This window comes from Leptidea sinapis, chromosome 38 (genome assembly GCF_905404315.1).
Source record: "Leptidea sinapis chromosome 38, ilLepSina1.1, whole genome shotgun sequence".
In the NCBI taxonomy this organism is placed as follows: Eukaryota; Metazoa; Arthropoda; class Insecta; order Lepidoptera; family Pieridae; genus Leptidea; species Leptidea sinapis.
Window position 1 is genome coordinate 8,004,911 of NC_066302.1, and position 133,239 is coordinate 8,138,149.

Consider the following 133,239-nt stretch of genomic DNA (forward strand, 5'->3'; position numbering starts at 1 on the left):
TATGACCTTATTTATAGAATAACAACAAAATATCTTTTCGATTCACAATTCCCTGGTATAAAACTCATTAATTATTAATGTTAACAAAAAAGACAATAACTTTAGATAAATATTTCAATATAAACACAATATTTAAATAAATATTGTACAGAAATGCAGTATTTGGCGTTGTAGTACGCGTGCAGTTTTCACAAACAAATTGAAATATAATATTGCGCAAGTTACAATAAGATCGCCAACTTCATATTGTTAAAAGTTCGGTGAACCGGACATCTAGGCCACATTCTACAATCGTTTGGAGGAACTTTCTCGTCTGTTGCTAAGCGAGCAGACTTCATGCCACCTAATATGAACAACATTACTTACTTTAAAATGTTTTTAATGAACGTTGCTCATATTTTTTCCCTGAGAAAATATTATATATTATAACTTTTATCAGTAACACTACTAATTATGATTTTAATATTGTGAGAAACAAATAGAACGATAAGTAGTAAGATTCGCAAATAATATCATCTTTTAGGGCACACGAAAGTTACGCAAGACTGCAAAACAGCCCGCGCATTAAAGCGCATTAAATCATAGACTTAGAATATATCAGCGTATAGACTATCAGACAACCTGAAAATGAGTAACCAATAATTTTTGTATTAGCTAGCGGTTCAATATTCAAAATACTAAGGAACTATGAATGTGTGTGTTAGCCAGCGGTTCAATATTCAAAATACTAAGGAGCTATGAATGTGTGTGTTAGCCAGCGGTTCAATATTCAAAATACTAAGGAGATATCAATGTGTGTGTTAGCCAGCGGTTCAATATTCAAAATACTAAGGAGATATCAATGTGTGTGTTAGCCAGCGGTTCAATATTCAAAATACTAAGGAGATATCAATGTGTGTGTTAGCCAGCGGTTCAATATTCAAAATACTAAGGAGATATCAATGTGTGTGTTAGCCAGCGGTTCAATATTCAAAATACTAAGGAGATATCAATGTGTGTTAGCCAGCGGTTCAATATTCAAAATACTAAGGAGATATCAATGTGTGTGTTAGCCAGCGGTTCAATATTCAAAATACTAAGGAGATATCAATGTGTGTGTTAGCTAGTGGCTTGATATTGAAAATCGAGTCTGTCTCAACCTTGTGTTTTTAATCTAAAGCTGGTTCAAAGTTCATCCTTAGGATTTTTATCACAAATACTGCATTTTACTACCTACATACATAATACCTACTTGGTATGGACATATCCCACAGACTTACATTATACTAGCGAATAAACAAACAAAGCGTGAGTGAGAGAAGAATACGACTAGTAGATACAGCAAGATAGGAAAATAAAGAAAATCTATTATTACTGTCCGTTTTCAATTATTCTTTATCTGATTTTGATTGACAAGTCGTAAAAAGTCAGCCACGCGTGGCAGGAAGATCTCTAATACAACCAAAAAGAGACTCGTGAATACTTTAGTCTTCTTAATCCTCCTCAAGGCTGTAGCGAGGATGATCCGAGCGGCAGAGAGGAAAAAGTTTGATGCGTTTGAGATGTGCTGTTGGAGAAGGATCCTCCGCATATCGTGGACAGCTAAGAGACCAAACAAGTCTATCCTAGAGCAACATGGTCTACAAGTTGCTATCAAAAGATCTTGGAGTATTTTGGCCGCATTACCGACACTTTCCCAATAATTTAGACAACTGATAGTCATAGACCACGACCACGCGGACGATCACCCGCTAGTCGGACCAGATCAAGACACCCACTGGCCTACCACTTACGACCGCAATAAGGTAGGCCGAGGACCGAAACGAGTGGAAGGCTTAAGTGACCAACGTTACGAAATCCTTGAATTACGGACACGACCTTCAGAAATGAAGAACGCGACCAAAAAGACTGTAAAATGCACGAACTTTCTAGAGAATTGCTTAGTTTTTGGTAACCAGACCATATGACCATTTTGCCGTCAATCTAAATCAAAACAAATCAAAATTATTTTATTTTGAAAGCAAATCAAATTACACTTGAAATATGTAATTTTTTTTAAACTACATCTTTTTAAGAAGGTAGATTTTCCCAGAGAAGAACGAGTATGAAACTCTATGTTTGCTCTACAAATAGATTGTTACAAATCTCGGTGGTACAATTCTGTTGCTGGTAAAAAAAAGGGCGTACACCTTTGTAAAGGCCCGCAACGCTCCTGTGGTTCCTCTGGTGTTGCAAGATGTGAGCGGCGGTGATCACTTAACACCAGGTGACCCGTACGTTCATTTGTCCTCCTTTTCTATAAAAAAATGTCTTAACTAATTTAATGAAGCTATTTTGCACTAGGATATGATTCGGTAGACCATACCTATAAAAATCTATTTTATTCATCTAGGTCAAGGTAATGTCACTTATGAATATCAAAAGCTATATTTTTTTTTAACATATACCTAGAGCTGAGAGCATTCACACGACATACATTAGTACTGGATTCTCTCATAGACACCCGTACCATCAGCGCCTCAGGAAATTTAATATGATTTCATTTCTCGATCGGAGATCTCTCACCAGAGTAATATTTTTGTACAAACTCTTAAACGGTCAAATACAATGTAGTAACCTCTTACAGAATATAAACCTTGCTGTCACATATTCATTCCCAAGGTTCAAAATCAAGAAAATCTTCCAAGTTCCTTCTGTAAAAACCAACCTGGTAGTTCAGGCGCCTCTCGCTCGAATTCTTCGCGAGTACAATAAGTTGAACGATACCAATTCAGAATTTGAAATATTCGGCAATATTTTAAAGAAAGTGTTGTTAGCACACTACTTACGCACAACACTTAGCTGGTACTCAATCTGTATCTGTAAGTAGCTTTTCTTTTTTCGTCTCCATTATTTTAGTAAATGAGTTAAATTTATAATTTGTACTTTCACATTTTTATTTTGTTTTTATTGTAGCGATAGTATTAGTTCTATTTTTCAGCAGTAGTTAGGGAGTATTATTTGTAATTTTTATGTTCACCATAATAATTCTCCTATACTTTAGAACTACTAATTGTAACATAAGACTTAGAAAATTGTATTGTATATGATGTGGTATGCTTTAATAAATAAATACCTACCACCATATCGAAGGTTGAGCTTTAATGAGAAGAAGAGACAAGACACTCATTGCCACTCTTTGAAATTAACATTTACAGCTTCATACTCTACAAATTATATTTAAAGTGATGCAACAAAAACACTAAAATATATTAAATTATATAGCTTAATTTTTAAAAACGTGAGTATTTTATAATAACAGGATCATCCATATCATCTTTGGGTGAATTGAATTGAATATCACCCTCAAAAAAGGGTCAAGGCGTAAAGGCATAGTGGCGCGTAGAGTGACCACATCTCCCGCTCCACTCTAGGGCCTCTACTGAATGGAAGAAGCAGTATGGAGCTTCCGTCGACATACATGTTTAAAATTTATTTATTTTAATCATATTTCTACCTATTTGAATAGAGTCTGATCCCTTTCATAGGCGGATTTCAATAGATTTGTTTGATATATGCAAAAGCTAAAATCATTCATTGCCTTACAAATTCTACATGTTTTCATCAAATCCGTGAATATTATGAGTGAGGTAAGCCTACCTACTGTTCCTATTATCATTTATATTTTTTTTTACTTTTCTGATCACCGTCGAAAATTCCATTTTGATCGCGCACATAAAAGTAGGCCTAAATTATAATTTAGTATATATACAAGCAGACACAAAATGGGCTTGATCCGACTTTGCCGTGATATGTATACCACACAATGTTAATCTCGTATATAAAGACATTCGAGATTAACACTCTGCCCGTGGGTATTCCGTCAGAATAAAATCATTCGATACATCGTAACAACAGATATTTAGATGCAAATCTTGTAATAGTGTCATGCGTCGACTTGTGAGTCATCGAGCCGCGATCGCCGCATGTTCCGGTTACGTCAATCATGAATATATCACTAGCCTGACTTTATTTGTGTCTGTTCTAATTGTATAGGACCCGGTGAGTTTGAATACGCAGCTAAATCAAAAACTAAGGTTTCAAGGGCGGAAGGCGCGGGATCGACGTGGCGGCCGAGGTAATATCAGTGTATGTAGGTGATTGTTTATACATCTGTTAGCTGCGCTCACCACACAAGACCGTATATAGAAAAAACCTCAGGGATCTCAATCTTTTTCATTATGTGGAGCAGATGCGACATTATTGCGTTCAAATAACTTTAATGCTATCCTTAGTATGACATCCTATCAAATACAATTAAAATTTTGGAACGATCTTTTTGGATAGTATTTCCAGGTGAATTTGTTCAAGGTCAAATAAGTGCGCAAAAGCCCCAGAAAGGCCGGTTACGGTCTTGCATTTTCTACAGTATGACAAGACTCAAGACAGATTTCTTTAAAATAGTACCCATATTATAACTGTCTTAGTGGCTTCTCGGAAGACAGTTCATTCCATAAAATGAACATGAAAGAAAATTTCTTGAAAACCACACTGTGCAGGAACGACATGCATCCAGAAGTTTTATCTGTTTTTACAGTTTGCAGCATTGTTGATAGAATCAGGGTAAAAGAATGTAAATGTAAATAACGCGCTAGATCTTTAGCCCCCAAGCAAATAAAAACTGGAGAGGAAATAATAGTATCACACAAAACTACAGCGGTACGTCAAATCAATGAATAGAGCTTATCCGTCAAGAGTCAGGAAAGAAAGTGTTTATTATTAATTGTGCTCAAAGACTGAGCTACCGAAGCAAAACGGTAAACAATTCTCCCCTTTTTATTAATTAATTAGGTCGGTAAAGATATAATAGAATAATATAATAATAAGTTTCATAAATATTCATACATTTTACAAGACAGGCTGTTACTATCGCGATGAGAAGGGTCACTATTATCTCGGTGACCGCAGATTATTGTGTTACAGTTTATATGTAGCTCCCTAAAGATTTAATTAAATTTAAACTGTATGTATCGCATTTTTTGATATTTTTGAAGGTTGAAGATAAAAGTCATCTATAGCATTTTTTCCCAAATACTTCATAATAAGTATAAATATATAAAAACACTATAGATTTTTTAAACATTGAAACACTTTTACAATATCGAAACGAAGATATAGATTATTATACGATATAATAGATATATTTAATACGATATAATTAAATTAAAACATACATAACCCATGACTATAAAACAAATATTCATCACATAGTCATGAGTCATACTTGCGTCTTTGACCTATTTAACTTTACTTCTTCTTCTTATTCGATCGCTTGGTAAAACATTAAATGTAATTCAAAAAAATTTACGACCCAATGATAATTATTGTCTTATAGAAAAATTAATTCATGCATTTGATCGAAAACAAAAGTGGAAATTATAGATTTGTTTGAACGTTTAACTAATAGTTATTTGTTCAACAAGTCAGCAAACTTATTTTTGCTGCGAGTGCTAAAGTTTAAATCACAAATTGGCGAAGTAGTCTAGAAATGAATTCTAATATAGACTACTGAGGTAGTGAGTGATTTAAAGGCACGAGACAAAAAAATTTGCTCTCGTGTGAAACATACAACTTTTCACCTCAACTAGCGAGAAAAGTGTTATACTTATAGTAAGAGAAACAATTAAGATAATAAATTTTTATGACAATGAGATAATACGCTAGGCTAAAATGAGTTTCGGAACGCACCGGATCGCATTGTTTATTTTTTTAACGCGGAGTAATTCTAGGATGTATGGTCACGTGGGGTTCCAAATTTAAATCACTTTGCCTCACGCTCGCAGCAAAAAGCGTTTTTGCTGCGAGTTTTCACGTAGCAATAGCGCCCATTTTGTGCTGGAGAGGTTAAAATATATATTTATCTTTTTCAGTGAATAACATGTTTTCAATACTGAATTATAATTAAATTATTAAAAAACTTGTTACTTCAATGAACGAAGAAATACATTACAAAGGTTTGCTTTAAAATGCGTTTCAATAACCGTTGATCGAATTCCTAATAAAGACCAGGGTTAAAGACTGAAAAGATAATCATGAGATATGGTTTATGTATGTATTCGAGTACTGAGGTAATTTAATTTATTTATTCAACCCCAGTTTATAGAGCTTTATAATCTTGTAGTTTTTGGTTGGTTGTAGTAGCCACTAGCCACCGGCTAACAATATTAGAGGCTTAGATCATTTACACATCTAGATAGTCTATGACAGTTGTGAAAACGTCAAAAAAATAGACTTTAGAACTAAGCTCTATTTTGAGCAATTCACGCACACTAACACAAAGTGTCATACAAATCGCGAGTGTAAGACGTAGTTTGTCACGCACACTAAACCAATATTCCTGGCCTGTTTTGTATCTGCTGTAGACAACAGACTGTTAGAACACCAAGAGACTCTATCTAGAAGTATAAGTTATATAAGATTAGAGGCAATTGATCTGAAGCTCCATTTAAATCTGCTCTGCAGGTTGTAATTGAAATAAAAGCTTTTTTATTAATACAATTTTATTACGATCTAGAATAACAGTTTTCAATAAAGAAAACAGATTAAACTATTACTTATACTATAAACTAAAATAAATTAAACTAAGTATTATCTTATAACGGTTATTACTTTTTTCGTACTTAATTATGAGCCAGAAGTTCTTCATATCATATCTTTAATATAAATATCAATTTAAAAAATACTATATAACATTTATTATGTATTTGTTATATTATTATTTAAATACATTTAAATATCCAGGTATTGATTAGTAGTTTGTACTATTTTCTATCAAATACCTACGAAAAGTCTGGCAAATTAATAAAGATAGTTAGAACGTTATGAATCGATATGAAATTTTATTTAATACTAGGTACTTGACGCTATAAAGCAATAAAAATACTATGCCTGCATCTAATATGATAGCATTTATCTATAAATTTTAACTTAAAAAATAATATAAACAGGTGTCCTCATCATCAAAAGGATTAAATGTAGATTAGCAAATAAGTAATTAGTAGTAAATTCATTATTTTTAACCAACTGACACAATTTCACTGGCCAAATCTCTAAGATAAAGATTAACCAAATGTCAAAGGGCAATGGAGAGGAGCATGTCAGGCTATTTTGTAAATTGGATTTAAAAATTATTGTATGTACATAGCTTCGGAATAAATGGGCTTATTATTATCATTATTTTTATTTTTATAAATTGTTTTTAGCATTAGTTTTTTAGTTTAGTAACGTTGTGCAAACCATTAATTTAGATATATAAATAGTAACCCTTATAATTGTCTATCTTAAGGTAAGGGTAAATAAATAAATATATATTGTCCCGACCCCTTGTTAATATTTATACAAAATTAGAATTAAATATATTAAGTAGTCTTTATGTTTGTCCCGGACATATATACAGATAAAGTGACAAAGAAAATAGAATTCTATAAAGTACTTTTTTAAGTATTCTTTATATAAATTATTCTTTAAAAAAGAAACAATTTTGTTATGATTTTATTTAGTGTAGATATAGAATATACCTATTGTCATCATTTTAATTTGTAATATGCTCACAATTCGTATTTACAAGCATTCATATAATGATGTCCTTTAACGAGTATAGGTAGACTACTTAATTAGAGTTTCGGATGTGCGCCTGCTCAGGATAAAAGAATTTACAATTTAATTTATAATAATGTAAGATTATACATTATATTATCATTCTATTAGTGATAAATATGTGTCGACTTTAGCTTTCAATTCTTCTCAATTAACCTCGAATGTTGTCTAGGTTGTCTCTGTGTGGGATGAAATATTTAGAACGGAAGTAATTCAACAAAAAGCATCACTATCCTGTTCGATTATTATCTGCGGTACGCTACCCGATGCTAACCGCAAAGGAAGTACCTGCTTATATCATCATTATCCTCATCATGATCAGCCGGAAGATGTCCACTGCTGGATCAAGGCCTACCCCAAAGATCTCCACGAGGATCGGTCCTGCGCTGCCCTCATCCAACGTATTCGCGATCTTGGTCTATCTTGTGGGTGGTCTAGCAACACTGCGTCTTCCAGTACGTGGTCGCCATTCTAGGACATTTCTGCCCCACCGGCCATCTATCCGTCGAACTATGTGCCCTGCCCACTGCCACTTCAGTTTCGCAATCATTTGGGCTCTGTCGATGACTTTGGTTCTCCTACATTGGGTACTTATATATAGATAAAGGTAGAAGAAGATATGTGTTATGTAATAACACATAATACATGACACATAACACATAATACATCGTTAGTGATGCGTCCAATAATGCACGCGATCTTCAAAATATTAAGCAAAAAAAAGAAAATAGTATAACCACAGAGCAGAGATACATATGTCAGTTAAACTCAATCTAGAATGTCAATTTGTAATGAACCCGAATATCTAATAGAAATTATAAGTAGCTTTATAATTGACTAGCTGACCCGGCAAACGTTGATTTGCCATATAAAGTATAATTCACGCGATAGTTTTATAAATAATAAATAACCTATGTGTTATTCTGGTGTGTAAGCTATATTATTGTAGAGTTTCATCAAAATCCAATCAGTAGTTTTTGCGTTAAAGAAGTTCAAATATACATCCAGACATACAAACTTTCACATTTATAATATTAATAGGATTGTCTCTACATTAGTTACGCTTCTCTAAGAAATTATAAACCTAATAAATGGCACCAAAACAAGAGACAAAAAAAACATTTGCCGTGTAGAAAACAATCTAGAAATATTGTTATCTATTATTCTTCAAATACTGTATATTAGTTAGGTAGGTATTCCATATATCAAAATATTCCTACTTATGAAAAAACATATTAATAACATTAAAATTTTATTAAATAACACACTAAAGTATGTAGAGTTAGTAATTATTTCTGATTGGCAAGCTAAGTCCCAAGGATAGTATTTATAACACACCTTCAACATTAAACAGTTATTTATTAAGTTATCAGCTATATTCTCACTGCAAACTGTTTGTATTTTATTAGAAGCGAAATCGCTTATTAGAAGTAGTTAATTCTGAAAGCGTTACACGTCACGACTCAGGCCATGAGGCGGCGCGGTAAGCAGTTTGCAAGGTCTTGACTCCTGAATGTGTCGACGAACCGCCAAAATCATGGACGAGATAGAAAGACGCGAGCGCATTGGTGCAGCCCGAGAGGAGAAAACGCCCGCACCCGCCGATAAAACATTTTCGCGAGACGCTCAATACTTCAGAAGCGAACGTGTTTCCGCCCCTCCACATTATGACAGTGACCCAAATGGAACGCCAGCGCATTTAGTTCCGTGAGCGCGCGACATCAAACTTGACGTTCGTATACTTGCGCAGTCACCAGTGTCCTCGCGAGCTCTGCGCTGTCGCCTAGTGTTTTTCCAAATGGATATAACCCTGTGCACGATACAGTGAGCCGAGTGTCGGCTGAAGTACAATTTAATGCGTGGATTATAACCTACCAAGGTAAGGCGGCGAATTTGCATTTTGGAGATAAAAAATGGTATTACAGTGCACGTAATAAACGCTGACGTACCCAATGAAACATGGCATCTCGAATTTTCTTTCGGTTCAAATTTTTACGGCCAATTCGGCGTTTACACGTTGGATATAAAGTCGCGACAGCAGTCGACGCGTCAAACCGAAGGGTAATGTCTCTATGTCGCTATGCAGCCCGCGCCGGCGCGGGCGACTTGGAATAGCGACACGGCTAGGGTTAGCAACGTCACTGTCCGACCATCTTTTCACTTTCCCGCGCATTGCAATGCCATTGTCTGGCAACAATGAAGTTGAAAAATTCCCAAAATACCTTGACGGACGTTGACACATATATACCGTTATTATACACGAAATTTCTGCAGATTCAATAAATCAGGAAAATCTCAATTGCTCATGCATCTGAGTACTGGATGGTGGATACAAAATCAGCTCAGAAAAGCATAGAGTCACCGAGTGCCAATTATTTTCCGTGACAGCTATTAACAAAAATTTGACATGGATGACGTCAGAACAGACGCGATTGTGTCGTCGAGGCCACTGCACACCACACAGCACTGTGTCGACTGCCGAGCACTGAACTTGGTGGCAATGTCACTGATAACATGCCACTTTGTAACAGCAGATTGAACGCTAAATTGAGTAATAATATCTGCATTTACAGTCTGACACGTCACGATGGAAATTGATGGAAAAATATAAGATGCCAAGTATTATAATTGCCTCTACAAATCGTACAACAGTGTGTTGAATTATCTATATGTATATATCTTATTTAGCATAAATTACAGGTTGATTTAGTTAATTTTCGCCAAATATTGACTGCAGTAGAAAAGAAAAAGTATGCAGTATATTAAATATTTTTTTTTGTATTTATCTGAGTAATAAATCCTTGTGCCTACGTTTCTTTTTACGTACTTACCTCTGGTACCTATTACAAAAGCTACAGCCGCGGCGATCACATACGATTGAGTGACTCGTGGGTTCTCATCTTCCAAAAGAGTAAAATATCAACTGTCCAACAGGTTTAATATTTTCCACAACGCAAATTGTAAATGCAACTATGAATTTAGGTACGGTTGATAATTATTTACAACTATTTCAGTTTTTTCAAGTTTGCTCAAAGGTTCATTGTGTGTCTTCTACCGCATTTATCACGGGGAGTGTTCCGAAGAGCTGTTTAACCTGATTCCCGCAGCCGAATTTCCACCTTCGCACGACTCACCACAAGTTAAGATATCATCCCCACCAACTGGATGTGTGGCGTTCCTCCACCGTGCGGTTTTCAATGAGCTTTCTTCCGCGTACTACAACGCTGTGGAATGAGCTTCCTTGTGCAGTGTTTCCGGGACGATACGACATGGGAACGCGAAATTCAAAAAAAGCGCGTACACGTCCTTAAAGGCCGGCAACGCTCTTGTGATTCCTCTGGTGTTGCAAGAGAATGTGGGCGGCGGTGATCACTTAACACCGGGTGACCCGTACGCTCGTTTGTCCTCCTATTCCATAAAAAAAAGGGCTGTACAACACTCCTGGATCTTTCCGCAATAAAGATTAATAGCATTCTTATATCATTTTTTGCCGAAATATGTTGTATGTGAATAGAAAAATGCTTTAGAGTTCAAGACAGACAACCGTAGGAGTTTGTTCAAATATAAGAAATAAAAAAGTGACCTACAAAAAAATATAAGAGCGTCCAATTTTTTTCATGTAAATCAGGCAAAGAAGGTTTTCTGTGCAAAAAGAATATCTATTTGCAAAATGAAAAAGTAATATTTAAAATGAGCGGCACATGAGTGGTTGAAATATCTAGAAACGAGCTTCAGAGGTTATCGTACTTGTCCAAGTCACGCGGCCGCGACCGCCCCGTCCGCGCAAGGCAACCGACAAAGTGATTCGTGTCCAGACATGTTGTGCTTATTAACTCCCTCACACTGTTACATACCGGCTAAAACTTAGGTGCAATGCGGCCGAAACTTGAAAAGGTTTAATCGGAAGCCATAAACGAAAGAGAATGGAGCTCACGTCAATTAGGTATGCGCTGCTGATCAAGTTCATTCATTCATTTCAATGTAATTATTTCGTAACTTCAAACTTAGATAATTTATACGCCTGATAGATCCTCTTGCTGCTAGACAGCCGATGAATACAGACCAATTTTTTTACTTAAGTGTGCGTGACAAGCTACGACTTACGTACGTATATACGGCGCAATAATTTATCAGTTTGAAAAGTATTTATCGACGGCGGAAAACGAAGCATCAACCCGAACTACCCGCACATGTAGAACTGTAAATGATAATTAATCTTTGGAGCAAGACAGATTTCTTTGTAGATAGCTTGCAAAATGTTCTTAGTATTTTGGTAATTATATTTTGGTATGTTTCCTTATTTGATTTATCCCGTCGGGGCAGGCAAGGATCCGTAGAACATAATATCCGTAGAACATAATAGCCTTTGGTATATTTTTGTAATAGAATAGAAACATAGTTGCTATTTGCAATGACGGAAAATGTTTAGCACTTCAGTTACACATCTATTATTATCAATTCAATATTATTTAAGGGAAACCTATTTACAATATCTCAAATGAGTTGCTTTGTATATCTATGGCATTTAAAAAGATAATTGTTAGGTACTTTACTTAGACGTATCAATATTTCCGATCATTAGCAACCTTAGATATTAATTATAATAATATTAGCCTATATTCAATTGTCAATTGCGCTATTTGCAATGACGGAAAATGTTTAGCACTTCAGTTACACATCTATTATTATCAATTCAATATTATTTAAGGGAAACCTATTTACAATATCTCAAATGAGTTGCTTTGTATATCTATGGCATTTAAAAAGATAATTGTTAGGTACTTTACTTAGACGTATCAATATTTCCGATCATTAGCAACCTTAGATATTAATTATAATAATATTAACCTATATTCAATTGTTTTAGCACTTTGAGAACCTTCAGTATAAGTACGCATATTTATATTACTAAATAAAAAGACTACGTCGTGGGAATTCGTGAGGATAATAGAAATTCCTAGTCAAGTTAGATGCGTGGAGGTATTTGGCGTTAGCACACGGGCAATGGTCCCTACATACAGCCAACACAATGAATGACTCATGAGCCCAGGAGCCGGTTCTGGCCGCTTGCGTTTTGCATGACACCAATCTTGTTTAAAATCAAACATTCAAGAAAACTTACCCGGAGATAAAATATTTCCTCCTGCCTAATGATCATTTGAACGAGAGCTACAATGATCCTGTTATCGAGAACTCTGGATTATTTTTTTATGTATACTCACCTATTGTTTTACAAGTGTGCAGATCAATCAATTTATGTGTTCAATCTGCTATAGGTACTAGTACTTTTCCTTTTTATACCTATCCTAAATAAGTATTTCTTTGTTTTAAATATATACATCGTTTTCATATTTAATCCGTCCCAATTACTTAGCTTAGGAACTTTCTTTCCCGTATCGCAATCAGCTGATAAGCTATCATCACATGTCGTTGAATATTTAAATTAATTTATTTAGGAAGATAATTTAAAATGAAATTGCTTTAGATTTGAAAAACTCAATTATAATAAAGACATCTAGATCGAGCTTCACGCTAAATTAAAAAAAATGACATAGAAACTTATTCAGTTGGATTATTAGAAGAATATGTAAAGCCGTTCTGTATAATATTTACAAGTTAAGTGTAAGAAAGATAAATTAATCAGAAGTCCACAAAAAATATTATCATATGACAATTATTATAACATTAAAATTACTTTAGATCGTAGACGGAGTATGCAATTTTCTCCAAAAATGGCAGCATCTGTTACACCACATAATAAATTATTGGTTTATATATATTTTTATCAATACTTATATATAGAGGCATCTCTGCACAGAACTACTGGTGTCACGTCGAGCACCCGTCGTTTGTATTTTATTCACTGCATGTGCTCGATTGAATTCCAAAGTTTGAATGTAAATTAATTTCTAACATTAATGCTCTATTGTCATAAATGCTATATTTTTTAGATCAGGAAAAATAAATACAATTGTTTTATTAGATTTCAAAACTTTTATAGTCCTTTTTTATTTAAATCAGAGAGAAGTATTAAAATCAAGGAAAAAGACCTCTGGATTATCCTGGAAAAAATAAAATTTAATCGAGTGCATTATTTTCGGATCGAAAAAAAATAGTATAACCACTCTTTGATTGGAGTTTTGTACGGGAACTCGGAGCGTGTCCACAATAATGATTGTTTTCTGTTTGACCACTAATTTAGTAGTACTAAAATGATTAATGAATATTCTTAAAACAATATAAGAACATGACACCCGCGCACTTACCCGCTGTACTTCTGTTCATGTCGCCGGCGCCGGCGGCTACATGACGCGCCGCGCGCGGACGGCTGAAATATTCTTTACTTCACGTCCCGCCCCGCTATTTGACCAAAGCGTGATACGCGTTGTCCACTACAGTGCAATACTCATGATTCTTGATAACATAAAGTTCTTAACTCTATGTAAGGTTGCCCGGCGAATAGTGCCGTCACAGGCATTTTGATTATGTGTCCAGCACAAATAAACGGTGTCCGGCTTTTGAAAGGATGTTTACTTTAATTTAAACGTGTTGATATTTCTTTAGCTAGAATTTAATTTTGACTGATAACTTTATTTAACTGGTTATTAATAAAAGACTGATTTGGCATTCGATGCTATTTATATTTCATTAGAATTTAACAAGATTTATGGTAATAATCAAAAAAGGTTGATTTATATGCAGTTTTTTTTACCTATTATTACAGAGACACTGAATCCTCAATTGCGCAACCAATTTGGTGGCGCCACCAGCTCGGGCACGTCAAGACTGGTGTCTGTATGGTGTCTAGTTTGATAGCTTACGGACGTGGTGGCCTGATGGAATATAGCTCTGAGGTTTGGCTGCACCTCTAGCTGTATCCCCATTGCGCTCTTTGCCTTGTAACAAACGATGTAAAATCATAGCCCAGTAATTTCACCAGCTACGGCGCCCTTCAGACGTAACCACAGGCAGCGCTTAAGCATTATTGCTTGGTGACAAAAATATGCTCCATTAAGACGTACATTCAGCCGACATTCTGTGCACAAAGTCTCCTACTACAGAATTAAAGATCGTTAAGTTTGAGATCGCAGACTATGTATATCGAGCATGCCCGGGAAGCTACTCCAGGTGTATTTGAATTCATTCAATTCAAGAAGAAAGAATAAACAGTACGTGTCATTTAAATAAGTTAGATAGATCTTAACTAAGAGTATAACTATTTTACAATAAGATACCAGACATTATACTGGGACTCACTGAGCACAACTTCAAGAAATATATTAAAGATTCTTTAACAAAGAAGACTTATATATACTAGACTATAGTATAGTAGATTATATAGAGGATGCATGGTTCTTGTTTGGTACTGCGCAAGCCACTAAATAGGCTAAGTTGTTATATGATTTAAAAGATGGGCTGGGAGTTTCTTATCAGTTCTTCTCCCCATGTCATAGCCCCTTTACGAACTGATGCAGCTTTATGACGTTTACCAAGTGTTGTTACAATATGTTATGTTATTGTCAAATAAATATATTCCTATGTATCTATAAACATAATATGTGACCCGTATATGTTCGCAGCAGCGTGATAGAGTGGGTGAGTGACGTAGGAAGAGGTGTCAAACAACGTCATTATAATTGCTTGCGATGTACGATCGTGAAGCGTCACTTGTATATTTAGATGGAATGTGGATATCACTTCCTCCATTAGATGGTGACTCTCGAATAAACAGTTGGAACGTATCCAGCAGTGATAGATACACTTTTGAATCTTTTTTGTTCACATAAATAAACAAGTTTGTAACATTCTTTTAAACCGCATCATAGCGTCGTATTAAAAAACATGGAAAAATTTGCAACTGTAGAGACAGCCGATAGAAGTGAAATTTCATTTTGTTTCACCTATTAATTTCAATTTATTTTTAAAACTAATTTTCAATAATATATTAACCAAACAAAAACACTATGTATAACAACAATGCACAGTATACCTACTGATAGAAGCATTTCAGTGACGCGAACTCACGAGATTTCAACGGTCCAAAAAGTCTTACGAAATATATATATATTTTTAATTGTTTATTTATCATGTGCCTCAGTCATAAGCATGTCGGTGACGCGACCCATAAGATTTTCCCCTACCAAAAAGTGCCCAACGCGGCTAAAGAAGTTTTAATTCAAAACTACAAAGTTAGTGTTTGATTAGAAGGCTCAACCACAGATTATTTAACATTTGACGATTCAAAACATACATAGTATGTTGATAGTTATGCGTGGATTAAAAGTATAATAACAGTTGGCATTACGATATGCGCTAAGTCAGGTAGAGTTCATGTTTAATAATAAATCATTGTTCACAATAATGTTAAATAATATATGCACGTCTATTACCTAAATTTATCTAGGTCCTCGAAGATTTAAAATTAATAGGATGTTCATGATGGCCGACAAAACTACAACATATTTTATAATTTTTTTATACATGATTGAATTTATAATAATTTTAACATTGACACACTTTTACGCAACTTATCTTGCCCCAAATTAGTCGTAGCCTGTAAGGTCATATGGGTGGAATACAACACATAAATACAACTATATATTTAATATAGTATACATACTTCAACATATATAAAAACATCTACCAATCGGAAACAAACATTAGAACCCGGGACATTCAGCTCAGTGGGCAGGCACCGTTATGTTATATATATTTCATTAATACAAAAACTTGAAGTAAAAGCAACAATAATTTGTATATATAAATAATATATTTATATAATAATAACTAGTCAAAGATTTATAGCGCTCACTTAGTAATTTGTGCATTTATCTTCCAAGAAACACGCCCACCATATTTATATGTTATGCGGCTGTTTAGATGGATTTGTTTACAGCAAAGGTAATGAACATAGTCGGCCATAGTCCCACCTGTTCTCTCATTGCAGAAACAAACTAATAGATCTTTCAGATGCCTTTATGATCTTGCCAAGTTTTGGTGTTGCGTTCGCTTGAAAACTGTCACCAAATTAACCAGTTATTAATATATCGTGTAGTAACATGACAACTAGGTACGACATTGAAACTTATCTGAGGTTAAATTATTATTTTGTAAGATAGGAACAACTAATATAAACAACTACTCAACAATGTTATTTTAAACTAAACATCAGTGATGTTATTGTTTTATAATAATAACTACATTTAGATATTATCTTTGGATTGTTATGTTATGTAAGATTTGCAATAAAGGTTGAATTAAGGCGATAACTGTTAAAATGTATATCATTTCAATTTTTTTTAAAGAACACACCTAGGCATAACAGTCCAATGCGTAACGTTCGATTTTAATTTTTTATAATATAATTTCTCGCCTATTATTCAATTCAAACGTAGAATATTTATGATACATTACGTAAAATGTAGCTTTTTTTCTTCGAAATTTATGCACTTCCCGTATATATTTACGTATTAGTTACGTTCGAATTGATTTTGATAGCCAAACTAAGGTTTTTAAGGGATTATTTCTCATAAAAGGCATCACCATTCGTAATTGGTGATGAAGTGTATGTTATTATCAGTAATCATACGCCTATAGTATAGACCATATGATTAAAAAAAACTCTATGACATCATTGTCCTGACTATAGATCATTACTATAGACTAGCGTATAGACCACATGACAGCCCGATAATGCGTGACCATTTTTTCTTTATCAATATGTGTGTTAGCTTAAAATAGAAAGTTAGTTTAAAATAGAAAATATTAAGAACTATAATTACCACTTGTCCATCAAAATCCATTACAGTAACAAGGGTTCTCTTTTATTTTCTAGCTGTATCTACCAGTGGGAGGCTGCTTTGCACAGGATACTGCCTAGATTATAGGTACCACAACGGCGCCCATTTCTGCTGTGAAATAATAATGTGTAAGCATTTTTGTGTTTCGGTCTGAAGGGCGCTAATAAAATTAATGAGACTTAACTTCTTACGTCCCAGGTGACGAGCGCAATTGTAGTGCCGCTGAGAATATTTGGGTTTTTCAAGAATCCTGAGCGGCCAGCGGTACTACTTTGTAATGGGCAGGGCGTATCAATTACCATCAGCTGAACGACGTGCTCGCCTCGTCCCTCTACTAAAACTACGTAATAATTATATGTATGTCTTTCTCTCACGTGCATTGTTTGTCTTTACAATATTATATTGTAAGTATATGGTTACAACCATCATGAATATTGTTACAGAGAAAAAAATGCATAAACGCTTCGTTGGGCAGAACATATTTAGCTTTGTATCTAAATAAAGTCTCACATTGTATGCAACAATGCAGCCTTCATGAGTAATGTATCATTTTTGTCGAGCCCGCGCCCGCGAGAGTCGTTCCCTCAGGAATGTGGCTCAAACTTGTTCAACAGCTGTTATATCGTCTGCTGATAACGCGATCTGATTACATTTATCTACAAGAACTAGGTACATACTCTTATCTTATGACATGTCTGTGATGTCAAAGGAAAATTTGTGGCATTAGTTGCCTTTAATAACTAAATAAAATCAAAATTGGTTTATTCATTTAGTTTAAAAAAAATACACTTATGGATGTGAAAAGTATTATTTTAAACTTTATCACCACATTGGAATAGTTTGATCCTTAATGAGAAGAAGTATTCAGAATATCTATTTTTAATAACTATCTATGCTATGTCATGTATTCTACGAAATTCACGACTTACTCGAGTAAGGTAAAAAATAAATTAATAATAAAAAAAATACATAGTGTTACTAAATAAATGTAATTAATTAAAAGGTATTATGGGAGCTCTATATATCAAAATTATGAAGAAATAAATAAATAAAAATAGATTTCATAATTGAAAAATAGAGAGTGAAAAAAGATAATAGATAATTTATTTATTCTTTATACTTACTAACTTTATAATGTCTCTAGTCTGAGGTTGCCGCATGACAAAGGCCTCCTTGTTATAATAGGAAGGAGTTATCCTTCCTATTTACTATAAATTAATTAGATGATTTTAAATTTAATAGCTAGAATTAAAATTCGCGATGACAGGATTATCAAGCCATCGTCTCACTATTTATTCTCTCACCCTCACTTATTATTTTCGTTATTTAAACTTTTTTATGAACTGATTAGCATGAAGTTCTTGCCACTTGGCGTTTCACACGACTTAGGGATCTTCAAGAAAAGAGCACACTCCCACCTTAAAGGCCGGCAACGCATTTCTTGACACACAGATGATGTGGATATCCATGGGCGGTTGCCTCTCCACTCCCATCCCGTGATACTCTTGACCGTTTGCCTCTGCTTATATATAAAAAGAAATTAAACAAACGCTAACTATTACGATTAGCTTGCCGTTATACCTCAGCGAATACTGTATTCATATCGATTGAGCATTTTCTGAGATTAAGGTCTACAAATGAACAGATAAATAGACAAAAATTCTAAAACCTATTTTTTGGACTGCTTAACATAATCAGAACGAGTATCAATTACCTTTCTTGAAAAAAAAATGCACGCATGCCAATATAGTATCTACCTATATGATATCGTATAACGTGAAATAACCTGATGTGATAGATAGGTGTGAGATATCTGATGTTTATTTTGAGAAATTCGATGTGTTCCGAAGTTACATTATTTCTTAAAATATTATGTTATGTAACAATTAAACTACGTATTTTTTAATGAACTGCGGTCACCTGAAGCTAGGAAAGCATCTTGGATCACCAGAAGAATTACAAGACCATAGCCAAGGGTTTTAAAAATAGAAGTGGTTGGAAGTTAAGGTGCAATAAGCATAAACAACTCTGTATTATAAAATAAACGACTTATTAAGGCGCAATCAAAATATTACCTTCCTTATTGCAGTAGCGTTAGAAAATTATATAAATTATATCTGATAAGTTGAAGTTAATGAATTTATGAACGATAATAAAACTTCTAATAGGGTTTCTGAGTATCTTATCTGCTCATACTCATTATTAATTATAATATCATTATCTCTCTGCATATAATCAAAAGCGTACTTATTTAAAGCATAGCAAAACAAACTATTTAACTTAATAAAGTATTGCAAGATTGGCCACATGTTAAGAAAGCTATTTAAAAAGTCTCCCAAGGTTTCCCAGAAACGACATTCAGTTTGATATAAAAATAGATGTGTTCAACTGTTTAGTAGGAGGATGAAGTATCAACTGGATTCGCTATTCGTGTAAACCTGAAAGAGACAAACAAACTATAACCCGAATCCGAAATTAAAAACAGTACAATTTGGTGGTAAAGCCAGGCTTTTGTTTCGGGAGTTATAATTTTGAACTAAGTACTAATTTTCTATATTTTTTTTCTATACATAATTTATTACAGTATAAACATATTTACGCATGACTTAATAATTAGTAACACTATTTATATAAAAACTATTCAAATAAAACTTAAAAAATCTATTAAAAATAAATAGTATATAATACACTAACTAACAACGAATTCTATATCACGTATTAATAAGCTGCTGCTCCTACAAAGCAAGAAATATTTTTGGTAAAAATCTTACTTGTGTATGAATGTCAGAAAACATAAAGATTTCTAACTTCCGCTCAGTACAGCTTTAGCGGCCTAATAAATAATATCAGGATGTTTTGAAGGAGCGACATACAAAACTCAGTTACCACTTAGCTTACTACACTTAAATTACTGTCAATCACACATAATTTTCAAACAATTACGATCACTATTGATGCAAGATTGCGACTAACAAACAAAACAGAAACTTTGACAAACAAACACACTGTTGTTTTCGTCCTTTTTATTCTGTTAATACATAATTTCTGTATGTTTTTATCTCGTTCATGTGCGATGTTATTATTTGATTGTCATATCCTGGTATATACTTCATCCTAGATTCAATAGCAAGTGGATGTCAGTGGCTACAGCCAGCTGACGGTGACGTAACGATCATCAGCTGAGCGGACACACGACGCCATTATTGCCGCGCTCGTGTCATTACACACCCAGATAACAAACAGATATATGTGTCAACGAAGAGTATAAAATTATGATGTGAGGTGTCAAATAAAGGCTCATCATATAACATAATATTATCTGTTTATGTTGTCTACATACTATTTTGGATAATTATTATAACTCAATGTTTTACTGAACTGATTTTGAAAAGTCAGTTACCACTGAAGTATGAGAGTGGTATTCAAAGAAGAGTGAATGCAGGAAACATGGTGAATGGAGCGTCGAACACCTTTATGAACAGGCAGAAGGTGTCTAATAAGGCTTGTTTGGCTGTGCATGAGGGGGTGTTGGTTCCAACACTCAGGTACGGAAGTGAAAGTTGGGTATGGCAGAAGAGCAGAATGGCAAAGACATGAAAGCAGAATAAATTCAGTTGAGATGATATGTATCAGTATGATTGGAGTTAAACTGAGTGACAGGATAAGAAATAGTGCGATAAGGAAACGTTGTGGTCTGAAAGAAGGTGTTGTGACAAAAATTGAGAAAGGTATGCTGAGATGGTTTGGACACGTCGAGAGAATGAATGAAGAACGATTGACGAAGAAAGTGTATAAGGCCAGTGTGAATGAAAGTGTTGGAAGGGGTAGACCTAGGCGGACGTTTCGAGATCAAATCAGGGACGTGTTGAAAAAAGGCCAGATCAAGAGTATCCTTAACCGAAGAGCATGTATGAAAGGAATAATGAAAGTGGATGAAGCGAAACAAGTATGTAAGGATCGTAGCAAGTGGAAAGAAGTGGTCTCTGCCTCCCCCTACAGGAAAGAGGCGTAATTTTATGTATGTTACCACTGAAAAGCCACATTATTTGTGTGAGTCATAGGTTACCCGAAAAATAAAATGCCCTTTCCGTGGTTATCATGTTTGCAAGGTAATGCTGCCTTAACGATATATGATTGTTTTGTTTTATATATGCATGTAAATAATATACAAATATTTACATTCGGTAAATGCGGACGAAGTCGTGGGATATAGCTAGTTGGTTATATTTTCATATTATAAAGCTGGGATATTAATTAATTATTTGTTGTTTAAAAAGCATAAATGGGCTTTTATATATTCAAAATTGATTCCTTTAGAATTCTTTTTGATGTCATTTCTAATATACTAAATACTACTACCGCTTCGGAATCAAATGGCGCTTTGAGAGAGAAGAAGCGGCACAAGAAACTCTCCCAGCATAATATTATTACCATTATATATTACCATTCATTATTATTTCTCCCTAACACGACTAGTTTAATGTTGTTTTCAATTGTTAGGTCATTATATAAGTATATACTAATTAAGATAGGCATCAACACTTTGACAAGCCAACAGATCGATTCTTGTGTTAATATTCATTCGTTAGAAAGACAATTTGAAAATATACTCGCCGTTTTATTGGAAAAATAGCTAGGAATTCCACATCACAATGTAATTTGAATCAAATGTAATACGAGAACCTTATGACAGCATAGTGACTGTTGTTAATATTCCTAATTCATGTAAAATTGTTTGAGTCAGACGTCCGCGGTGATATCATGGCGTCCGCGTCGGCCAAAACGCTGTTCATTGGACTCGTGTTTACTAACGTTTCCACGAAACGGAAGTTCAACGAATACTTATTGATAATAAAGTCGAATATTGCTCAAAATTTTGTATTTTTCAACGTCATATTTAAATACTTATACAGGCTGTGGTACAGTCATTACAAATACAGTCAGTACCAATTAATAGTTTTATAAAAAATGTATTGAAATAACCATTTAATTTCATATTTTATTGGAATTAAGAACCTATTTTTATATTAGCTATTAGTGGGGCTTAGTTGAAGATAGGCCCGTATACAAATTCTAACAATTATTCTTATCTTAAGATCTATCAAGCGTACTTAACTTCGCTCAGACTATACTTACGTAACAATTTTCTATATGTGATAAAACGCAAACTTAACTTTTGCATTGGGCTGTCTTAGCCTAGCATAATTTCAGCTATCAAACAACTATAAAAAAATATTTTAACTAAAGAACAACCGACTTCAAAAACACTATTTCAAAACAATAGATATAATATGCACTAAAAAGTATAAAAATAATTGCGTAAATTTATACAATCTAATTATATTTATTTGGAATCGGTGTCCTTCCGCCGCGACCCGCTCTCGCCTCCTCACGACTCAAGCACATCTCACCTATAACTATGTACGTAGTTACAAACCTATCATGGATGACACTGAATCCCGAGCGACCCTGCAATGTGATTACAATTGATACGCCCTGCCCATATCAATTGTAATGTCGGCCTTTTAGAAAAGTGTACGTGCCTTTTGAAGGTAGGTACCCATGTTGTATTCTCATGGAAGCTCCACACAAGGAAGCTCACTAACACCTACAGCTTGGAAGAAAGTTCCTTGAACACCACGATCGTGGGGATGATATCCTAATTTATGGCGTGGCTTGCAAAGGTGGAATTCGGCAGCAGCTAAAAGCTAACAAGAAAGCTAGCTGAGACGTCGGCCTAATGTTAGACAGCCTCATACTTTTTTTAAATATATTTATTTAAAACGTTACAAATTTACAGATATATAACAGCAAACCAAAAGTCACGAAGATTTGTCCGGATTGCTAACATGAGTTCAGGTCATTATATACAAAAATATTTTTTAAATTATTTGTGTGGAAACAAAAACTCTTCAGCCTATCTATACAATCTATACTAATATTATAAAGCTGCAGTGTTTGTTTGTTTGTTTGTTTGTTTGTTTGAACGCGCTAATCTCTGGTACTACTGGTCCGATTTGAATGATTCTTTCAGTGTTGGGTAGTCCATTTATCGAGGAAGGCTATAGGCTATGTTTTTTTTTCAAAATTAGGGATCCGTAATAAAATTGCTATTTTGTAACACAAGGTGTAAAATCGAAAACCTATTTTTGCGTGCGCTGCAAAAACTATTGACAATAGAACAAAATGATGTACAGGCTATAATATAGGCAATATTTTACTACTTATAAAACTATCGCGTGAATTATACTTTATATGGCAAAACAACGTTTGCCGGGTCAGCTAGTATATAATAAAATCGTGACAAAGTAAAATACTGTGCGGTGAATATTTTTTTTAAAGAATACTTGCTGTGTGTTTGGCAAACATTATCAGCCAAAAAAGAAGTTCCTTCTTCCAATTTGAATATTAACTTGAGATCCACAATATGTAGTCTACATAATATCACGCCTGATACAAACATAGTATTTTGCTGCTTTATAACGCCCCAGCGGACGATGTTGCGTGCAGCAGCTAGTAAGTAATGTTAGTACAGGTAAAACAAATTTCTCATTTCAGCTTTATTAGCACAAGCATAATATATTATTACTCAGGAATAGGACACAATAGGTTGTAAATTCAAATTCCTATGTCTCATCTCTCACTGTTCGTTTGTGGGAAGTATTATTTACTGTAAGAATATATTATTTACTCTACGTTTTAATATATCAATCTTAATTTCTGGAAAGTTTAAATATTACCCAGTATGCTTTATAAAGTGCGTGCGGCTAAAATCCGGCTCAACAATCCGGGGTAAATATAAAAATTGGATAACTTTCAAGGAAAAGAAATCTGTGAGGGAATGAATTTGTTTGCGGTTTTATTTAAAAAAACCTGTCACTAGTTTTTAATTGCGAGTGAACAATCAAATTGGTTGTCAGATTCAAGTCATGTGAACACTTAAGGCATTTATATTAATTTGTCACTTAGGGATCTTTAAGATATGAGGATACTCCCACCTTAACAAGAGGTACCTACGCCATCAGTCGTATTTAAACTTATTGAGTGGGCACTATACGAAGCTAAAAAGATTTTTTTTAATTTCAAAATCAGTTATCTAGCTGAAAACTGAACACTGGGATTGCTGTTTATATGTGGTTGTATGAGCATCAACCCTTTACCTGTCCTAGTAATAGACAATGAAGCAAAAAAAAGTAGCGGTTTATAATTTACACCCTGCTGTCAGACAAATGGACGGACAGCGGAATGTTAATAGTAGGGATCCCGTTGGTAACGTTTCGTGTACGGAACCCTAAAAACTAATAGTTATTGCTCAATCACCACCGGAGCAAGCACAGAATATGAATGAGTTGGCAAACGGAAGGACATCAGCTGAACATTATTACCGATGAGGTCACTACTACCGCCATTGATGAATTCCATGAACTTATTGACTTTCAAATTGTGTGGAACCTGCACCAGAAAAAATATTCAATGAATTCAATTCATTGGTAATATTTGAATATTTTACAGACTGCGAGAGTTGTGCGACATTTGTACTGTATTCATTAATAAACATATTTCTGTCTTTGTTCTGTCACAATCACAGAGTCAACTCACAAGTCAAGAGTTCTTTTCAAGTGATACCTAACACAAAGATGGGATGGATGAGCGGCTATTGAAAGCAAAGGGGAAGGTCTGCCAGTTAGCCTGGATATAGCGAAGGCCTTTGATCGTGCATGGCACAATGCGCTCCTCTCAAAACTTCCATCATTTGGGCTTCCCGAGAGCTTATGCAAGTGGACCTCCAGCTTCCTCACTGGGTGCAGCATAAAGGTCGTTGTCGACGAATATTGCTCGAATCCCAAGCCCGTAAACGCTGGAGTGCCCCAAGGCTGTGTGCTATCTCCCACGCTGTTTCTTCTGCATATCAATGATATGTTGCACACCTCCAACATACATGGCTATGCAGACGACAGCACTGGTGATCGCCGACCAGTGTCGGGAGAAACTTGTGTCTTCTATCGAGTCCTCTCTCGAGAAGGTCGCGAAATGTGGTAAGTTGTACCTTGTCCAATTTAACCCCCAGAAGACTCGAATTTGCGCGTTTACCACTAAAAAAACCCCATTTGCCGTATCACCGCTCTTCGACAACACTTCCCTTAAAGCCTCGCCTAGTATCGGAATACTGGGTCTCGAACCCAGTGCTCTGTGAACGGCTGGATCGCTTGGCGTTGCGTAGAGACGTCGCATCATTGTGTGTCTTCTACCGCATTTATCACGGGAAGAGTTCCGAAGAGCTGTTTAACCTGATTCCTGCCGCCGAATTCCACCTTCGCACGACACGCCACAAGTTAGGATATCATCCCCACCATCTGGCGGTGTGGTCCTCCAAAGTGCGGTTTTCAAGGAGCTTTCTTCCTCGTACTACTAAATTGTGGAATGAGCTTCCTTGTGCGGTGTTTCCGGGACGATACGTGGGTACCTTCAAAAAAAGCGCGTACACCTTCCTTAAAGGCCGGCAACGCTCTTGTAATTCCTCTAGTACTGCAAGAGAATGTGGGCGGCGGTCACTTAACACCAGGTGACCCATACGCTCGTTTGTCCTCCTATTCCATAAAAAAAAGTGATTATAAAAAAAGGAGGAAGAAAAACTGTCAGTTTCAGCTTTCATACAATAATTATAATGTAGTTCATAAGAGACAGCTTGCTGACTCTGACAGGTATAATACTTAAAGAGCGGCAACGCTGATGTCATGCAACACATAATGAAGGCGATGTTCCTCTGTTCTTCTGTGCCATAAAAAATGTATAACATACCTAGGTTCTAAATGGATTATTAAATAACTTATGTCTTATAATATTATATACTAGCTGACCCGGCAAACGTTGTTTTGCCATATAAAGTATAATTCACGCGATTCATTTTATAAGTAATAAAATATTGCCTATATTATAGCCTGTACATCATTTTGTTCTATTGTCAATAGTTTTTGCAGCGCACGCAAAAATAGTTTTTCGATTTTACACCTTGTGTTACAAAATAGCAATTTTATTACGGATCCCTAATTTTGAAAAAAAAACATAGCCTATAGCCTTCCTCGATAAATGGACTACCCAACACTGAAAGAATCATTCAAATCGGACCAGTAGTACCAGAGATTTAAATTTAAATTTTATAGATATAAATGATAGCATTTGTGTGTTGGTATTTAGACAATTTTATAACATATTTTGCATGTCAATTGACAAAACATATTGGGTTATCAATATTACTATGTTAACATATTATGTACAATGTTTCTTGCAAATAAAATTTCATTTCATTTCATTTCTTATCCTCACAAACTCTTATACTAATAAATTTCCAAGAGTAATATATCCTGTAATTTTAATACAATTTCTAAGGTTACAAACCGCATCTTCTGTACCGTAGGTAACAACAATTACATATTAACTGTTTAACAGATGACCCGCATCGTTTTTGATTGTAAAATAAAATGCCAAAGCAGCCGTTCTATGGAAAATTCTAAAATTATTTCACAACATAATATGGCCGTCTGAAACAAAAAATGTATAATTAAGCGACAAGTCGCCACAGGTCAGCTTAAAATTAAAATTCTGTAACTGACCTAATCTTATATATAAAATTCTCATGTCACAATGTTAGTTACCTTACTCCTCCGAAACGGCTTTACTGATTTTTACCAAATTTTATACGCATATTCAGTAGGTCTGAGAATCGGTTACTATCTATTTTTCATCCCCCTTAATGTTAAGGGTAAGTATTTTTTGTTTTTGGACGTAATTTTTTGTTTTAATTTTTTTATGATACAGCATTATAAAATACATACAACCCTCTACGATCAACCCCTATTTTTGTATCGCGATTTTTATATTATTCTGTTCCATCCACAAATCCGCTATAGGGTTGCAAGATGGCAATGGATTACTTACAATAATTGTAGTACGATAAATTTGGTAGGTCTGAGAATCAGTTGCATCTACTTTTTACACCCAAAAATTTTTTTATTACTTTATATGGCAATACAACGTTTGCTGGGTCAGCTAGTTAAATTGTAAATTCAAATATTTTCCCATTTAAAAGTGTATACCTACCTCAAACCTGAGTCTCAAAAAATTCACCTAGTTCATGTTCCTCTTAAAATGCCATATTATTCAGCAAACAAACGACAGTATTTGCGGAAATAGTTACTAAAAAGTTAGGCCTATCAATGAGTAGTTTCATCTTTAAACGATTGTTTTACGACGCGAAGTTTGCTTGTGCCAAGTAAATATTGTATTATTAGATAGTTAACGACGAGGAGATTGGCTTTAGGAACCTGACTGTACAAGAAGAAAACGGCGGCTTGTAGTTAGCTTGGGATAACAAAATATATAATTTAACGTGTAAGAATGTTATAACGGATTTCTAGAGCAGCTCAACAACATTAATATATCGCAGGGTATGAAAAGAAAGACGACAAGACTGTACCAAATGTTATGTAAATTAAAAATATAACGATGTATTGGACTTCAATTGTGTTTTAAATTATCTAAAGAATCCATATAATTGATACAGCAACGCGATGGAATCAACAGTATATGAATGTAAAGACGACAAGATTGTACGAAATACTAATTAATAGTGTAACCGTTTTTATGGAAAAGTATAACTGTGTATTGGACTTGAATAGTGTTTAATTATATAAAGAATCTATATAATTGTTACAGTAACGCAACAATATGGAATCTGCAGTGTATGAATAGAAAGTAGACAAGACTGTACCAAATCTTTTTTTTTTCTAATTTCTGGTAATTATAATTGTGTTAATTCAAATACAATTATTTCCTTTCCTTCCTTGTATGGTGTTTCCAGTACGATACGATATGGGTACCTTCAAAAAAGGCGCGTACACTTTGTTAAAGGGCCAGCAATGCTCTTGTGTTTCCTCTGGTAATGTAAGAGAATGTGGGCGGCGATGATACCTTAGCAGCAGGTAACCCGTACGTTCATTTGTCCTCTCTACATTAAAAAATATCTAAAGAATCTTTATAATTGTTACAGCAACGCGACCAGCGATGATATGGAATCGGCAGTGTATGAATAAAAAGGCGGGAAGCCTGTACCAAAGTCGGTGCGATGTTGTGATGAACGCGAATTCGGGGTGAACGACACCTGACTCACCAAGCTGAAGTTACACCGCACTGTGGACATAACTAGGTATTTGCGCACATATTATTATTACTAACATTGTGTTTGTTTCGTGTTCACTACCAACTTTAATCTACATCTTAGTTTTTCGCAAGACATAAAGTTAAAAGAAGTAACAAGTCGGGTGCCTTTGTAATAAGGATTCAAGTAACGTAGAACCGTAAAATAATTAATTATTAAGTAGCAATAAGAAGAAAAGTCTTTCCGATAAATAGGCTACAAAAGTGGGTAGAGGCGGTGCGGTGGGGGGCGAACGTAGAGTCGTCAGGGTTTGGACATTTAAGTTATTAAATTATAAGTATTTATTAATAAAAAATTGGATATAATTAATTATCTTTGCCTTTTAATTAATAATAAATTATTTTCAAATACACAAAATAATGTAAAATTTATGGTTCATTTAGGCGTTCATTTTAAGATTTATTAGTTTAGTGACTTTTCAACAAAAAGAACCCAACACGCGTCTCGTGCTAAACCTGCGTCAATCAATAATAGGGGCGCTCCGAGTAACATCAAGTATCTAGATATATTCGTCGCCATACTTCGAGATTGTTCTGAAGTAACCACATGCATGTGTTTCCGTATGTATTTTTTTAATCGCCACTCCGAGACCCTATGTTTTGCTTCTGCGCAACTATTCACAGCAATTCAACATAGCAAGCTATTCAGTGCAACCTAGAATTTTGGCGACGGGTATATATACCCATATATACTACACGAAATGTGACATATCCGAATCATAGACATACATAGCTCGCTTTATTATCAATATAAAAATTCTTATTTTATGTAATATTAATATGTTACTAATAAATGTATTGTTTCAGAAAATATAGCCACTGTTGGCTACACGAACATTGGACTCGAGTATTAACTAAATGATCACCTTTCGTATTATCCCAATACACTTCATTGGTTATTATCAATTCTAGTTGTAGTACAAAAAATATTTCAAATATTTAACAAGGTTCATTAAACGTACAGTTGAAACCTCAGATCACACACAAACTCTCAACCTTCCCAAATTGTTGCTTGCTAGCCTACGAACAGTTTGCTCTATAACTCTCTATAACTTCACGAAAAATAATCACCAGTAATAAAGTAAGGGAAAGTACGTGTTTTTCTTATTGTGATCCAGTTTTCAAAAATGATTGTTTTTTTTTTCCATATTTCATAAACACGTCATAAACTTACAAATCGAAGACACATTTGTAAATATACGACTTCGTACAGCCAAAATACCTAATTCTGTCCTGTTTCCCTTTGCAGTATTAAATTAAGATTCTCCGACCAATATTACTCACATAAGTTAGTTAGAAATGTATAATTTAGAGTTATAACTGGTTTTCTTGTGAGTCACTTTGCTAACAAGTTAAAACAGGCTGGAGGCCAGACAAATATGAATAGACTAAATGGTATTTGTATGAATGTGATAGATAAGCATTTTTATTACAATTTGAATTTAAAAATTATGATTAAAATAGCGATATAGAGTCGGGATCAACTGATATTCATTAATTTTTAACTAGATTTTGGATAATGTAAGCGAATGTTAACTTGTTGTTTAAGCTCAGTTTTATATTTTTTTTATATTGACTTTTAATATTTTAAGCTATTTAAGTTTTGCAACTTGAATCTAATTTTATTGTTTATATAGATTCCAACATAAGAAAATGCTTAAAATACCGGTAGCTGTCTATAAATTATGAAAACTAATAAAAGGTATGTGCTACGGCGTAGCATTCAGATCTCGTAGACTATGACTCAACTGTAATAATAAAAATAAAAATTATCATTAAATATTTTTTTTTTTTTATTTATTTTTTTTATTGACACACTTTTACACAAATTATCTTGCCCCAAATTAGGCATAGTGCCTGTGTTATGGGTTGCAAGACAACGATATATTTAATACAATATACTTACTTAAACATACATAAATACATATAAACATCCATGACTCGGAAACAAACATCCATATTCATCATATAAATGCTTGCACCTACCGGGATTCGAACCCGGGACCTCTAGCTTAGTAGGTAGGATCGCTAACCACTCGGCTATACAGGTCGTCCAATATGTATGAATATTTCTGAATAATTTTTATTTTATATCAAACTTCCTGCATTCTGTGATTAAGTAAGGTTTATAAAGTTATGTATACCAAATACCTGTATATATATATATATATATATATATATACCTACCTGTATATCAAACTCTACAGTATAATCTTTAAAAAAAATCGACCAATTCGTTGGTACAAGTTTGGTGAATATAAATAAGGTATATTTTCATAACATATTATATATTCATGTTATTTTTCTTCATTATCATAGTTAATGTAAACCACTATGTAATACTTTCTTAACTTTAACTACACATGTATAATTTTACGTTTTCAAACTAGAAATTTGAGCTAGGTACGAACAAATCTAATGTAGTTTTTTATTGGTAAGTTTTAGTTATATACTATGTTGATATACTATATCTTTCCCCTTGCAGATGACAAATTACAATACAATATAACAACAAAATAATATTTTATAATTTTTCCTATTGAAGTATTAACATCGTCTACAAACATAAAGCTACGCAACTTATTACGAATTTTAACGTGCGTAGGCACTCTGACGTCGATATCTGTGTCAAATCCGCCATTTTGTTTGCAGCAAAAATAATTATGTTAATATTTCCGGTGCAGACCCGCCACATTCGTTTAAACGTAAATGTACAAACATTCTCTCTAGATTCTCGTCTTGACTTTTAGAAATTACGTAAATTAATTTCTTCATATAAATTATAATATAATTGTTTGTATTAATAATAATAATCATATTTATATAACCTTAATTCCGACGGCGCAATAAATCCTTGCAAATGTTGCAAATTGCTGCCTCCACTTTTTATATCTATTTAATACTCTAAGTGGCAAATTGCTAAAGATTGGTACTTAAGTATATTGCTAAGCCCGCATAAACATGAATCTATAATATACCATTCATACCTACACATGGGTTAGGAAAAAGCATAAATAAATATTATGTATCTCATAGATATGTAAGTTATTATTTTAAATCTGTAGATTTACGTAAGACTAAAACTTCTAGAATTGGTTTACAGGCAGCAAGGAATCACTCGAGCGTAAAGAAAAGATAACCATTATCTATTCGCGGCGAAATGCGGCGCGCAGTAATTAGTTGTATAATTGAAGTAGCCAGCAACACCGCTTTTGTAATTATGACGATATAATTAGCGCGGTTACCATGCGCTTGTAAAACCCCACGCGTTGCTATCAATATAGGTACCGTTGCTTTTTATTTGTTTTACAGCATTTTAAAGTTGAATTTGTTGCCAGTAGACAAAATTGAAAGGTCACTCTGAAAGCCAGAGCGGCGACGCGCGCGCCAAACGGAGAGCGATGGCGAGAGGTTCCCGCCATAACAGGCGCAGGCTGTGGCGCGAAGGCTCGTGATTGGCTGATGGGAGGCGCGCGGCGCGCGCAAGGCCGCCGGTTTTCCCGCGAACAATGCCAAATGGTGCATTTGTCAAGGTGAGTTCGTTCACCGTCGACGCCGGCGCCGCACGCTTCAGAGTTCAGACAATCGCTCGCCCGCGCCGAGTGAAGGTCGGCGGAAGGAGAGGTGTTGCCAGTTGCCACTTCATCCGCCTCTCCAATACACCTCATAATTATCAGCGAGTTATAAGTTTATTAAAAATAGTTTAGAAGTTTATTTTAATAGTTTTCGTTTTTTTAATATATCTGTGTTCTAGAACTTTCTGAAGTTACGTATACTGTTTTTGCGACTAATATAACTTAAACTTATTCATTGTTTGTAATTATTATTGTGATTGGATTTATCTGAAATCGTCAAGAAGTTTGGAGAGCAGATAGAAGAAAGAAAACATATTGTATCAAGTGCTACGCCCGGATGAACTTCCCAGCTCGGCCGACATAACACTGGTCGGTGGGATCTTCGTCCGTTTGTATCGCTTATACGTAATAGCGACGATCAAGACAAGACTATGGCATCGAGAGGCAGAAACCTTGCATCAGATTATGAACATGTGCGGACATGACGCCACGTGCAGTATTCTGTGATAGTTGTGAAATTGTTAGGTTACTTTGTTGGCTCATAATAGTTTAAGTCAAAGATAACCTGCTTGTTTAATTGATTATAACTCATTATATTCAGTGACTGCTTTCCATGAGAAATACATCTGTTTATGAAAAAAATTTAAATGAAAGTCTTAAAATTATGTTTTTTTTTTAAATACAGACTTACTTTCACATTGCAATCTAAAGAATTCACATGAAAGTAACAATTATTATTATTTGTTTTTTCACTTACTTTGGTTAAATATAAAAAAAGTTGCTATAAGTAATGTAAAAGTACAATTATGTACATAATAAAGTGATAGAGGATTTGTGCGCGCATTACGGGAAAGTTACTGGATAGATGTAAGTAATATAGGTAACATATATGCCTTAGGGCTTTGACACTTGGCCTTTTTGTGAAAAAAAACTTGCAATATCTTCATTTAATAGAAAGTTTTAAGAAACAACGAAGTTTCGATTAAACGCGCATACTGCAGTGGTTAGTATAAACTAATGTTATATTTAATCTACACAAATCAGATGTATGGAATAGAACATTTCAATTCCAAGATATAATTTTGTTATTTTTAGTATATAGTATTATTATTATTATTTAGTATAAGATATTATGATGCTTTAGAAACTGACGGGCGATGTTAATATTTTGAAGGAAGGCCATACCACCTTAAAAATATTATCAGTTTCAATAGATTATTTTTGGCGATATATAAAAGTACGTATTACAAAGCCTTAAACTACAAGACAAGAATTTTCTTGAAAGAAAATATAAGTCGATTCGATAAGTCTGAACGGATCATATAAGTCGATTTTTTTACAAAATACTTAGAAACGCATTGTTTGAAGCTAAAAGGAGACGGATACTCTTTCATACATTATTGGGCCAAGATGTATAGGATGAAATTGAATAATAAATAAAAATATACAAAATAAATAGCTCATAAATAAAAAAAGCTGAGAATTAGAGGATTTTTGGCAATCTGAAAGCTGACTTATAGTAGGTTTTGTAAAATTGAGGTTATGCAATATATGGGCAACAATCTATATTAAAACAGCTGATTTTTGAAATGCGATTGTTTTTTTGTTGAACGATAATGATCGTACAAGTTTAGCAATATCAGAAGTCAAATAGAAAGAAGGAAAATATCAATTAAAAAACGGTAAACAGTCAATTAATGACAAATCGCGTAGGTACGCACAAACGATACTACGAAACGAGTGATTGACATTTGACATTCTAGACAATTCTGTGGCTGTTACTGTCAGCACAGATTAAAAATACAGAACGAGATTCAGAATCGACTTTTTCTTCGATCGATTTCTTTATAATATTAAGTGGATATTTAATTTTTTTTAACTAATATATTGTTAACTAAAGTATAATGTATTTTTAGGTACTTTTATTGAATCAATCATCTGGTCAAGTGGTGATATCTGGGCAAGATTAATCGATTATAGTAATCGATATCCCATTTTAATCTTGAACTTTAAGATAATAAAATAAAAAATAAAAATAAAATAAGCCTTTATTGCTGTTACTAACAATAACATTTTTTAAATATATATCCTTAACTAATTGCTTACTATTTTCTTAACAGCTTGTCCTTCGACATAGGCCTCCTCCAAAGACTTCCATCGTTCTCTCTCTCTCGCCATTCTTATCCATTCTGGGCCAGCGACTCTCTTAAGGTCATCCTCCCATCGTTTTATTTGTCGCCCTTTGCTTCTTTTGCATTCTCGTGGATACCACTCCGTTATGATTTTTGTCCATTTTTCGCTTTTGTCACGTAGCATATGTCCTGCCCATTTCCACTTTAATGTTTTGCACACAGTTTTGACATCTTTGAATTTAGTTGTACTCTTAATTTTTGTTAGTTTTATTTTATCTCTTCTTTTAATTCCAATAACACTTCTTTCAATTCCGTTTTGGCAGATTTCGATTTTTTTCAACAACTTTTCTGTTAATGCCCATGTTTGGCAACCATACGTTAGACATGGCAAAATGCAGGTATTATATACTTTTCTTTTTTCTTTAATTGGCATATCTACAGTTTTCATAATCTCGCTAAGAGACCTTAAACTTTTCCAGGTGTTGGCTATCCTTCTATCAATTTCTTTAGGCATGGTGTCAGTTGCAGCTATAAGCTGACCTAGATAAATATACTCCTTTACATATTCAATTTGTTTCTTATTTACTGTGATGTTATAGGATTGCGAACCATTGGTCAAAATTTTTGTTTTATTTCTATTCATTGAAAGTCCTGCAATGGCACTTTCATCTGACAGTTGTTGTAAAATTTGCTCAAGGGTTTTTGGACATTCAGAGAATAAGATTAAATCATCTGCGAAACGAAGGTGAGTTAGCTTTTAGCCATTGATGTTGATTCCATTCATATCCCATGCTAGGTTTCTGAAGATCATTTCTAGGGCTGCTGAAAACAACTTCGGTGAAATTGGGTCACCCTGGCGAACGCCTCTCTCTATAGGAAACTCTTCACCAATTGTTTCGAGCCTAACTTGCGCTGTACTTTTTGAATAAATATTTTTAATTATTTGTATATACTTCTCTTGTATTCCCTGTCTATATAGTGCTTGCCAGATATATCCGTGCTCTAAGGAGTCAAACGCTTTATTATAATCAACAAATCCCAGATAGTATGTCTTGTTATATTCTTTATATTTTTGTAAAACTTGTCTAAGAACATGGATGTGATGTACTGTTGAATACTTGCTTCTGAAGCCTGCCTGCTCTTTCGGTTGATTTTGGTCAAGTGTAGAGGTAATTCTGAATAGAATTATTTTTGAGAAAACTTTATATATATTAGACATCAAGTTAATTGGTCTATAGTTCTCTATTTCACCTTTATCTCCTTTCTTATGTAACAATATTATTGTTGATTTCATCCAGGTTTTGGGAGTTATTCCAGTCTCTATAATTTCATTAAATAAGTCCGTTAATATAGGAGCACTTACAGAAATAGTAGATTTAAGTATTTCATTTGTTACTTGATCCAGTCCGGGTGCTTTATCTCTTTTTTGACTATTAATTGCTCTTATTGTTTCAGCCTCTAGTATTTTCGGTATATCTTCAGAGTCTATTCTGTTACTTAAGTCTTTCACTTCTTGGGAGTTTGTTCTTTGGTATAAATTTGAAAATAATTCGTGGCAAAGAATTTCTGACCTTTTTTTTGTATAGTTTCCATCCTTTTTTACCCTTAGCGTCCAATCTTTTTTGTGGTTTAGTTCTTTAAATGCCTTTTTGACTCCACCGGTTCTCTCAATGTGTTTCTTTAATGTACTTAGCCTCTTATTTTTCTTGTCTTTTCTAATACTAACATTTATTTTTTTACTAATTTCTGATATTTTGAAACGGTTACTTTTCTTCTGATTATTCTGTAATAGCTCTTTTCTTTCTTGTAGAAGACATTGTGTTTCAACAGACATTGTTTTTTGCTCTTAATTATTATTATTATTATCTTAGTTAATAAATTGTTCGTATTTAGCCTGAGTGGGCATATTTATAATTTCAGTATATTCTTTTAATTTATGTACATTATTTAAATGGTGGTCGCTGTTTCCGGTACAAACTATGGCTCCATTATCGTTATTAAATCTTCTACGTCTTTTTATAGCCGTGCTTGTTAACTTAGCACGAACCATTTTATGATCGGAGTGAAAATTTACGCTATGTACGATTGATACATCTTGAAAAATTTTCGTATTGTTAGACATGATGAAATCAATTTCATTCTTGTGCAGTCCATTTGGGGAAATCCAAGTCCACCTTTTTGTTTTCTTTTTTTGATAAAAACTGTTCAAAATTCTCAGTTTATTTTCTATAGCAAATATGACTAATCTACCATTTTCACTTCTTTTACCTGTTCCGTATTTCCCTACAGTGTACTCTTCTCCATTATTACGCTTTCCAATTTTACCATTAAAGTCGCTTATTACGATAACATTTAGAACAGCTTTTCGTAGATCGTCATAAAATCTTTCAATTTTTAGTATTTCTTCTTTTTTGTTTGATTCAATTGGCGAGTATGCTTGAATTATAGACCATTTCTCATTGTTCTTTATTGGCATCTTTATGTCCAAGACTGCTATTCTTTCCGATATACCATAAAATTGTTCGATGTTATTGGCGAGTCTCTTTTTGATTAAAAACCCTACGCCGTACAGACCTGGTGTCTCGCCTTTGTGGTATAAAATGTAGTTCCCATGGTCTTCTATGCCTTCCCCAAACATTCTCATCTCGCTGATGCCAATAATATCCCATTTTACTTCTGATAGAGCGAATTCGAATCTTACATTGTATGTAGCAATGTGTATATCTGTGGTTATATTCGAGGATTTTTTTCCTTTCTTTAGAGGGTTGTGGTCTTCTTCCCCCACGATGACCAGTCGGCTTCGGGGAGTTGTTTCTGTTGTTTTCTTTAAGATAATGAAAACTGAATTTTAAGATTTCTCGTTTTCTAGATTGTGAATTAGGGTTATTTTCTATATTTTGAAATAGAAAAAGATGACAATTTTTTTAAACCATATCTCAACTTATTACATTTTGGCCCAGAAATCCCCGTCTCCTTTATGTAGTTAAGTAGACTAATTGTACTGTGTTCTACGTAAAGTTTACTGATTTTTTCACTTAATTAATTTAAATTCTTTTAATCACAAATAAGTTCTACAATTACCCTATTAAAATTCTAGGTTATTTATTTATATCACAATGTAGTAATGTATACTGTCTATGTTATATTTTACTAGAGTAAATTAGCAGTCATTGGATTTTTTGTTTGTTGCAAATAGGCATAATAAGCATATGGCAATACAAGAAAATGTGAAACTTGGGTAGGTAATAAAATAAAAATTAATGAATCTTCTATTACATATAGACATAAAAAATAGTGATATGATATTGCTCACAATTTAAGCCTTAACATTTGACTCGTGTGTGATAAAACTGATATTGTGTTTTATATAAATTTTAAATTGTATCTGTGTTTTAAATACTGTTTAATCTTGTGCAATGTATAATAATAAATATTATAGTCACCAGCGAATATCGCATAGTGATATCTGTCAAATCTATTTATTACTACTGTTAGATTATTTCTTATTTTTTAATTTATCTGTATACATATGAACATTACTGAAATGAAATGAATGAAATGAAATGAATGAAATGAAATTATTTATTTTGCCTTGGAATAGGGTAATCCAGCTTAAATTAAAAGCATGCAACAACTTAACATTTATTTAAATATTATTTGAAAGTATAGATTTTTTCATTCCAATATTTTCCAGGTCATGTTATTTCTTCTAGCTAGTTTGTCTGTGGGAATTGTGTTCTTGATTTGTATTCCAAGTTATATAGAGTTCTGTATGTATACAATGGGTGTATTGTTTTTTGACATGTGGTTTATTTAAATATTCATTAATACTATTAAAAATATTTTCAACCAGCCATTTGAAGAGTCTTACTGAACTGACTATTTGAGTAATTCTTCAAAGCAGAGCTTAAACCAATGGTTCTGCAAACTTGAGATTGCGTGATTAGCAATAAAAAAAAATTAGGGAATTTCAGTTATAAAAGAATAGTTCGTCGTCAAAGTAAGGTATGTATGAGTTGTAATGTACACAAGCATGCTTTGCTTCTTTTGTTTACAATCTGCTATGTCATTGTGGACATGCTAAGTGATACCAGCTTTAATATTTTCCGTAAAATAGGGGAAAAATTATTTTCGATTTGATATCTAAAATTTTTAGTTTTTTTTTATGGAATAGGAGGACAAAAGAGCGTACGGGTCACCTGTTGTTAATTGATCACCGCCGCCTACAATCTCTTGCAACACCAGAGGTTACACAGGAGCGTTGTCGGCGTTTAAGGAAGGTGTACGCGCTTTCTTTGAAGGTACCCATGTCCAATATGGACCGGGTGATGTTTTATCTTCTGGGAAAAATAAGATGTAGTGTGAGTCTCGACAAGCACTCAAAGGCTTGACATAAGTAAGCAGCTTTGATTGTTTAGGTTGGTGTAAGAACACCAGAGAAATCACAGGAGCGTTCCCGGCCTTGTGTATGGAAGCGTATATTTTGAAGGTACCCTTTGTTGAACGTGGAAGAAACTTCCTAGAAAACTGCACCGTGGAGGAATGCCATGCCACGCATATGGATGGTGGTGATGATATCCTAATTTGTGGTGTAGCATATAAGCAGCATATAAAATTGATCCAAAAAAATATTGTTGATGAACCAGTTAAATTCTGGGAATATATAAGAGACAAAAAAAGTGACAGGCAACGTATTGACACATACACATATTATGACACTGAGGTGACAGGCCAAGCAGCAGCTGAAGCATTTGCTCAATATTTTAGTTCGGTGTTCCAGGATGAAATACCGTTACTGAATCCGCAAAAAGCTACTCAAGTGTCCAACATGTGTGGTGTCCGTTCAAGTTCTTCTGTTGTTGTCAATGTTATTCGAGATACAGACCTTGAACTGGCTATAAAACGCTTGAAGGCGCGATCTTCTGCTGGTCCGGATGGTATACCCGTGTTCCTTGCCAAGGATTGTATGTCTGTTTTCAGTCACCCGCTCTTGTACCTCTACAATCTTTCATTAAAACAATCCAAATATCCAGATTGCTGGAAGATATCTAGAGTGACGCCGGTTCCAAAGAGCAAACCAACAGAAGATGTTGCGTCATATAGACCGATAGCAGTGTTATCAGTATTCGCAAAAAATTTTGAAATTATTCTTAACAATAAAATTATCAGCCAGGTTGGTAGGGAACTTAGCATTGCTCAGCATGGGTTTCGGAAAGCTCGGTCAACGAGTACAAATCTCACCGCACTAGTAGACTATGTTTATGCGGAAATGGATGTGGGTCGACAAGTAGATGCTGCCTATTTTGACTTTCGAAAAGCTTTCGATCTTGTTGACATCTTACTACGTAAACTAGCTGTGATAGGGTTTACTGACAACCTACTCAGATTATTTGCATCATATAGCAATAGGCGGCAATTTGTAAAGGTGAATGGATACGATTCTGAATATTTTTACACGAGATCTGGCGTAAGTCAGGGAAGTATCCTTGGACCAACGTTATTTTATAATAATGATAAATGACCTTCCGGAAACGGTCCAAACCTCCAAGTGCTTATTGTTTGCTGACGAACTGAAACTATTTCAGAGTATTGCAGATAACAGTGACACCAAAGCTCTACAAGCGGATATCGATGCCGTATCTCTGTGGAGCCAGGCTAATCGCCTCCCTTTCCACTCTGATAAGTGTAAGGTTTTAACATTTTTAAGGAAACGACTGCCGATCACCGTAGCTTATAAAATATTTGACGCCCCTATGGAAAGAGTTTATGACATTTGCGATCTAGGACTGACATTAGATAAAAAATTAAATTTTCATCTGCATATTATAACGACCTGTAAAACAGTGAATGGGGTACTAGGATGCATTATTAGGAATGCTTCTCAATTTAGCGGTATCAAGGTAGCGAAGGTATTATATAATGCTTACGTGCGGAGCAAACTTGAGTATTGCGCTACTATCTGGGATCCCTATGAGGATAAATACACCCTCATGATTGAGAAAACGCAGCGTAAATTTGCCCGCTGGCTCTATAAGAGAACCTTCGGATATTACCCTTATTTGTGTATAGAGCTCGAGAGGCTTTCGTTCAGGAGAAAGATGCTGTTAGTGGTGCATTATCTCTCCATAATACGAAATAAATTAGAGTGTCCGCAAATCCTTGCTCAAGTTGGTTTATTGGTATCAAATCGTATCTCCCGTGATACGGCGGGGGCGATGGTTCCGCGGCGTCGGCGTTCAGACACTCCCCGTGATAAATATGGTATAAGACACACAATGAAGCGACTTCTCTACGTAGCACGTTCACAGACTGGCACTCAATCCCCAATAACTCGAGCTGCTCTGCGTTGCACGTAGTCAAATGGTTCGATCTGATACTGGGGTAATTAGTTTAGATGAATTCAAAGCATTATACTAAAGGTTATTGAAATTCAAAATGCACCACTATGCACTACACAGTATGCAAAATCAATTAACCCGCATGTTTTGATCAGTGCAGAAACCTATCCAAAACACCTGCTAGTATTTCCTTAAGTGTTGGTGCTATTATTCGTTATTTGTATTTAATCCTAACCATTTTTATTCAAGTACATACATTATTCTCAGGATTTATACTCATATCCTGCAATGAAATAACGACTTTTATTGAATTCTTCGTATCACTCATCGGCCTTAGCACAGTTGTGTCAATGTTAATATCAAGTATAAAAAGCAATACAAACAAACACGATTTTTTTGTCCCTAGCGCACCGAAGTCCCTCCTCAAGCCATTCATCTTTATCTATAGAGTAATATTATAACGGCTTTACAAATAAATTATACCTGAATGTAATGTTATACCAGAGAATAAACCAAGAATATGCAAAATGTTTACCAATGGGCATTTCGCTTATGATTGGTTTATTCGGACGTATAACGTTTCCCGCGTTTATTTGCAAGGCTACTTGACATTCGTAAACTTCAGAATTATTATTGTATTGACAGTGTTGTCAGCGATATACTCAACATTTTGCATGTTTTTGGTTTATTCTCAGGCAATAACATTATATTCAGGTATAATTTATTTGTAAGGCCGTTACCATTTTAATGTAAGTGGGTAGGTCGTAAATGTCTATCTGGGATGATAAAGTATACTTATATCTATTAATATCGTTGGCAGTATTAACTTAAGGGTTCGTAACTGTTTTAAACTAGTAATTTGCTAATACCTGAGGACCTTTTTGTAACTATTAGACTTTTATTTAAAATTATTATTGTCTTCCTATATGAAATAAATAAACAAATGTTCATTCTAATTCAAATATTACAAATTTACTTACTTAATTTACTTAATTATTCAAATATTACTCAATCACGCCATAATGATTGAATGTATCTCAATTAAATTTAATATGCAATACCCCGTTGGATAAATTCTATTTAGTTTTTGTCATTACAGTAATACACCAAAGCTTCCATTCAAAAGAAGTCGCGGACAATAGATAGATAGTTAAACTATGAAATAAGGTCTAAGAAAGTGTCAACTACAAATACCGAGAGAGAGAGAGAGAGCAACTTTACCATGCCACCAATCGCAGGAGAATCCGTTCTATAGATGGATAAGTATAATTACAGAGTAGGGATAGACACTTATGTATAGTATTTTTCGGTTCTGAATCTAAATCTTCAGATTTCGCTTAGGAGATTTAACTACAGTACAAACTGTAAATGTATGACATGTAAAAAAACCCACCCTCTGTATCACTTTCTCACGTATGATCGCTCTCCATCTATTCCTGTCTCTGGCGGTGTGAAAGGCATTGTGAACCGTAGAGTCGAGGGTGGAGCGGATCTGGTCGGACCATCGTGTTGGACTGCGCCCACGAGGCCTCTTCCTATATATTTTGCCGACCACAATGAGCCTCTCGAGGTTTCCATCGTCCTTCCTTGCGATGTGACCGAAGTATTCTAAAACTCTGCGCAGACATTCGGAAGATAATCGCGAGGAGATCCTGAGTTCACGCAGTATGGAGAGAATAGACCAAAATGCTGTCCAGGGGATACGGAGCATCTTTCTCTGGAGAAAGGTGTGGTGCTGGCACCACATTTCAAAGGCGTCAATGCGTTTGCGGTCTGCAGCTTCCAAGTCTCAGCGCCGTACGAAAATATCGAGAAGACTAGGGTCCGTACCAGTTTGGTCTTAGTTTTTACGGAAATGTTGTGATCTCTCCAGATTCTTCCAAGCTGAGACATAGCGCTCTTAGCCATGCCAATTCTCCTGCGTACTTCCCTCTCGCACGAACCATCGTTACTTATGTTGGAACCCAGGTAGATAAAGTTGTCCACCATTTCTAGGCCCAGCGTACCAGTTAGTTCCAACTTCCCAGATCTATCCTCCACCATGACTTTGGTCTTGGACTTGTTTATGGGAAGTCCCATCTCTCCACTAATCCGCTCCATACGTTCAAGAAGTGCAGCCATTTCTGGCTCATTTACTGCAAGAAGAGTAGTGTCATCGGCGTAACGCAAGTTGGTGATTTTCACGTCAACAATTGTGATGCCTCCCTCCCAGTTCTCGCAGGTACGTCTCATAATGTGTTCTCCATAGGCGTTGAAGAGAATGGGCGACAAAGGGATGCATCCCTGGCGCACTCCTTGATGAAACTTAAGGGATTTCGAGCTTGAGCCATACAGGGTGCAAAACAAAGCGATGAGATGATTTGGTACACCAAACTCTTGTAGAACCCTCCATAAGCAACTCCAATTGACACAGTCGAAACAAAAAAACAGCCTTACTGTAGTCGACGAAGCACATTAGCACTGGCGTATCAAACTCGTATGCCTTCTCAATGAGCTGCCTGGCATTGAGAAGCTGCTCCCGAGTGCCCTTGCCCTTCACAAAACCAGCTTGCTCCTGCCGAATTGGCCAATCCAGATAGTAGTTCAAATTCAAATTCAAATTCAAATTCAAATATTTTTATTCAAAATAGGATGTGAAATCACTTATTGAAAGTCAAAAAAACTACCACCCATTCCAAAATGAATGCCTCAGGCCTGAGAAGAATGGGCGCAACAGACTCAGCGGGCTTTTTTTTCCATTAAAAATATGTTTTACAATTAAAGTAACATTTACAAAGTAACAAAGTAACATTGTACAATTAAACTTATTATTTAATAGCCTGAGGGCGGTCGCTCCATTCCCAATCTGTGGTATCATCAAGAAAGTCATTTATGTTATAGTAACCTTTACCACACAAACGTATTTTAACAATTCTTTTGAATAACGTAATACTTTTGTTTTGAACATTTTCTGGGATCTTGTTGTAAAAGCATATACATCGCCCCACAAAAGACTTACCAACTCGACTTAGCCGAGTAGTAGGCATGATCAGTTTATGTCTGTTCCTGGTGTTAACATTATGGTTATGACAGTTTCTGGCAAATTCACTTATGTGCCTATGAACATACATTACATTATCAAGAATATATTGAGAAGCAACAGTCAAGATGTTAATTTCTTTGAACTTTGCTCTCAATGATTCTCTAGAACCTAGGTTATAAATAGCGCGAATAGCCCTCTTCTGCAGCACAAATATTGTATTAATATCGGCAGCGTTGCCCCATAGCAATATACCATAGGACATAATACTATGGAAATAACTAAAGTATACTAGTCGCGCCGTATCTATGTCAGTTAATTGTCTAACCTTTTTAACCGCGTATGCTGCAGAACTAAGTCTGTTCGCCAATCCTTCAATATAGGGGCCCCATTGTAATTTGGAATCTAGAGTTATGCAGTGGATGCGATTATTGAGAATATGAAGCAAAATTTTGCTGGCATGCGATATGAGGGATAAGGTTCGATAATTGCCGCAGCTCTTGGTTGACCCTTTCTTATGCAGCGGAAGAATTACGGATTCCGACCAGTACCGCGGCCAATCACCGTTTTGCCAAACGTGTGAGCAAATATTGTAAAGTGTCTCTTCACCCAGGTCACCCATAGCTTTAAGCACTTCTGCTGTTATTTGGTCGCTTTCTGGTGCCTTCCTATTCTTGAGAGACTGTATTAGATATTTCAGAACCAAGAATCATGGGTTCCAGTGCTAGGTCCCTCCAAACCAGGGTAACTTCGGGCGTTAAGTGGGGCTCTGTGTATAACTGCTCACAGTAGGTGGTACCCCATCTTTCAGCAATGTGGTCGAGCTCGTGTAGTACAGTGCTGTCGGCATCTTCTATAATCCACAATTTAGGTTTGAACTGCTTTGAAAGGACTCTAACCTTCCTGAAAAGGTCTGCAGTTTGTAGCTTGTTCGAATTTTTCTCAATGTCGCTGCAGATGCTCTCAATGAAGTTGTTCTTGTCGCGGCAACAACTGGCTTGGATAGCTCTGCTAAGCCCGGAGTATTCGTTCATTACTTCATGACCTTGTAGACCCCTGGTTTTTAAGTGTTTCCTGCGTTGAATGAGCTCTCATGAACAATCGGAGATCCAGCATCCTCTCCTCCGCTCCGGCATTTTTCGCTTTGAGATCTGGTCCAGTGCATCGTTGATATGACCTTTCAAATGTTTCCACTGAGTAACAGCGTTAGCGGGTTCATGCGCTGGGTCATCCCTTAGTTTGGCCTCTAACGCCTCCCGGAAGAAAGGTCACTCAGAAGGATGCAGGCTTCTGGGTTTTGACGATTGGCGTCTAGGCCTTTAAGTGGAGCTAGAAATTGGTCACGAATAGGTTATGGTCAGAGCCGCACTCTGCGCCGGGATAGGTTTTCACATTCGAAACTGAGGATCTCCAGCGGGTATCTAGAATGATATAGTCGATTTGATTTCTGTGCCTATCGCCTGGAGATCTCCATGTATATAAACGTCTTGGATGATGTTGAAAATACGTGTTTATAATACTGAGATTTCTGGCTGTACAGAACTCGATCAGTTTTTCACCCTTGTTCATTTCTAATGCCAAGTCCAAATTTTCCAACTGTGCTTCTGATATGGTCATCCGTAAGTGTACTACCGACTTTGGCATTCCAGTCACCAAGAAACATTTTCATTTCCCGACCAGGAATTGAGTTCAGCGTTTCCTCCAGTTTCCCATAAAAGTCGTCAATTACCTCATCTTGAGCTTGTGCCGTCGGCGCGTATATTTGTATAATATTCAGCACACACGGTTTGGTGTTCAGCTTCATTGTCAGGATTCTATCCGACACTGGGACATACTTATTCAATAGGTGTGGCGGCAATATGATTCCGATCCCATTCTCCACTCGAATCTTCACAGCCCGAGAAGTACGAGTACATGGTGTTCCCCGCCGTAGTGTTGTAGTGGCCATTACCATGTGAGTTTCAGCAACGCCCAGTATGGAGGTTTTAAGTGATTCCATTTCCTTTTCCACGATGGCCAGTTTTCGTGCAGACATATCCTTTTGCACAATTTTCGTTCGTAGATAAAATAAAAATTGTTTCTCTTAATGGACCAATACCAAATATTAGTTTAACTCAACAAAAAGGTAAAACTATGAGATATTTCAATACCAAGTATTACGAAAAATACACTTGGCTAGCTGGATGCCGCCATTCAAATTATTGTTCTACTTGACCTGCTGTTTATTTTCTACAACGAAGACTGTGTGGAATGATATTGGTTACGGTGACTTGAATAATTTGACAAATCTTGCTAAAAAACACGATCAATCTGACAGAACGTCAGAAAAATGTTGATAAGTGAACTTATATTTATCCTTATAACAGGAACTAAATTTTTAAATAAATCGCAACTACGACTAGTTAGGCTTACAATGCCTACCGCGCTGGAAAACCAATGCACGCCCCTGGTCTAGAGACTAAAGCGACGTGCGGTCCGGCCTTTAAAAATGTGTGACATACATACCCTTGTGTAGAAAATGAATGGAGGCAGCAGAAACGCCCCAGCACGTGCTTACAGAGTAGAGAAATTAGCATGGCCGAACAATGGGCACAAAACTTCTGATGTACAGCACTGCATCCTGGTGCGTGCTGCAGTGTGAAATGACGCTTTCTGGGTCGCCCTGGGCTCTTTGGAGTAAAAAGACACTCCCGAACAAACCCAAGCGCGTGTGACGTCATAATGTTAGTTTTCACTCATTGCAGTTGATAGAAAATTAATAAATACAGTGTTTAAAATTGTCGAACCTCAAATTTATTGTTCTTGTTTTGTACCATTATGTACGAATACTACAAAAATAGTTTAAGCGAATTCCAAAAATTTCTCAACTCGAAAATCAGTACTTTGATTAAAATCCAAAATTAGTCGATGTAACAAAAAATTGTAAGCAAAATTAAATTGCCCAATTTGAGAATTTATTTGTTGATTTTTGGCAAATTCAACAACTTCTTGTAAAAATGTACTATTATCCGACAGGTAGTAGAGGTTTTATTTGTCAGTTTTTCTACTTCAATATATTTTATAACTGTACCAATGCCTGATATACGAGATTTTTTCCAATAGCAAGCGACATCTGCTGGTGTCGGATCTACACCTCAACGATGGGTCCACATAAGTAATTCTAAGGCATGTTTGCAACCACCTGTAGACACAATATAAAAGATTATTGTTGCTTATAACATCAAAATACTTAAATTTAATAGGAGTATAAATTACCTGCTGAAGCTGCACAGTGGAGGCATTGAACATCCTGAGTTTTTCTTGACTTTTCATTAATAGTTAAAGTAACTGAATAAGCTTTACTCCGAACTCCAGTGTTCTGGACATACCCGTCCTTTTACAATACAAATATTAGTTTTACTACTTAGTTCAACATAACATAATAGTAGTAGTAACTCTCACGCGATGCTCTACACTTTATGAAATAAATAATTATAATTAATGTAATGGAGAATAAATACTTAAATATTTTCATTTTAACAGACTTACCTTGATGGCTTGGCACCTCAAACTTCTGCAGTATTAAACCGAACGTCATTTTAAAAAAAATGACTATCATTAATATATTAACATCAGGAATATTATCAGACTATGCATTAATAAATCCTTTATCACACATAGCTAATCGGAACCAACTAACAACTCGTATTTTAGCAATAAATTTTCAATATTATTGTCTAGTCATGTGTTATAGCCGTAAACGCTGTACTGTTATTAAATAGTTATAACATTATGACGTCACAACTATGGTGACCAATCATGGCGCGTTTATAGTCACGTGATTTTTATTTAAATTTGATAAATTTTAAATTGTTTATAATTAATTTAATTTTTTTTGATTGTTTGCAATAAATATCAATATTATTAATAATAAAGTTTTAAAATACATAAAAAATATCTTTTTTTTTTTTCAAAAACCCAATTACCACCATTTGGGATAAGGTTAAGCAAAGGATAATAAGAAGAAGCGGCAAGAAACTCATTGCCACTCTTTTAATTCTATATTTACAGCTATAACACTATGAAATATTTATGCAATCAATGCAATGTGATAAAACATATAAATGCTTTAAAATACTTACTTAACTTTAAGACCAGGGTCAATAATTTTTGAAACCAATAAAATAATAGTAAGATGAAACAGTTTAGAAAAATCGAGGCTACTACTAATTAAAGAATCACAATACTTATGAAATGTTATAAACGGGTCAAGGGCGAGTTGGACTTGCACATGAAAGTTCCGAGCCATCGTAGAAGATATTATATTTATACCTGCCCGAGGACATCCGCAACGCATCAGCGGGTCAAGAGTGTGTATCCGGCCTTTAAGTTGTGAGTATTCTCTACGCATAATAAAGTCCCTAACTCGTATCGGTTCGAGGAAACTGCAGCATGTTATTGATTTCACAACGTGACTGTAGAAAGAAATTTCCACAAAGAAATTTGAGGCAAAACGCACGGCTGTAGAATGCCAAACGTCAACATAATGCGGGTGAAATATCGCATTTTGACGTAATGTCCGATGTTTGGGGTGCTGGAATTAGGCTGCTGGTATTAACCTGAATTTTCGTATATTATAAATAGAACTGAACCCGCATGATTGGAGCTAACTGTTTTGGTAAATGAAGTACCACTCGCGGACTAACAGGGTCAAAAACCTTATAATAGGTCTTTACCTATGAAGTTGCCGTTCTGCAGTACTGGCCATTTCAAATCAAAATAATTTTTGTTTGGCTAAGAATTCTAATTTCAAATTTATTTTATTTGAAAAACATGGAATTCTTTTTTTAAAAGTAGTCTTTTGTTTATTGATTAGTATTATATTTTCATCGCATTTCAATCTTTTTCGTCATCATGGATACGTTAAAAATTCGAGTAATTATGGAATATGAGTACCGTCGTGGCAGCAACGCGGCACAAGCGGCACGCAACATCAACGACGTTTACGGAGCTGACACTCCAAACCAACGCACCATCTTTTATTGGTTTGCTCGCTTCCGTTCTGGAAATTTCTACCTGAAAAATAAAATCGCGGTCGTCCGAAGACTTTGGTCGACAATGACGAATTAAAGGCGATTGTGGAAGCTGATGACACACAATCTACGGTTGAATTAGCAGCCGCTTTCGACGTTAGTGCCAAAACAATATTGGTCAATTTGCGTCAAATTGGCAAGGTAAAAATCCTTGATAAATGGGTGCCCCACGAAATCAATGATCGCCAGCGCGTTGTACGCGTCGAGACGTGCCTTGCACTGCTCAACAGACATACAAATGAAGAAATTTTGAACCGCTGTTACTTGCGATGAAAAATGGAATCTGTTTGATAACCGCAAGCGCCCAGCAAGTTGGTTGGATCCTGGTTCAGCACCTAAACAATGCCCTAAACGAAAACTTACGCCTAGAAAAGTGATGGTCACTGTTTGGTGGTCTAGCGCCGGTGTGATTCATCACAGCTTCTTACAAAACGGGGTGACTATTACTGCAGATGTGTAGTATGAAGAACTGAACACAATGATGGAGAAACTGGCACATCTCCAAACAGCAATGGTCAATCACTCGTCTCCGCTGCTCCTGCACGACAACGTGCGACCTCATACTACACAGCAGACGGTCTCCAAGTTGCAAGAACTGGGGTTTGAAGCTCTCCGTCATCCGCCCTACTCACCAGACCTTGCGCCTACAGACTATTACTTTTTCCAGAATTTGGATAACTTCTTGGCGGGAAAAAATTCAATATCCGAGAAGCAGTACAAAATGCCTGTGAAGAATTTGTTGCCTCCCGTCCAGCTGATTTCTTTATGAAGGGCATCAATAAACTGCCACTGAGTTGGCAAAGATGCATTGATTGCATGGGTGATTCAATTTGCGAAAGTTACGCCTTAAGACATGGATTAAAATACAATGTACGCAAATCAGAAATGTTGATCTTTAGAGCTGGTAAAAGTCCGGAGAGGATACCACTAGTTTTATTAGATGGGACGCCAGTTCGGGTTGTGCAACAGTTCAGGTATCTCGGACACATGTTGACGGGGTCCCTGAGTGACGACTTTGACATAGAACGAGAGCGAATGTCACTGGCAATACGGTGCAACATGCTCGCTCGCCGATTTTCTCGGAGCACTGAGCATATTAAAATTACGTTGTTTAAAGCGTACTGTATGAGTTTTTATACTTCACAATTATTATGGATAAACTACACCAAAAGATCCTTTAACATCCAAAGTGTTGTAGCGCGTCGGGCATGTTCACCGACGCTGGAGTCCCGAAATACTATGCTGTTATACGGAATAGAATAACGGGTTTCTGGGAAACCATCCGTAATTCTATTAATAAGATGATTAAAGTCGTCGCTGAGGCATCCCATGACAATGTGTTTTACAAACACTGGCTAAGGGTACATCAGATCCCTAACGTAAAGTAACTATTTTTTTAGTGATTTTAATTTTATATTAATTATCTATATACATATTTTTTTTTATAATTTTAAAATATTTTGACTACCTAATTATATGTAAACATATTTTATATGGGTCCCTGACCTGTTTTATTATTATTATTACTTCGATTAATAGAAAAAATTTTTTATACAAAACGGCAATTTCATAGGTAAAGACCTAATATATTATGTAATCATCATACGAATAAAATTATATGACTGGTATGAATCAACTAGGTATGCACTTTGCCAGGGGCAGATCTTGAATTTGTGGGGCCCTGGGGTAATACTGCTTAGGGGCCCTACCTAATAACTCAACCAATTACCATTTTGTCTTAGGTATATATAATATATTATGTTAAGTACAGGAAGAAAATAGGAAAACCAAATATTTTATTTATTTATTAAAACATTTACTGCAAAATAAATTAACAGGTTATGAATGGTTATGTTATATAAATAATATAAAGCAACTTTTCTGCATTTTTGTGCTGCAAATTCTTTTATTTGGTCATTGCACTGTATACTTATATAATATAATAATAATACTTCCTCCGAACCTCTAAATACTAAGCCTCATCACTGCAAAACCCGTTTTAGGACATTGCGATAATACTCTGTTTCTTTATTTAATTGCTCCTGAAGCTGCTTGTCTAAAACTTATTTTCTTTTCGTGTCAACCACACTAACATTGAATTCTTATGTTCATTAGAATTTTCGTGATTTTCTAAACAAAATCCTATATGTTTCCAATCAGAAAATCTGGTTGTGTTTTGAGAAGGACTTTTAGAAAAAAGCTTGCAAGTCAAACAAAAAACAGTACCAACCCTTTTCAAATAACATAACCAAGATCTTTCTAGTAATTGGCCATTTTTCATATTCCTAGTGAAATACCTATTTGGAAAAGATATGTTTTGTTCTTTGTATTTCTTGAAGCTGAATCTATGATTTCGGATCCTTATTTTGTAACTCAGTCATTTCATGTGAGAGGACGTCATTAATAAAATCAATACTAAGCAAATCTGGCCACAAGCCCACGTCAACATATTTCTAAAACTCTCAACTAAAAACTTAATATTTTCTAAATTTCTTTCCACCTCGGTATCGGTGTTACCTTCCTTTTGCTGAGCACCAATGTCGTTTTCAGAGGAATCAGAGTGTTGCTGGAAGTCAAGATCTTGCACATTTACAACGTTGTTTTTTTTTCTGGTTTTCAAAATCTTGCATATTTTCATCACATGTATTTTTTCCTGGTTTTGCGATTTTTTGCTCCCTTCGGTTAGATTCTCTTCGCATAAAATACCTTCCTTTACGTCTTTTAATGGATTTATAGCGCGGAATTCGCGTTCATATGTTCTGTATAAAAAAAAGTTTCGTAAAAAAAAATTGCAACAATAACAAAGTCAATTCGGTAATATAGTCGACGATAGCAGAAGTGCGGAAAAATAACAAAATTGCGTCAGGCGATAAGCGGAAGGAAGTCCCCAGTAACAGACAATACACGGAATACACCGACAAGTTTCACCGTTTGATAGATGGGCACACGGGTTGATTGATCGCCAACCTTATGATCAGATTTTTTAATTCTAGATAATTTTTATTACTGACAATAATGTCTATTGCTTTCAGTTCAGTTGGTGGCCCCCTGTATCCACGGGGACCTGGGCTGAAGCCCAAAAAGCCTTTAAGTAGATCCGCCCCTGCACTTTGCTAGAAATCGACCCCTCTCTTACCTGCCAGTACATTTAAAAATATATTTTCTAAATACCCTTAGAATTTTATATCTAAAGTACTTCCAAGCAACTTCCGACTTCGGAAGCAAAGTGCTCTCTAAAAATGAAGAACCGGTGCAAGAAACAGTCTTCTATAGGTACAATATTTAGCTATTTTACGATTATCATCATAACAGTCGGAGAACATGCTTCTTAAAACAAAGCAAGCAAGTATATATTTTTTTATGACAATAACGGACGAGACTGGTTGGACGTTCAGCGGATGGTAATTAATAAACCCTGCCCATTACAATGTAATGCCGCTCAGGATTCTTGGAAAACCCAAAAATTCTGAGCGGCACTCCAATTGCGCTCGTCACCGTGAGACAGTCACCATCAGGTTTCATTTGCCCAGTAATTTCACTAGCTACGGCGCACTTCAGACCCAAACACAATAATGCTTACACATAATAATGTGCCGTGAAGTATGAGCTATTAGTTATTTCTGCCGTGAAGCTACAGCAGAAATAGGCGCTGTTGTGGTACCCATAATCTAGCCGGCATCATGTGCAAAGGAGCCTCCCACTGGTAAATAGTACTTATATTAGGCTTGCCCACCGCGCCTTCGTATCGGGTGGTATTTTGCCCGCGGTTTTTGCCCTACCGTGTACCGCCTATAGGTACTGTTACCACACGTATAGTAATGATACATGAATTCATAAAGCCATTCTACATAGCCACATTATCTCTGGACCTCGCTGGAACGAGAAGCCCCCTCCCGTTCCCCTTTCACCCCGTTGCTCGTCAAGTTGCATCAGCACGGCTTGCAGTTTCATTACCGTTAGGTACATGCCACAATATTTTCGTGCTATCACTGCATTATGAAGTTTTCATTGTTACGTTTTGAATTTTGTTGTTTATAGTTCTGTAGTTTCTGTTGGTCTCTGTCGTAGTAGTATTGCCAGAAAAATAAATACTATTTTATACTTAACGCAGATTTCATTGTTTTTATGTCATTATAAAAATAATAATCAGCATCACCTAACAAAACACCTTTACATTAATCTATAATACAGAAAAAATAAATCGCAGTTTATTTATTAATAACAATATCCTATTGCTGCTTGTTTTGCACACCGTAATAAAGCGACGATGTGACGTCATCGCCGAAAGTCCAAAGATTATGTAACCGGGTAGTACCTACAGAGCCACTTCCCTCCCGCCCTGTTATCGTTAAAAAATCAGGGTATTTGTTGGATGCGATTAGTAATCACGACCATCATGTTCACGAAGCATCCTTAACGATATTTTATATTTATACGGTTAATTTTTTATTACTTTTTATGAAATATTTGGTATTTAAAACGCTAACACAATTCATATATTAGATGCAGCGCCTTACAAACTAATTTGTTTTGTATATTACAGCCATTGTAAAATACAGAATACTGAATTGATTTAAAAGAGTGGCTGTTGAGTTTCTTGTATGTTCTTCTCACGAGCTCTACTTTTTTCCGAACATATGCAAGATTTAGTAATTTAAAAGAAAAATGTATAGTGACGATTCAAAAGCGCTTAAGTTAAGCCTTATTAATTAAGACTTCAGTAGAAAATTGTATAAATTAACTTCCAATGTAACACAATATGTTTGCAGGAACCAACAGTGGAAAATTTTATAACAAAGTACTTTAAGACAAAATAGTAATCACCGTCGTTAATTTATTCACCGACAATCGCCCACTCCCTCCGGCAGACATTAATTTTTTACTGCAGCTTGACGCTAGGCAGCGCAAAATATTTTCAAACACAAGCTATTCAAGGCAGACGCAATCCAGACAGCTCGAACTTTTAAAAAAAAATGAAAATAAATTCTATTAGAGTAAAGAGTAGGCACAAGTTTCATAACTTCATAATTATTATAAAAACAACATTCTGTACGGTTAAATGATAAAATCGTACCTACACGATGGAACGCTGGTCCACTGACTCAAATTTGAATGCTCACGACTTTTGACATATAATTTATATATTTATGATTTCTAGCTATTACTTTAAAAAAGTTCGTGTTAAATTATACAGCTACCAGCGAAGTGATTGAGTCAGAATGATTTCAATAGACGTGAAAGCTATTGAAAAATGAAGACGTGCGACGATCCTTCAGGTTAGCGTTGCCTTGCGTCCAGATAAAGCCGGACATAGTTATTTTTGAAAATGTTGATAAATGCAGTGTCACTAACGGTGACCTAGACGTGACAGTTCAATTCGAGATATCGCTCGCCATTTTGTTTACCGTCGCGTCGCTTCTCGTTTATGTTTTACTAGCTGACCCGGCAAACGTTGTTTTGCCATATAAAGTATAATTCACACGATAGTTTTATAAGTAATAAAATATTGCCTATATTATAGCCTGTACATCATTTTGTTCTATTGTCAATAGTTTTTGCAGCGCACGCAAAAATAGGTTTTCGATTTTACACCTTGTGTTACAAAACAGCAATTTTATTACGGATCCCTAATTTTGAAAAAAAAACATAGCCTTCCTCGATAAATGGACTACCCAACACTGAAAGAATCATTCAAATCGGACCAGTAGTACCAGAGATTAGCGCGTTCAAACAAACAAACAAACAAACACTGCAGCTTTATAATATTAGTATAGATTTAATGCTTCAGTGCTTAGTGGATATTAGAAGAGCATTCCTAGATCAGATTTAGGTATTAGCTGCCTCATCTACAAAGTTTTGATACTGGCACCCTAATTTTATCTACTTTTCAAATTATAAATTAAATTATATATTATAAATTAATTAATAATTAATATACAAAATATAATTAAATATCAATCAGAAAAGATATAGAATGATTTTTTTCTTTCTTCGTGAAAATAGCGCGTGAAAATTAAGATTTGTAATTGACAAATTGTAAATCACACCAAGCATATTTAGTTTAAGTAATCCGAACTTTGGGATAAAGCCCCAACAAGTGTATTACACTATTACACGATATAGGGTTATAAGACTGGACTCTGAGACGTACTCGACTGAACTCTATTGCACTCCAAACAATGGCCTCTAGCCAATTTTACAGACTTTGAGTCAAGGTCGTCGTCGACACCATTGAATTTGGATTATTTTTATGGCAAACAAAATATAAAATTTGCAGCAATACGTCTCGCCCAGATCTGGATTCTCTCGAGCGAACCCTTATCAAGGAGTCGAAACAGTTTCCTATCGAAAATATTCGTGCCGTCATTGATGAATGGCCCACGCGTTTGAATGAAATTGCAATGCTGGCAATTGAAAGGTGAAAACACGGGCGGCCATTTCGACTTATTTTTATATGTTTAAATGAATGACGTTCTATATACATATACATATAATATAAGACACATATCTTTCACAGACTGATTGAGAAACGGCAAAAGCGTGCTTAAACTGTCTCGGAGTTGGGTTCTAAATTCAACAAATTACGTATGTTAAATTTAGAACCCAATTCGAAACTGATTAAATGTTTATTTAAAGAATATTTTAAGCAACTGAAGTAATTATGGCAATATTTAGATATAGCAATCGAAGCTTATTATGGTGTTATTTGTGGCATGTTCCATATTTCATCTTTCTATTTATAAGACGTGATTTGTCTAAATGTATAGAACGGCATTGGTTAAGCTAGATAGTGGTTATAATAATTTATGTAAACAATTAATCAATATTTACTAATGGCCAACAAATTTTTTTTTTTTTTTGTCATTCATTTTTATTGAATATAATATTATGGACAATATTCTAGTCCCTTATTTCCATAAGAAAGGTAGTTTTCCAATTACACTACTAACACTAAAGCGCATAATGCGGCATAAATCTCAACGTTGAACGTTTCAAACTTTCAACTACAGCAACACTTCTCACAATCGAGCACTCTCAAAAGTACTGCTGTCGCGTGATGCGTGCAATCGATACCAACTGAATGGCAGACAATTAACAAATGTTTTTTTTTTAATTTAACTTGGCTTTAATTGAAATTATATGTATTAATTTTCTTTAGTTATATTGTTTATTGATGAAAACATTTCTTAGGTTTTTAAGGCCACAACCTGAGACTTGAACAAAGCATACAAGATTTTATCAACGATACGCCACTCAAAGGGTTGGCTCAGTTGGAAAGAGCGCTCACACGGAACGAGAGGTGGCGGGTTCGACGTTCGAGTCCAGCATCGTTTATATTTTTTTTTTTAGTTTTATTTGTGTAGTACATTTATGAGGTTGCTAACTCTTAAATATTTTTTTTCAACACCGAACTTAGCGCACTCCGGTGGTGCATTTGAAAACTAATTCACATTCAATAAACCATCAACACAATTCAGCATTGTGCTCCACTGAGTCGCATTATGCTCTGTAATTGGTAAATTACCAAAAAAACAATCTGATCAGCGTTTATCTATCATTAAGGTGAAACACCTTCTGCTCGTCCACAGGATGACCTCCGACGGAATCATAACAGGAAAATGCAACATAATATTGCAATGTTTTGGTTATTCGAGTGTGAGTTTTGAAGTTTTAACCTCCTTGATATAATACATTGGAATGGATGGCAAGAGGCAAAGATACCATAATTATATATAAATGAATTGAGAATACTGTGCTGCGTATAGACATAGTAAACAGTTGTTGTTTTACAAACAGCTTATTAAAAAAAATTTTTGCTTGGTTATTTTCCTCACTTCATCAGGATTAAACATACAAAATATTTGTGCCAAAGTTTATGGACAAACAGCAGGATTTAAATTTGTACTTCGAGAGATATCGCCTACGGTGCTACCGTAGCGTTAACCTAACCGTCCTCTGCCGCGTCGATTGTAATCCTTGGCAAGCTCGTTCAATCGTAGCCCAGTTTGTTGCCTCAATAAATACCTTCATTTCTACTCATTAACGTAATCATCGCCAATCGCCTAATAAACGGTCGTCAAAAATGACCAATGTTAATCTTTCTACATATTTTTTTTCATTCTGACTGATGAGTACTGAAATATTTTTATAAATATTAAATCACGTTACTAATCGCAATCCACTGTTAGAGCGCTTTCGCACTTCGTCCGATCCGTATCCGTGAAAACACGGTCCGAAGTAGTCGTACTATTTCTATGGTAGTTTGCGCACTAGATCCGGCTTCCGTCATCCGATTTCTTTCCGTCAACCGTTAGAAATATTATACGACTAAACCGAACCGTATTTTCACGGGTTCGGATCGGATAGGACGAAGTGCGAAAACGCTCTAATACTCTTTTTTGTATTTGTTTTTTGCGGTACTTACATTGACGTACTATCAAAAACTAGACTCCCAAAAACCAATTGAAAGTCGTCAAAATAATATTCAAGCGGCGTGGTATATATTACCTACGTTTAAATTAACACATTAACTTATACAGACAACATTAAAACATCCATTCAAATGAACACTTTATTTTGTGGCAGTAATGTTCAAAGTTAATTATATAAAACTCTGCCTAATAGGCAGAGTTTCGCTTCGAACATTTTTTGAGCGTGATTGCGAGTCTAGCTGTTCATTACACGTCAATTGATTCCTATGTAGGAATAGGGTTGAAGGAAGGAAGGGTCTAAAGATAAACAAACTTGTAAACAGGTCAATATTATTTCCAATAAATTTATCATAACGCTCGCATGGGATGCGTTTACTCTTTTACAAAATAACAAAGTCTTTGACGTAAACTAAACGATGCAAGGACATAAGAATTTATATTTACATCAAGGTGGTCTAAACGAAAATATAACATAGAACATAACATAAAGTGTGCAACAATTAAATAAATAAGTTTATAATTAAAGTATTTCAACGTGGTACATACAATTATGTTAATGACAATATTAATAAAAAAGGATGTTAGTCTCACAAGTCCGACACGAAATTTTCTATTGGCGTTTAAAATCACAGAGCGACACACGCGGCCCCCGTACACAAACGCCTTCTAACACCCAACCTCCACATTACATCATACAAAACATATACAAAATGATGCAATACAAATCTAAAGCTACATTCAATAAAAAAACTAATCCATAGACGCACTATCTTGTAGAGTGTTGACAGAGAGAATTTGTTACAATTTTCAAGCAAATAAGTACTAGATTGCACCACCAGAGAGCGCTGCAACATCGTCATAAGTGTTAAAACAACATGATATAGAACTTCATTACTTACGTGTAACACCGTACCTAGTTCCTCATTTGTCTATGTGACATATGTATTTACGACGATGACATTATAACAAAGAACGTGGAGTGGTTGACCTTCCCGCTTAAGATCAAGCTTTATTAATACTCTCAGAGCAGCTCTCCACCAAATATTACCTCTATGGCCTCTACACAAATCCCACGTATACTTTCCAACAGACCTATTATTTGCAACATTAGAAAATATACATGCGTTTCCTTCCAAAATACATTAAAATAACTTGATTAAATTGCAACTAATACCATAATGTTCTAAAATTACATTAATTTAATCGAATTAAATACATATCGATCAATAATACATGAAAAAGCCGCAGAATGACATGCGAAATTAATTCCTCGATTCTAACGACTAGAGAAATGCAAACGATCCGAAGGAATTCAATTACAAAATTAGTTCTGAAATGCCAAACACGACTTGTTAACTAATATGATATGTGTTGATTATGAAGTGATTTTGGAATCAATATTCCACAAACATTTCAAATGAAAAATTATTAACAATATCCAAAAATAATTATCTGTCATTAACTGAGTGGAATTCAAAATGTGGCCCAAAGAAGATAACTTTTTGCCTAAAGTAACGATAGCCGACAATAGTATATGACAACTCGTTTTAATATATTTGTGGATTTCGACAGAAATAACATTTCTGCCAAAAAGTAATTTAAGAAGGCCAGATTAAAAAACATTAGTTAAGAATATCAAAAGAAGGCCGTCTCTACACCTCAGAAAAAAATCTAAAATGGCATCCATAAATATAGTTACTGCGGCCATTGGATCTTTGGAATTGGAAATTTCTTGAACAAATAATCTTGAGTAGTACGACTACAAAATCGAAAAACCCAACCAATGTGAGTAATACTCTAAATAAGTTTAACTTATAATCAGAAAGATAAAGAAAGATTTGAGAGGAATTCCAAATCTCAAGAACAAATCTGCCGAAAAAATGTGACAATCGTAATTCAAAATATAAATCAGAATATGAATCAAAACATACAAAATAAATTTATATGAAAGCACTCATCGGTAATGAATTAAGTGATACTCTGAAGACAAGTACAATTAATAAAATTTAGTTATTGCATATTATATTATAATAATGTAAAGAGATTCATAAGAAAATACTAAAATATTTTAAAACTAAAATTACAATGCTTTTATTTAACAAATACAAATATAATCTTTAAAGTTAATTAAAAAATCTTAATACAACTTTATAAGCCAATCAATTTTATATTACAAATCAATTTTGTTAGTTGTTTGCTGTTAAATCATAAGAATGTAAAATCATAAATTTGATAAGTTTGAAAATCACAAGAATTGCCGGGCAATAACTACAACTTCAAGTGATATCTAACAATAACACGAAGAGAACATTGCATCAACAATTTACCAAAAAAAAAGAGTGAATTCAAACACTTTTAATGACGTGGTAAGGGAATATAAAAAGTTACAGTGTTAACCATGAGCTTTTCGATAGCAAATTTTAGCGATGACGAGTGTTAGTTAAAATGCAGTAGTGACTGGATTACGAAGGGATTTGTCCAGTGCCAGATAGATCACATCGTAAGATTAGCAATTGCTATGGGCTCCGCGCGGAAAGGGTGTGTGAGTTTCATTGTCTGAGTGAAATTTATTAAGATGTGGTATATAGAATTGAATGACTTGATATCATGTAAAATGTTACAATTTTTTCTACTAAGACAGTATGGACCGAGTGTTTCACATGGGTTAAACACTCGGTAATCGACTATTTCGAATGTAGATCAAGTGTTCTTTAAAGAATTTGCTACGCTTGCTTAATGCGGCATTGAATTTGTCTCACCTCAGTGTGCTTCTCTAAAAGAGTGTTGTAAACGTAACACAACATATTTTATTATTTTACGTGATGTTACGTTATAAATATTTTGTGATTATATCCTGATTTTAGAAAACTTTTGGCAGAAGTTATTTTAGATCACAACGCTTAATACTCGACTATAAAAATTAAAGACACGCGAACCGGAGATGCCACGAGGGGGATTATCGTAATTTGGTATCTGATAATCGGATGCCACCTAAGTTAATAATAATTATATTAATACCAGTGAGTTTTAATGGTGTTCTTTAAAACAGAACATGTACTATTTCTCTACAGTTAAGACAGTCGGGAGGCCTTAAGATTAAATTTATATACATATATTTATTATGGCAGATATCAACAACAAATTTATATTAATTTGTATTTATATTATGCTGAAACTTTTTACAGAGAATACTATAGTTTGTGAACATTCACGAGGCCGACAATGGCACACCGGACGAGAGCTCGATACGGCGCCGCGGGCCCGGCCACCCGACACGGACCGACGGAGGCGCCCAACGTCTAACGATTAATTACACTAAATAGATAGTCAGCCTTCGGGCGGGATATTCGAATCGGCCGGACACGTTGTAAATTTTCAAAAATCGCACGAAAATAGTGAGCAAAGTTTTGAAGAGCGGGCGGCGGCCGGGTCCATCACGCCAGGTGCGGCGCCAGCGCCACGTACAGCGCGGCCAGCAGCACGGCCAGCGCCAGCGCCGCCCGCGCGCAGGGCCGGGGCGCCGCCTGGAGCCGGGCCAGCCGCGCCGCCAGCCGCGCGCGCTCGTCGGCGGCGGCGGCCCAGCCCTCCTTGGCCCGCACCAGCTCCTCCTGCAGCGCCAGCAGGCTCCCGTTCCGCAGGTGCGCCTGCACTCGTTCGTCGTCGTCGAGCCGCGCGCGCTCGTCGGCGGCGGCGGCCCAGCCCTCCTTGGCCCGCACCAGCTCCTCCTGCAGCGCCAGCAGGCTCCCGTTCCGCAGGTGCGCCTGCACTCGTTCGTCGTCGTCGAGCCGCGCGCGCTCGTCGGCGGCGGCGGCCCAGCCCTCCTTGGCCCGCACCAGCTCCTCCTGCAGCGCCAGCAGGCTCCCGTTCCGCAGGTGCGCCTGCACTCGTTCGTCGTCGTCGAGCCGCGCGCGCTCGTCGGCGGCGGCGGCCCAGCCCTCCTTGGCCCGCACCAGCTCCTCCTGCAGCGCCAGCAGGCTCCCGTTCCGCAGGTGCGCCTGCACTCGTTCGTCGTCGTCGAGCCGCGCGCGCTCGTCGGCGGCGGCGGCCCAGCCCTCCTTGGCCCGCACCAGCTCCTCCTGCAGCGCCAGCAGGCTCCCGTTCCGCAGGTGCGCCTGCACTCGTTCGTCGTCGTCGAGCCGCGCGCGCTCGTCGGCGGCGGCGGCCCAGCCCTCCTTGGCCCGCACCAGCTCCTCCTGCAGCGCCAGCAGGCTCCCGTTCCGCAGGTGCGCCTGCACTCGTTCGTCGTCGTCGAGCCGCGCGCGCTCGTCGGCGGCGGCGGCCCAGCCCTCCTTGGCCCGCACCAGCTCCTCCTGCAGCGCCAGCAGGCTCCCGTTCCGCAGGTGCGCCTGCACTCGTTCGTCGTCGTCGAGCCGCGCGCGCTCGGCCGCCGGCTCGGCGTCGTTCGTCTCGATCGCCGTCGAGTCGCTCTCGTCGTCGTCGTAGTCGAGGTGGAACATTTCGTCTATCTGCGCGGTGATGTGTCCGGTATCCATGCTCTCGTCCGGCGGCGCGGTCTCCACGGCCTTGTCGACCCCGGCGCGCTCCGAGTCCCGCGCCAGGAGCCGCTCCAGCAGCGCGTCCTTGGCCAGCAGGTCGGCGCGCAGACTGCCGACGACGGCGGTGAGATCGTCGACGTCGGCGCGCGAGGGTCGGAAGGCCAGCTCGGCCTGCATCTCGGCGGCGCTGGTCGCCAGCCGCTTGATCTCCGCCAGGTTGGCCTCCTCCGACACCGTCGACCGCGTCAGTTGAGCCTGAAACGCGAGACTCGATTAGTTATCGCCCCGGTTTATTTCTATATTTGAATAAAATTTGAAAACCAAAATTTTATGAACAATGCGGGACTCGAACCCGCATATAAACCACCGTATAAAATTATTTGTAATCTAAATATAACACTTTGAACAATATAAACTTAACTATTATAACCTTATGACGTTTAACATAATTGACAAAATGCGTACTACGAACATAGTTTAAGAGGAGTAAAAAAAACTGAAGTTCTTTTAAAACACAAGCTCCAGTAAGAGTTATTCAATTGATAAATTACACGTAAAAAATTAATTTATTATTTCCTACACAAAGACGTGAGAAAATTAAATTTCTTAATAAGGATCCATAACGCCTATTATTAAAAATTCAATAAAATTAGCCTTGTATTCTTTTTGACAATGAGACAACGTTTGGTTTGTTTCCAACACCAAAAAAGAAATGATGACTCAAAACAGATTTTATTGTTTATGAAAAAATTTACAAGTCTCTTTATAATGTTGTTAATTGTTTTATGTAATCACTACATATAATAAAACAAAGTCCTATACCGCTTCTGTCAGTCTGTCTATTCGCGACAAACTCAAAAACTATTGCACTTTTTTTCATGTTTTTTACACTAATGAATAGGTTCATAACGTAATTCTAGAGAAATATTTTACTTTATAATTTGTTAAATTGTTGTATACATTAACAATGTTTATTAAAGATATCGAAAAAAAGTAACCCGCCTGGGAGCTTTGAACGAAAACGCTGTCAAAACCCATTGACATATTATAAAAAAATAATGAATGGTGGAATTGTGTATCTTAAATAAGTCTACACAATAGCGTGCATATGTATATCTTCATGGTATCATAATACTTTAAGTAACGGTAGTTGAAGGGTTATTCAGATATACGTTTCATTTTTAACTAATTAAATTAGATTACACATTTTCGGTGGCTTTAGCTACATTATTTCTAAATACATCATTTTTCTTTCTATTGATAGAACAACATCTTTCGGGTCAGCTACTCTTAGATAATTTAGCTAACTAGAAAAATTCATATTTTCTACCAGAATGTAACAGGCTTTCGAATAAAATTAATAGAATTCCAGAATAGATTACATCTTATATGTTACGTTTATCTATACCCATGCTTTAAATCTTCTATTAAAGTTTCTCAAACAGTTAGCTTATTACCAACATTAAAACACCCAATGTCGTAATAACCATTACATCATCCAAACGAGTGTTGTAATGTTGTACTGAATTTCATAACAACACTCCTTGGTTTTTTTTTCGATCTCTTCATGCACAAAGAGTTTCAACAAACAACCACATTCTTACTGCTTGATGCATGATATCTGTATGAATTTCAAAAAAAGAACATTTTCGTTTACGCGCGTTTCACACTACCAGAACGTGGAGCGCCGTAAAAAAAAAGTAGGTTATTCGAAACCCCGCCATTTTACTTGAAAAAATGTGCGATTCAAGTTTTGACAGCACACCGTCGGATATTTTAAACGCTGCCAAAGGACATAATATTCATGTGAATTTTAATAATTGCACTATACAAAATGTAAATTACTACTAAAATAAATAGTTCTTTCATTAATACTTAGTTTATTTGTATATAATCAGTAATGGATGATATTAGGTTACTACTAGGACTCACTGTTTTAATGTTAGCAGTAAGCGACTGTTTCAGAATCTTTGGGAGCATTCATGTTCTGGGTGTAGATAAAGTCTTGTATGCAATTGTTGATAATTAGGTATTAAAACATTCATGTGATACTATTATCATAATCATTATAAACTCACATTCGTGTTTTAATACGTGCGTAGCGTGTGTTAGCGTATTGAAACCACGTAATAATAATATAGAAGAGTAATTATAGTACAGAATAATATATTACAATAGTTTAGAAGACAATAAAGAAGTGTTAATGTTCGCGACGACTACTGGCAAGTAATTAACCAATAAAAAGTGATTTTTATAGTGACGGCTTACCCATAAGTTCCCGTGCATTCTAAACACTGTTATTACTTCACTGTTCACATTTACATTGAAATAAATCTTGTTCCTTTATGTGTGAATTACATGTGAATTGTTAAGTTCGACTATAGACACTGTGATAATATCAATTCCAAAAGTGTATTAACTCACTAAGTGAAGTTATCCATTGAATCTGTGTCTATCAAACGGAGGGTAACCACAAATAAGAGAACACGTCACCCGTTTGAATCACAAATAATTCTCATTTAGACTATTAATTTCGCCAGTTTGTTAACCGCGTCTGTGGCGTATCGGTATCTAAAGTATACTTGAGATCCGCAGGGCCCTGGTTCGTCAAGAAGTTCTTTTTTCAGTTTTTATTTTAATTTGGACTTTATATTTGGATATTATTTTAACTTTGGCAATAATAACTACATCAAAACCGTTACAAAAATATGGTTGGAACTTGTGAAGCGTGTAGAGAGCACATTAGTGTTGCCGTAAAACGTATAAAATGTACTCAATGCAATAACATGTTTCATTCCGAATGCGTCCGATTTACGGGGGACTCGACATCGTCTAGAACACAATGGAAGTGCCCAAACTGTGTGGCAATTGCCAGGAAAGGCGGAGACAATAGTAACACACCGATCCGCGTAGACAAATCGAGTAAAATAGCACGCTCGACACGCACCGACTCTGCCGATCCGACGATATCCATATGTGACGACACAAGGGCAACTACAGCCGCCAATTCTATGTTAATTGGTCGTTTCGAAAGTATCTTAGACGCTAAGTTGAAAACAATTAAGGATGAAATTGTCGAAGAATTGAAATCGACAGTCTTTACTGAACTAAAAAATGAAATAGTTTCTTTGTCTTCAAAGCTCTCCCAACTTCAGGTTGCACAAAATCATCTACAGTCAGAAAATGACCAGCTAAAAAGCGATTTATGCACGTTGCAAGCTCGTGTCACCTTTTCTGAGGATCAGCTTTCCGACTTACGCTCTCAGTTCGGTAGGCAACAGCAACAGGGTAGAATTAATAATCTTGAAATCGTAGGACTGCCCCAGATGACTAGCGAATCGCCCACTGATCTAGTGCTGAAAATAGCGGAGTATGCCGGCGTCGAACTCAAGCCAGATGACATCGAATTTGCGCACCGTATCCAGCCCCAGAGACCCACAGCAGGAAGGCCTAAGCCCATTGTTGTGAAAATGAGGGACCGAATGTATAAAGATAAAATACTGTCGGGTTTAAAAAGAAAAAAGGGTATTTGCACAAAAGATATAGGGTTCAGTGGACTGGAGCAAAATTTTTCGTGAACGAGCACCTAACACCAGAAAACAAACAGCTTCTTAAAAAAACTAAAAGTTTCGCACAAAAAGAAGCATTCAAGTTTGTTTGGGTTAGGAACTGCAACATTTTTTTACGAAAAAACGAAGAATCACCGGCCTTAAGCATACGAACGGAAAACGATCTGATCAAGTTAAAGTGATCTTCTACAAAATGTCTCATGCTACATCCACATTAAACACAAACACGAAAACACAACATGTTTCACTACACTTTCAACAACAACTATCATCGCACAAGCTTAACATAACCGCCAGACATTACATTACTCATTAAATAATCATCATATCCCTATAATTTTTTATTATTATAATATATTGGTACATTCTCTAAACTCACAGGCGTTAATCCTTTAAGTGTATTATATCAAAATTGAAAAAACCAAAACTGAAGAAGTACGTCTTAATATTCAAAACCTCAATTTTAGTTTAATCATTATCACAGAGTCTTGGTTAACTAGTAGTATCTACGACCGTGAAATTTGCGATAGTAGATACGATATCTTGCGTCATGATCGAAATCCTGAAACCTCCAAAAAGACATTAGGTGGTGGAGTATTATTATGTGCTTCTAAGAATTTGCAAATCTTACATCAACAAGATTGGGTTTGCCCTGGCGTCGAGTCTGTATGGGCGACCATACCAGCAGAAACTCTTCACATTCAAGGAAGACGCAATGTCCACATTGGCTTAATTTATGCGCCACCAGACAACCTCTTACCTGCTCGCATCAATTCCATCTCAACCCGTCTTGCTGAAATAATTTCTCTATATCCTAATGACTACATACTCCTTACTGGTGATTTTAATCTGCCTAACATTACATGGTCAGAGTCCGGGCCAACTATTCAGAGCAGAGGTTCAGTAGAACTACAAAATGCATTTCTGAATTTCCACGACATATGCAATTTGGCAGGCCTGAAACAGCAGAATACAATTTGTAATTGCAAACAAAATACGTTGGACCTCTTGTTTAGTAAAATCGATTTTGAAGTCAACCACAGCTCCTTGCCTCTTGTCTCTGAAGATAAATACCATCCATGCCTTGAATTCGACCTGTCTAACTTGCTAATTTGTAATACACAGCGCACACCTACTAAAGGCCCAAATTTTTTTAAAGGTGATTACACTAAAATAAATGAAACTTTGTCCTCAATTAAGTGGGACGAAATTCTATCAGCGGATTCAATTAACGACATTACCGATATTTTTTACGCTTGCTTAAAAGAATCTATAGACAACTACATCCCAGTTAAAGTTAAGTCCAAATCTAAATTCCCTGTATGGTACTCTAAATCTCTGATTCACATAGTAAAGGAAAAGCTTAAAAAACATAGAAATTGGAAGGAAACTAACAATCCTCGCGACTATGATGAATTTGTGATACTCAGGTCAAGGCAAAAAAAATATTCAAAAGAAGTGCTTTACAGATTATACAGAGCGCATGCAAGATTATATTCGTAAAGATCCTAAAGTCGTTTACTCCTACATAAAATCACTCAAAAACAATAACTATGGGTATCCTGTAAAACTCACGTTGGGACAATCTACATATTCCGATGAAATAACAGTATGCAATGGCTTTAGTAAGTACTTTGAAAGCGTATACGTAAAACCAGCAAATTCAAACGATGCGCCAAGTTTCACAAACATTACACACAACGAAACGATATGCAATATTATTATTCGAGAAGATGAAACTCTCAAATTGCTAAAGTCGTTGGATACAAATAAGGGAGCCGGTAGTGATGGCATTCCCTCAATTTTTCTACATAAATGTGCTTCTTCCTTGGCTAAGCCCCTTTCCATAATCTTTAATCTGTCCCTTAACGTTTTCTGCGCCTTCCCAGATAAATGGAAAGAAGCTTTAATAGTTCCCATTCATAAAAGTGGATCAAAAACTAAAATTGAGAACTACCGGCCAATATCAATCCTCAATGGGATAAGCAAACTATTTGAGACGGTTATCTGCAAGCGGATTACCCCAACAATTGCTAGGTCTATCCCCTTCGAACAACATGGTTTTATGAAGGATCGTTCCACCGTGACTAACTTGGCGGTATTCACCGATTACGTTTTAAAGTGCATGGATGAGAGGTATCAGGTAGATGTGATCTACACAGACTTTGAAAAAGCATTTGACCGTGTGGATCACATAATATTACTACAGAAGTTAAATGCACTCGGAATTTGTGGGAATCTGCACAGATGGTTCACCTCATATATCACGAATCGTATGCAGGCTGTTGTGACGGGTAGCGCCAGAAGCGACTTCGTGTCAATACCATCAGGTGTGCCACAAGGCTCTATCCTTGGCCCGCTTTTGTATAATGCCTATTTATTCGATATAGGAAGTTGCTTTACTCACAGCCAACATTTAATGTTTGCAGACGACAAAAAAATCTTCCTCAAAATACGTGATATTGATGACTGTTACAAGTTGCAAACTGACCTGAATGCTTTGTCTGAATATTATAGCAATAATAGGATTGTCGTTAACGTTAAAAAATGCCACTACATAACATTGACACGTAAAGTAAAACCAATACTTTTCGATTACAAGATAAACGGCGGATCAATATCTAAAGTGAGCTCAGTTAGAGACTTGGGAGTCAAAATTGATACTAAGCTTTCTATGAACGACCAGGTTAATATCGTAGCAGATAAAGCATATAAACAGCTGGGATTCATCAAACGCGTAACAAGTAATTTCAGCAACATAGAGTGCATACAAAGTCTATACTTCAGTTATGTTCGCAGTGCACTTGAGTATGCAAGTAACATCTGGTCACCTTACTATATCATACACAAACAAAGGATTGAATCCATACAAAAGCAATTCCTAAAGTATCTAGCGTTCAAGCAATTTATAAACTTATCATGCTATGAAGAAGCTAGTAAGCACTACGAAATTGACACATTAGAGAATCGAAGAAAGCTAAACGATATGCTGCTATTGCAAGCAATCCTAAATGGTAAAATTGATTGTCCCTCCTTATTAGCGAGTTTTTCATTGAACGTCCCATCATTTAGAACTCGTCACACGCACTTTCTGGCTGTACCAAAAGCTAACACCAATTACACACAATACTCTGTTCTGCAACGTCTGGATCTCACCTACAATAAAGCTTATTTTAATTTAGATATGTTTTGCTTGTCCAAAGTACAGCTAAAAAAAGAAATAAGAAATATACATCGACTGCAATGATTATCCAAACACACACATACTACATACACCCTCAAATACACTACACACAACCTTACATACACGCACACACACTCCTGTAACCTTATTTTGTAAAGCTTATTTTCTAAGTAGCTTATTACAGTAATTGTAAATATTTTGTTATCTTATTCTGGCTTGTTTAAATCATAAAATGTTACTTCTTTTGTTTAATACCTATATACTGTAATCAGTTTTTGGCCTTATTTTTATACTTAATAATGTGATTATATTGTATATAAATTGTGATGCTGTAGATTACATGAAAATAAATAAATAAATAAATACCCCTTATTACACAACAGTTGCATAAATAACTATTTCACAACTGTCACGGTCTATAATCGGAATGTAGAGCACATGTAGAACGGAAACTCTTTTACCCTGCTAAATGAATATAATAATCACACAACGTATTCACATGCCAACGTTTTCTTCTTTCATAGCATTGTAAAGTGAGAGTAGAGATGTAGCACGGTGTAGTGCCGGTCACCTGCAGGTCCCCGAGCGCGGCCCGCAGCCCGGCCACGTGCTCGTCGGGCGCCGCGTCCCGCGCCGCCAGCAGCTCGTCCCGCACGTGCCTCAGCTGGTCCAGCTCGCTGTTGGCGGCCGTCACTCGCTCCCGCAACGCTCGGATCTCCTCGTTGAGACCGGCCATCACGCGCAGTATGTTGGCGTACTCCACTCCGGCCTTCATCTATCATAAATTTAATTAAATTATATAATAAAACATAAAAGTTTTACTTATTATTATTGATAGTAACTTGAGTCAAATATTAGGGGTTCACTGCTACTTTTGCTATCATTGTTTGGAGTTCGCCACAGTAGACATCCGATGCTCGAGAGCTTCGAGCCCGTTAAACCGCATCGGAGAAAACTATAGTGAACAACACCATGCCGAGACCACCAAACGGTTCCCATTACCTTCTTATTGATAAGATTTACTTTAGGACACTGTTGCGACGTTTGACCTGGGGTCGGCCATTGCATTTTTCGCTTACGGTTATCCTAAAGAATACTCAAAAATCTCAAGCCCCGAAGGACCTTTAACCTATATTATGATAAGAATTAGAAGAGAAAAAGTTTTATATGAGTAAATTTTTGTCCTTTTCTTAATAATTAATGTCTTTAGTTAGTCGTATGGCCTCCTCTTTGGATAAAAACCTCCTCTACTATACGGTCTTTGCCCAATATTAGCGAGTCGAGCGTATTCCAAGCCGTAAGCGCACCTTTTACACGGTCTTCCAACTTTTATATGGCCCTTTCCATTTTGGATGTCAAATTAATAACCATCACTGGGCAAGAGTTGTCATTGGCCATCAAGATCACCAATACCAAATTATTCTGAAAGCTTATTGAAATAGGAGTGTGACATAATGTGACAAGGGACACCCGCCCCCTAGATGTCCCAAATTTTTGACACCACATTTTTCAAAATATTATATTTAATATCTAAGTATTACAACACTTAATTTAAACTACATACCTACTAAACTTGCAAATATAATGTATTATTTATGTTTTTTTACAAAATATGTAACCAGCTGTAACAAAGACGTGAGAAAGGTCAAAATCGTGAAATTAGTGTGAAGTAATTTATAGAATCGTCAATTTATAGATCGTCCCTTATTGAATTTCTGTTAGCCAATGTCGGTGTGGAACATTTATCAGTCTTGGCTGCTTAAAAGACTCTTAAAAATTTAAAATTTTCAAGACCAAAACAACCAAAGCAAAACAATAACATTGCTGCTGTACAAACTTTAGCCTAACCTAACTAATAATATCGACCTAAAAAAGGTGATTGAAGGAAGTACGTTCCAATATTTCGTTGTGCGCTTTAGAATGTTTCTTGAGAACCACAGTTTTGGCTTGTGACTCCCGATTCTGTTTTTTTCTGAGGGAGGGGATGGATGTAATTCAGAAGTATAAAAATATTAACAAGATGTGGACGTTGTCTTGTAGAGAAGTGTCTTAACTGCTGTTTTAGCCTGCAGGCATGGTAGTAACAGTAATTGGATTATATTTATATTATAATGTGGTTATATTATTACAAAGACAACAAACTAAAATCTAATGGACTGTACTATTTTAAATTGATCATATAAAATTTTGACGAAAATATTTATATGCAGAAATATCTTCCAACTACTTTTTCATTAGCAAATTAGGTAATCCCTAAATCTTTAAAATGTAGTCCCATACCGAATTATTCTCTTAATAATATTATATTTTGTGAAAAATTCTAAATTTACGTAACCGGAATATTTGCTACCAATGTTAAACCGCTTTTAATCGAGTTGTTCAACGAAAATCCCTGAGTGAGAAGTGTAAACCAGTTGTAAGATCCGTTTAACTTAGACGGAGATCTATAGAGCGAACTCAGACTTTACTTACCTACGTAAAACTCAGCTGAGTTCAAGCTTAACGCATTCTATAATTTGGTATTTATTGTCATTTGATAAGCTAAGATAGTCCAAAAGCAAAGTCAAGGGCGCGTTTCATTATACACACTACATTGTCGATTATAATTAAACAAACTTTTACAATAGAAAGTTTAATAAATTTTAAACGTATCCAAAACTTATTTGATTATTAGTTTTATTGAATTTCAAAAAGTCGAACAACAGCTGTTACCTTCTTAGCTCGCACTCAATGCGATTTTTATAACCACTTCTTCGATTTCGATTCAACTGGCTAGATAGGTCTGATCAAAGTCTAAGTTCGCTCCATAGATCTCCTTAGTTACCAATCTGTTATTTACCGGCGATTCTTCTTTGCTGTCGGCCTCGGTGATGGTGCAGTTGGCATTGTTGTCAGGACATAATTCTCCATCGACCGGATTCAATGATTCCACTTGATTGTCACCTTCTGTGGGTCAATAAGAATAAGGCTAGTATGAATATTCAGGAATAATCTAAGGCAATCAAATATGCCTGGTCATTATTAGAGCGTTCATACGCTCGGCTCATCCCCCGGTAATCATTTACCCTGGTGGCCTCTAGCAACACCAGAATAGAAAAATGACAGAAACAATGGCGGCCGTTTAGGTGGATGTACACGCTTTATATCAAATCAAATATCAAAATCAGTTTATTCACGTAGGTCACGAAAATGACACTTATGAATGTCACAAAAAAAATCATTGAATCTACCGCTACTTCGTAAAGGGTTGAGCTAATGAGAAGAAGTAGCAAGAAACTCATTGCCACTCTTTTATATCAAGATTTACAGATCATTTCAATTACAAAAGAATATATCACACAACAGTTTAAAGAGATTAGAATGGCCTTGTGCGCGGGGCAGGCGCGCCGTGTGTGAGCGACCATGACTCAACAAAATAAGCTTCACCGGCTGACAGTCGCGCTCTTTTTGTGATAACGTATAAACCTCCGCGAAAATGATGAATTCTGCCGTCTTGCAGTATGATTACGCGTCGAAAAAGAAGCCTGATGTGTAGTGTAGCCCGAGAAGGAAGTTTCTATTCATCGGAAAGTCCAAAAACCTTTAAATACAAGAGATTTTTGTAATTATTAAATATATCAAAGTTTGAATCCATTTGTATCGATAGGGTTGTACCTAATTGTAAACAATGGCGATATTAAGTATGTATATACATTTGTACAAACACGAAATAGGTAAAAAAGGCTGAAAGGGTAATGTGGGCGTAAAAGCCACGCCGTGACTATGATTAAACAATCATACTTAAACCATTTAATGCGTTCACCGCTGGTAGTTTTTTTGACTGCTTGTAGTAGTACTTTGTGTGTGTGTGGGTGGGTGGGTGTGAGTGAGTGTGAGTATCTGATTAATCATGTTAAAAATTATTAACATTATATGAATGCTAAACTATCATGTGTGAAGTAGCCGCCCCTCACCATACGGTGATACAATAAGATAATACAGAATGAACGATTGCAAAATAAATCATTTTTAGCAGATTTAAAGATGCCGAATGGCGTATTTTCTTAAAAATATAGATCAGCTTGCGGACTCTTTTCGCTGTTGTATTGAGATGTTGCTTAAAATTTAAGTTTTCGTCCATGACGACTCCTAAGTATTTTATATGAGTAGTTCTACTTATTATACTGCAAGACCAAGGGCCAGATAGAGCAACAGGACATGTGTGGACTTTAATATCAAAAATGTGGGAAGGGGATGAAGTTTTCGTTTTATGGAAACAGATGTACTGTGTTTTAGTGAGATTTAAGGTGAGAAGATTATTTTGTAGCCAAATTGCAATATTCCTCATTCCTTGTATCGCTGTATGTAGTGCAGTAGCCCAGTTTTTTCCGTAAAATAAAAGAGCTGTATCATCGGCATAACAAATGATGTCAGAGCTATTAATAACAAGTAATAATATAATAGTATATATATATATATACTAATTTGTTCAGTAATTAGTATATACTAATAAATATTCTGAATCAAATCTGTACATTAAATATATTTGGAAAATGTTAAATTCATCAGTTACACTTTAACTTAACAAAAATATATAACAAGAAATACTATACAATAAATTGACATGAAAATTACGATTAACTTCTTTTAAATGTATTTATAATGTTACCTTCTAAGTAAAGTATTTTAATACATTGATCTAAATTATCGACAAAAATATCGATAGCATTTTTTCATTTGTCAACCACTATGGTCTAACAAATATAGTTTGATACTTTTAACAATTCACTAGGTATGGGGGTAGTGTTTAATCGTTGAATCTATTCGATTATTATCTCATAGAACTCACAATCGATAGTTGCATGTTTTGGTATAAATTTTTTAATTTTGAACAATTTCCTATATAATAATAAATTATTAATATTTTTATACCAATTCCGCCTCGTGCATATTTTTCGATCAGTAGGACTATTTAGTCAATCCATGTTAGTCGTAAAAAATAGTGAATGAGCGCTTATGGTCCCATAAAGAATTAGAACTTAAAATTATTTATTATACAATATAGGAGCAAAAACTAAATCTATTTCATTATTAATATCATCATCATCATCGTTCATCACCCACTACTGGTACTGTACCTAATGTTGATAATTAATTCTTATCCACAAACTCTGTCGAAGAGGATATCTCGTTCCTAGTCTTCTAATTCACATTTATTGTGTTCCTCGACTTTACCTAGTCCAGTCATCTGTAGTAACCTTAACACTGACATTTAAGTATATGGTAAGCATTTTACTAGCCGTAAATGGTAGAGATGTATTTTCTGTTCGGCTGCATTACTAGAACTCCGGTCCCGGACTCATGGAAGTCAGCCTCCAGTTCTTGGTATACAGAGAGGTTACCCCCAGAAGACTCGAGTTTGCGTGTTTACCACTCATAAAGCCCCCACTTGTCGTAACACCGCTCTTTGACCTTAAAGCTTCGCCTAGTATCGGAACAATAAATAGAACACGGCAATACTTCAAGCCGGCACACATTCTAGCGCTCTACAATGCGCAGGTCCGGCCACATAAGGTGTACTGCTGTCATCTCTGGTCTGGCGTACCCCAGTATCAGCTCCAACCATTTGAACGTTGCACGCAGAGCTGCACGAGCTGTGGGGATCCAGTGCACTGTGAACGGCTTGATCACCTGACGTTGCGACATGGCTTTGTATTTTCAATGATACGTTGGAAATCTAAACTCCGTATTACCAAGACCTGCAGCGATTTACAAAATAAAAAGTATACAAAGCACTAACGGCGTGGAGTCAGAACTCATACTTGTTACAAAATGGCTGACTGACAGACGGTAGACTGGCTGCAGTAATGTCACAATCTTGGAGTCAATAGATACTATATGTGATTTCAAAATATTTTTTTTTTTCAGAATAACAGATGTTATCGTAGTCAGCTGACCATATAGGACTGACCCGCAATCAGTACTGTTAATAAAATATATTTTATCAATTAAGAACCCAAGCGTATCAATTATTACTAACGTGATTTGTATAATATATTCGATTTAAATGTCAAAAACCGATTTTTGATAGTCGAGTTGTACCTTATACGTGGCACATCACTATACTCATGCACCCATCCGTGAAGTATAACATTATCGGTATGACAGATTTACTTAAAAAAAAATACGAAACTTCATAGGCGTGAGCTGTCAAAAGTATGTGTGTGCTGGCCAATTATATAAGTGTTGAGCAATAATAGGGCTGCGTTAGTGGTAACGTATGTGTGCGAATGCTTGTGTTTATTTGACTAGGGCGTGTAGTATAACATTGAGTGGCGACAGTGGTTCCCATACAAATTACGCGTGATGGCCATTCTAAAGTGTTTTACCTATTCTGTGCTTTATATGATACCCTCATAGACTTAGAATAGTAATATATTCTAAGTATAGTCGCCCTGACCGAGCCCAATAAAGCGTGACCAGTTTTGATTTATCAAAGTGTAGTGGACTAGTTTGCAATTCAAGATACTTAGGAACTAATACTAAGCGTGGCTGACTGTTTACGACTTGCCAATCAGTCTGTAACAATAACAATAGATCGCTTTTCTTCCCTACCTTGCTATTAGAGATGTATTTCTCTCTCACACGTTTGTTTGTTGTAAGACCGTGGGTACCTTCACGCCGTATCTAAATGAAAACACAGAGCAAGGACTGTCATTCCAGATTGGTTGATTTGGAAAGAAGTTCCTCAAAAAATGCACTGCGGAGAAACACAGCCAGATAGTGTAGCTGATATTTCAATTTGTTGTGTATGGTGTTTTAAATCAATTTAATTGTGAGTAAATTTTTTTATTTATGCAAAATCGCGCTTAATTTATGAAGTGATAACTTCTTATGGGATTGTAAACCACTTCGTAACGTAACGCGTTACGGCGCCAATCTGTCTGGCTTCCCTCTCTCTCACGCGTACCTCCTCTCTCATTAATTAAATAATGATACTAATTATGTACATACACAAAATTCTAATGTACATATTCAAGAATTGTAACTAAGAACAAAATATATTTTATAATCATTAAGAGATTTTATTAATAAATAAACTTTCCATACATTATCATATTAATAGACATAAAGTAATATAAGCTTTACTCAAGTTAAACAATTTAAAATAGTTATACTTAGATCAGTTTAAGTTATCACATGTGTCGGTCGTCTTAAGACACACACGTTTTTTTAACATCAAAATTTTACTCTTTAATGTACTTATTTGCTTCTTACTTGTGTTATGTTATTTGCGCCTATAATTGAAGTAACACTCAACTTGTACTGGTGTATACTTTGTTGGTGCAATAAATATTTATTGGGGAGTTAAATATTATGGGGACGACGACATTGGAAGTAGGTATCAAGACTACATTATAAAATGTACATGGTGTTCACATAGAATAAAGTAACATAAATACCATAAGTACCGTGATTCAGTTTGTTAGTTTCATCACCACTACAATTAGTTTCCTCTGTCTTCTCGCCGCTGCCTCCTCCGCTCGTCTCCTCGTCTTGTTTTTCTAAAAGTCAATAATTTAAACTTGAGTCTGGAGAACATGATCTGGTTGATTATATTCAATCTAAGCTAGGTTTAGGTTTTTGGGACGTATTATTCCACGAACTTCCGATTTTTTTTGTAAATTACTAAATTTTGTTGTGTAGAGTCTAGACAACTATATATATATAGCTATAGCTGGGGGCTCTGACTCATTTTAATAGTAATGAGAATGCTGAATAGACTACATTACTTTAAAATTAACTGAATAATTCACTATGCACTATATATAATTAATTAATAGATATTTTGAAAAAAGTTTTGAACTTCGGAATTCCCTAAACAAAAAAGGTCTATTATCAAGGCCCAATATTCATCATCATGTACACACGTATAAAAGCCCCTAAATCAATAAAGAAAACAATATTCATCATTATCCTCCAGCATGGTAATATTAAATCGCATGAACAATATAACATTAATTAAATATATTATTGTTAAATATTGAACAACATTCCACATTTACTGCTAAGGAAACTATTCATAATTCACTTACCATTATTTTCAGAGCTATTTATACAATTCTTATTTAATATCAAGTCGACCTCCTTGGGGGATTTTCCATCAGCTGTCACTACTTTCAATCCAATCTGTAATTACAGCATTATTTTTAATTGTTATAGTAATGTGTAACACTCACGGCCATAACACTATACATCATCGATGCGGTAAGGGCAAAAACCAAATGATTCGATTGGCATCAGGCTATTTATTGAATTATTTTAAGTGTAATAATTTGTTATTTTAAGGAGAAAAACGTTTGAGTTTCTAGCGTCCGTTCTTCTCAAAACAGTGACATGTCTGACTACCATTAAAAATCTATATTAACAACCCTATTCTATATTTGGAGATGTAGTGTGTTACTTATTAAAGTATTGTTACTATTATAACATACATACATAAAATGACATCTGTTTCTCAAACTTATACACAGAAACGAAATTATTTCCTTGACTTCTAACACCCACGTTAGGTCTCTTAGGCTGAGACGCAGACGACGCAGCTCCACGCAGCGCAGGACAGAAAGGATTTTATAATATATGTACGTACTAAGAGCTACGTAAAACTGGGCTAAACTAGGCTAAAACAGCCCTGGGTGTATGTCGACGTCTGGTAGGGTGACACTGGAGAGCACGCCCAAAGCTCCTACTATGGCTTTTCACAGCAGTTGTGAGGCCTACAATCACCTATACCTCCATTGTGTGGTGGAACAAAGCCAACCAGAAAACAACTGCAGACAGGCTAAACAGCCTGCAGAGACTTGCCTGTATTGTGATAGCCGGAACCATGACGTCTACTTCAGGTGCGGCCATTGAGGCTATGCTTAACCTACCGCCTCTTCCACTGTTTATACAGCAAGAGGCGAAGGCGAGCATGTTGAGGGCAATCGCCCAGAGGGGGTCATGTAACTGGATGTCGCAAACACTTAGGACTCTAGAAGACTCAGTTTTTCAAGACTAAATACAAGGCATGATACTCGATCACATTTGATGTCAAACATTATATTGTGGAACTACCTTCTAGGGACGACTGGATGTACAACAAAGTCTTGTGGAAGGAGCCTCTTATGGTTTACCGATGGGTCCAAAATGGAAAATTAAGTTGGCTGTGGAGTCTATGGAGAACGCCCCAGGTTTAAATGCAGCATAAACCTGGGGAGATTTGCCTCCATATTTCAAGCTGAGGTCTACGCCATTTTAGAATGCGCGAATATCAACATCCAAAAAGGCTACTTCAACCAAAACATATACATTCACTCTGACAGTCAGGCTGCATGCACTGTTGACTTTAGACGCAGACTTGATTGTGTCAAAATTAGTCAAAAACTGCACTGACTGCCTAAACACATTAGGCCTAAAAACAGAGTGATTCTCAGATGGGTCCCAGGGCATGCCGGAATCATAGCCAATGAAATGGCCGATGAGCTTGCAAGAGCTGGAGCTAAAGCAGTCCATACGGTCGGCAACCTGTTTGTGGACTGCCTAAGAGCGCCATTCGTCACACCCTGAGGAACCAATGTCAACTAGAAGCACTTAAACGCTGGAGCAACTCAACAGGTTTAAACAATTCCAAAGCACTGATAAAAGCTTTCAATAACATAAATGCGAATGAAGCCCTATTATTGAGCAGGAAAAACCTATGCATACTCACCAGGATGCTAACTGGGCACTATCGCTGAAATAAGCACCTCTGTGTGGTCTGAATAAAAAACGAAAGAACTTGCAAATTTTGCCTCGAGGCCGATGAAACGCCTATTCATCTCCACTGCAATTGCGGCCCACTAATGCATAAGCGTAACACCATCCTTGGCGATTATACACTACACCCAGATGCTGTTTGCAATACTCGCGTCAACAAGATACTGCGGTTCACAAACGCGGCAGGGCTTGACGACGAGCTATAAGTATTAGTGGCGAACACAATAGTTCAATTCTGGATGCGTTGTTAATAGGACCCAATCAGGACTAGGCATATAGCTACCCTCTCCAAATAATAATAGTAAGAGCTACGTACGACGCAGATACTTACGGCGTAGACATGCGTCTGTTATGCTCTACGTCTCGTTGTAGCGCCGGCACAAATTTCTGCGCTTTCTCAAAAATTATTTTTACGGCAAATTTAACTTTGTATTTATGTTTGTTCCCTAACGAAAACCTAGATTCGACCTTTTGCAAACCGCAACCGAACCTCCGCTAATTATTAAAATAATTTTTAACAATATTCCCTATTGTAAAAACATATCTCGCTAACCTCATCGTAATTCTATGAACCTATTTTACTCGTCAACTCGAAAATGTCTTTTCTTTATGCTAGACAACGCAAAAATTTCTTACAGCGTCGCAGCATTCGCTCGTGGCCTATGTCTGCCTCTCCTGCCCTGCCCTGCAAATACTGTACTGTGCTATTCTGCGTCACCAGCGTCTCTGCACACGCTTTGCCCTTTCATAGTATATCCAGATTGTGATCTAAGAATCTACTATAGAATATAATATATATCCATAAAAGAACTAATGCTAGTACAATCCCTAGCGCACCGGTTGATTATAAGGCCATGCGAGCATAAGTATTGACATTATAGTTTAACACTTTTTAGGTTAGTTATTTAATAAGTTATATTTATACCTTGTTTAGCAGATGTTGTGGCAGCAATAATTTGATGTAGTCAGGCAGCGCCCTAATAGCGTCTTCGAGCGAGCTCACCCGTTTTGAGTCCAGTACTTTGTTACTATCCACACTGAGAACTAGCATCTTCGCCTCGCCATTTTGAACTGAATACTGCAACAATTAGATTATAATATTAGACAATCAAATAAAAATTTTATTTATATTATTAATTGAAGAATAAAGTGAGTGGATGATGACCAAATAATGGTAAGTACCACCAAAAATCAATCTTGAATGTTGAGAGCATTTATGAAACTTGTACAATTTTTGTAGTAGAAACTTTTAGGCGAGTTTGAGCACCAAAGTTTGTGGGTATTGATGACGTTGAGCTGTCATGGTCGGCTATGTTCGCTGGTTCGGGTATAATTGGCTCGATTTAATTAAGGGATACTTGAGAGGGGACCACCACCATTATTAAATATTTAATGAGTGGTTACGCATAGTGTCTAACAATTTGTTGATAGCAATGTTTCAATTCGTAGTGTTGACAATTATTATTTACAGGTTCTCAATATTGTTCGTAATGATTATTTATTTTTGTCACTCACACCCGCGTTCTAGTTAAATTATTGTCTAATGTTCAAAACACGTCTACTGCTTAATTTCTTATTTAAAATCATAATTATACGAAATTGCAAACAATACTTGAGTTTCACTAAAGAAATTCCAATCTGGAGTCTAAACAATGAGATACCGCTGATCAAATGTATTGAAGTGAAAACTTTAAATGCTTTAAGTGACTCTTAGTAAAGTGGACGCTTTACCTAATTACTACTTATTACCTACTTCTATCGACAGTGCTTATAATAAATGTTTTTGGAGTTTACTCCTTAAGAATCGATTCTCATATAAGGCGCCCGGTATGAGAAAAATATGGAGAGTAAAACCTACTCATTTAATGGAATAGTAACGTTTTTGGTGCGCATCATTTCTCGCGCACCTTTCACTTTTCAATTGTGTGTGTGTGTGTGTGTTTATCTACTGGTGTGTAGCCAGCATACATAGTATACTGTGTGATAGCTTACGCATGTAGTATAATATACCTAATAGGGTGTGCCAAAATGGAACTTCCTTGATGGACCTTTTAAAATTGGAATTTTGAGTTCCGCTTTTAACAGGCATTTCCTAACATATTTTGAGCATTAAGGATTTATTTGAGTTTTATAGAATTTTTTAACAGGAGTTTTGTTAGTCCAAATTTTCAAATTCCAGCAAGAATGCCTGATTTTGTTTATTTATTTATTTATTAAGCACGTATAGCCGAAGCTGTTCTAGGGTGGGTGGCTCCTCCTTCTTACCCCGCAATACCGTGAGAAGATACTTGGCATGCGCAACTTCCCTTCCTTTTTCCAATTTGCTGTATCCCACCATACCCAGGCCGAACAAAGTTGGATACAGCAACGGATAACCAGCATACACCCCATTCAACTTCAAATATAAGTACCTTGCAAATATATTTTGAATTTTTTTGTATCATCTGTTTATATTTCATTTCACTCGGTTCCCATATAACCGAATCATGCTCTAAGTGACTCTTCAGCAGAGCTTCATATAGTACCTGTTCAAAGACAATCGTTCATGAGGAGTAAACTCTAGTCGTGCGTCGGAGCTGACACACACACTTTTTTTTTTTTTTTTTTTTAAGAATCTCATGTTCTACTGACGAAAGGAGATTTGAACAAAATACCGTAGTTATAGATATAGCTTTACAGGCTACAGGTCAGTAAACACTTACAGTTAGAGGTAATCGTTTCCGCAGCGTGCTCTCTCGTTCCTCGGCCGTGGACACAGCGAGTCGCGCCGCACATATCTTTCGATCGCAACGCGACGCTAATTTCTGAAATATGCATAGTTTAAAAAAATAATTACTACATACGACTGTAAACTATTGTTTACTATACTATTCTATATTAATCTGTTTGTCTATAAGCTCTGGAGATGTGGTGCTGGAGGAGAATGCTGGGAGTTTTATGGACCGACTTTCACACCAACGTCTCGATTCTCCAAGAACTTGGCGTAAAACAACGCCTTTCGGTGTTAATACAGAGTTAAGTTTTCTTAAGCATTCTTAAGTTCTTCGGACCCGTCTCCCGGCGCGAGAGTGAGTCCACTGAGCGCCTTGGCGTGCAGGGCAAAGTGGAGGGCACCAGGGGGCGAGGAAGGTCACCCATGCGATGGATCGACCAAGTTAATTTTGCTGCGGGCGGTCCATTGAACGAGTGTATCAGTTTGTCAGCCAGCAGGGAAAAGTGGCGAATGCTCGTGAAGCAAATCAAAGATTTCACTTCGTGATGACCCGGAGCGCTCTGTCAAGAGTGCTAGTACATCATATCACCAGTAACCTGCAGCTCGGCGAGCGCGTGGTCGGCCGCCAGCCGCAGCGCACAGTTGTGTGTGTGCAGCGCGGCCGCCTCCCGTCCGCGCCGCTCCAGGCTCTCCTCCAGCGCCACCCGGAGCGCTCTGTCAAGAGTGCTAGTACATCATATCACCAGTAACCTGCAGCTCGGCGAGCGCGTGGTCGGCCGCCAGCCGCAGCGCACAGTTGTGTGTGTGCAGCGCGGCCGCCTCCCGTCCGCGCCGCTCCAGGCTCTCCTCCAGCGCCACCCGGAGCGCTCTGTCAAGAGTGCTAGTACATCATATCACCAGTAACCTGCAGCTCGGCGAGCGCGTGGTCGGCCGCCAGCCGCAGCGCACAGTTGTGTGTGTGCAGCGCGGCCGCCTCCCGTCCGCGCCGCTCCAGGCTCTCCTCCAGCGCCACCCGGAGCGCTCTGTCAAGAGTGCTAGTACATCATATCACCAGTAACCTGCAGCTCGGCGAGCGCGTGGTCGGCCGCCAGCCGCAGCGCACAGTTGTGTGTGTGCAGCGCGGCCGCCTCCCGTCCGCGCCGCTCCAGGCTCTCCTCCAGCGCCACCCGGAGCGCTCTGTCAAGAGTGCTAGTACATCATATCACCAGTAACCTGCAGCTCGGCGAGCGCGTGGTCGGCCGCCAGCCGCAGCGCACAGTTGTGTGTGTGCAGCGCGGCCGCCTCCCGTCCGCGCCGCTCCAGGCTCTCCTCCAGCGCCACCCGGAGCGCTCTGTCAAGAGTGCTAGTACATCATATCACCAGTAACCTGCAGCTCGGCGAGCGCGTGGTCGGCCGCCAGCCGCAGCGCACAGTTGTGTGTGTGCAGCGCGGCCGCCTCCCGTCCGCGCCGCTCCAGGCTCTCCTCCAGCGCCACCCGGAGCGCTCTGTCAAGAGTGCTAGTACATCATATCACCAGTAACCTGCAGCTCGGCGAGCGCGTGGTCGGCCGCCAGCCGCAGCGCACAGTTGTGTGTGTGCAGCGCGGCCGCCTCCCGTCCGCGCCGCTCCAGGCTCTCCTCCAGCGCCACCCGGAGCGCTCTGTCAAGAGTGCTAGTACATCATATCACCAGTAACCTGCAGCTCGGCGAGCGCGTGGTCGGCCGCCAGCCGCAGCGCACAGTTGTGTGTGTGCAGCGCGGCCGCCTCCCGTCCGCGCCGCTCCAGGCTCTCCTCCAGCGCCACCCGGAGCGCTCTGTCAAGAGTGCTAGTACATCATATCACCAGTAACCTGCAGCTCGGCGAGCGCGTGGTCGGCCGCCAGCCGCAGCGCACAGTTGTGTGTGTGCAGCGCGGCCGCCTCCCGTCCGCGCCGCTCCAGGCTCTCCTCCAGCGCCACCCGGAGCGCTCTGTCAAGAGTGCTAGTACATCATATCACCAGTAACCTGCAGCTCGGCGAGCGCGTGGTCGGCCGCCAGCCGCAGCGCACAGTTGTGTGTGTGCAGCGCGGCCGCCTCCCGTCCGCGCCGCTCCAGGCTCTCCTCCAGCGCCACCCGGAGCGCTCTGTCAAGAGTGCTAGTACATCATATCACCAGTAACCTGCAGCTCGGCGAGCGCGTGGTCGGCCGCCAGCCGCAGCGCACAGTTGTGTGTGTGCAGCGCGGCCGCCTCCCGTCCGCGCCGCTCCAGGCTCTCCTCCAGCGCCACCCGGAGCGCTCTGTCAAGAGTGCTAGTACATCATATCACCAGTAACCTGCAGCTCGGCGAGCGCGTGGTCGGCCGCCAGCCGCAGCGCACAGTTGTGTGTGTGCAGCGCGGCCGCCTCCCGTCCGCGCCGCTCCAGGCTCTCCTCCAGCGCCACCCGGAGCGCTCTGTCAAGAGTGCTAGTACATCATATCACCAGTAACCTGCAGCTCGGCGAGCGCGTGGTCGGCCGCCAGCCGCAGCGCACAGTTGTGTGTGTGCAGCGCGGCCGCCTCCCGTCCGCGCCGCTCCAGGCTCTCCTCCAGCGCCACCCGGAGCGCTCTGTCAAGAGTGCTAGTACATCATATCACCAGTAACCTGCAGCTCGGCGAGCGCGTGGTCGGCCGCCAGCCGCAGCGCACAGTTGTGTGTGTGCAGCGCGGCCGCCTCCCGTCCGCGCCGCTCCAGGCTCTCCTCCAGCGCCACCCGGAGCGCTCTGTCAAGAGTGCTAGTACATCATATCACCAGTAACCTGCAGCTCGGCGAGCGCGTGGTCGGCCGCCAGCCGCAGCGCACAGTTGTGTGTGTGCAGCGCGGCCGCCTCCCGTCCGCGCCGCTCCAGGCTCTCCTCCAGCGCCACCCGGAGCGCTCTGTCAAGAGTGCTAGTACATCATATCACCAGTAACCTGCAGCTCGGCGAGCGCGTGGTCGGCCGCCAGCCGCAGCGCACAGTTGTGTGTGTGCAGCGCGGCCGCCTCCCGTCCGCGCCGCTCCAGGCTCTCCTCCAGCGCCACCCGGAGCGCTCTGTCAAGAGTGCTAGTACATCATATCACCAGTAACCTGCAGCTCGGCGAGCGCGTGGTCGGCCGCCAGCCGCAGCGCACAGTTGTGTGTGTGCAGCGCGGCCGCCTCCCGTCCGCGCCGCTCCAGGCTCTCCTCCAGCGCCACCCGGAGCGCTCTGTCAAGAGTGCTAGTACATCATATCACCAGTAACCTGCAGCTCGGCGAGCGCGTGGTCGGCCGCCAGCCGCAGCGCACAGTTGTGTGTGTGCAGCGCGGCCGCCTCCCGTCCGCGCCGCTCCAGGCTCTCCTCCAGCGCCACCCGGAGCGCTCTGTCAAGAGGGCTAGTACATCATATCACCAGTAACCTGCAGCTCGGCGAGCGCGTGGTCGGCCGCCAGCCGCAGCGCACAGTTGTGTGTGTGCAGCGCGGCCGCCTCCCGTCCGCGCCGCTCCAGGCTCTCCTCCAGCGCCAGCCGCTGCTCGTGCGCGGTGCGTAAGCTCTCTAACGCCACTTCCTGGTTCCAAATAATCACATTTGTTTAACTAAATAATGTACGAACAAGATGTTAAGTGTCATCATCAACATGCACACCGTGTAGGCAATTATTTTGTGACTACCTTATTAAGAACCCAAATAAAAAATACACACCCAAAAAATACACCGCTAGAGTTAAATTTAATTCCGTTTTTCTACATCCAAAATCTATTGAACACTTATTAAGTAAGATTTTCTTTAGGTGTACCCCAAGGAAGCGATCTTGGACACCTATTCTTCCTAATTTATGTCAATGACATGCTAGACTTATTTAGAGCTAGCGATGACGTTGACATAATTGGCTATACCGAGTTCTGCAAAGAAATTTTTTATGCCAAAATAATACTAGACGAATTAAAATACCTTATTTTGTAAAAACCATTTTTGCTCAACGGTTTCCTGCATTTGCCTTTCCTTATTCTTAGTCAAGTAAATAAGCTCCAAAATATTACTAATTTGTCTAAACATGAATTTAAAAAGACAACTAAGGATATACTGCATTCCCTAGACTATGACTCTACTGAAGCCTTGCTTAAAATAACCCACTAAGATTTTTCAAAACACACACTCACACAAACACATCACACAAGCACACTCACATATACTCTGCCAGATCACTACTAAAATCATAAATAAATATTATGTACGTGCTTAAAAACATAGATAATGGTTACTTCTGATACATTATATTAATTTAAGAAAGGAGTACTTTACTTATATCAAATATTTTCAGAACTCATTTAAAAAATTAATTTGAAGCTCACTCATGAACCTGTATTGTAACTTAATTGTATTTGTATGTTCACTTCTTTTCCGCGATACATAGTCAATAAATATATTTTCTTTCTTTCTTTTTGGAGAATAATATAAAATCAAAATCAAAATCACTTTATTTATGTAGGTCACGAAAATGAATCTTATGAATGTCAAAAAAATATTTTTCTTATTAAATCTACCGCTACTTCCTAAAGGGTCAATGTAACAAAAGATTAGTAGCAGTATTATTTATTAATATTAAATTATTTAAAAAAATATCAAGTTTTTAACTGAAAATATTCGTCTAATAAGAAGTTTTTAGTATATTTAGGTTAGTATATTTAGGTATTTAGGTATATTTTAAATTTAGATGAGAAATTTCTATTTCACGATACCTCTCTTATTATCTTTGGGATGTGATTATAGATTTTTATGCACATTCAAAAACAGTTTCTCTGACATAATGTAGTTCTACAGCAAGGTACTTGTAGTTTGGTAGGGTCCCTGGATGGGAAAAGAGAAGTGTTTTCATGTTTACTGAATTCGCTAAAATTTTTTCGAACAAACCTACAGCACTCAAATATGTATAATTCAACAATTGTTAATAGGTTATATTTTTTTAATACATTTATTGCAGTAGCCTTTACAAATTTCATGAGTACAGTCTGCCAAACTACGTAAGTAGTTTGTCAGCAGCAGCTCTCGTGCAAAGATAATACTAACAATAATAACTATAACACTAACTATACTACTTACAATAAAACTAAATTTACAGTATTAACCTAAAACTACTATTAAAACCTAATGTACAGCATTCAACTTATTTCGTATTTGTAAATTAACACGGCTTATTAAAGTTAAAATTATAAATTAAATAAACTTATGTTAAATCCATTTCATGGGCACAGTGAGAGATAATGTTTTGTGAGAATGAGTTTAAGGTGATTTTTAGAGGAAACATCTTTTAGCAAATCCTGCGGCAGTTCATTTATGACAGTGGTCACTATCCAACGTTTTTCTCTTTTCCCATAGTTGTTTTTAATTTTAGGCATAACTAATTTGTCTTTCTTTGAAATACGGGTCTGCAGCTTTCAATGAGTCCTTTTCCTGCTGCAGCCCTCAAACATTTTTTTAGCGCTTTTAAACTGTAAGCCGTTAAAGTAGCTTTTTCCGACATAGTTTTTTTTATTCTCCTTATTGCAAAAAAAAACTTATTAGGACGTTTGCATGATTCAACGTAAGCTTTCCCATTACAATTATTATCCATTATTATGCCTAAGAATTTGGTATTTTCAATTTCATTATATGTTATGTTTTTAAGGGGTCGGTAAATGGTATTATAATTTTTAATTTGTATAAGTTTTGTTTTTATTATATTCATATATAAATTGTTCCTTTCTAACCATTTGCCGATTTTAATGATTTCATCATTTATGACCGAGTCGTATGGTTTTTTTGAGTTTCTGTCAGGGATAATTATTGTAATATCATCAGCATATAACACACACTTATTTTCTGTAATATTTGGTAGGTCGTTTATATATAGTAGAAATAATAATGGTCCAAGTACTCTGCCCTGAGGTACCCCGGCTTTAGTTGATTCCAACTTGATTCATTTGGTACATTTGATCTTGCGTCAATCTTTTCAATATGGACACACTTTTGCCTAATTTTTAATATAACTTTCCAGACATTTTGAAGTGACACCTCTAAGCCCATATAAATTACATTTGTTTATGAGAATTTCAAAGTCGACACAGTCAAAAGCTTGGGTCATATCAAAGAATACTGCTGTTACTCTATTTTTTTGATCTATTTTTGTTATGAATGCGTATTGTTCCTCTTTAATGACGTTAAATTTCGTTAAGAAGTCGCTTAATCGTTTATACATTATTTTCTCAAAAACTTTTGATAGAATGGATATAAGAGTTATTGGTCTACAATTAATAAGTTCCGTATGAGTACCTTTTTTGTGAAGTGGTTTTATAATAGATGACTTAAGAGTTGTGGAGAATTGTCCTTGTTGTGATAAATTGATTAAATATGTCAGTACTGCAACTAATGCATTTTTGCATGTTTTTATAATATGGCTTGTTATGTTATCATGACCAACAGCCTTGGTGTTATTTAAAGAGTTGATTGCTATTATTACCTTTGGGCGCTAAGAATATGGAGGAATTTACCGTATTTATTAATTTGTAGTCTGGTTTTATTCCATTAACATTCTTACTTCTATTTAATAAAATAATCATTAAATTCATTTGCAATATCATTTGTATTTTGTATATTTTTGCCATTATGTATAATCTTGTCAACATTATAGGTGTTATATTTACATCAACTTTATCTTAATAAGAATCCAAACTCCTTTACCTCTATTTCTTGAATTCTTTATATAACGTTCACTACTATTTGTCTTGGCATTGTATATGCATTTCTTAAGAATTTTACTATATTGCTTATAATTGTATTTATATTTAATATTTCTAGTATTGTTTTTGTTTATGTAATAATGATGCAAGTTAACGTTTTGTGTTGCAGGATTTTCTTAATCCCTTACTAGGTACGGTAGGTAGTATCGACATTACATATTCAAAGCAAACAGCATTTCATGAAAACAATCACATCGCACTGAACTCATCACCCAGAAACTACTTTTAACTAGAAGTACAGCAGTACAAGTACTGAGCTGTATAGTGTGATGACATTATAATTAAATGGCCGCACCTGATAGTTCTTCTTGTCCGTGAGCAGCTGCGCCACGTGGTGGTGGTCAGGGCTCTTGCCGGCCGCCACCAGGGCCTCCAGCGCCCGCACCCTCATCATCAGCCGCTGCTCGCCCACGAACAGCTCCCACGAGGCCTGCGCCTCCGCGCGGGTCCGCTCCAGGCACTCTTGCAGCGAGCGCTGCCGGGCTTCCAGGGACACCTCACGCTGAGCCGCCTCCTGCATCATCAATCAAAATCTTACATTATCAAACGAGCATTTCGTGCTTTATTTATAACCTAATATTGACCTTTGTTTAGAAATACTAACCAAAAGTTTCACTTTATGTCAACGCCAGATTTCATATCGTCGACTGTATTAAATTTAATTATATTATTATGGCGAGCCGGCCACCTCGACCGATCAAATAACTCAAATAATACATCGTCACCTACTTTGTGAATCATACTTCATCTTTCATCTAACTGTCAAATACAACCCCCTTCATTCACTCTATTCCACTTCAACTACTTGCACACGACACCTGACTTACACAAGAAATTATAATTGTAATACTGTCCACATAAACCAAATATACATTTTAAAGAAGATATCAATCTTTATTTTCTTTATCACGAACAGTTTATATATTAATATAAGTTATAAGCTAGTATTAACTAGCTGACCCGGCAAACGTTCTTTTGCCATATAAAGTATAATTCACGCGATAGTTTTATAAGTAATAAAATATTGCCTATATTATAGCCTGTACATCATTTTGTTCTATTGTCAATAGTTTTTGCAGCGCACGCAAAAATAGGTTTTCGATTTTACACCTTGCGTTACAAAATAGCAATTTTAATACGGATCCCTAATTTTGAAAAAAAAATTAGGGTTCAAACAGCCTTCCTCGATAAATGGACTACCCAACACTGAAAGAATCATTCAAATCGGACCAGTAGTACCAGAGATTAGCGCGTTCAAACAAACAAACACTGCAGCTTTATAATATTAAGTATAGATTACAATTACATTACAATTATTTGTTTAGTATCTTATGAATAAATATAAGTGCATTTTCATGTTCTTTACTAAAATTGAATGTCGTTTATTTTCTGCATTACACATAATTTTTTTGTTTATAAACATACTATTAAGACCTTTTTAATAAAGTGATATTATGCTTTCTCTTAATATTAATACATTTTAAGAAGGCAGAATATTTATTTTAAGACAACAATAGCTTTGTTTATTACTAAGTGCGACTGTAAACTTTAATTAACTAACCTGTAAATAGTTGTTCAGTTGATATATGTCGTTAAGGTGTAGCTTTGCTTCCATGCCATCGGGGTGAAATAATTTTAATAGAGCCACAACCGGAGGATACGTGGTCTGAAAGACAAAATCAATAAATAATGTTTATCATACTCCAAACTTGAATATATTATGCCATTATGGTAATAAACCCTCACACAGTCCCGACCTGGTAAATTTTATAAACGACTAGCTGAACCAGCAAACGTTGTATTGCCGATATTAAAATCGTGATACAAAAGTAACTGTTGATCGTAGATGGGTGAAAATTTGAAGTTGTATGTATTTTTTAATGCTGACTCATAATCCAACAAATTTAAAAAAAAATGTCAAAAAAAGAATTTCGTGTGGACCCTTAACATTTAGGGGTATGAAAAATAGATGTTGGCCGATTCTCAGACCTACTCAATATGCTCACAATTTATGAGAATCGGGCAAGCCGTTTCGGAGGAGTACGGGAACGAACATTGTGACACGAGAATTTTATATATAAGATAATTTCAGAGAAGTCTGCTATTATACATATCGGGTACTGTGGGTATGTTTAAAAACTCTTAGGAAATGTTGAAGAGATGTAGAATCTCTTTTCGAAGAGATCTGTAAGAATGTGTGAGCTAATAGCTTCAGTATATAGTTCCGTCATATGTTACAGTGTTTAAAAAATAATGACCATTATTTCTTCTACTTTACGTGTGGGAGGCCGCTAAGCAATATTGTTGAGTCACTATTTTGTGTTTCGGTACAATATATAGTAAAATTACTGGGTTACTCAGTCTTTTGACAATATTCGTTTTTCAAAAACCCTTAGTGGCACTATATTAATTACAATCAGGTGTATAACTTTCACAACAATAAAATCTTAGCCTAATAAAAACATATAAACACGTATGCATTATTGCATACGCAACATCATTTCATTTTTCATAAAAAATTGTACCGTAATGCCTTAAGTAGGTATTGAGTTTTTAATTTTTATAAGCTTCTTGAAAACAATAAATCGTTCCCACCTTCTCTGCACTATTCGTGCTCTCCACCACCGAGATACCGAACTGGACGACGTCTCCGGAGAACACCTCGTGCGGCTCCTTCGTGAACGAGCATCGGTCATTGTTGATGAAGGTGCCGTTACTGCTTTGGTTGTCCTGGAAATATACAATACTTATAAATCTATATTTTATCAGTCATTAAAAGACGCGTACTGGCAGCTGCCAGAATATTCTCGAACTCCATACTTCTCTCGAGCAGATAGATAAACAACTCAAACAAACAGGCTCATTATTTATACGAAAAGACACTGTGTACCTGTATGGTAAAAAAACAAATCCAATGTCATTTCGAATTTAGAACCCTTGGGTGACCTGACTATTGAACATCATGAATTGATGAATGATGAATAATTGTGAATTCGTGTGTCGTTAATTATTATTCCAATAAATTGGCGGCAGTTGAAAACTGCGTTATAGCGTGCTTATTTATACTCTATGGTTTATTACGATTTTCGTTGTTGACTTAATAAACAAAAAAGTATTGATATACTTCGATTATCCTTTCATAAAGAATATATATATTCCACGTGGTGGGTCCACGTGCCACTGTTTACAACTGGTTCAATGACTTTAAACGTGGTCTCAGAAATTGTACTGAGGAACGTCCTGCAACTGCGAGACGATAGCATCATTATAGTGCGGCGCATGAGAGAGGCTGATAAGATAGTGATGTACCTACAGATTCGGACAAGCTTAGGCTCTGGTATGACTCAGCTGCAAAAAATCATACATGAGCGTTTAATCGTAATGAAACTTTAATAACTCTTGTGTTTATAAGTATTAATTTACTTTTTTTTTCTTTTTTTGACTTACTCGTGTAAGCCTTTCAGTTTTTGACATTTGAGTATTTTTGTTGCGTCACTTTGCATATACCTATTGTAATTGAAATGATTTGTAAAACAATTAAAATGTAAATCTTGACTTAAAAGAGTGGCAATGAGTGTCTTGCTACTTCTCATTAGCTCAACCCTTTACGAAGTAGCGGTAAATTCAATAAGAAAAAAAAAATTTTTTTTTGACATTCATAAGTGTCATTTTCGTGACCTACATGAATAAAGTGTTTTTGAATTTGAATCCAGTTTTGTATTTTCGAAGATCTCTGATTGTGACCCATTTAAAAGCTAACGATGTAAAGAGCTCTAATATTCGCCACTTAGTTGCTTTATTAGTAACGATTAAATATTTAATCGATAATAATAATTAATATTTAATTAAATGACTAATAAGAATAAATATAGCACAAAACGAGTTACAAGAGCAACAGCGGCCTTTAAGAGGGGGAGGTTGTTAAGGCAGCGGTAATTATCTTAATAAGATAATCCTAGACATAAACTCTAAGATTAATAAACCTATAGTTATTTTGCGTATTTTTTAAAGAATTGTATTCGTTTTGCTAATGAGTAAAAATAAGAGCCGATTAAAGTAACATCAGTATGTTGGGTTAAACGTTTTATTTGCTACATAATCACCCCAGATAGTGCACCATGCACCTTAGTATTTGTATGGCTTCTAAGTAGGTACGTTACATTGTTAATTCAGCATTGCTTATTCCAGCTTCATTAAACCTCGTTTTATAATCAAGCCCTGTCGAAATCGTTATTTCAGTGAAGGAATTTTTCCCTAGTAGGAGAGCTCTAAATTATTTATCAAAAAATCTGAACGGGGGTTTTGAAACGGCGGTTAGCAGATCCAACACTACGCAAAGAAAAAATATTCACCTACCCTCATACTATTAATTTTTTTTAAAGCGACTTAGCCGTGTACATATTGATCATTTGTATATATCAATACCAATTTGATACATTTTAAAATTATTGGTGCAGTGACTTAATTCTAATATATTTAAACAAGCAATTCTTGGAATTTTATTTTTGTATCTATATTTTTCATATCTTGGAATCGGCCTTACAATTTAAATGAAGGTTTTTACACTGATTTTTTTTTCTATTATTTAACAATATCATTACAGTCCACAAACATACCTACATAATAAATCAGATATTACGGTTTCGGCCAACCATCATTGCAGGTGTGGTGATTAGCCGATTCCTAATTTAGGAAGAATCGAGACTTTTAATGTCCAGGTCGACCGACCTGGAAACTGCATTTCAGCTCTGTAAGTGGGCTTGTGTCGAATAAACCGTAATACAAATAGCTGAAATGTCGATAAAATTTGTAATACCTCTATCAGACCCTAACCACAAACATATATATACCAGAGGAGAGACCGACGAAGAATATGAAACTGTGAGTTGGATGGTATTGTCGTCTGTCGTAAGACAAAGTAAAACAAATCGACAAGTGATCCGACAGTCAACATAATATTATAATTAAAATTAAGATGGCGAATCCAAAATAGCTACCATGCCAAGTATAAAAAAAGTCCCAATGACGTTCTATACATTATAGACAAATTAAGTCGCATAAAACAAAGCCGCACTTACTCCAGTTGCTTAAAATATTCTAGGCCAAAGAGTAGCAATGGAAAAACATTTATCCAGTTTATCTTGAATTTAGAACCCGATTCGGACAGTGACAGTTGACACACCACTAAGGAGAAAAAAGTGCTTTAAGCACACTTTTGCCTTTCCGCTATCAAACTGCGAATGATATGTCCTAGGTTATATTTATGTAAAAAGTTATTGATATAGCGGCCACAGAAATAAATCCCAGGAGAAATCTTGATTTAACTCTGCCAGTATTTTATTAGTGACAGCCGTATCATAGTACGTTATGACGTAACTTTGTATTGTGATGCAATAAACAGGTCATCTTCTCTTTTTATCACTTACACCAATAACAAAAGTTTCGACCGATACCTAATAGTTTGTATTACTGCCCCACCTGCACCCTGCGCCCTGGTCGTATGCGTACGTAGATATTAATTACAGCAATTAAAACGACGTAAACCAGTTCCGATTTGGCACGTAGCGCGTGTTATGGCGACGGCCGGTGTTTTTATCGATTTTGCTGTTGGACCCCATTTCATTTGTCATCAGCTTTCCCAACAAACCGCGACTGTACTGTGACACATTGTAAATGCGATATTGAAATTACTTATTACAGTAATACGGGAAACGGAAACTTCGGATCCCTTTTGAAGAATATTGTGCTTTAGTATGTCCATACTTCATTTCTAATCAAAGAAAATATATTTAGATATATATAAGTTATAATAAGCTGTTTGCATTAACTTGTTAAGTCATAGATCCATATTATACTATCAATTAATTTTCGTTCTCAATTTCAAGCAGTGTAAAAGGTAAATAATATGAAAACAATTGCAGTATTGCCACGAAGCTAAACACAGCCGAACTCAATCTCATAGAGTATAAAGTGTTAATTTGGACATTTACACAAAATACGCTAAATATATTACGTTCCAAGGTCCACACTAAAATAGTTCCATGTTTTTGAAACAACCGTCAAGATGTATTTTCCCATCCTTTTTTTTTTTTTTTTTTTTAATATATTTATTTAAAACTTTACATATTTATATAAATAAAGCAGCAACCAAAAATCACGAAGATTTGTCCGGATTGCTAACATGAGTTGAGTTCGCAATGATAAATAAAATAAGATCAGAAAAAACTTAAGTAAGTACATACACAAGGTTTACAAGCAAAGCATCATTAGATCAGGTTCGCATTCAACCGGTCATCGTTAATTCATATTCTTGACTCCAGTGGAGGATTTTGCACAAAATGCCTTCTAGATGAGTATTATATCGGCGCCATTTTCTGCCGCTACGCTGTAGAGTACACTGTTTGTATTTCTTTGTATACTGAGACTGCAACGACCGCATCAGCGGTGCAGCTCCGAATTTTTAAAATCTTCCTAGACCCCTGAATGGCACTGCAATGTAGTGGGCAGGAAGTAAAACTATCAGGTCTAAGTCTCGTTACTTCTTATCATAAGAAAATACGCGATGGTCTCTCAGTAGTCTGCGGTAACCTTACCCGGGTAGTCGTAAGACGCGACTAAGGTTATTTACCAGTGGGAGGCTTGTAGTGCAAAGCACAGGATCCCCGCTTATATGGGTATACATAATATGGGTATCACAATATGTCAGTAAAATTACTGTGCAAATGAGACTTAACATCTTATGTCTCAAGGTGACGAGCGCAATTGTAGTGCCACTTAGAATTTTTGGGTTTTTCAAGAATCCTGAGCGAAACTGGATTGTAATGGGCAGGGTGTATCAAAAGATTCGTACCATCGCACAAGATGTAATTTTACCTATTTTGAAAATTAAACATTTTATTTGCAATGTTTTAGAATTTCTCATCTTGGTTTTCATTATTTGTTAGACTGTTCTGTCAGCTTTTCAGCTTTCAAACACAGACGGACTCATGAAGATAATGTATCTTAGTAAAACATTACCGAATTCAAGTAAAATTTGAATTCATTCAATTTAAGAAGAAATAATAAGCTGTAGGAGCCGTGTAGCTCGGGTAGGTTAGAGTTGGCTCTTTCGTAGTTGTTTGTATCCTAGGTTACAATAAAATACCAGACAGCATACTAGAACTAGCTGAGAACAAATTTAAGAAATATACTAAGGCGTCTTTGATAATGAAGGATTACTATAGTAAGGCACATTATACACAAAATAATAATACATGGCTCTTGACTCGTACTGAGCACACCACCTACTATTGTATTGTATATTAAATAGGCTCAAAATTTTATTTTTATTTTTTAAAAGATAGGCTGAGCCCCTATATAAGCTGACGCAGCTTCGTGACGTTTACCAAGTAATGTTGCAATATGATATGGTATTATAATTCCCTACGATAAATAAATATGTTTTTCTTCTATTCTATTCTAATAGGGTTTTAAATATAGGCTACTTTTGATTAATAATACCAATCGTCGGAGCATTGTTAATGATGTAATAAGCGAAGGTGGTCAAGTACCAACAGAAATACAAGTGAGCCCAACAATCCGTTCATGATTGTCATATACAGATTGTATAAAAATGTTTAAAATAAGAAAATATACGCGATGTTATAAATGAAAACATCGTATCGCATAACATGCTCCTTAATAATTTAATAGAAAATGTTTGCTCAGGAGACAGGACGATACTCATCGCATCCTTCTTAATGAATGAGACAGACAGAAGCGATGGCATTCCAAACATTCGCCTTTCTTATTAATGATAATAGTCCATATGCCTCGTTCCGTGAATTTGTTATGGAGACAGTACTTTGAATGCGGGTCGTCGATTTAGTGAACGTAGCAATTGACCATTGAATCGTTTCATTCATTACTAGCTGATACCCGCGACTTCGACGCGTACACACATGACTGATCATTGAGCACATAAAATTATAAAAATCCTTGTTTCATAGAATCTTATATTAAATGTAGATATGTTAATTTATTTAAAATCATTTCCATAGTTTTTCGATAATGTGCGCACAAACATATTTTATTAATACAGATTGATGTTTGTTATTTTATTACTTGTTACATGCGAAGAGTTCTGCGCAATCTTAACTGACAAACACGCAGATAAAAGTATAGAAAATCTGTGAATTACGAGTTACATGCGAAGAGTTCTGCAAGCAATCTTACAAGATATAACACTTTGTTTTTTTAATGACAATAAGGGGCGAGACGAACGGGACGTTCAGTTGATGGTAATTGATACGCCCTGCCCATGACAATGCAGTGCCGCTCAGGATTCTTAAAAATCCCAAGACATAAGATGTTTAGCCTCATTTGCCCAGTAACTTCACTAGCTACGCCGCCCTTCAGATCGAAACATAGTAATGTTTACACTTTACTGTTTCTTGGCAGAAATAGGCGCCGTTGCGGTACCAATAATCTAGCCGTCACCCTGTGCAAACGAGCCTCCCACTCATTTCTGTAAATACAAAAAAAAAAGTTTTGCATGGCGGCCTTTCTGAAATTTACCATATTGCTTCTTATTATTGATGTGAAATCTTTAGCCACGTTTGGCACTTTTTAGAAGGGGAAAATCTAATGGGTTCGCGTCACCGTCAATAATGAATATATTATATATAGTTAGATACTTTTTGGATAAATAATCTCATGAGTTCGCGTCACCGAAATGCTTATTGCAGTATATCTGTAGATATACAGCTGTCTATTGTGCAACATTTATACTGTGTATTTAAAAATGTATTCAAACAAAACATATCTTATAACTATATTTACAATACTATGACTACATTAAATTAAAACTATCATCACGGAGAGTGATATCTTATAAATGAATTGAATGGAGTTAGTGAAAAGTACAATATACTGTGTATTGTTGAAATAGTATTTTTGTATGATATTATTGAAAATTATGAATGCGGTATATCAGATACAGCCAGCTGGCAAACAGACAGTCGTTAACCTTAGCGTACGGAACACTTAAAGGTCAGCATTTTTTTTTAATGAAATTGGAGGACCTACCAGCGTACGGGTCACCTGGTGTTAAGTGATCACCGCAGCCCACATTCTCTTGCAACACCAGAGGAATCACAAGATCGTTGCCGGCCTTTAAGGAAGGTGTACGCGCTTTTTTTGAAGGTACCCATGTCGTATCGTCCCGGAAACACCGCACAAGAAAGCTCATTCCACAGCCTTGTAGTACGAGGAAGAAAGCTCCTTGAAAACCGCACTGTGGAGGACCGCCACACATCCAGAGGGTGGGGATGATATCCTATCTTGTGGCGTGTCGTGCGAAGGTGGAATTCGGCGGCAGGAATCAGGTCAAACAGCTCTTCGGAACACTCCCCGTATTAAATGCGGTAGAAGACACACAATGAAGCGACGTCTCTACGCAACGCTAAGTGATCCAGCCATTAGCAGAGCACTGGGTCTCTGACAATTCGAGCTGTTCTGCGTTGCACGCGGTCAAATGGATCGAGCTGATACAGGGGTGCGCCAGACCAGAGATGACAGCAACACTCCATGTGTAGCCGGACCTGCGCTTTGTAGAGCGCTAGAATGTGGGCCGGCTTGAAGTAATGCCGTGCTCTATTGGAGGGGGGGATGGCCTCCGGTCCTCGACACTAACCTATGCGAAACATAGCGGCACTAGGCCGCTACTTCACGCCGGTATTCTGTGCGAGTGTGGTAATTAACCCGGACGAGTCTGGCCCGATTGTGCTGACGTCATAAGACGGCAGCGTGACTGTCCCACTTCTAAAAAGCCCTTAGTCGCCTCTTACGACACCCATGGGCCTGGGATTCCGCTATTCTTTTTACAAAGCATTCTGGTATAAGTACCGTATTAGCATTTAAACGTATCAAAAATCTATTATTACATAATATCTCAATATATACTTTTTAAAGACATAAAAAAGGCATATAAGGCAAAAATTAATTACTTTACAATTATTTTGATGTCATTTCTAATATACTACTACCGCTTCGGAAACAAATAGCGCTTCGAGAGAGAAAAAGCGGCGCAAGAAACTCTCCCAGCATACTTTTTTTTACACTCTTTTTAATGAAATATACAATAGTGCACTGTCATTGTTATTATTGCTATAATCATAATCTTGTCCCAGGCTGTCGGATCACTCAGATTAGAGAGCTGTGGAGTATTTACACTTAAAGCTATTATGTATCTTATGAAGCCTACTAGAATTAGTTACAAGCAATACCTTATTTCTAGTGTTATAAGAATGAAAATCATTGAGCGGAAAAATATGACGATTTTTGTGAACGTATTTTCACGAATGTGCTGACAATGAACGGTCATATTTATTTCTTTAGATTTTTCTTTACGAAACTGTAAATGTGTATGGATTGGTTGTGAATCACTCTTAATAACAAAACATCTCCTGCTATGTTCCGTGAACTTGCTATCCGGAGCGAGATTGCGTCCTTTTTACATTGCATGGTCGAGTTGATTACAAGTACGGCCCGAGGTCCTTTTCCTGCATTCACGTGCTCTGGGTCGTTTTAGAACATGATATTTTACGGTCTTTTCTAAAAAGTTTACCAAACATTTCCTATTTTTTAACTATGTTCTTAAATTCTTTTCATTGTATACTATTTTAAAATCGATATATAAGATACATATTATGTAAAAGTTTTCTTCATAAGTAGCATCTTAATTACATTTTTTTGTGTTTCCGAGAGTTTGACGAGACTAAATTTATCTTTGCATGTTTATCCATACATTTTTATATTTAACATTGCAAATTCAAATATTTTTATTCAAAATAAGATGTGACATCAGTTATTGAAAGTCAAAAACTACCACCCATTCCAAAAAGAATGCCTTAGACCTGAGAAGAATGGGCGCAACAAACTCAGCGAGGATTTTTTTTCATCAAAAAATATGTTTACAAAGTAATATTGTACAATTAAACTTATTATTAAATAGCCTGAGGTGGTCGCTACATTCTCAACCTCTCTCTCTCAATCTAATGTGGTATCATTAAGAAAGTCATTTATGAGAGAAGCAGGGGCGTGCATTCAATATAGGCAAATAGGCATAGCCTACCTCAATTAAACCTTAAATTATATAGCACTAGTGTTATAGTTAACATAGTTTAGTTTGGTTACATTATATATCTATAACCAAACCTCCATTAAACTGGGTGGGTACCCAGTAAGTCTTACCAAGGTTTTACCTAACGCTAAACCTATGGTAGGCAGTTTTACAAATGCCTATAAGAAGCGGCTACGCTACATAGAAATTATTTAGAAAAAGTGTCAAAAAAATATAAGATGAATTAATTATATTAAAATTGTGATGTACAAAGCCTAAATATCTAACTACATAATTTCATATTATTATATACTTGTACCTACCTAGAGTGGCAAAAACTAAAATAGTAGGTTGACCAAATGTCCCGAAGGTTCCGAAACTATACGCGTAACAAAAAACAACTTCAATATTTTGACCTTAAAACCTAGCGCTGTCGACAAAAAAATAGAGTAAATATCATGTATTATATTTAAAGATTTTATTACAAAAATAATATAAATGAAAAATAAATTTTAATGGACAGAGGAGAATCCAGGATTTGTTTTTTATTCAAGATACGATTCATCAGAAGAAAAATTGTAACTCTCGAATTCATCAGAATCATTTCCTCTCTGTCACTCATTTCCCCACGCGTTGAAATTTAAATCTTTGAAAGTCGAAAACCTCTACTGGGACCGAATTTTTTGCCGACAACCCTATATCAGCGTACTCCCAACACACCAGCGCTTATCTAATATATAAAATTCTCGGGTCATGGTATTAAACTTTGAACTCCACCGAAACGGCTTGGCAGATTCTCATGAAATTTTGAGTGCATATTGGGTAGGTCTGAGAATCGGACAGCATCTATTTTTCATCCCCCTAAATGTTAAGGGTGGTCCACACGACATTTTTTCTTTAAATTTGTTTGATTATGAGTCAGCATTAGAAAATACATACAACTTCAAATTTTCACCCATCTACGATCAAAAGTTACTTTTGTATCGCGATTTTAATATCGGCAATACAACGTTTGCCAGGTCAGCTAGTGTTGATATAAAAAAAATTCTATTATCGAATAAGTGAAAGTAACTGATATAGATAACTTGTTTACGCTTGTTTGTTGTTTACACCTGGCAACCCAGTAGTTCGTCCAGGTAATTAATAGACTGCACATTCTATATGTTTTATATTTCAAGTCAGGATAATATTTTCTTATCATCTTGATGTTCGCAACATTTTATGAAAAATATATATTTTTTTAATTATATAAATATTCTGTCCAGGTCTTTATTGGCAACCCATTTTTAATATATTTTCTAGCATACTAAATTTATTATAAAATACATTTTATTCTATTATCAGTTCGATGAAGGTCAATTTAGGTTCGGAACTAAAATTACGACTCTGAAATGAGGAGACGTAAAAGTAAACTCACTATAGTTTTGTAACCCTTTTATTATATTAGTCACGTCATTGGTACTTCTCCATAGAAATTTAAGTAAGTGACATAGCCGCGTAAAATATGTTGACAACAGCTCGTGAGTAGTGATATAGTTTTTTTTATGGAATAGGAGGACAAACGAGCGTACGGGTCACCTGTTGTTAAGTGGTCACCGCCGCCCACAATCTCTTGCAACACCAGAGGAATCCCAGGAGCGTTACCGGCCTTTAAGGAAGATGTACGCGCTTTTTTTGAAGGTACCCATGTCGTATCGTTCCGGAAACACCGCACAAGGAAGCTCATTCCACAGCTTTGTAGTACGTGGAAGAAAGCTCCTCGAAAACCGCACTGTGGAGGACCGCCACACATCCAGATGGTGAGGATGATATCCTAACTTGTGGCGTGTCGTGCGAAGGTGGAATTCGGCGGCAGGAATCAGGTTAAACAGCTCTTCGGAACACTCCCCGTGATAAATGCGGTAGAAGACGCACAATCAAGCGACGTCTCTACGCAACGCCAAGTGATCCAGCCGTTCACAGAGCACTGGGTCCCCGACAATTCGAGCTGCTCTGCGTTGCAAGCGGTCAAATGGATCGAGCTGATACTGGGGTGCGCCAGACCAGAGATGACAGCAATACTCCATGTGTGGCCGGACCTGCGCTTTGTAGAGCGGTAGTATGTGGGCCGGCTTGAAGTGTTGCCGTGCTCTATTAATGACGCCCAGTTTCTTTGAAGCCAATTTGGCTTTGCCTTCCAGATGACCACGAAATTGGCAATCGCTCGAGATTTCGAGACCCAGTATTCCGATACTAGGCGAGGCTTTGAGGGAAGTGTTGTCGAAGAGCGGTGATACGACAAATGGGGTTTTTTTAGTGGTAAACGCGCAAACTCGAGTCTTCAGGGGGTTAAATTGGACAAGGTTCAATTTTCCCCATTCCGCGACCTTCTCAAGAGAGGACTCGATAGAAGACACAAGTTTCTCCCGGCACTGGTCGACGATTTCCCGAAAGAGACCTGCATGGCCCGTGTATACGGCATCACCAGTGCTGTCATCTGCATAGCAATGAATGTTGGAGGTGTCCAACATATCATTGATATGCAGAAGTAACAGCGTGGGAGACAGCACACAGCCTTGGGGCACTCCAGCATTCACCGGCTTCGGGTTCGAGCAATATCCGTCGACAACGCCGACCTATATGCTGCGCCTAGTGAGGAAGCTGGAGGACGGCGATCATTTTTCACTATGACACTTAGTTTATTCGTGCACGTTCTCAATTAGCACGCATGGCCTGACTATCACTAGTCTGGCCATAAATAATGTTACTATTAAAAATAAACAAAATATGATTGTTCATTTAGTTTTCTCATTTTGGCGCCAATACATTGTACAATATTTTGCGATATTAAAATGGAGTGTGGTGATAAAGAGAACCGAATCGTTGTGATTGTATTACACAAAGAAGGTATGGAGCCAAATGCAATTTTTAAAACTCTCCATATGCTCGGTATTAGTAAAATGTTTGTGAACCGGGCTATTAATATGTACAATGAGACCTCCTCTGTTTGTGACAGAAAAAGATCTGGCCGTCTACGTAGTGTTTGAAGGAAAAAGGTGGTCAAAGCAGTAAGGGAAAGAATTCGAAGACATCCTGTCCGAAAGCAAAATATTCTATCTCGGGAAATGAAGATAGCACCTAGAACCATGTCGTGTATTTTAAAAGATGACTTAGGACTAGTGGTCATTTCTTACGGCTTGCTCTAAACGCCATGAAAAGTGAAATGAAAGAGTTGATGCTTCTATTAATAACTGGCCTCAACGTTTAATTAACTGTATTGCAGCCAATGGAGACCACTAGGAATATGCTTTTTATATTTTAAATTGTTTTATATTTATACAGTATTACACTAACACACTGTAAAAGTAATAGAAAAAATGTTTTTTTTTTGTTTCAATATTTATGCCAAGACTAGGTGTGAAAGTACCTACGCTGGTAGTTTGGTGTTCTGTAAGTGATGCCACAACGTCAGCGAGAATACGACCGCTACAAGGTAACATGGAATATATTAACAATTAACAAAAGCCACAGAGGAACGGGGATATGGTAATTAGGAGAAGAAATCTTTTGTCGGTGTTGTTGAGTGTGAAGTGAGAGAAACTAGTGAGAGGCGGTCGGGTTTGCATTCGTAATGCGATACTTTAGCGGGCCATGGTAATAATTGTGCAGGGCACGTGTATGGTATATATTTTATCTCACAACTATACAACAATTATTTTTTTCTGGTTTCTGTCCGCGACATAGAGACGCATTATATTCAAATTCAAATATTTTTATTCAAAATAGGATTCAAAATCACTTATTGAACGTCAAAAACTACCACCCATTCAAAATAGACTGCCTCAAACCTGAGAGGAACGGGCGCAAGAATTATTTTTTATAAAAATATGGATTGCAATGTAATATCGTACAATAAACATTTATAATTGAAGAGCCTGAGGGTGTTCGTTCCATTCCCAATCTGTGGTATCATTAAGAAAATCGTTTATGTTATAAAAAAACTTTCCCACACAAACGATTTTTAAAAATTCTTTTAAATTTCGTAACAAATTTGTACATTTCGCCCAGTAAAAGGCTTCCTAACTCGACTTAGCCGAGTAGTAGGCATAAAAAGTTTATGTGTGTTCCTCGTGTTAGCATTATGACTATCACGATGTATACTAGTATGGCTCTCCCGAATGTAATTTTGCATACACTTTGTAAAGGGTATAGTTATGGATATAGGGTACATTTTGTCCCGAATTTTTTTTATAGTAGTTACCGATGGAGCTATGTGCGGCGCGGTGATTGAAACAACAAGGAGACCTTTGTGTGGCTTACGTTTTTATATTGGCTTTACGTGGTGTGTGGGTGAGTGGGTTACTTTGTATATTCACAAGTTATAAGTTGCGGTTCACAGTTCGTTTGTAATACTATTTTCTTGAAGAAAGCAACTGCACAAAGTAGATCGAATATGGATGGAAGTGTTGAGTACGTGTGACCGAGACCTTAGATTGACGTATCGCGAATGTAAGACGTAGATTGTAATGCACACTAAAGTTATAAGTCTGGCCTGTTGTCATGCGTTGCCTAACAGCAATGGGCTCGATTTAGAAGTATAATATATCTAAGACCCAGGCGTACATTTCATAATTCGACCTGGAATGTTCTGAAAGGGACCAGCTTAATTTCTTTTATCAGAAAAAGTGACGAGACCAGTAACACGCTCATCTGATGGCAAGTGCTACGCCCCGCCCATTACAATGCAGTACCGCTCAGGATTATTGGAAAATCCCTATATATTCAGCGGCAGCGCAACTGCGTTCGTCACATTGAGACAAGATGTTAAGACGTTAAGCAAGGGGAGCCAGTACTCTGTGAAAGGCTGGATCACTTAGCGTTGCGTAGAGACGTCGCTTCATTGTGTGTCTTCTACCAGATTTAACACGGCACTTCCGAAGAGCTGTTTCACCTACACAAATTAAATTTTAAAACAAAATTTATGAACGATGCGGGACTCGAAGCCGCGACATCTCGCGTGCCATGCTAGCGCTCTTCCATTGAGCCAACCGTTCGAGTGACGTAACGTTTATAAATCATGATATCTCTTCTTCAGCTTTCAGGTTGTGGCTTCATCAGCAGCTGTTTCACCTGATTCCTGCCGCCGAATTTGACCTTCCCACGACACCCCACAGTTAGGATATCATCCCCAGCATCTGGATGTGTGGCATTCCTCCACAGAGATGTGCAATGAGCTTTCATGTGCGGTTTTTTCTGGAGGATACGACATAGGTAGCTTAAAAAAAAGCGCGTACACCTTCTTTAAAGGCCGGCAACGCTCCTGTGATTCTTTGCAAAAGAACGTGGGCGACTGTAATCACTTAACACCTATCGTTTGTCCTCTTTTTCCTTAAAAATTAGGAAAACGGTTGACCCTAAAGACCATCCCTGCAACTTCCCGTTAATTCCATGCCTAAACGCTTCAAATTGTACTTATGTCGATTGTTATTTTGAGCTCTTCAAGCTCAAAGAGTTAGCTGTTCTATGTTTTTGAGCTCTTCGAGCTCCAAAGTCTGATGAAAGTTAAATAATACCTACACTATTTTATAAATTTTTAAGGCGCAATTACTTTTGAATGCATAAATCGATTGTCACGCAGTTTTTAGTAGACCGGTAAAGCCGTTTAAAACGGGCCTACCATGAACTCTTATTGCGATTCAATTGACAACCTAAAATGAACTGCTTTGCTTTTTCGTACCACGACGTGTTTAGAGCTACCTATCTAATTTAGGTTGACGTCAAAACAACTGATTAAATCGCAATGATCTCAATTGAATGTCAAAAATTATGTCAATTGAATCGCAAACTGATTTAGTTCGTTCATTCATTCGTACCATGAGGTAATATTTCAACATAAACTGGATAGCTTATGTGTCAAAGTGAGCGATTCGAAAAAAGTTGTTACTTCCTTAGAGGAAAGAGAATCGTGTTGTTAATAACTTTTAAATAGTGAAAACATACAGAAAAGGAAAATTTGATTGATGAAAAATGAGATGAGAATACTTTAATGGACTTTTTTGTAAAACAAAATACTGAAAATAAATACCAAAAATGAAAATACTAAAGACGAGGCAGTAAGGGCCCGGGCTATAGCCTGTTCGCAAGAACGAATTAAAAAAAATGTACTCTGTGCGCCTGTCAAATCAAACATCAATGGAGGTGCGTTCCTAACTCGTTAGTTTTACAAAAACACCTAAGCAAACAATTTAATTTGTAATTATTCCAAGAACTATATTTATTAATATAAGTATTATTTAATAAGTACAAAAAAGGGCTTAATGGCTTATAAATTTGACGCTTTAAAGCGCAATTTTAAAATGTATTTTTAGTATTTTCTACGCAAAAAATCCACTAAAATCATAATATCATTTTAAGTTTCAAAACGCAACGCATATGGTTCGAGTAAGACAGATAAACTTATGCAGACTGTAGAGCGTCATGTCTTTCTCACACCGCGGAGCACAGACAAATTTATTTCGTTCATTCTTCTTAAGCGATCCAAATGCTATTCAGTAAAAGCCACTTCATGGTACGAATTTTAGTGATTCAGTTTAGGTACCTAAACTGAACTGCATCAGAATCGCATCGCTTATTGAAAGTTGATGGTAGGCCTAGTACCGCCTTGACGTAAGGTTCAGTTTAAATGTAAAGTTTAATTGACAAAGCTATCTTAAAAATCAACAAGTAAAGTGTTCATTCCATTGTGTTATGTTTTTAGATATTCCATTGAATTCGCGTTCTTCATTACGAATAACATAATAACAATAAACAATAAGACAAAGTGTGATAAATATAATATATTATTTACCAAAAACTAGAGACAACGACCTTTTTTGTGTTATTTAGAGGAGAGCGCCAGTGCGTTGGTTGTAGTTCGTCTACAATAAATACCACTTTACATGGATTAAGTGTAGATAACGCGCGAGTTGAATGCAGAGTTCAGGAATGCGATAGTGATGTAACCTAATTATAATTGATGACCATAATCATGAGTGTGTCGATTAATTTAAACATTGCTTTAAGTTTACCATTTTAACCTAACAATTCAATCTCAAATTTTTTTTCAGGCTTTCTTCAACACACACGTCTAAAACTTTTTTTGCCATTTCTCGTGCAAGGTCATGAATACAAAAGAAACTCGTTTTTTTTGGAACGAAACCTCATGGACTCGGATCAGTCATTACTAAAATTGAAAACATAACACGAGATCGCAACTTCAGTATTTACCCGATAATACGGTATGAATACGATAAGTGACACCGACGGCACAGCACTACACAGCAGGCGCGAGGCGAGGCCTGCGGACAGCGGGGTTGATGCTCCCGCTCTTTACCTCAGGCCCCGACTGCATTCAACTCGCGCGATATGTGTACATATTTGATCGAAGGTGATATTGGAAGGACTTCAGGACCGTTATTGAATAGAGGCCTATTATCTCTACCTACTTGTGGGAGACAGATCATAAAGCGATGATCCTTGAGTGCGCATAAGTTAAGTACAGGGTATCTCTGGCGGAGTGTGCGAGGGTAGATATGCAGATAGTAGCTTGATTGATCTGCATTCGCTGCACTTTGTCGCGCATTACGATATCAATGCTCGCCAATCTAGTTTACACTTGAAAATGAAAACGATTAATTTGAAAAAGTGTGAAAAGTTAACAAGTGGTTAGTTAAGTTAATAACTGCTTAAATATTAGAATTTGATTTTGATTTCTTAGTATTTTTATGTTATTTTGTTGTTAAAAAATAAACATACATGAGCAGAATCCTAAGAAAACTGAAAAATATTTATGAATTTTTAATTATTAGATGATGTTCAAAAGTATGCAACAACGACTTCTTAACTTAAAAAATAATTTATCTTTTAATGACTGGGCTTCCGTCGATTTACACAAACGTAGACAAACATTGTATAACTTATATGAAGAGACCCCTCTCTTCTCTACTCTTTAATACAAGTGCAAAATTTAAAAATTATGTAAGGTTATATTCTAAAGAATTCAAGAACGATTGTAAATTAGCTAAGTCTCACAACATAAGTTTAAAGATTAAAAATAGCAATGACAAAATAAAAACAACTTGGAAAATTATAAATGAAGAGATCGGTAAAACTAATAAGAGAAATAATGAATTTAAATTAAAGATTGGTAACAGAAACATAAAAACAGATTCTGAAATTGCAGATACGTTTGAAAAGTTTTTTACTGATATACCGGTCTCTACGACAAAATATCTAAATTCCTCACCTATATCTGCAATGAAACTGCTACAGAAAAACGTATCTTTATGTAATACAAACTTTAAATTTAAGCATGTTGATCGCATAGAGATTATTAAAACGTTTAGACTAATTAGCGTTAAGAAAACTAAAGATCTCTGGGGAATCTCTGTTAACGTAGTGAATTCTGTAATAGAAATTGTAGCCAATGACTTAGCTTTTATTTTCAATAAGTGTGTAGATTGCGGTATATTTCCAAACCAAATGAAACAGAGCAAGATCACTCCTCTATTTAAGTCAGAAGATAAAGCTGACCCCACCAATTTTAGACCCATATCAGTACTACCTACCTTTAGCAAGATTTTCGAAAAAATGATGTTAACGCAATTAATTAACCATTTTTACAATAATAACCTCATGCATAATAAACAATATGGTTTTACTTAAGGTCTTTCAACCACAGATGCTAGTATCGAGTTAATAAGAAATATTTTGGATGCTTGGGAGGATTCATGTGATGCGTTAGGAGTGTTTTGTGATTTATCCAAGGCATTCGACTGCGTCCATCATGAAACCTTAATTTAAAAATTTCACCACTATGGGGTTAGGGATGTTTCACTAGATTTAATAAAATCATACTTGTGTAATAGGATTCAAAGAGTAGACATTAATGGAAAAAGGTCAACTGGCTCTATCATATCGATGGGTGTACCGCAGGGCTCAACCTTGGGTCCTTTTTTGTTCCTGGTTTACGTCAATGATTTACCATATCTTATTCAAAATAAACATGATATTATACTGTTTGCTGACGATACATCTTTGTTATTTAAAATAAAACGCCAGCAAAAAACTTTCTGTCAGGTTGACGACGACATTGCTGAAGTAGTAAATTGGTTTAATGTTAATAACTTACTTTTAAACGAAGGGAAAACAAAATGTGTAAGGTTTACACTTCCAAATATAAAGCACCAACCAACACCTATAAAAATTAATAATGACAAACTTGATGTAGTAGAAACGACAACATTCCTAGGCATTACATTAGACTTTAAGCTACAATGGGGTGCTCATATAAAAAACTTATGTAATCGACTTAGCTCTGCAGTATTTGCGATAAAGAAAATTAGGCAGCTGACAGATGTTGAAACGGCTAGACTTGTATATTTCAGCTACTTTCATAGTGTCATGTCTTACGGAATTTTATTAGGGGTAGTGCTGCAGATATTGAAAACATATTTGTGCTGCAGAAAAGAGCAATTCGAGTAGTCTATAAAATGCGTTCAAGGGATTCATTGAGAGAAAAGTTTAGTGAAATAAATATTATGACAGTACACTGCCAGTACATATACGAGAACCTCCTATACGCCCATAAAAATATTAGCCAATTTAAAAAGAATAGTGATGTACACAGTGTCAATACTCGAAACAAACATAAACTCGCAATTCCATCTACTAGGCTCTTTGTGTTATATTTTATAATAAACTCCTAAATGAAATTAAAATGGTACCTATTAAAAAAATTAAATGTATCGTAAAAAATAAATTAACATCTAAGGCAATGTGAAAGATTATTTGAATGATAAAGATAGTTGGAATTAATGTTCTAAATTTTGTTAATGAATATTGTTATACTCATTCGAATGCTATTGTAACTTTTGTACTTCATCCTGACTTGCACTAAATAACTTATAAAGTTTTACAGTGAATAAAGATTTTTTTGACTTTGACTTAACACTATATCAAGCTTTGTATGGATATAATATCACTATCATGTTGTTTATTTTTTTCGAAAGACCGAAAACAAACGACCGTGAGGGTCGTGATCACCGTCGCTCACAATGTGCAATTCGACTGCAAGAAACAAGTCAAAGAGCTCTTCAGAACTTATATCTGGATTTACAAAAAGATCTCAAACATTTGATAAGTGAAACAGCTACAGCGCTGAAAAGGGGATTCGCCGCCGAGAAATGGCTACCTTATATACATAAACAATGGGCATCTCGTCGAGGCAGAAAGACGAAGCTGGCTTACGGTTTAAGATTACCGCCATAGATAAAATCAAATCGAGGATTGGTGCTTATAATTGGCGGGATGTGAAGGCTGTCTGCGAAAGCTTTCCTCAGCAATGAACAAAAAATAGATCAGTAATTGCCTAGACAGACTATGACAGCTGTGAAAACGTCGAAAAAAGCTGAGTTTAGAGTTAACCTCTATTTTGAGGTATGCACGCACACTAACACAAAGTATCATACTAATCGCGAGCGTAAGACGTAGCTTGTCACGCACACTAAAGTATTAAATCTGGCCTGTTTTTATAAGTTGTCTAACAGCAAAAGACTCTATCTAGACTTAAAAATTATTTGAGGACAAATTTTTTAATTTATCTGTTCAACCACCAGTTTAAGAATTATTTCTGTCCTAAAGTCAAGCAAAGGTAAAAGTGAGAATAAAATTATAAACATCGTTCATGAGGTAAAAGTAGCCGAGCTGAAAACACCACAAGTCGGTTTTATAGGTTGCTATCGTTTTGCCTTAAGAACATTACCGTGGTTATTACGCCATTGATTAACGGCCGTTTTCAATAACGTATCTCTAGTTACGGATACATTGCTGTCACCGTTTAGTGACAAGATCTTATCTACCCATAGTTATGTCCAATATAGTTATAGTAGCAGACAAAGGCTATATGAACTGTATAGTGAGAGATCATTGTATAATCATGATACATCTTTTCTCGAGTATGTTAAAAAATACTCTAAATTATTTAAAAGTGTTTGTTCTATTGCAAAGTCTATGCATATCAGACAAATAATTAAAAATGCACCAAATAAAATAAAGATGACTTGGAATGTTATTAACTGGGAATCTGGAAGATTGAAAGACCGCAACATTGAATATAATCTATCAATAAACAATACAATAATTCAATCTCAGCAGGAAGTTGCTACTGCTTTTGAGAATTTTTTTTCTGAGATTCCAGTTTCTATCACAAACACTCTTGTCTCCTCCACCAGTGTTGCTGAGTCACTTCTTCTGGAAAATGTTATAGGATGTCAACAAAGTTTCAATTTTAGTTTTTTAGTCCTGGAGAAATAATTAAAACTTTTAAATCTCTAGACATGGGGCATTTCTGTTAAAATAATAAGTTCAATAATTGATGTCATAGCACTATATCTTGCAATAGTATTTAATAATTGTATTAATCGTGGCGTGTTTCCTGACCTTCTGAAACATAGTAAAATTACACCAATATTTAAGTCGGGATGCTCTTCTGACCCGAACAACTATCGTCCTGTGTCGGTTTTGCCGACCCTTCGTAAAATTTTTGAAAAAATAATTTTAAGCCAAATGCTTACTTACTTTAACTCTCATAAGTTACTTCATTTGAAACAATTTGGCTTTACTAGGGGACGTTCAACAACGGATGCAGGTGTTGAGCTGATCAAGAATATTTTTTCATGCCTGGGAGGAATCGCAGAATGCACTTGGCATCTTCTGTGATTTATCTAAGGCTTTTGATTGTATTCAACATTCAACGCTGGTCAGGAAGCTATACCACTATGGCATAAAAGGAACTTCGCTCGATCTTCTGACTTCATATCTAAACAATAGAATTCAGAGGGCCGACGTGAATGGCAGGAGATCTCCTGGGACTCCTCTCAGTATGGGGGTACCACAAGGGTCTATTCTTGGACCGTTCCTCTTCTTTATCTATATAAATGATATTCCTAATCTTATAGAGAAAAAACATAAGGTAGTATTGTTTGCGGACGACACTTCACTGATTTTCAAAGTGAAAAGAAACCAAGCTATGTTCATACATTCGTCATCGAAGTGAACGATATATTATCTGACATCGTGTACTGGTTTAGCGCTAATAACCTATTGTTAAATAGCAAGAAAACTAAATTCATTAGATTTACCGTACCAAATGTCAAAAATATAAATGCAAATGTTTTGTCAAACGGAGAGGTGATAGAACCGGTGGAATCTGCTATATTTCTTGGCATAACTCTAGATTCCAAATTACAATGGGGCCCCAATATTGAAGGATTGGCGAACAGACTTAGTTCTGCAGCATATGCGGTTAAAAAAATTAGACAATTAACTGACATAGATACGGCGCGACTAGTATACTTTAGTTATTTCCATAGTATTATGTCCTATGTTATATTGCTATGGGGCAACGCTGCTGATATTAATACAATATTTGTGCTGCAGAAGAGGGCTATTCGCGCTATTTATAACCTAGGTCCTAGAGAATCATTGAGAGCAAAATTCAAAGAAATTAACATCTTGACTGTTGCTTCTCAACATATTCTTGATAATGTAATGTATGTTCATAGGCACATAAGTGAATTTGCCAGAAACTGTCATAACCATAACGTTAACACCCGGAACAGACATAAACTGATGATGCCTACTACTCGGCTTAGTCGAGTTAGTAAGTCTTTTGTGGGGCGATGTATATGCTTTTACAACAAGATCCCAGAAAATGTTCAAAACAAAGGTGTTACGTTATTCAAAAGAATTGTTAAAAAACGTTTGTGTGGTAAAGGTTACTATAACATAAATGACTTTCTTAATGATACCACAGATTGGGAATGGAGCAACCGCCCTCAGGCTATTAAATAATAAGTTTAATTGTACAATGTTACTTTGTAAATGTTACTTTAATTGTAAAACATATTTTTGATGAAAAAAAAAAGCCCGCTGAGTTTGTTGCGCCCATTCTTCTCAGGCCTGAGGCATTCACTTTGGAATGGGTGGTAGTTTTTTTTGACTTTCAATAAGTGATTTCACATCCTATTTTGAATAAAAATATTTGAATTTGAATTTGAAATTTCAATGCTTTATGTCGATAGGTTATTGAAATGTAAGTAAGCGTAAAAGGATAGATTTGTCTGACCTCTAATAAGTTAAACTAAGGATAGATAGGTTATTGAAAACGGCCGTAATGATTTCAAGTATATAAAGATTAATCACTTACATTTAAACTGTCGCGTAGTGGATATTATATTCATTGGATTTTGCGCTTTTGATGACCACAGGATTGTTCGATTCTATTACAAATAACATTTGACTGACCTGACTGGAGGTTGAAGGATAACCCTCGATTACTACACTCGTAAGAGAGACCCAAACTATCGGTAGCTCATTACAAGCCAGCATCACGCTGGTTACCTCGTCATGGACTATTTAGGTGTTCATTATAATAATAATCATTTAATCAAGTCTAAACAATATATGGTTACAGAAAGTGCCCTCTCCTCTGCGGTAGGAAGCAGTAGCAGGCGCGTGCATGCGTTGGTGTGTGTGTAAGTATGTGCGTGGCTGTGCGTGTGTACTGTGTAGCTCAATAAATAAATTGTTGTTTGTCGATATAATTACAAAATAAACATCTTTCAATGCAAATTAAACCTTCCCCTCTTAACGTAAGGTTCAGTTTTTTAGATAGCTTATATAAATAAAAAAAAATAAAACAAAAAAAACAACCGACTTCAAAAACACTATTCCAAACAATAGGTATAATGTAAATAATAATAATAAAAAGTATAAAAATAATTGCGTATTTTTATACAATCTAATTCTAGTTACGATTATTGTAATTTTTGGAATCGGTGTCCTTCCGCCCGCTCTTGCCTCTCACCTCCTCTCGACTCAAGCATATCTCACCTATAACTATGTATGTTATAAGCCTTATCTTGAATGACACTGACTAAATAAAAGAATTATCAAAATCGGTTCACCCAGTTGAAAGTTTTGAGGTTACAAACATAAAAAAAATACCGACGAATTGAGAACTTCCTACTTTTTTGAAGTCGGTTAAAAAGCAACGAGCAAAGGCTTCATTGAACACTGAATTCGCACTCTTCATTATGACTGAGTGCAAAAACAAAGTATTAAACGAGAATTTCTTGGGTATTGCAAAACAAATATGTACAATTACAATATAGTGATTATTATCTACAGAAATCAAGAAACTCCCCAAGTTTTTTGTGCATTCGAAGTGTGAATTTCACGATATGCATAAGACAACCAGCGCTGCTAACTAAAATAAACAATATCCGGACGACCGAGCCTTGCTCGGAGTTTTAAGAACGCACAAAACTTGAACGAAAAAAAAAACTTATAGTACATCTGAATTCGAACCGGCGTCTTCTGTTTTCCGGATCACCCAATGTCCCATCTGTGCTATCATAGTCGTAGGGAAATTTACCTTTGTATTCTAATGTTATTGTAGCTGTTTCTCAATAAAACACGGATAAAACTACATTTTTAAAATTGAAACCTAGCAAGATCGATTTATCGCCCCCGAAATCCCCTGTATACTAAATTTCATTAAAATCGTTGGTGCCGTTTCCGAGATTCAGATTATATATATACAAGAATTGCTCGTTTAAAGATATAAGATAATAAGTTGGAGAACTAAGAATATAAGAAACTGTAGCGCGCCCGCACGTTGACTGTCACACGTAGATTATAGTTTTACCTTTAATCTAATACGTATCTAATCGAAGATAATAATATGAGGTCGGAAAAACAGCCAGAAGGACCGTACACCACGGCATTTGAGTCCAACAGTAACTGTAATAATTATTACGACACATAACATACGTAATAATATAACACGGGTGAGATAACAATGCATCGGGGCACAAAACAAACGCGTTATGCATTCGTAATCAGGTCAGTTGTAAGCATCAGTAGTGTGTAGTCTGTACTACCTATCTAGACATGTTGCAGGTTAGAACAATGTGTTGCACAAGTACAACAAGTACGTCTCAAAACTAACGTCATTTCCTAGAACCAGAAAAAGGACAACTTATTAAAACTGGATCCTCTGTTTCTTACCTACCTTTTCATCATTAATATGTCTTTATTTAAAAACTGGCGAATGTCGGCGACTTCGTCCGCGTAGGAAAAGGTTTTTTTTTTAATAAAAAGCAAGTTTGGAATTGAAGATTATCTCATATTATACTATTCCCGTAAAAGTAACTGTTGATCGTAGATAGGTGAAAATTTGAAGTTGTGTGTATTTTTTAACGTTGACTTATAATCAAACAAATTTAAAAAAAAATGTCAAACAAATTCAAAAAAAAATTTTGTGTGGACCACCCTTAATATTTAGGGGTGAAAAATAGATGTTGGCCGATTCTCAGACCTACTCAATATGCTCACAAAATTTCATGACAATCGGTCAAGCCGTTTCGGAGGAGTACGGGAACGAACATTGTGACACGAGAATTTTATATATAAGATATAGATAAAAAAGATTTCCACCGGTAATTGACTCATCACGATATCTCAGAAACTACAAAGCCTACAAACTCGGAATTTTGAAGGTAGGTTCTTTCGAGGACTTAGGTGTCAGCTAAGAAACGGATTTGAGAAACGCCTCCTGTAAGGGGATGAAAGGGGGGGTAAAACGAAGGTTGCATGAAAGTCCTATGTTTTTGAAGTTAGAGACGTGAAAATCGACATTAAGGATATTAGCTTTCAATAATAAAAATCCGTATATTTTGGGAAATTCCCTTTTAAGGGTGGTAAAATAGGGGGGTTAAGTTTGTTTAGAAAAGTTGTAACTATAGTTATTTCAACTTGAAATGTAGGTTCTTTATAGGGGGCAAGTGCAAGAAAAAAGGGTGCTATGAAAATCCCCCATCCCAGACGGGGTGAAAGGGGAGGGTCCAAGGTTGTATGAAAGTCCTATGTTTTTGAAGTTAGAGACGTAGAAATGGTAATTTAGGTTACTTGCTTTAAATAATGAAAATCTGTACCTATACGTTATTTTTGAAAATCTCCCCTTAGAGTGGTTAAATAGGGGATGAAATTTTGTATGGGAAAATTTTAATTATTGTTAAATTGAAGTTTCGTAGATATTTTTAAGGAGTACGTATCAGCTAAGAAAATATTTCACGAAAACTCTCCTAATGAAATTGGTTTTGAAATGTTGGATTAAAGTCTTATGAAGTTCGGCCGTAGTGGTATTTTTGTATAGGTACCTATATAATTAAAGTACCTTTGACACCTACGCCTTTTGATGGTAAAATTATTAAATAAAAAAGTTGTTATACTTACTCATTTAGAAGAGGAATTGATTGATGGAGTCAAGACAGCTCATTCTGCTTTCAAATTACCTTTGAACCTGAACACGTGCTTCGAGAAGCCAAAATTATTGTATGGGTGAGTGTACTATGGCCCATAAGAAAGGCATTGAAGCTCTAAATAGGACTCTCCAAGATAAAAGGAATTGTAACCGACCCTTGGGCGGAGTCACGGTACTATTGGCTGGTGACTTCAGACAGACGTTGACTGTTGTCTCACGCGGAACACGTGCAGATGAAGTGAAGGCTTGCCTAAAGTCATCAGTTCTATGGCCTAAAATTTTGTCCTTAAAAGTAAATATTGGTGTCTTTCGTCAACATGATTCAAAGGCGGAGGAGTTCTCCAATTTGTTGCTAGACATAGGTGATGGGAACATTTTGGAGGAGGGATGTAAAACAAACATTTCCAGTAATGATGGTCATGTTGTTAGAGATCTGACCAGCTTAAAGGATATAATCTACCTCAATCCTCTGGAGATCAAATTGCGCTGCATGGCTGAGAAAGAGCTATTTTTTCTCCAAGAAACGACTCAGCCAACAGTATTAATAATTTTTTAGTTAGTTCAAATAAAATATGAAACTTTTCACACTGTATTGGAGGTCGATGATGCTGTGCATTATCCTATAGACTTTCTTCACAATCTTGAGCCACCAAGAATACCACCTCACATCCTATACCGGCTATATATAAAGTTGGCGCTCCAATTATTTTAATGCGCAATCTAAACCCTCGAAAACTATGCACTGGAACCAGACTTCAGGTCAAAACCTTGCATAAACATGTCATCGAAGCCACTATTTTTACTGGCCTCAACCAAGGGGAAACAGTCCTTATCCCTAGGAATCCCTTGATACCATCTGATTGCCAATTTGAATTGAAACGTCTGCAATTTCCGGTTAAACTGTGTTACGCGGTAACAATTAATAAGGCACGGGGCCAAACTTTGAAAGTAGTCGGTATAGATCTCAGAAATGATGGCTTCTTGCATGGCCAGTTGTGTGTGGCGTGCTCCAGAGTCAGTTCATCAGATTTTTTTTTCAACCAGAAAGAAGAACAAGAAATGTTGTTTACAGAGAAGTTTAAAAAAAATGTTGTCAATTCTTTTTTTCCATACCATCGGATTACCAATTGCAATTTAAATAAAGCAACAATTTCTGGTTAAGAAATTATGCCACTCGATAATCTTATTATAATAAGCCAGAATCAAACTTTGTAAACATCCGGTGTACATCTCAGAAATTATTTCTTTCGCGACCTTGTACCTATGTGGAGGCTTATAACAATATGAATATTGAAATTTTGTTTACGGGGAAGTATGGAAAAATAGAACTTTATTCCAAAATAAAAATGTAAATTGCGACCTCTTTTGGTATGAACTATGAAGTGCGGTTTTTACTAGCGGTAGGACTTTTGTCGATAAGTTTGATTGGCCCGTCAGGAGCAGGAAAATAATCTCACAGGAAATCAGAAATTATGCGCGGACAAAGTCGCGGGCAACTGCTACCTATATTTCCATGTTACAAAATTAGAATGCTATAGTAATTATTTTCTTGTTTTTTACAACCTGATATTCACTTCGGGACATGTTTTCCGTGTCCAGAATTATGATTTAAAAAAAAATATTTTCACAATTATTGTTACAAATCATTTCCGAATAAAGGCGTGATATTAATGTTTCGTATTAAAAATAGTGTGCTAAATAATATCACCACGATTTACAATATAACGGCTCGGGAATAATGTTTCTTCACATTTTCATTTGAAATCTCAAGACTTGTAGATAGTGACATGATCCCCCATTGCTGCAGAAGTTTAGGACAGGTTCAAAGAAGTGAGAATGCCAACTGTGTGGGTGGGTTTATATAAGTAACGTTACACAACAATGAACGCTGATCCTTTAAACGCGTGACTGCTTTCTGTCTGATAGGACCCTTACGTCACATTAAATCACAAGTATCGCAACAAGTATCTACATATAATATCAATAAGCACCATGCAAGGCGATACCTTTATATTTAACACATTATTTAAATAGATATAACAAAATATCAACAATATTTAAACAGTTATCCCCATGAGTAATACAACCTTGGGACATGTTTTAGAAGGCATCTTTTTAAGCTTAAACTGAGAACGATGATGACTGAGAAAGATGTACAAAAGTGAGACTCAAATATTCACACCCCTAGCATTCGATTTCTAATTTCACTTAATTTATGCTAATTTGCAAATTGTAAATTCATCTTTTATTTATATCTGTTAAGTTATATTTTAATAAGCTTGCATCAAACGTAAAATATTCGTTACTCGTTATGGGTTGTTATTGTATAATGCGTAGTATGGCGTATAACTTGATTATATATACATATCAAATGAATATAGCCTTAGTTTCCTTTTAAGATCGCTTACCTCACAAAGATCTCAGCATGTTTTAAAAGAACAATATGGATGGCCAGATACAATATATGTATATGTTTAAAAAAATTGTGACAACCTAATAAATATAATAAATTTTTTAAAGGATCTGCCCTTGAAGTTCGACTGTGTACTTCTGCCAATATTAAAAATACAAAGAATTTTCAGTTGACAAAAAAATATATAATGAACGGATTCCAAAAACAATTCAGAAATGCGTTCTCAAACAAAATAAACAACTCGAGTTGTCAATGTTCTAGACTTATGAAGATATATTGAAAGAACTACTAAGTTGCATTCACTTGTCGAATTGTTTCTCTTTGGTAATGGAGGGTTATCGTATATGGAACGTTTTCTTACACTTATCTGAAACTTACTGAATTTCAGACTTGTTATACTTTGGAACTGAGATATCTAGAAGATATTCAATAAAATAAAATTATAAAACTATCGCCATGCCTATTATATAAGTAATTGATTCGCTAAAATATTTATAATACTTTCCTTCTTATGTTGCTTTTAAGTATAGTTAAAATCGCTACGTAACAATCGCAGGAAAGTGCATGATACGTCAAATGGGTGCCTACAAAAAAAGTTCGTACACTATTCTAAAGGGCCGGCAACGCTCCTGTGACTCCGCCGGTGTTGCAAGAAATGTGGGCGGCGGTGATCACTTTATATTAGTGAACTATACGCTCGTTTATCGTCTCTTCCATAAAAAAAGTGCGATTCCATTCCAAGTCAGGTATATTGAAAGCTGGGTGTCATCTCACCACCAGCTTGGTAAACAATGTAGGTACTATGGTTTCACAATAATACTTATGTTCATAATCATAATAGTTTTCTGTACATTTGTGGAATTATTAACATTCCAACGTTGCGTAGATAAACAAAGGTATGTGTATCGATAATAATTATTATTAACTACGCATCAAGTTATACTAACAAACTTTAACAAAGAGGAGGTACGGTATACGGTATGTTTTTACCACATACCTGCGCCGTTTTAAAGCCGATTACAACATTTTGTTTTCGTATAAAAATTACTCCCATTTTGATCTGATGAAAGAATCAATCAGTAATTTTAGGGTACTCCTCAAATGTTCAGGGTTATTGGTAATTCGACGTAAACCCGTTAGGAGGTGATAGGGGACACCCCTAATAGCGATCATTTTAGCTTTTAGCTGATTTATAATTAAAAATTAACACTGATTATTAATAAATATTAAAACAATTACTTCCTACCGGGAATACGTCGAATTATCAATAATCCTATATAGCGTTTATGGTAATATATTGACACACTTTTACACCAAATTATCTTGTCCTAAACTAGGTAGAGCCTAGGGTACAAGAAAACGATATATTTAATACATTATTACTTACTTAAACATACATAAATACTTATAAACATCAGTAATTCGGTAACAGATGTTTTTAACAACAAATCAAGTATTTGTACCAATACAAAAAGTATAATTTGGTGAAGAAATATCATTTGCGGTTTTCGCACTGTGGAGGACCGCCAAACATCCAGATGCTGGGGAAGATATCCTAATTTGTGGCGTGACGTGCAAAGGTGGAATTCAGCGGCAGGAATCAGGTTAAACAGCTATTCGGAACACTACCCGTGATAAATCTGGTAGAAGACACACACTAAAGCGACGTCTCTACGAAACGCCAAGTGATCCAGCACTGGGTCCCCGACAATTCGAGCTGCTCTGCGTTTCACGTGGTCAAATGGTTTGAGCTGATACTGGGGTGCGCAAGACCCAGTGCTAGACCAGACATAACAGCTTCATATTCATTAGACCTCGTTTTTTTTATCTGCTGATTGTAAGGCGGCGCTGATTTAACTTATGCGGACGTCAAAAAAATCCTAAAGGGTTATTCCAATTAAAATTAATTGTATTTTCCAGTATATCTTTAAATGTATATGAAATAACTCAAATTCCATTTCTAATTGTGTGTTAGCCGGTACGTGCATCTACATTTGATAGTGCGAAACTACGCAGAAACCGGTTAAAAAAAATACGAGGTCGCATATTACATCGATTTTTGGTTCCGCATCGTACAAACAAATACGCGATGCTACGACGGTCAAGTTTTGACTAAGGTCATCTATTTGTACCTTGCTTTGAACCGCTGCTTATGATTATGTTGTATTGACAGAAACAATTATATTGTTTTCAGCTATTGAGGAATAAGTGTTCACATGACAAATAAATTCGAATACACTCACCACAAGGTAAAAATGTCCCTTATCGTAGTACAAGGTTGCATGATGGCGCGACAGGACTCGACAGTCAAATATTGTATTTGTCGGACACGGCAATCCGCGACACACGAACCTTCCAATCTGCAATCAAAACAAGATATTAAAAACTGGACGGTAGTTTCAAAGTAATTATAAAAAGCTTATCACATTCGTATAGTTACATCGTTGATTACACTCCGCAACGAACGCTTTGTGTGATCAGCACATCCCATCCCCGTACCCTCTGCGCAATTAAGATCCTATCTTTAGGTTCCGTACAAAAGATTTAAAAAAACGTTACCCTTATAGGATCACTTGTGTGTCTGTATTGCTACTAGATTACACGAAAACCTATAAGACTTCTATCAATAACTTCTTCACAAAGAAATACAAGATTCAAAATTCATATTCAGTAATAGTACCTACCTATTGTAAAACATACCACAATTGAATAAAAACATTTGATTTTGGCATTATCCGGAATTTATAATTTAAGTAATGTTTGTAATAATAAAATTGTTTCAATGACTTTTCTTGTATATTCATAAGACCTGAGCTGATTCATGTGAATGGTCTTCTGATAGCATTTCATAATGTCGCCGTAGTTAATTTTTGATGGATTTTTTAGTAACAATACCTAATCGTCCACTCCACACAATTCGACACTAGTCCACGATCCATCGCTTGTTAGTCAAAAGCAGTCAAACCCTCAACCTAAATGATCCTTATTCCGAAATAAACCCAAAGTTAAAACAAAAAGATCGCATCAACAACGAAACTTCCTGCAACTAAACAGAATGATAAGAAGGGACTTCCGTCACAATGCAGATGTATAGCTGGTAATAGCACCATTTAATCTTGTTAAATTTAATTGCCAATGTACAGTTGTAAATATCTCAAGTAGTAAGGGTCAGGTTATAGATGACTCAAGTGTGTAGGAGCATTCTATATTTGTTGGTTCTAACTTTGGATGTCTGATTACAAGATGTGGGTTCTTAAGGAACTATCAGTTGCTCATAACAAAGTACAAAACGACATTACTGTGGAGGTTAGTTTGTTAGTTAGTTTAACTGGGTTGTTTGCTCACTTAGCCTCTTGATTGGGCCATTGTGCACGTTCATTAATTTTCTTACTCCAACCACCCCAGGTCATCCCAGAAAGTAGTAGGTAGGCTTTTCAGGCTGCTGCAGGCATCCGGGAATGATACTGAAGATTGGAGAATTTGTGCAATGATACTGGAGATCGGAGAATTTATGCCCGTTGTTCGGCCACGCCTCTGCTTTAAGGATTCTGTGTATTATATATATATATCTGGTCAAGTTCCGAGCAAACCTATTTAATGCTACCAGAACTGCATTATTAGTTTGCCTGCAAGCTTCACCGTTTTTACATTCTCTAAAGTGTTACTCAGTTACTGTGTGCAGCCATCTTTTGATTTGGGCATGAGGTATAGGTAGCACTAGATCTGGTCCATATTAGTATATCATAGCCATTAGTCGATATAGTATAGCTGTAGTCAGCCTCAGATCCCCTTTTGGCTAGTTCGTCTGCAGCATCATTACCCAGACAATTGCTGTGTCCTTTGATTGATTGCATTTGACATTCTAGTATAAGGACAGAGGTGATAATGTTGTTTTGTAGGGCTTGAAGTATCAATGCACTGTCTGAGACAATCTTAGGTCTTAGACATTTCTGGCTGCTAATGCCGTTTGAACCCAAATAATATGCCCAGTGGTAATACCAATATATTCTGTCTGGAAGGTTGTGTTGGAAGGAAGTTGCCTAGAGTGGTGGATATTTTGATATATAAGTCATTCGAGAAGACACAGGCTCTAGTAGGTACCACATGTTGTTTTGGCTCCCTGCAGAACTTCGCCTCACATAGAGGAGTAGTGTTCTCAGAGGACTGATCGGGTTGAGACCATTGGTCGAATTCAACCAATAGACATTATGCGTCAATGCTAAGCACGTGCATCACGTCGACTGTCTGGCATTCCCTCGCACACTCGTTTAATAAATTACCGTTTGCTGTTTTCCCGAACAGAAATGACTTGGGGACCTTCAAGACAAGAGCATACGGTCGCCTCACCACTTCCCATCATGTGATACCTTGCCTATTTGTCCCCTCTTATTTAAAAAAACTTTAGAGAGTGTAGTTTCTATGTATTTCTTCCACAGAACAATTGATTTTAGTCTCTTCAGCAGCTGCTTTTGCTCCTGTATGACCAGATCTAAAGGTCTTAGGTTCAAGTGGTACTTGAATGCTGATGATGTTGTGGTAATCATACATCCAGTAGCTGTTACAGTCATGGAAAGCCTAAGCGTTGTAGACTCTGGACTTTCTCTTCCGTCATCACCTTTGTTATGGGCCACTATACAACTGATCCGTAGAGAGGGTCTGATGACTTATGTGGAAAGTATGATTTGGACAAAGACCCAATCTTTTACCAACTATTCCATATTTGGTGGTATGTTCACCACTATTTGGATCGCAATTTTGCAGTTTAGTTTAGGTACCTAAACTGAATCACTAATATTGGTACCATGAAGTGCATTTTACTGAATGGTGCTTGGATTGCTTATGAAGAATGAACGAAATAAATTTGTCTGTGGTGCGCGATGTGAGAAAGAGATGACGCTCTACAGTCGTTGCAGTCTGGGCCCTTACTGCCTCGTCTTTAGTATTTTCATTTTTGATATTTATTTACAGTATTTTGTTTTACAAAAAGTCCGATAAAGTATTCTCATCTCATCTTTCATCAATAAAATTTTCCTTTTCTGTATGTTTTCATTATTTATAAAAGTTATTAACAATACAATTCACTTTCCTCAAAGGAGTTAGGAACTTTTTTCGAATTGCTCACTTTGACACATAAGCTATCTAGTTTAGGTTGAAATATTACCTCATGGTACGAATGAATGAACGAACTAAATCAGTTTGTGATTCAGTTGAATTTTTGCAATTTAATCAGTTGATTTGACATCAACATTAATTAGATAGCTCTAATCACATCGTGGTACGAAATAGCAAAGCAGTTCATTTTAGGTTGTCAATTGAATAGCAATAAGAGTTCATGGTAGGCCCACAGTTCTGTAATCCAGTTTCTTATTACTGGTTCTACATTAACATTTTGTAGGGAGTGGTTAATGTTGTTGTGCATAGTTTTATCAAATGCAAGGGGCATTTGTCTATGTCAATGAAGGTAACATGAAACATTAAAAAACAAGAAGTCATTTTATGTTTCTTCATTATTCAACATGATATTATTTATGTAGGTCTGACACTACGAAATTATGTTCGCAAAAATATAATAAAAAATAAATAGATAGAAATATTTGCATTTAAATTAAGATGAAGATAAAAATATATAAATTATTATTATTGATAAGAGGAGAGATCAATGGAAGATAAACTATAATATCTTGCACTGCATATCTTCTGAAATGTGTCTTTGATAAGACAATTATTATTACTCAATAACTTTTTCAGTGAAATTTATTTATTACTTTAAATGAGAATCTTTTCAATTATATTAATTCTTACAGGATTTAGAGATGTGTTTTTTTCGCTATTTCACCTGATAATATATATGATTAGAAAATTAAGTGAGCAATAATCAATGTTTACAAATAAAAAAATTACGCAAATAATTTTGATGAAACCAAACACACACATAATAATTACAATAAAATATGTAGTGTTGCCCTATGTTTCAATAAAAAAAAAATTAGAAAATTTTCATCGAATATTAAAAATAAGAACTTGAGCACAGCTCCTACCTAGTCAAATTATAGTTCTAAATCATCCTCTCAAACACACACAGTATTGCATGTTATTGAATAGATGTTTATTGTTTATCAAAATATGTATTTAAGATAGATAATATGCAAACAGTGGGAGTATAATATAGAATATTCCATATAACAATTTAAGATTTTATTATTGTGGCCTGTTGAAGAATTGGACTTCCCAAAGAGATGCTATGTTTACACATTAAAGGACCACATTCAGAGATAATGTGTAATGAGGTTGCATCTGCACTATTACAGAATCTACACACTTTGCAATCTCTGAAGCCTAAGATAGAGAGGTGTTTGTTTTGGAAACACCTCTCAATTGTAAAAATCTCAATCTTGAAAATCGGTGTATCTGTTTGGCTGCTTCCGAGAAGTGTTATGTGAAATCAGTGTGTGATTAAAATGAATATATCAATAATGTTTTGTATGGGAGTGTAATATATTACTTATGTCATTGGAATTGCTCTGAATAAATCTAAAAATAAAAAAGAATTGGTTGGATCAATTTTGCAGTCATGCTTTAATTTTTTAGTTTATGGCACAAAATTTGTCAGAAGTTAACATTATACAATATTTCAAAATAACATAAATGTATATTATTTGTGCTGTTCTGTTGTTATTACAAAAATCTCAGCAGGTTTGTAAACAAAACTAGTTTCTTTTTGAAACTTCTTATAAAGGTTTGAGTTCTATAAACTTGTCATATGATTGTATGCTATTCTTGTTCATTTCTTTACACTTTGGTGCAACTGAGAGTGTGAAAGATAAGTTTATGAATATTGTATGGTTATAATAAACACTGATAACATAATGTAACTCCAGGAGTATGGTAAAGAGATGTGTTCTCCTTTAGCCTGATCGCCAAATAAAAGGGCTTCATCAGAAACATTCATTTTTGAGTAATTAAATATGAGTAACATTCATTTTTTAAGTTATGTTTATTCATTTATTTCCACTGTCAACATAATACCAAATGCTTGAACATTCAGTATTCATAATTACTGTGCAAAGATCTCATTACAGTTAGAACTAAGTTCTGTCAAAAGTTAATAATAAAAACTAAATATATATTATTTACCTATATATAAATAGATATATGGATGAGCCAAAGAGAGGCAGAGGCTGCCCACCAACTACCTGGACTAGAATAGTTAACAAAGACATGATGATGCTAGGCTTAACACCAGTAATGACCCAAGATCGCAAACAGTGGCAATCTTGTATCAGGAGGGCCGACCCCAAATATAGAATGTGCCAGGGGGGGAAAATAGATATATTTATATCCATCAAATCCATATATTTAATTCTTATCCCACTGTTATCTATACATAAAGAGAAACTATTGCTTTAAATTATCAAGAATAGTAGGTAATTATTTTTACTTAGACACTAAGTAGTAAAACTAGGAGTATGATATAGAAAATCTTAAAATATATCATAAAAATCATTAAATTTAAGTATAGTATATGAAGTATTTGATTAACTAAACAACTAACAATTAGCACTACTCAAATATATGACAATAAATTTTTACTAACTTCATGAGACTGCTGAATAATTTGATATAACATTGTTGTCAAATTAAATAATGTTTTACCTTAACTGGTTCTTCTAAACTCACACGCCTTTCTTCAAATGGTAGTGAATTAGCATGAGGAATAAAAACTGCTCTTGGGACACCCACATCCTTATTGTTGTTTGAAGTCTCTGTTCCAAATGTGCAATTGTGATCTGAATTCTTCAATAAACTGGCCATTACGGATGGTTTCTTGCTCTTTACAATAACCATCATACATAAATCCTTCAGTGATATCATTTATAACTCGCAGCGCCGTGAAGGGAAATACATAGTTCACTGAAATAAAATTTCAGCATATCCACTATAGTAATCTCAGTGAAAGTTACACACTTAGTTCAGTGTCATTTTCATCGTAAAAAGTTCAAAAAGGCAAACAATGTCCAGAAATTCAATATTGTCTTCAATTATTTCTGATAAGTAGTTACCTACAACTTTGCATCAAAAACTTTGAGAAATGAAACTTGATTCCTCGATCGTGTCTATTGGCCGATCAGTTATTTACGTATAGCAAATTCATTTCCGCAATCATTTTATCACTTCTGTCTCAAACTATTCCACTTTCGTTTTAAAGTATCACATGAAGTACATCAAATATAAAACAAGGCGTAAAGCGTTGATTAAAAATTATATTCTACGGAAACTGACAAAATTGTACACCAATCGGACATTTGTTTTGTTGAGTATTGTAAATTTATTTTTAAATATCTTGTTGGAAAGATGGTAACACCAAAAAAAAATTCACTTGTCTACCATATAACGACTGAACAACTAGCATCCATGGTACTTGTACTATTATACTATATTCCTTGTCCATGGTCTGAAAAAAATATCACTATAAATCCCTCAACGTAGTGTTTAAATTCTCTTTATATATCCAATGATTCCAAATTGCTATGAATATTAAATTAAATAAAAATTAAATATGACTATTAGAGTATTCTAGACTATTTAGAATATAGAAATCAAAGATCGTAACGTAAGATATTAGATACAATATTTTATAATAAAATACGTGATACCAAACTCAAGAAAAAATATGCATAATAACTAGGTACTAATTCTGGGAATCAGGGAAAGTTTATGATAAATAGCAATCTTCTGAAGGTTCTGTCTGAGACCCCCGTGCCAATAATTAAATTAAAAAAAAATATCTGTCTGAGACCTTAGAATATTAGATATAAGAAGTAGCGTCGGTAACTCCACTACGAATAAAACGGACAAGCGACATAGAACGGGACAGAACAATTAATCTTGCATCTCTATAGTGTAACCCATTTTACTGTTTGCTCCAATGTCAACTTTGTGGCTAACATACAAGATATGTCATGTCATCGATCTTGCGAATAGTATTTTTGTGATTTTATAGTTTTCAATCGTATTTGAAGTGAGATACGGATTAATTTCAACTTATAAAAGCTTACGCAACGGTTGGGAGTTGTGTGTCTGGCTGCCAAAGCCGCAGTGAATCTAAAATCCAAGAGCTAACTTCCACACGTAAGTATTGCTTTTCACCTAAAGTTTTTAATATAATTTATAATAAGCTCGTATCGAATAAATTTTATATGAAATATTATTTCTAAAAGTAGTGATTTTTGGTCCATAGTCATCTATTTTCAGTAAATTTGTCGTAATCAAAATAAACATAACATAAAACAGTGACAGCCAAAATGTTGCCATAACATATACATAGTTTTACCCAACTTATAAGGCAATGATTTTATTTTAAACCTTATTTTATTCAATTTTATTAAAATAACCCAACATCATATCATCATCATATTGCCCAACTAGCAGATAGACTCAGTTCTGCGGCATACGCCGTTAGAAAGATTATAGAGTACATGAATGTTGCGACCGCTAGACTAGTGTACTTCAGTTATTTTCACAGCATCATGACGTACGCTATCTTACTGTGGGGTCATGCTGCGAAATTTATATATATATATGTTAGCTTTGCAAAAGAGAGCTGTTCGTGCTATACCTATATCAGCTTGGCTATAGACAGTCTCTCAATTAAAAATTTAAAGAAATTGTGGCGATTGCATCCACATAAGTTGGCAAACCAGTATTGTTTGGTGTGCCAACTGATCACATAGGAGAGAGGGAGACAGATATAAACGCCACCCACATGACAACAAAGGATGCGAGTGGCGCTAACTTTTTACCCGCGAGTGTCATAGGCTTTAACTTGTATTATATAAATTACAACTAATAAGTCACGCAGATAAACTTACTTCTGTTAATATTCACGAGTGCAAACTGAATAAACAAAAGTAAAGATCGAGTCGGTGGTTCAATTCAAAAGCTCCCCTCCTCGACATTGGTAACTCCGACGTGATATGCAGAGTAAGAAACGTAGATGCTGAGGTCGTCTACATCAGAAAAACTACAAGAAGCCTGGAGCCGCTGATATCTACTTTATAACCTAGGTCGCCTGCAGTCTGGCTTTATAGTGTTGCAAACACCCAGTCTAAGATCTAGCAAGAGCCCAAGCATACAACTGCCTATTCCTGGGTAAATTAACATACAAATCTGGTGAGCAAGCTCATATTATTAATATCATTTCCCTGGAAGTTGTGCGTTAGCTACCTCAACTCATTCCATCGGGATATCTGGTTCACGAGGTGTTGGATTCTCTTGAAAATACCACAGTGATAGTTACAAAGTGCATTTATTATATGGTGATAGTTTTCTCTTGATTTCTCCAAAGAAAGTGCAATTGAAGTATACCTAATAACCAAGTGACCATATCTTTTTGAATTGTTTCCCCCTGTATTCAGGAACAACCTAGTATTTAGTTTTAACATTAGTTTACCATAGCTTTATATAAACTTATTTCTTATAACTTAAGACTGAGGTGTTGGTCTATAACAAATTAAAGGTGAAGTTATTTAAATATACTATTACTTTACATCCAAGGTTCAACTTATTATAAAGATAAATTGTTGCTACCAAGAACATAATATTATTATTTTTGTGATAATATTTAATTTCATAAGTTAGATTTTGAAGTAATCTATTTTATCTGTTTATGTTGTATGGTGTATGTTGGTAACTAAATATATTGCATGGAAATTTACTTTATACTGTAATGTAACTTAGCGAAGATTTGGTTATTGGCTACTTGTATTAATAATTTATTATATACATATTTTGATATAGTTTATTTTTTAAACTATGCTGCAGGAAGAAAGCATTTTAAAACAGAAAGTGATGGAGCTTGAACAACAGCTTGCCCGGGTACAAACACCAAACACAACTCCTAGTCTTGCCGGTGTGTCCAGAAAACTACAATTTTTTTTTTGTAGAATACCCTGTTATTTGGTTTGTGCAGGCAGAGGCACAGTTCACAGCCACACACACAGTTCACGCCTTTCGGATTATTCGAGTTTCTGTTCATGACTTTCGGTCTCCGTAATGCTGGACAATCATTTCAGCGCTTTGTGGATGAATCGTGACAGGACTCGACTTTTGCTTTCCCTACATCGATGACATCCTACTATTCTCCAAGGACGCTGCTGAGTACGCTGAACACCTGCGTGTTATTTTCCAGCGGCTGTCTGAGTATGGAGTTGTCGTCAACCCGTGTAAGCTGGCTGATACAGAGGTGACATTCCTCGGCTACCGTATCTCAAAAGACGGCACCTGCCCACCACCAGAAAGGTTGGAAGCTTTGCGCAGTTTTCCCCTACCTAAAAATGTTGAGGGACTCCGGTGATTTTTAGGGATGACTAACTTCTATAGACGTTTCCTACCTAAAGCCGCCGAACTTCAAGCTCCGCTGATCGATATGTTAGCTTCTATACAGTAAAACGGAGTCAAGCCCGTTCCGTGGACACCAGATCTAGTTAGTGCTTTTGAGAAGTGTAAAGAACATCTGGTTACTGCTACTCTCTTAGCACATCCAGTGACTAAAGTTCCTTTGGGACTATTCACTGACGCTTCATCAAGTCATGTTGGTGCTTGTCTACAGCAGCTTGTCAATGACAATTGAGAGCCTCTTGCTTTCTTTAGTATGAAATTAGCTGCACGCCAGACCACCTGCCCCGCATATTACCGTGAACTTCTCACCGTATATGAAGTTGTGCAGCATTTTAGACATGTGTTAGAGATGCAGCATGTAACCATTTACACGGACCATAAGCCTTTAATTTATGAATTCCTCCAGCGCCGCGAGAAATTACCACCGGTACAATTAAACCAGTTATCGTTCATCTCCCAATTCACAACGGATATCGTGCACATTAAGGGGAAGGAGAATATTATCGCCAGCACCATTCATTCCTATAGACTACAAAGAAGCCTGTAATTATCATAAACTCGATACCTTGGAAGATAGAAGAGACGTAATTGATATGTTACTCCTTTATGATATATTACATAATAAATTTGACTGTCCAGATATCTTAAATAAAATATCATTCCAGGTTCCAACATTACGTACTAGGCATACTAATTTATTTAACATTCCATTTGCTTCTACTAAGTATCTTAAATATTCACCTCTATTTCGAATTCCTGACATATATAATAAGAAATTTTCTTTCGTCGAAATTTTCAACTTATCACGTCTGAGATTCAAAAAACTGATATTAAACTGTTTAAATTGCAGGAGTTAATCATCGGTATATTCAGGATAAATTATTAGTCTCACATCGTAATTTAAACATTATATTCGAACACTCACATTCACTCACACCAATCACATTCACTCACACTACTCACATACACTCACACTACTCACACCACAAAACCTACTCACCGTTTCAATTACTCAATATGGATACGATTTCTTCTTTTCTTTCTATTTAATTTTTTCTTGTAAGTTTTTCTAGTGTTTTTCGTTTTTGTCCTAAACTACTTTGTCACATACTTATTGTACTGTTAATAGTATTCCTTTTAATTGGCGTATCTATTCTGTATAATTTTTAATATACTCTTTTCATTTTGTTAGCTGTAAGGAATCATAAATAAATAAATGTCTCGCGTTGAGTCGCTCTCTCTTGAAGAGGATTATGCAGCACTCGCAAGGGAACAGGAAATGCATGACGAACTACGGAAAATGCAGTGTGAGTCATCTCTTAAATTGGAAAGGGTAACTATACCCGGAACTGATGTCACCATTTACTGTGACACTTCCATATTCCACCTTATCTTCCAGAGTCTTTTCGACTACCTGCTTTCCAAAGACGTCCATTACATCAGAGGAGGTAGTAGAGGTAGGTAGCTGATACGTTTGTCACAGGCTGGGTATCTAGGTTTGGCGTTCCTAATACGTTGACAACTGATCAGGATAGGCGATTTGAATCTGGGTTGTTCCAGCGCCTCATGAAAGTGTGCGCTATAACGCGGATTCGAACAAGAAATTACCATCCCTGTGGTAACGGTATGGTGGAGCGCATGCATCGTCAATTAAAGGCTGCTTTGATGTGTCACGACGGAACATGGTCCAAGGCACTCCCGCTGGTACTTCTTGGTATGAGGTCAGCACTTAAAGAGGACCTCTAAACTTGTGCTGCCGAACTAGTTTACCACCAGCCGCTACGGTTTCCAGGAGAACTTGTGTCGCTGGAAGAAGTAAGAAATACTAATGACATGCTAGATTTTTGTGACGCAACTGCGTATCAAAATGGAGTCCATTACACCTACACCAGCAGCTCGCCACAATAAGCTTTCCTTCTTTGTTTTCAAGGACCTAGCATCCACAACTCTTGTCTCTTTTGGAGAGATGATACTGTGAGACGTCCTCTACAACAGCCTTACACAGGTCCTTATAAGATCTTAAATAGAAAGGATAAAACAATAACGTTGGATGTTCGTGGCAAGCATCTTACCGTTAGCATAGACCGTGTCAAACCTGCCTATTTGGACCCACCACCTACAAATAAAACAACCACAGGTCAAGAAAATCCCCTCTTTACGCCTCCAATATCCCCTTTCACCCTTTCAGAACCCTCGACAGCTATTTCTCCTGCTCCTGTCATCACGAGGACCGGGCGTAGAGTAAAATTTAGAGATATTCTAGATTTATAATTATAATTAAAGTTTGTATAATTTTTTTTTTATCTCTTATATTCATCACAATTTTTGGTTGTTCTTTACACTATAATAATATGTAGGTATCTTTAAATATAGTTCTCAGCGTGCGGTTGTTTGATTCACAACATGTTGGCAGCGGTGGATAGAAAAGTAGGCTAAGATATTTTCCATTATCGTAATAGAAACTTTGTAACTCTCGTAGATTACTTGTCAAACTTTATTAAAGTCAGTTCGCTGAATACTATAGGCAGTAAGGTGGTAATAGCGGCGATGATAGATCAGTTCGCCAGGCATGCAATTCCAGTCATAACGGACAACGGTCTGGCCTACACTTCGAAAGAATTTGCTGATTTTCGGGCAAAATGGGGTTTATCGCATATCACTACGTCACCTAACTATCCTCAGGCTAACGGCTGAAGTGAAAAAAGCGTACAAACGATAAAGAACATGTTGATTAAAGCGACTAACTCGGGATCAGATTTTTATTTAGGTTTGTTGAACTTTAGAGCGTGCCCTCGCGACGGTTTAAGCTCACCCGCTGAATTGCTCATGGGACGGAAACTAAAGACCAGGCTTCTGGCGCACGAGCGGACGCTCAGACCGCAGCGCGATAACTCTTCGGACTACCAGACCATGTTAAGTAAGCAGATCAAGAGTAAAATTATTATGATCAACACTCGCGAACGTTGCCCGAACTGACACCGGGACAGAGTGTAGTTATGGTCGACGAAGTTAGACGCAAGCACGCTAGAGTGCAAAGTGCAGCGTTCGTACTTCGTGGAAGATTCCTCCGGGAGACGAAATAGACGTCACCTACTTCGCATGCCTCCACTGGAAGCTTGCACAATGCCTAAGGAGGACGATAAGTGGAGTAGCGCAGATAGTGAGGGCTCAATTACGCCTCAGGATATGCCTAGTACTTCTACTGCTACAGCGGATATCCTTCCGGTCTATGAAAATATGAATATATAAAACGCTGTTCATCAAAATGTTATTAATAACACAAAGACCGGCAGCTCTCAGAGCTCGTCATAAAATAAAAAATATGTAATAACGATATGTAAGCATAATTATTACAAAGTATATATATACATAAAGTTATTTTTTTATATAAAATAAGGAATGGTATAGTTTAAAAATATTGTTAAAGGTACATAGGTAAATGATAATTAATTAAAATCAAAGTTAACGTTTTTATGGAATGAAGTATAATTAAATATAATAAATAGAATTTTTATAATGCAATACTAACAGTACCTAATTATAATATTGTATAATGATATGATCTAGAATTTACTCAAGTTAATATATAATATAATAATAATATGTAGTTATCCTTAAATAAAGTCAGTTCTCAGCGAGCGGTTTTTTGATTCACAACAAGTACGATCAGATTAATGGAAACCAAATAAACGTGCAAGAATTTGTACAACCCATTTTTATGCTACAAAAAAAATAAAAAAATACTGTTCCGTTAGAATTTATTCATGTAAGTGCTTTATTGTTGCTGACAATATTTTATTTTTTATTGTTGCATCACAGTGATCCTATCACTGGTAAATGTGTTGAGTTATTAAGAATTCATCTGTCATTAAGTCAAAGTAAATACAAGCTTTCGCCATGGTCGATCGGCAGGTGATCTTCTGGTATACCTAACAAATAAATAAGGGGGAGGGCCTGGCAGTTAGCCTGGATATAGCGAAGGCCTTTGATTGTGTATGGCACAAGGCACTCCTCTCAAAACTTCCATCATTTGGGCTCCCCGAGAGCTTATGCAAGTGGACCTCCAGTTCCTCACTGGGCGCAGCATACAGGTCGTTGTCGACGGTTATTGCTCGAACCCGAAGCCCGTGAACCCTAGAGTGCCCCAAGGCTGTGTGCTATCTCCCACACTGTTTCTTCTGGATATCAATGATATGTTGGATACCTCCAACATGCATTGCTGTGCAGACGACAGCGCTGGTGATGCCGTATACACGGGCCATGCAGGTCTCTCTCGGGAAATCGTCGACCTGTGCCGGGAGAAACTTGTGTCTTCTATCGAG

At 36.5% G+C, this 133,239-nt stretch overlaps 1 protein-coding gene and 1 long non-coding RNA gene across 2 annotated transcripts; one reads left to right on the forward strand and one right to left on the reverse strand.

Moving 5' to 3' along the window:
• The first annotated feature begins 9,331 nt into the window (after positions 1 to 9,331).
• On the forward strand, positions 9,332 to 30,152 carry LOC126975953 (uncharacterized). The gene is made up of 3 exons (XR_007731816.1): positions 9,332 to 9,493; positions 28,462 to 28,617; positions 29,436 to 30,152. It is a non-coding gene; the product is annotated as an uncharacterized LOC126975953 (long non-coding RNA).
• Positions 30,153 to 60,630: 30,478 nt separating this feature from the next.
• Positions 60,631 to 81,627, reverse strand: LOC126975927 (uncharacterized). The gene is made up of 8 exons (XM_050824041.1): positions 81,532 to 81,627; positions 80,925 to 81,026; positions 79,148 to 79,300; positions 76,521 to 76,614; positions 75,888 to 75,989; positions 71,285 to 71,391; positions 69,017 to 69,220; positions 60,631 to 61,947 (listed from the first exon to the last, which is right to left on the reverse strand). Exons 3-8 carry the CDS (start codon positions 79,271 to 79,273, stop codon positions 60,631 to 60,633), a joined length of 1,950 nt encoding a protein of 649 aa, XP_050679998.1. The 5' UTR covers positions 79,274 to 79,300; positions 80,925 to 81,026; positions 81,532 to 81,627.
• Positions 81,628 to 133,239: the final 51,612 nt, after the last annotated feature.

Coding starts and splice junctions, on each gene's coding strand:
- LOC126975927 (XM_050824041.1), bottom strand. CDS start 79,273: ATGCTAGTTCTCAGTGTGGATAGTAACAAAGTACTGGACTCAAAACGG. Junction 76,615..79,147: donor CACAACATCTGCTAAACAAG/GTATAAATATAA, acceptor CTGTAATTACAG/ATTGGATTGAAAGTAGTGAC. Junction 61,948..69,016: donor CCGCGCTCGGGGACCTGCAG/GTGACCGGCACT, acceptor CTCGCGTTTCAG/GCTCAACTGACGCGGTCGAC.